Source organism: Rhinichthys klamathensis, unplaced genomic scaffold, assembly GCF_029890125.1.
Source record: "Rhinichthys klamathensis goyatoka isolate OS25496 unplaced genomic scaffold, OSU_Roscu_1.1 h1tg000060l_1, whole genome shotgun sequence".
NCBI lineage: Eukaryota > Metazoa > Chordata > Actinopteri > Cypriniformes > Leuciscidae > Rhinichthys > Rhinichthys klamathensis.
The window spans coordinates 4,330,757-4,452,350 of NW_026606605.1; the positions used below are offsets into that span (position 1 = coordinate 4,330,757).

General features: G+C 38.2%; 1 protein-coding gene across 3 annotated transcripts; it reads left to right on the forward strand.

Annotated features, from left to right (window-relative positions):
- Nucleotides 1–44,376: 44,376 nt before the first annotated feature.
- Nucleotides 44,377–117,768, forward strand: col16a1 (collagen, type XVI, alpha 1). Of its 3 annotated transcripts, XM_056249731.1 has the most exons (70): nt 44,377–44,692; nt 49,136–49,229; nt 54,449–54,517; nt 56,303–56,420; nt 60,586–60,709; nt 61,597–61,878; nt 62,381–62,461; nt 66,046–66,120; nt 72,373–72,405; nt 74,575–74,610; nt 75,158–75,214; nt 76,054–76,089; nt 76,726–76,770; nt 76,913–76,951; nt 77,066–77,128; nt 77,826–77,870; nt 78,007–78,102; nt 82,578–82,616; nt 82,801–82,845; nt 83,121–83,156; nt 84,113–84,226; nt 84,965–85,000; nt 88,735–88,770; nt 88,891–89,001; nt 90,231–90,266; nt 90,385–90,438; nt 91,316–91,366; nt 91,455–91,565; nt 91,688–91,723; nt 91,821–91,928; nt 92,175–92,297; nt 92,900–92,953; nt 93,051–93,092; nt 93,232–93,267; nt 93,962–94,015; nt 94,113–94,181; nt 95,070–95,114; nt 95,601–95,627; nt 96,567–96,623; nt 96,773–96,814; nt 96,999–97,070; nt 97,809–97,862; nt 99,553–99,588; nt 100,764–100,880; nt 101,065–101,106; nt 102,881–102,958; nt 103,412–103,456; nt 104,332–104,376; nt 105,971–106,024; nt 106,131–106,184; nt 106,315–106,368; nt 107,611–107,655; nt 108,008–108,061; nt 108,391–108,426; nt 108,704–108,766; nt 109,039–109,110; nt 109,205–109,258; nt 109,371–109,415; nt 109,630–109,674; nt 110,124–110,177; nt 110,671–110,724; nt 111,276–111,326; nt 111,417–111,506; nt 111,602–111,637; nt 112,923–112,967; nt 114,410–114,607; nt 116,399–116,462; nt 116,585–116,761; nt 116,852–116,929; nt 117,021–117,768. In XM_056249731.1, exons 2-70 carry the CDS (start codon nt 49,154–49,156, stop codon nt 117,218–117,220), a joined length of 4,749 nt encoding a protein of 1,582 aa, XP_056105706.1. In that variant the 5' UTR covers nt 44,377–44,692; nt 49,136–49,153; the 3' UTR covers nt 117,221–117,768. The 3 variants fall into 3 exon arrangements, with proteins under 3 accessions (XP_056105706.1, XP_056105708.1, XP_056105707.1); XM_056249733.1 differs by lacking the exon at nt 97,809–97,862; XM_056249732.1 differs by lacking the exon at nt 74,575–74,610.
- The last annotated feature ends 3,826 nt before the right edge of the window (nt 117,769–121,594 follow it).

Consider the following 121,594-nt stretch of genomic DNA (forward strand, 5'->3'; position numbering starts at 1 on the left):
TGCACTGAGTTGCCACCATGTGATTGGCTGCTTAGAAATAAAGTGTTAACGAGCAGTTGGACAGGTGTACCTAATAAAGTGGCCGGTGAGTGTATATATATATATATATATATATATACAGTATATATATATACATACACAATATAGATTCTAAATGTATAATCTATTTATTTATCTAGCTCTATAAAATATATTTTTTAAATTATATATATTTCTAATTCACAATTACTTCACCTTCTTGAAGGATATATGCAATGCTGCCTTAGAATTGAGCTAAAACTAAGGCAACATAAGTAAGTTGCCTACATTATTGTCAGAAGCACTGCAATCGTCCATTAAAATGCTGCCTACTGAGGGAACTCACTAGCCTTGGTGGTCAGGAAGATAATTTATGACTACAGTCTTAATTTATATCTGTAAAATCTCTTTCTGCTAATCACCAAATAAGCTTCGTCCCTCTTTATATCTGCTTTTGTCTCACTATTTCCAGTGGATACATTTCCAGACAGGCGTCCCACAGTCACACTATATAGAGAGAAATGAATAACATTAATCAAGTTGATTATATAAGTGATGATGATGTAAGACAATGTGAGAGGACAAGCTGTCAAGCTAAATATGGATCCATATCAAGCCTTACCTTAAAGTCTTCTATTTTAAATACAGAGATTAATAGTGTCATTTAGCATCACTGCCAAATATGGCTGTGGTTTGTGCGTAGCCACCTACGCCACACAGGCTCAAGCAGTCGCTGCAAGTGCTGGATGTTGATCAATGTGCGAAACAGGGAGGGAAAGTAAAAACAGATGGTGAAAGGCCACTGCCATTCCTCTTCTCTGACTGCCAGTATCAGTATCTTCTCAGCGCTCTGCTAAATTAAAACAACCACCATCCCATTGATTCCATCTTTGACAGGGGCCATACATCAAGAAGAGAAGAGAAGAGAAGAGAAGAGAAGAGAAGAGAAGAGACAGAAAGAACAAGAGAGATGCAAGTCCAGAAATAGGCGAAAGAGCATCCAGAAACACTTAGAGACACCTTTCAGTGTGAAAGAGTAAAAAAAAAAGGAGAGGCATAGAAGTTAAATAGAAATGTGATTAACACTGTGATTGAACAGGGCTGTTGTTTTCTGCTCCTCTTCTTTCCCATCCTTTCTCCCAGTCAGAATGGCCGATGTGTGGCTCCTGTGGGAAAGGAGGCATTTGAGCTGATTGCCTGGCTAATGACGGACTGATTCGCTCCAATCACACGGCCCCGCAGCCAGATTATTTGATTGGACACAATCAAGTCAAATGGACCAGTGCTGTATTCCAGAGCTCTGAATCCATCATTTATATTTCAGCAAGCTACCCAGGAGAATAACCACCCACCTATTAGGAGCAGGAGGCTAAACTGATCTTATGATTCGATTTCGATTCTTGCATGCATGGTTTTATTTTAAAACCTTTCTTGATTCAAAATGATTCAATTTTAAGTTAACCCTGATGTATTCTGGGGTACTTTAATGTTAGACGGCTGCAGGTGGAATTAGGTGGTGGGGTCACTCTCTTATTCTAGAGAGATACGGCTGACCGTAGTCAGTATCCGGTCCGTATCCGGATCAGATGGTGGGCCTGCACCTAGACACGACCACAACATAGCCCTGAATGTCATCAGAAATCCTGTCAACACAGATCCTCAGCAGAGACCACAAGAACCAGCTAGGTCCTCGGCACAGATATGGCCAGCTTAAACTCCATACTGGCGTGATGAATCGGATCTTCAAGAAAAAGGAACTGGATGAATATTTGAATGATCCCAATCTGATTTCTTACTTGTGATGCAGCCTGAATCATAATCACACTGTGTTTGTTCATTGGCCAGAAGAGAACTGCCCCCCTGAATAAGCCTGGTTTCTCCCAAGTTTTTTTTTTCTCCATTCGGTCACCTTATGGAGTTTGGGTTCCTTGCCACTGTCGCCTATGGCTTGCTTAGTTGGGGACACTTAATATTCAACAATATTATTGATCGGACTGCACTGACTCTATGGAAGGGAACTGAACTGAGCTCATTGACTCATTTTCTGTTATCACTGTAAAGCTGCTTTGAATCAATCTGTATTGTATAAAGCGCTTTATAAATAAAGGTGACTTGACTTGACATTTGATTGGACAAAAATCTATGTAGTGCTGGATGAGTCATCAATATTTTTGGTCCATTTATCTAGAAGAGAAAGTACATTTTAAATGTATTTATCTGCTAAAAGTTAATTTTGTCAAATTAATTTTACAAAACATATATAGTACACTATAGTTCAAAAGTTGGGGGTTGGAAAAATCTTTTTTATGTTTTTGAAATAAGTGTGTTATGCTCACAAAAGCTGCATTTATTTGATCAAGAATACGGTAAAACAGTAATATTTTCATATTCTATTTCAACTTTTTTTTTTTTCAATTTGAATATCTTTTCATTTTTAATACATGTTTGTGATGGCAAAGCTGTATTGATTTCCATTACTCCTGTCTTCAGTGCCACGTGATTTTACAGAAATTCTGATTTGGTGCTCAGGAAACATTTCTTATTATTATCAATGTTGAAAACAGTAGTGCTGCTTAATATTTTTGTGGAAACCGTGATACATTTTCAGGATTCTTTGAAGAAAAGAAAGAAACCTTTTGTAACATTATAAATCTCTTTACTGTCACTTTTGATCAATTTAATGCATTCTTGCTGAATAAAAATTAATTTATTTCATATAAATAAAAAATATCTTACCGACCCCAAACTTTTGAATGGTAGTTTAAATGACCTCACAGCTAATAGATGTGAACTAAAAGCCACAAAACTCTAATTTGGATTTAATAGAGCCTTTAAATTGACATTTAATTGTATTTAATCGTTCATAATTAAGAATGGACATTTATATAGTATGCTTGTATGAACACAGAATACACTCTCAGGCAATTGCTTGTGCCACACACAGATCATCATTATTACTTGCACACACATTAATTCAGTGTTTCTTAGGAAAATAGCTGACAAAGGACAGAGCCCTTAAAGGCTGATCCAGGAGAAACTGAGGAACGGAGAGGGTTTGTGGGATTTCTGAGTCCCCACCTCACATTAATTAAAAGAGGCTGTGGGTTGAGTGGCAGACAGCCTGTAGGCTCAGCCAGGAAGAGAACTCAGATGAATTATGGAGATGGTCTGTAAGCCAGCCAAACTCAGCGTTACACTTTTGTGCACCATCCACCCCCATCCATCCCTTGCTTTTGCCCTTTTCTTCTACTCTCTCCTGCTGGTTCTGCCCTCTGCTTCCCTCTTCACTCTTCCCTCCATCTTTCTTTGTCACTGCATCTTTCTCCAGACTGTTCATTTGTCTGACTGGTTCAGGCTGCACCAGTCTGTGTCCTTATCTGCACTTAAAGGGGACCTATTATGCCTTTTACAAGATGTAATATAAGTCTCAGGTGTCCCCAGAATGTGTCTGTGAAGTTTCACCTCAAAATACCCCACAGATCAATCATTTATTATACCCATTTTGGAGCGTGTGCATCATGTATGCATCTAATGCAAATGAGCTGCTGGTCCTTACAAGCCTTTACAACTCGTGCCCGGATACTCTGGTTTTGATCATCTCTATCGCAAACGTTCTCACGTGACTTTGCATTTCTTCGTCATCACGAAAGTTATTATTTGCATGCATTTTAAAGCCATATCAGTTTAAACTTATGGTTTTATGAGCACGCTCACATTTTTTTTTTTTAGACACTGTTTCAGATATATGGGGAAAATAACAAACAGAGTGGATGGATTCCAGTCATATCAGCAGCCAAATAAAATCTGATTTATTTTACATGGATTGGGTCGACTCATGGGGGCTGCCATGTTGTGATCACACGACCAGCCGAATACTACTCACTTTATCTCAATAACCTCCTTGTTTTTGGACACTTTAGCTTGTATAATATATTAATCATGGCTGACATTAAATAGAGCTCTAAATAGATATCTACAGTGGCATTGGTTACCAAAATGTTTTGCTTTCGCCTGATGATACATTTATATGCCACTCTGTGTCAGTTACTCTAAAATGCTACAACGTCTGAGTGGATATTTAAAACAAGAAAAAAAATGCACTAATGCTGCGTTCCATTTACGCCGTTTGAGGGATGTCAAAGCTGGGAATCACGTCACAACAAAGTTGACCACGTTCCAGTAAACATGTCAGAAAACTCACTATTTTATGAATTATAAAGTCCTAGTCCCCAGTAGGAACTTTTAACTGTAATGCTCCCTCAAGTCACAGTTGCGACTGGGAAACTCGTGGGAAGAGCAATAAACCCCAACTTCATAATCCAATATGGCTGCTCAACGCATCATAGTGAAACAGTAGATGAAATATTGTTTATTAGCATTTTCTCTGTCTGTGTCTCAATAAACTCAGGTGCACAGTACCATCCAACCTCTATGTGCAGACATGATACTTCTGCACTATCTGTGGAAAATAGTGATTTTTTTATGTGTTTGTATTCCCGAAAGAACAAACACAACAAAGACTGCATCCATCTTAGTTTTATATATATAGAAAAAGAATAATGGAAAATACGAAGACATATAATGAATAAGTAAATGGCCTTTTGCTTTGTTAACTTTTCTTGAGCATCATGTTTTTTACACCATCATTTGAACACTGCTCCTTCTGTGTTAGTTTGTATTTCTTTCTTTCTTTCTGTTGTGTCTTCTACTTCACAAGTACTTTCTTCTGCACTGCTACTCTATCATTTTTCACCTGCCACCACTTATTCCAAGGGGTCAGACTTCTCCCCACACACGCCAACATTAATGCTTATGAATTATTCCACTTTTAGAGAAGAGAGCCTTTCGTATTGGTGGTTGAGGAGATCCCCCCTTCTATGTAAAGCGCTTTGAGTGCCAAGAAAAGCGCTATATAAATGTAATGAATTATTATTATTATTATTGAGGAATGACATGAAGTCATTTATTGTTCATAATTGGCTGCATTGTTTACATTAAGTTAGGCCCAATCTTAATTAAATGCCAAACCAACTCATTTGCTCACCCTTCTTTAGACATTAATTTTCTGACACCTTAAAGGGATAGTTCACCCAAAAATGAAAATTTTGTCATAATTTACTCAACCTCAAGTTGTTCCAAACCTGTATGAGTTTCTTTCTTCTATTGAACGCAAAGGAAGATATTTTGAAGAATGTTGGTAACCATACAGTTGACGGAAGCCATGGACTTCCATAGTATTTTTTTTTTTTCCTACTATAGAATCAATGGCTACCATCAACTGTCTGGTTACCAACCTTCTTTAAAATATATCATTTTGTGTTCAACAGAAGAAAGAAACTCATATACGTTTGAAACAGTACATCTAATTGTTTTGAAAAGAGTAAACGCGCTAAAATTGGCCTGTGGGTACATTGAGTTTTTGCTGTATTTGTGTTTAAGTGAGAAAAAAATGAATGGATTTTGAAAGTAGTAATCATTGAATGCATTTTGTGCCAAAGCAGTGATAAATGATCCACAGTTTAGCTCATATAGGTTGATGTTGTGCTTACTGTGTGTGACCTAAGTATTGTGAAATGGGTCCTATAGCGATTGTAAAAAAACAACAACAACATGTAATGCCTGTAATTTCCTTGCTTTATTTTTCTCTCTCTCTTCTCACATCACTTTCGGTTTAAACACGTAAGCATCTCTTACATTATTTCACCATCATACACTTTTGTCTATGAAAATGTGCCTCGTGTATTGATTGCATAAATATTTTAGATCTAATTAAATATGGTGCTTCTTTTGAGGATGGTGTGCCGAGTGTAGTTCTGCAGCCTGGTGTTATAGGCTCCTTTACCAGGGAACATGGAGACACATCCAAATCTCTTTACCTGCAGCTCCGTGTGTGACCGTGTGAGAGCAGATAATGTCAGTGATAATGTGAGCTCTGCCAGTTGCCATGGAAAACAGAACTGTCTGCCTCCTGAAACATATTTCCACAAATAAACAATTGAAGACATAGACATGTCAGAACATCTTTAGAAGAATCCTGGTACTTCTCTTTTTGAACAAGGAGGTGCATTGTTGTGCAAACATGTATTAGAACCCATAGAATCTTCCATCACTTGTACATGGTAAAAACTTTTTTTTTTTTTTTTATTAATGTCAAATCTTGTTTTATAAATACATATACAGCAAGCAAATTTGTCTTATTAAAATATAAGTATCTATTATCTAACCTATCTATCTATCTATCTATCTATCTATCCATCTATCCATCTATCCATCTATCCATCTATCCATCTATCCATCTATCCATCTATCCATCTATCCATCTATCCATCTATCTATCTATCTATCTAATCTATCTGCATGTCTAGCTACTATCAATCTGAAAAAAAAAACCTACTTAAAAATTATGTAAGAAATTACTGCAAGACTTTTTTTGACTAGACAATGTCCATATGAGATAATATTTTAGTACTTAAAGGGATAATTCACCCAAAAAATTAAATTTCTGTCATCATTTACTCGCACTCAAAACATGCTGGGTTGTTTCAACCCGTGTTTGAGTCAAATATGGACAAACCCAACCATTGGTTGTAAAATTGATTTAAAAATTTCAACCAATGTTTGGGTTTGTCAATATTTGACCCAAACATGGGTTGAAACAACCCAGCTCAAGTTGTTCCAAACCTGTATACATTTTTTTTCTTCTTTTCACTGATCAAACAAACAGACTTGGTTTTGCACCAAAAGCTGTACTGTGAAAGCACCCTTTTAATTCTATTGTAGATCATTTCCACTCAAAACATTTACACAGTCAGATTGAAGTCAGGTTCTTTTTTAGAAATTAATTTACTCACGGACCACTCTTGTAATTGTTTACATGCTTCTGTAATGTATAGATGTAGAAGGTCTCCTGTCTCGCTATCAAAAGACATGAACACCTCCTCCGTCTCTCTAATCCTCTCTCTTTCTTTCTCTTTGGAGATTTGTCATAGAAAAAAAAGTGGCACCCAATTTCCAGACACATAAAAGAGCAGCCTTTAAGGGTCCTTCAGTTTGCACAGGGATGCCGGGGGGCACTGCCCTTCATCTTGTCTTCCTTTACTTTAATTAGCCAGGAGAAAATTGGGCTTTTCTTCTCCTCTCTCCTGATTGCCTCTTTTGTTCTAATACAGCTCAGATACGGCGAACGAATTGCTTTTGCGGACAAGGGGAACTAGAGCAAAGCAGACCACAGCGGTGCGAGACTCTAATGATAATGAACATGGCCTCTCTAATGCAGCTTCACGGTTTCATCCGTAGACGAAGTATCTCTGCTCATCAAGTGCCATTCGCTTGATTGAGACTAGAGTGCTTCTTTTTATCCTAAAAGTCATGGAGATAAAGAAAATGCCCTTTTAATTACAAAATGAGGTGCCGTTATGCTTTATCATATATGATTGTCTGGACATTCATGATGAGATCTGCCCTATATTATGAGTTTTATGGATATAAGGATCTTGAAGCAGATGATCACATTTGGCTATACGTTTTTTAGGATGCTCATTTCTATACGCTAAACCAATAGGGTATGACTGGTGCCTGATTTGGTTTAGCACTTTAGTTATTAACTTTGTTTGTATTTTTATTATGATTTATGAGTATGAGGTGCCGGTACTCTCTTGCATTGGCAAATCATGACATTTGAAATTTCAACAGTGGAAAACAAAACTTGGAAATATTGCTGGTACAACAACAATTTATTGTTATTTATTAACAACATAAATGTATTTAAACAAGTAGTGTGTGTGCGTGTGTGTGTGCGCGCATTTCTTTACAAAGAAACATTTTCTTTTTAGAAGTTGGTCATTAATAAACTTGATTCTTGAAGTTTGTTAAGATTGGAGGTATACAACATTTGCATGTAAATGGTAAACAACAAAAAACAACCAAGAAAACAGCTCTGATATTGTCTTTTCAGTCATACTTTACAAGATAGCAAACATTAAAAAAAAGTACACTGGGGTTTGATTTGGGCATGTAGCTGTCTGTGTAGGCTATTACATAAACTAAAAGCTTATATTCTGATTAGTTTGCTCGTTTTATTTATTTATAAAACATATAGTTTTACCCAAACTGAATAATTAAGACAAGTTTAAATGGCTAAATCTTGTATAAATATTTTTGAGTCTTCATTTTCTTTTCTGACGTAACAACCACTACTCCAGGGGCCTCATTTATAACCGTTGCGTACGCACAAAACAGGCCCTGAAAGAGGCGTACGCCACTTCCGACGCATAAGTTGTGATTTATAAAAACAAACTTGACGGAAAAATGTGCGCACCTGCACGCAAACTCTGACCCATGCGTACGAACGTTTTGGAGACGGAGCAGTTTGGCGACACCGATGGTGAGCTGGAGTTAAATGTCTTTTTGGTCACTTTTAGACAGAAAATCTAAAGAAAATTATACATAGGCTATACAGAAAGATAACACAAATATAATTTCACTCACCAAGCATATCACTTGAGGCAAATATTCATCCCTTCTTAAATGTCCGCGCCAGCGAGCGCGTTGTGCCGTTTAGTGAAACTAACGCCTATCTAACGACAGAGTCCTATAATCATAAAAACAGTGCATGTTCACAATAACAGTTTAAATAAATAAAAGAATGATTTAAACTGTTTTACTTCTGATATAAACATTTAGATTAAATATGCCATTGGCATTGATGGAGTTAAACACTTAAACATGAAATCATTACTGAGAATGTTATGAGGGTGGAAGGTGAACCCAAGCGCAGACAGGATGCAGTGACATGAAGTTTATTATAAACAGAAAACAGAGAAAACAAAACCCACGAGGGGGCAAAACATGAACAGCAAACGTAATGACAAAACTAGACTAGGACTGATGAACAACTAGACTAGAACAAACGGTAAACAAAGAATATGACTTTCTCTCAGGACAAATCAGTAGGCAAATACTCACAGGGTATAACTATGCTCAACAGAGATACTCACAGAGAATCACACAACATCAAACAATGAACCGGCACAGGACAGCAAATACACAGGGATTAAAAAGGGAACACTAATGACAGGTGAAACTGACTAGACAATAATCACAAGACGAGGATAACAAGGGGGCGGGGTAACGTAACGAGAAGGCCATGCGCTTGGCCATGCGCTTGTACACAAAACATGGTTCTGTCATGATCCTGCCACAAGACTAGGAATAATCAATAACATGATGGCAGAATCATGACAGAACCCCCACCTTAAGGAGCGGCTTCCAGACGCTCCTCAAAGGGACACTAAGCACAAGACAAGACAGAACGAGACATGGACAAAAACCAACAAAACATAGTGAACATCAATAATGGCATACATGAATAAACTATAACAGGGTTCGGGTGAAGCATCAAAAACAACATGCAAGGTAGAGGGGGTGGAGGAAACACAAAGTTCATGGGGGGAGGTCCAGGGAAGATGGGAAGACTGGGGGTCTTGGGTCCACGGGATGAGGGCTGAGGACGAGGACTCTGGGCAGGCTTAGACGGAGACACACGAGGAGAGGTCTTGGGGGAAACAGTCCGGGGCTTAGTGGAGACAGGGAAAACAGTCCGAGAACTAGTGGTGACAGGGACAAACGGGGAAACAGTCCGGGGTACTGCATTGGTGGCGGCAGCAACAGATTCAGACACATAGGGTGAGGAAACGGGACTCCTGACGGGGGACATGGCAGGCGAAGGGGCAGGACTGGGTGCAGCGCTCTCAGTGGCAGACTTGGGTGCAACGCTCACAGGGGCCGGATCGGGTGGAGCGCTCACAGGGACAGGATCAGGTGCAGCGCTCACAGTGACATGCTCGGGTGCAGCGCTCACAGGGACATGCTCGGGAGCTGAGGACAAGGCAGGACAGACAGGGACCTCAAGGATCTTGGCGAGATGAGACAGGTAATCTGACAGGGTCTTGGCAGCAATGAAGATGGGCATCTCCTGACGAGCAGAAACAGACTGTAACACTGCTTTGGCAGCAGAATCGGCCGCGGCTCTATCATCAGCACTCACGACTGCAGATTCAGATACTGCTCTCCTTGAAGCAGGTTCAGGAATAGCCTTCTCCAACGCAGACCTGGGCGCAGCGCTCTCTACAGCAGGTACAGGAACAGGATCTCCTGTAGCAAAGTCCGGAACCGTGCTTACAGCAGCAGGCTCAGAAACAGCGCTCTCAGAAACAGCGGCGGGTTGGAGAGCCTTAGCGAACTGAGGGGAAGACAGAGACGGAGGACAAGAGGCTCCCTTTCTCCTCCTCTTCCTCCTGGGTCGAGGAGCTGAGTCCGTAGCCAGGCTTGAGACCGGTAAGGGGGGCGTAGAGGGAGACGAAGCAGGTACTGGGGAGACCACCACAGACAAGGGGGATTCCGTGGAGGACGACTCCGACGCTGACTCCCACGACAAATGTCTTCCTCGCTTTCCACGGGGGCTGACGGACACGGGTGGTGGATCGGGAGTCAGGGTGGAAGAAGCTTGGTCCTCATGCGTCACGACGGCTAACATGCGACCCTCAGGGATGACTGGAAGTGTGGCAGGAGGTGAAGATACAGGGGGACCCGGCTGCTCCTTCCGAGACAAGCAGTCCACCATGTTGCGAAACGGACGGCGGACCAAACTCTCTCGTTCAGCAAGGGGAGGGAGGACTTTGAGACCCGCGACGAGGTAGCGGTTGACCAGGGTCTCCGGCAGGAAGAACCTCCTCTCCTCAACGACCTGTGCGTACCTCCTCAGGGTCAACTCACCCTGGGGGGGGAAAGGAAGCTTGCCTTTGGAACTGTCAGCGATAGCCGAGCGCCACCACAGTTCCGGGTCGGAAGGCTGAAGACAAGCAGACAAGGACTGCACGTCTGCTGGGTTCGGTTCTGGCCGGTTCATTCTGTTATGAGGGTGGAAGGTGAACCCAAGCGCAGACAGGATGCAGTGACATGAAGTTTATTATAAACAGAAAACAGAGAAAACAAAACCCACGAGGGGGCAAAACATGAACAGCAAACGTAATGACAAAACTAGACTAGGACTGATGAACAACTAGACTAGAACAAACGGTAAACAAAGAATATGACTTTCTCTCAGGACAAATCAGTAGGCAAATACTCACAGTGTATAACTATGCTCAACAGAGATACTCACAGAGAATCACACAACATCAAACAATGAACCGGCACAGGACAGCAAATACACAGGGATTAAAAAGGGAACACTAATGACAGGTGAAACTGACTAGACAATAATCACAAGACGAGGATAACAAGGGGGCGGGGTAACGTAACGAGAAGGCCATGCGCTTGGCCATGCTTGAACCCCCGCTTCACTGCTGCTCACGCGCCGCTCCTCCGCACGGTGTGAATGCACTCACTGATTAACATGCGAGCCGAAAAAAATACGCGCTGATCACGCTTGCGGTGGCCGCGATCAGCTCCGGTAGCCGTATCGCAGCCGTAACGCGCCGCAGATGTGCAGTGTAAATTAGGGGTTAAATGGCCGTCACACTTTTTCTGTCAGTGGTATAGAGTACCGGCTATACATGCGAGAAGTAACGGCACGCAAGAAACAGTGCAGGTACGCTTAAGAGTAAAATGTAGAAGTGCTGGTACTGCGTACCGGTGAGTACCGCCCCACTTCGAGCACTGCCGCCCTAGAAAGTACTGGCTAATATAAGGTAAGTACATGGGTTAGGGGTAGATTTAGGGGTAGGTTCAGGGTTAGTACCTAATTATTACCCAGTAATTGTAATTACTATAATAAGTACATAGTAGCCTATGTACATGGGTAACAGGACTGTAAAAGGAAGCGTTACCATAAAATTACAATAAAATTCAACCCCTGTAAATGTTGAAAATATCTTACGTACCTAGAAACAATTACCGTCTGAATAGGGCTTTAGATGTACAAAAACTAAACAGTGGTTGAATGAAGCGATAGTGAGAAGTCATCAGGTTTTATTAGCTCAGACCATCCTGCACTGATTTTTTTTTATTTTTTTTTATTTTTTTATTCTGTTTATATATATATATATATATATATATATATATATATACTTGATATAATCATACTGCATATAATCATTTACAAATGGATTCAAAAATCGACTGACTCTCAACACTATCATTTTGCAATTGAAGTCACATCAGTTTCTCTTGACACTGTAGTCAATATTCAGTGTATCTACATGAGTTGCCATAGTAATTGTAAGCATCAGCACAATGCCAAGAGAATTACCATACAACAACTGACGGTATCTGTCAGTGGGGAAAGAGAGAAGGAAAACTGCGGGTGGTGATGGCGCAGTGGATAAGACACACACCTTTGGTGTGAGAGACCCAGGTTCGAATCCACTGTGAGGCACCAATGTGTCCCTGACACCCCTAGTTGCTCCAGAGGCGTGCGACCTCTGAAATACTGTAGGTCGCAATTGTAAGTCGCTTTGGATAAAAGCGTCAGCTAAATGTAAATGTGAAAACTACAGAGATATAGTGATTTGACCCAATACTCTCTGTCTACTACATCCAGATAATGATGAAATAATTTATAATTCATGTTCTGATTGTTTTTACTACATATTTTCTCTATTTTCTGTAGATGTATTTTGCAGTTTTTCCTGTGTGAAGTACAGTATGGGATAACGGCCAGTGTCTGCTCGTAATCTGTCAATCATATAAGCACTGACACGGACAAACAACCTTTTATTTCCAGTCTGTAATCACCACTCTCTGAGAGAGTCTAAAGCCAAGGATTTAAATGGCTTCTATGGAGTTCGAAAGAGCATATGTGTGTGTCTTTGAATTTGTGAGTATATTCATGTTGTTTGACCATGGTCACTGGGCCGAGTCGAAGACATCACTCACAGTCGTTCAGAGACTGAGAGTTAGAAGCTCTCTAAAGAGAGGCTGGGAGTGACCTTTCTCTTTTCTTATTCACTACCGTTCCACTTCAGCAGTCACAAGGACACCGCGCAGATGCACACACACTCCATGCACAAACAGACAGGGGTTTCATCTCATTCGGGTGGTCCATTTCTGATCTTTTTCAGCTTTGAGTGAAAAGTACTTGGTCTATTTCAAGGGCTGAATCATATACTTCAGTGATACCGGTGTGTAAGCTGCTGTGAAAGAGAGTTATTATCACAATTATGGAAAATGAATTGCTGTCTTTAATCCCGCTGTGTGAATAACGTTTTGCTTCTCGCTAAAACAAGTGCCTGATTAAACACTGATTAAAGCTCAGGAGATGTTAAGCAGGTACTGGGCTGTATCTTATGTTTTAATCACTTAGCATCAATCATAATGCTACAGTACACTGTAACGCTTACAGAACTTATAGGAAAGTTCTGGAGATTTCAGCAGAATTCGAATCACGGGTCATTTCTTTCCATTGGAAATGCTTGACCCTATTTTGGAAAGTTAATAAATACAACAATGTTATTGACATTTACTTACAGATGGTGGGCCCTATCTTCCACCCAGCGCAATTGACTTTGTACACGATGCATATATCATTCCTATATTTTTCACCGGAAGCACAGCGGACTTTTCCCTCCACAGACGCACGTCAGTAAATTAGAGAATGAACTTGGGCTCCCGGGGGGCGGTTCAGCGAAAAGAGGAGGCGTGTTCCGGCGCAAACGTTCCCTGGTGCTGTTTTCCAGAAAACAATTCCGCCACAAACCAGGAAAAACCTAGTCTAAAGTCAGTGGCGCGTTATTCAGATGCTATTTTAAGGGCACATGCTTGGCCATAATGTAGCGTGTCCACAACGCGCATACACTTTGCTTCTCTCATACACAGACGCAGCAGTTCCCATTTTTGCAAACCATACATAATTACAAGGAAAAATATTACCACACGAGGGAAATCATTGTGGCAATAAAACAAATAGGCATAAATCTAGCTTACACATTTACCCAAATTATTTACGCCTGTTTAACCGAAGCTAATTTTGGTGGGTTTCTCCCATCCCCATACAATGTCACTTCTCTGTCTTTTTTGGCCCTGACGAGAATGTCGGTCTCCTCGGCTGTGAACCGCTCCTGGCGTGCGCCTGGCAAATGCGCCTGCTCTTAAAGTGAATGTGAGATGACGCTCTGATTGGTTTATTGCATGGTACGCCCAAACCACACCTATGAGTATTGTAGCTACTTCAGACCAACCCATTTTAGATTTGCACCGAGATCCGCCCACAAAGTTACTTGTGTTTCGCGTTTGATACTTGCGTTTCAGATCGTTAAAATAGGGCCCGGTGTGTGTTTGTGTGTGTTTGTGTGCGTGTGTGTGTGTGTGTGTGTGGGTGTGTGTAGGATTGAAAATAATCCAAGATATTTGAAAATGAACAAACTCATTTGCTTTTACTAAAATGGACAAAGACATTTGCTTTTACTGTTTTCCACCCCCTCTTTCTACCACAAGGACCATTTAGAATTCCTAAAGGCACGAGGTGCTGATAGTGATCAAGGCCTGTAGGCCAAACTGTGTGTACATCAGGGTTCAACGAATTGTCACACGTTTAGTACAGTGGGGGAAGTTGTAATTATCTGATTGGTCAGTTTGAACGTTTCACATTTGGGTTTTAGTCACATGGTCAGGGAAAGGATAAAAGAAGATCGTAACTGTTGCTCTGGCTCGTTTATGCTCTCTTCTTATTCTCTGGGTCCCTTTCTTGGGGCTCTCTCCCTTTGCCTCCTCTTTTCTTTGTCTCTTACTCTCTACTCTCTCTCTCTCTCTCTCTCTCTCTCTCTCTCTCTCTCTCTCTCTCTCTCTATCTCTCAGGTAGGTAACATTTTACATATATGCTGGGTACAATTAATGGTATCTCTTTTGTAACTACTTTAAGTGTAACCATAACCATATTTTGTCATTAAACCTTTTCAATTACAAATAATGTGCTAACTACTTTTGATTTGGTATTGACTTTGAAGTGCTACCTATTGCAATACAATATTGTCAACTCTCTATATCAAAGCTCTCCCACATATCAAGCTATTGTAACTGCGCTTATTTCCATCGTTGGTATAAGTAGCAGTGTATATATATATATACACACTGTATATTCCTCTGGAATGTGCATGTAGAGTTGGTTGGGAATCACTAATGGCTTATGGCATTCAACCACACTTAAAAACAGTAGGTATAACGTGTAGTGCATTTAGAATACACTGTTTTTCATTGCATTTTAATACCAATAATGCTTTCTGAGACCACTGAGTCAGACAACAGGGTTTTTTATAATTACCTTTAATTGCAGGTCACCACCACAAAATACTGTTTGCTGTTATGCCTGCTACAGACGGCAATTTTTGCAATCCTATAAGATCATACAAATCACACTGTTTGGCATGGATGTAATAAACTTGGGTACGACATGTGTGTAGACTGTTCAACGATGATGACACCTATTGAATCGTATAGGCTATAACGCAAGTTAGTGTAGAAGAATAAAACGTCATCAGCATGCGCTAGTGGTAAACAAGTAGAGCAAGATTAATCGTACTTTGGCAATTGTGTTTTTTTATGTAAGTAGAAAAAAAGAGGAGGAAGCGAAAGAGGAGAATATGGACGCAGTCATGGCTAGGGAAAAGAAGACAGCTTGCATGCCAATTTTGCAAATGGAGCTTGAGGAAAGTAATTTTAAGTTTTAGCACCATGCCGTGTTGATAAATACGCCATTTCATGTTGCATGTTTATTGGCTAGTCAGCAGCAAACACACTGAGATGATCATGCTAAATTTCGAACACTGTCAGAAAATGATCGCAGTCTACCTTTGGTCGCAAGACCGTGAAAACGCCGTCTTTTTGAACCTCTGCACTGTAAGATGTAGGACCACCGTTTAGGAGCCACTACCACATAAATCGCCACGATTTGTCATATTTCGTCTGGGACAGGCCAAAATCATACAATGTGTTCCGAGCATTAAAGAATCTCTCTGTCTCTCTGTAGGCCATCAGTCAGTCTTCTAGGAATGTTGTCATCACTCATGGTTAGCAGTGACCAAAGAAAATTAGCCTCTCTGTCATATCTGCATCTCACTCGGACGACATCCATCTCCTGGAGCTAATGGGTGGTGATGGACAATTTCTCCAGGATAGTCATAGTTTTAATGTCCCCTCCTACTTTTATTCATTTTCTCCATGGCTGACTATTGGTATTACTTCTCTATTGCAACAACAGAATCACAAGTAGCTCACTCTCATCCCTGTGATAAATTTTCTAGATTTGTTTTGCTGAGATCTATTGCATTCTTTACCTCTAGTGACACTGGCTGGATTTTCCTATCGGAGTAAGTGCTGCTCTCCTGCATCGATGTGCCACAGCTAAACTCATGAACGGCGACCGCCGTACAACATTAAGGAGCACTAGAGCGTGTCCTTCACCAGCTGTACTCATGGTGTGAGATTGTCTGCTACCTTAAAACAAACTTTTATTACCATCTACTTTCTTCTGAGAGGGATATAGCGGGAACATTGTGTCCGTGGCTTAATCCATATTTGGAACAATCTGTCCGATTTGGAATGGCCAGAGTATAAACCTTGATAGCAGTGGTGGATGTCGCCGTGTTCCAACTGCCAAATCTCTCGCTATCTGTCATTCTCCTATTTCTCCGGAAGCCTGGATCCCACTCTGTTTTCCTCCTCCAGACGGGATATAAGTCACACTGCAGACATCTCGGCAGAGCCAGGAATTAAAAACGCTCGACGTAAGACAGTCAAAAATAAACTGAAACAAAATGAGGCTTATTTATATCCCACACCCTGCACTCATTATCCTGTCCGTCCCTTCTCCCTTTTTCTTACCCAATTACCCCATTCCTTCCTCGCCCATAAGTAGCCAGTTGAAGGAGAGTGACAGAAGCTTGTTGTATTCGGTGTCAGAGCCGGTGTTGTGCGCTGAAGGGCGGTGAAGCACGCGGTGAAGGTGTCATTTTTGGACACCTATTCGCAGCATCTAATTTATCACGGTGCTGATGGTTTACATATGCCTGGGATAATTGCCCCCAACATAAACAATCGTCGCTTGCGAGTGATTTATAAGCATGTCATTGCTTCCTAAGCTCACCGGTCACGGAGGTAAAAGGGGATTAGTAGGTGACCTGGATTTGAGGTCTTATCTTTTTATGGATTTGTATATGTTCATATGTTCGGGTTATCAGTTGCTCTTGAGTAGATTGAGTTGTAAACCTTTAACAATCTTACATGGGTAATGAACTTCATGCCTACATAAAGGCCAGTTCAAACCAAGGACGATAACTATTATGGTAACGATAAAGCTAGAGTCCACAGATGACAAAACTGCAGCACGCTTGTAATAAATTGCGGTTTTGAATAAAAAGGTTTGCAAACGTTACAATTAGACATGTTGACAAAAGCTTTTTGGGTGCCTGCAAATGCAAACTTTTGAAAACGGGTTTCAAATAGGGTTTCGACCCGTCCCGGTTTTCCCGGGATTGTTCTCTTTTTTGATGTCCTTCAAAGCTGGAAACGCCCCTGGTTGACCCCTCCCCCTCAAAGTGTCCCGGTTTTTCACAAATCAAAGGTGGCAACCCTAGTTTCAAAGTGCAAGTTTTTGAAAACGGTCTCTGTGTAAACAACAAAAATCTCTGAAAACGTTGACGTCATGCACATGCGTACTACATTTTCGATCTACAGTGTTTCATCGCCATCTAATGGCCTGGCAGCAGAATAAAGCGTTTTAGGCGTTTTCTCTGATCCGTGTGAATGGGGATCGTTTTGACAATGGAAAATGTTCTCCGTTTTAAGGATTGCCTCCGAATGTTGTTTTAGAATATTAGGAGTTGTGGAGGAATTCCGGTGAGGAATAGAAAGTCAGCACAAACATAAAACAAACACAACAGAACTATACAAAGGCTTTTCACAAGAATATGTTTAAACTAAAGGATTTATTCTTACATTCATTTGATACGATTCTCCACATAGGAAGAACAGACATGCCAACTATTTACTGACCTGATTCAGACTAATATACACATAGCTGAAGCGGATTCATATCGTATTCTGGTGTTATGTTGCGGGTCAATTTGACCCGTTTCGATTTTCAAGTTGTTGGAAATACTGGTTAACCTTTGTTTTTTTTCTTGATATTTTGTGACTTTTTCTCATTTATCATGATGAACATGCATGCAAAGTTTCAACATGCTGATGTGTTTTGACATATACAAACAAAATTACTGTTGCGTTTGTGATGTTCGCGGGTCAATTTGACCCTCATAGACAGCCATTCAAAAGCATATACAGACACAAAATAAAAACATTTATTTTCTGTATGTCAGGGCACTTCAACTTCTAACGTGCAAGTGCATCTAAAAGTGCTCTAACCCTAACCAAACACACTTGAAAAAGCTAAAATTACAGTGTTCAGAATTATTTGCAAATTACAGATGAAAATCTTTGTCAGACACAGATAGTAAAATAAGCTCTCATTTCAATATTCAAAATATCTAAAATACCTAGCTTTTAACCAAAACTTTTATGTAGGATTTTCAAAGGCAGCTTCACAGAGCCAAAAAATAAATAAAAAACATTTGGTTTCTCACTTCCCAGTGAGTGAATAATGAAACTAGGAAAATAGGTCTTAGGAAACTAGGGAAAGTTAACTTAGGAAAATGAAAAATTTTCATTATACAGCAATTTTTTTTTGTTCAGTTACGATGTTCAAAGCATAAAATGTAAAAAAAAAAAAAAAAAAAGGAAAAAAAAATATATGCAAAAAAAATCAGTATACTGTTTATTTTCCAATTTTGTCAAAACAAAACTGTTTTAAAAAATGTTTTAAAAACATTTTCATAAATCATATTTTCAGATATAATGTTTTTGTAATGTTTGACAAATGCTGATATTAAAAGTTTACAGTTTGTATCTAAATCTTTGTTGTTTTTCATAGTGTGGTTTTTGAGGAATTGTATTGAATCCAATTAGGGTCAATTTGACCCGGTCCATAAGGGGAGTACACAGAATTCGAACAGAACACAAGGGTTAAGAGCGAGGTTTACATGAAAGTCTGACGGGAAGTCTAAAATCTGCCCCTATGGCTTTGAATTAGAGTGCGCTGCAGTTTCATTTATCACCACAGATTTACATTGGAAAACTGTGGGGCGCTGTAGAGCTGGACAGGGCTCAGGCACCCGATGACCCGCTTAGTATCATGAGACATGCATGCCTATTTGCCGAAGCCGTTAAATTTTACTATATCCCGCTCTCTTTACGACTTAAAATAATCTAGAAAATGAAAGGATATTAGTTGCAGATACTGAACACATTTACTATTTATTATTGATTAAATGTATATGGGTCTATATTTTTAATGAATATTTTTGTGGGACACTGCCCCGCTGGTTGTGCAATCCGTTTATTCCAGGGATGAGGGCTCTATGTCTTAATACTGTGGCTGAAAGCCAGCAATCCAATAATGTTGATGGGGAAAAGAGAGAGACCTGGAAACAAGAGAATAGTGAAGAATAGCATATGACAATGTATGACAGCTGATGAAGATGAGAGAATTAGATGAGAAAGAAAAGCAGAAAATAGCGAAAAGGAGCAAGGCAAAAAACAAAGCAATGCCAAGAACTGTCATCTACTGATTATTTGTGCCCAGTTCAGAATTATGTGCACTGGTTTTGTGGTTCAAGGATTCAGTGTCATGAGCTTGTTTGTTTTGTTATATGGACCTACTAATGGGTTACATTGTAGCTATTTTTGTTGTTGTTGCATTCTTAACATCTTATGTCAATTTGCTTCTAATGTATATTGATTTAAGAATGTTTAGATATTTGTACTGGAAACAAAGACAAAAAATACTAAGGAAATAATTTCTGCAGTGTAGCATGTCACATGACACATTAAAGTATGTAATATCACCATTTATTGACATATATTACCACGAATGTCGTATGGTACTCTCACTTTCTGTTAGGTTACTCATATTCCATTACATTTTCTGTACTTAGTCAGCATTCTTGTAAGGGAGATTATTATATAAAGCATATTTTACATTCAGGAAAATACATCTTATTCAGTAAGGAGACAATTCAAGTAAACTGGCACTCTGCTGCAGCACTGCAGTAACAGCATACGGTAACTCCATAATGCCGCACACTCTGACCGTAGACCAGTGACGGAGTCGTGCTCAGACAGTGCAGAACACCCATCAGCAGACACCCTCCCTGGGGCTGTATTCTTTCCTATCCATTCACAACTAGCCTTGCCCGCAGGGCCCTGCTGTGCTTGTGCTAAAGTCAGCTCTACCTGCAGCATCTCACCATGATGCCCTGTCACAGAGCAGAGAAGAACACGCTGACAGCTAGTCATCACTTTATCTCCAGAACAGGGTTAAATGTTTATCAGTGCACTTTCATGACATGATAGCTACTCACAATGGAAAAGCAACAACACAGCTATTATGAAAATATCAAGATTTGGCAGAAATAGTAAGTGCAGTATAGTATTCCGAATTCAGACACATGTTGTGCATTAAGGCCTTGATAGACTCATGGCAAAGTTCTTTTTCATTCTTTTCTTTTAAGGGTAAAAAGAAGTTTGAAATTCCTTTGCAGTGGTATACTGTTAAAGTAACAACAGGTCGTTTTTTGCTCTCGGGCTCCCCCTACAGTTGGGAAACAGTATTGTCCTCTACTACTGTCGTAAACTCTGTCATCCTACATGCAAGTGCAATTGTTGACAACCAGGATAGCCCTGAACACTGTAGGAGGAGGTCACATGCAGGTGTTCTGCTTGCGTCGCGTGTGAAATGTCTTCATCCCAGGTACAGTGGCATATATTTCAGCATGTCATATGAATATAATTTCATGGGTTTTATTTTTTTTCTAACGACAAATGATCGCGATGCTCACGTTTACAAGCCAGCGTCATTGTAGTAGCCTAGTCTATTGGTTACCGTTTTACTGGATCTATATGATACTTCAATGCAATGTTTGAGTGGTTGATAATAACCATATATCGTCAATATTATAATATCAAGCTACCATAAATGAATCTGCAAATTTTACAAATCGATTTGCATTATAGCTTGAGGCAAGACAAATAAACAAATATCACAGACATGTTAGGTATCCTAAAATATGATTTTATTAATAATCTTCCTCCTTTCTTTGTACATGTTGAGTAGACTACACTTTTTAGGTCAAACATTTGCTATTTGCATTTCATCGATTGCAAAGTTCAAATCAGAACGAGAATACTAGCGATAGCTAACCATCAAAAACTAGAATATCGTTTACTAGCTACCAGATTGATAATTCGCTATTACTCTAGCGAATTAGAGAGGTTAGAGAGAGGCATTCTTTTTTCGATGGGGCGTTCGATGCTCCCTGCACACGCAAGGTCTCTCGCTCGCTTTCTCTCTCTGCCGTCCGCGCGCGTTGGAGCACAGTCTCTGTCTCGCGTGCGCGCTCGCTCTAGATTCCGGGAGATTTGAACTAATTTGCGGTATAACTTGTCGATCACGAGTGGCTCAACAGGTAGATCTATAGATAAACTCATCTTTCAGGGATTTGACCGACCGGGTTGACAATTTAGCGTGAGAAACCGGGGGTGTGGCGTACGTGTGAGCGTGTGAAACCAATCAAATGCGGGTGTCTCACGGCCAATGCGTGAGTTGGCAGCTCTGCAATGTTGATCCTCGTTCTGCCTTTAACGCGATCACTTTCTCTTTTTCTCTTTTTGCTTTGCTCCGATAAAACCTTTGCTTTCTTGTTTTTCTGTGCTGCTTCGGCCATGACTATAACATTTGGCTCGCAAGTCCGATTTTAAGGAAGTGGGGGTGGTGGTGGAAGTGACGTATATGCCGTAAAGCAGTCGAATTTTGTAGTTCTCTTTGTTCGCCGGTTACTACCCGAAACCCGAAGTTTAAAAGTACGATTAAAAACGCTACAGACCCCGTCAGGCTATGGCAGACGTGTCATTCAACCTATTGTAAGTCGATGTACCATCACAAGAGACTTGGAAATATATTATGAAGGTTGAAAAGTTACCTGTTGTTACTTTAAGGTGATGATACACAGGCTTTTGTCGAGTGGGTGCTGTATAATGGGTCTCCATTTACCGTTGGGCACTGCGACAGCCCTACCGAGCCTGCGCTCCCCGTCAGCTCTGCCGAGCCTGAGTTGCCCACTATCAGTCCAGCCACCAGATCGGTCTATGGGAAATCGAGACTGATGTCCAACTTGGCACATTCCCCGCTGATGTCAGCACGATCTGCCAGGATGGCCGTCCCTCCAAAGCCTCGTCCCATCAAGGTCCCTGCAGAGCCTTCGCCGCTCGTCCTGTCCAGCCCAGAGCCTTCGCCGCTGGTCCCGTCCAGCCCAGAGCCTTCTACCTGGTCCCGTCCAGCCCCGAGCCTTCACCGCTGGTCCCGTCCAGCCTCGAGCCTTCTCCGCTGGTCCCGTCCAGCCCCGAGCCTTCACCGCTGGTCCCGTCCAGCCCCGAGCCTTCTCCGCTGGTCCCGTCCAGCCTCGAGCCTTCTCCGCTGGTCCCGTCCAGCCCCGAGCCTTCACCGCTGGTCCCGTCCAGCCCCGAGCCTTCTCCGCTGGTCCCGTCCAGCCCAGAGCCTTCGCCACTGGTCCCGTCCAGCCCCGAGCCTTCTCCGCTGGTCCCATCCAGTCCCAAGCCTTCACCGCTAGTCCCGCCCAGCCCGGAGCCTGTCCCGGTCCCTGAGCACGTCCCTGAGCCTGTCACTCCCCCTAAGAATTTTTTTTTGGGGGGGGGATATAGGTCCCCGGCCATTGGGGCCAGGCCTGACTCCCACGGTAAGGCATGGCCACCCAAAGGGGCATCTCCGCCATGGCCACCCGAAGGGGTGTCTCCGCCATGGCTGTCCGAACAGCCTGCTCCGCCTTGGCCACCTACACTGCCAGCTCCACCCTGGCAGCCTGCACATCCTGCTCTGCCCACGCCCTCGTCAGCCTCCAGGGTGCCCGCCCCCCCTGTTGATGTTCTACGGCGCAAGGTCGCGCCTTTTTGGGAGGGGGCATAATGTTACATGTGTGTCCTGTGTTTCCCCCTGCTTAGTGTTTTTGGTTCAGTCCCAGTTTTCCCGCTCCTCGTTAGTGTTTAGTTACAGCACCTGTGTCTTGTCTTCATCAGTTCATTCACCTGTGTTCAGTCTATTACCTGATTATGTTGCATTTATTCCCTGTGTTCTCCCTCAGTCCTGGTCTGTTCTCGTTTATGTAAGGTGTGTGTAGTGTTAATGTTACCTGGTTTTGAGTGTGTGATTACCTTCTGCCCGTCATCCCTGTGCCTTGATTGGATTTGATTTATTAGTAAATGTTTGAATTCAACCTGCACCATACCCGTAACACCGTTTACCACAACTAATGTGTGAGTTAATAATTGTTTACATATGAATAAACCTAAATTAAATCTGTTCATCACATAAAGCGATCAAGTCTTTTCGGAAAATATGGACTAAACCGCTCTATTGATATGGATAAGTTTTACGATATTTTTGTGAACTTTTTGAAGCGTCAAAGTAGTAGTTGTGTAGCTGTCAACGGAGGGACAGAAATCACTCAGATTTCATCAAAAAGATCTTCATTTGTTTTTCTGAAGGTGAACGAAAGTCTTACGGGTTTGTAACGACATGAGGGTGAGTAAATGATGACAGAATCTTTTTGGGTGAACTATCCCTTTAAGCTTTTTGTTTGCATGCGACCAACTTGAACATGAACAAGTGCCTGCCCTGACTAAGATCTTTGCTCTTTAGTGTGTTCAATGTTTCAACATTTATTTGGCATTACAGTTTCAAGAGAGTTATTATAAAGGAGTACATATCAAAACATCTTTCTATGCGTTTCGCTTAGGAGAAGCTTCAATTACTAGAAAAGCCAGAGGTCTGAAGATCACAGCTGCTACTTGGTGCGAGTGGGTGTATGGAAGAACTTGACGGCAGAAGAAAACACATCGAGATTTATGATGGTTTCAGACAACTTCCTGTTAAATCACGTGCGTTCTCAAATATTCCATCACAAATCTCAGCGTTGGATTATGAAAATCAGGTTATTTGGGTCCTCGTTTTTTTTTTTGTTTGTTTGTTTCTTATCCCAATACACACTGCAACTGTTGTTTTTATTGAGGATCATCAAAACTGCATATATATATATATATTAACTTAGGGCTTAAGCCACCCCCCCCCCCCCCCCTCTTTCCTCTGACAGCACGGTGAGTTTAAGAGATCTCATTTGCTTACTCTGACTGTTTTTCTCTCTCTCTCTCTCCCTTATGTCTCGTAACCTGCTAGTGTTTTTAATCAATGGAGTTCGGTAAAGGTCCCAGAGGAGCAGGGCACTCTGGCTAAGGAGGTTAATGCGCTGGCAGTTTGAGATACACTTGTGACATTTCCATCCAGCATCTGTTTTCATCTGGCCTGATTTAGGGGTGTCTGACTGCATAGTGTGGCCGGCCAAAAAGAAAAGCTCCAGTCGTTCTGTGGCCGTTCAGGCGTTCTCCACCATGTAAACGTTGCCTCCAAGTGGTGTAAGGGAGAACTGCGGACTGACGAAACACTCGGATCCATTACAGATCGCTCTTTGTTGGATGGTTTGCTATGGAACAACAACACAATCGTGCAGTCCGAGCACATAAAGCACTATGTGTGCCACAAATAAAATGAGAGGAAAGGAAGACAGAAAAACTATTAAATGATGAATATGAATCACCAAAGTTGAACCAGCAAAAGCATCTATGACTGAAAGACAGAATGGGGGGTATAAAGTCGAAAAAAACTATAGAAGCTGAGGGAGTGTGTAAAAGGTCAAAGATAAGGCCATAAAGAGAATGAAAGCAAGCTTGACTGAGAGAATAACTAACTAAATTAGGAGAATTTCACAGAAGATGAACAGCACGGGCATTTCGGCTACCACTTCAATTTAATCTGATATGAATTCAATGAGCAATTGTGATCTTTTCAACCGCAGTGTAATTACTGGAGGAACAACAGGCGTTTTTTTGAATAGAATGCTGTCTAAATGGCCTTCTTCCGCTGCTGATCTTGTCAAAGAATGTCAATTATCATCTTAAACACTGGCTGATAAGGAAGAAGTGCAGAGGAAGGATAAAAAAGAGGGCAGCAGAGAGAAAAGCATATGCTATAGGGGAAAGTAGTCGGTCTGGTGAATGCTAATGCAGCAGTCCAACTCCCGGAGTTCAGCATTATCCGACAAAAGACAAGTCTGCTAATGGTGGGGCATTTTAACACCATTTGCAATAGATAAATCATTATTCACTAAAGAACTGAGAAGAGAGGCCAGCCAAAGTCCAGACATGCTTCTGCAGCTAAGCCTTTTATGTTGGGATTTTACTGAGACATGAACCAGAAGCTAAGAAGATTTCTGATATTGTATCAGAATATGTAATGAAGCTTAAAGAGACCTCGGAGGATTGAACTGTTGTTAACTTTGTAAGTTAAAGCTAAAGTGATTTCAGTAAAAATGTCTGTGTAACACAGGCAGCACCTAACAGAACGTAATGACTCCATGACCCTATCTTTCATTGGTTAGACAAACAGGTAGCCCCGCCCTAAATGCACATTATTGGTTGAGAAGGTGTCACTGTGTGTGGCTGGTCAGGACTTTTCATGGAAATGAAATTACTGATTTATACTGTGGTCTGTCAACCAACCAGTGTGTTTTACACTATTTATTTGCTACAAATTAAAGTTGTTTAAAGTACAAATAGAGCTGTTGTTGATTTGAGGGTGAGCAATTTGATTGCAATTTTGTACATGTAATTATTTTGTTTATTTAGTTTTCAACAAGCAACAATTTTTATGCTAAATCCCCAGCAACCACTTCACCCAACTCCACCCCATTTCATTTTAAGGATTTTAGTTCAAAAGGTAATAAAAGGAAACATTTTACTCTAAAACAGCAACATAAAAATGATTGAACAAATATATAAAACATTGGCAATCAGTTAAAAGTCTGCATGACAGGTACTCTCACAACTGTGAATATCTTCTTTTTTTTTTTTTTTTTTTTTTTTTTTTTTTACATTTTGGTGAAAGTATACTATATCTCAAATTAAACAAGTGAATCTTCTGATTCAGATGATATCTGATCTGTCATTTAATATCAAAAAACAAATTTTTAATTGTTTTGGTTACACTATTTTAAGGTGACGTAGTTACATTATTTTACACAAATAAGTACTGAGTAATAATAATTAAGTACATGTACTTACAATAGAATCACGGTTAGAGTTAGGGTTTGGTTTAGGGTTAGTTACTTGTAATTATGTATAATTTACTGTTATTACTATAGTAAGTACATATATTAACGTGTAACTACTTCATCTGAAAATAAAGTGTTACCATGGTTTTTTTTTTTTTTACCTTAAAATTGTTTTGCCCTGTAAATCTCTTTTTCATTTTTTACTTATATAACTACAATGCTCACACCTCCTGAAAGTGATTTCATCCTTTTAGCTCATTTCTAAGTGGTTAAACTCAAGGGCGTAGGTTTAGGGGGGGACGCTAGGTACTAGTCCCAATCAATATTTTGAGATGACAAATTTGTCCCCACCAATATTTAGCAAGCTCCTTTGAACTGCTATTTTGATATTTGCGCTGCATTTGGATCGATTCCAACGGCCAGGACGACGACAGTACAAGATACGCCGTAATTTGATTGGCGGCGGGGTCTCTGACAGGCAGGCTACACGCGCGGGCCGGGACTACTTTTTGTGCTTGCACTCACTGGCAGCGAGCGGGTGGTGACGTGTGTGTGTGCGCGCGTGACGACGCCGACGGTAAGTTACCAGGGCTGTCTCTCTGCCTGCCATATACAAAGGCCAGAGTAAAACATTTTAATATTCCGGTTTTTTGCCCCTTTTTGTACTTTGTAGATCAGCTATGTCACCCAAGAAGAAGAAAGGGGACATACGAAGCTTTTTCATAAAGCAGAGTGTAAGTAGGCAAAAATAACTAGCAGTAGTAGTGACTGACCAGGCTTTCAAATGCAGATTCTAGTGGAAAATAGTATTAACTGGTGATCCTGGTTACCCAGGATATTGTTACAGTTAAACCTAGCTTGAAGCTTCTGCAATCTTTCAAGGTTAGGAGCATTAATTAGGGGTGTGCAGCACAGATAGACTCATAGAAGTCGCACTATCATGATAGAATGCTATGTTAGCAAGTCACTGAATGTTAATTAGCCTACCTTAACTTAGAATCTTGCCGTCATAAACAGTGGATCATCTGAGACATTTTTCGTTTCTACATTCTGTTTATGTAATGTATTTGTGAGTGTAGCCTACTTGCTTAGACACATGTGCTGGAAAAACATGTTGGCAATGTTAAAAAGGCAAAAGTTAACACTGTTGGTTATTCAAATATAATAAATCATTATTTGATTGATAATATCCAAAATAACAATATCTGGTAGGAGGGTTAAACTTGCTAGCCATAGGATAGACTACAAAATTAATTAACCATTTTGTATGCAGGAAAGACAGCATCAAACCACAACAGATTTACATTTATTCATTTAGCAGACACTTTTTATCCAACGACTTACAATTGAGAACAATAGAAATGACAAAGGAAATCACCATTAAAGCACTGTTACTTATCTTACAACAAAATAATTCCCGGCTGGGGGGGGGGGGGGAGATTGGGATTGGGGACGGGGGATGTCCCCACCAAAGCTGAGACCAAACCTACGCCCATGGTTAAACTGATATGTTACAACTAGTAACAAGAATCTCCGGTCTCCCCATACTCACTGAATATCCAGCTGGGATAAGAGGAAGTATTTTAGCATGGAAAAAAAGAATTACACACTTCATCTTTAAAACTTTCATGCTCGCTCTAAATTATGCTTAGGTAACTGACTCAAGTTAACTTAACAGCTGAATCAGCTATATCTAGAAGAGCTTTTAAAAGTGGTGTATATCTTGGAGTCGTCCTCTTTTTCGCCTGTTCCTCACGCAATACTACACCATAAGGGAGAAAAAAATGAGGTGATAAATATTTCTATCCTACGACAGGAAGCATCGCCTTGATCTTTCCCTGAAGAACACGGAGCTGTGTAAACATCATGAAAAATTGAAAGGAGGCATCTCAGCTGCCTTGCTAATCCGGAGAGGCAGATCTAGGCTGCAAACAGCTGCACTGAGACTCGGTTTCAAAGGTCCCCAAGCCTCTGTTCCAGTGCTACTGTAGCCAAGACACTGTTCGCAGAAGATTGTGACTCCAACCTGCTTTAGATCTTCTTGAGTCTCAGATAATTGGCTAATTTTAAGTGCAGTGTTAGCTATAGGTGAAGTGAGAATCATAAATTAATTGCATAGCGCACAAATCATAAAATGTGCACATCCCCAATGGCTCCTTGAGAATGAATAGTGAGAAAGTAATTAGGGTTACCCAAATTTGGTCTTTCATGTGACAATTTAATAAACAACACATTTTAAACCTATTAAAAACCTAAAGGCTGTTAAAATGAACATTATTAATTGGCCACCGGGCGTTTGGAGTCGTTAAGCAAACCCAGGAAGCCACAAAAATGGACTACGACTAAAAGATAAATACAGAAATAAATATTTTTTAAGTATAAGTGTATATAGTAAATTCCCTACTGCACACAGTAACAATCAAGCCTTCTTAAGAGAGTTTGGTCAGATTAGCTATTTATAAGGGTTAACATGGTCCATTGAGTCTAGAAAGACTATTGTCAAATTTTGTTTTGTTCACTACTCCTGAGGGCTCATTAAGGTGAAGCACAATCTTTTATTATATAAAAGATATATATAATAAATCATATGTAAATATATATATATATATATTATAATATTTTATATATATATATATATATATATATACTCAATGAGCAAAAAATAAAATAAAATAAAACATATTTTTATATATATATATATATATATATATATATATATTTGTCATTAAAGGTACAATACTCAATATGCAAAAAAAAAAAAAATAATGGAACGCTAATTTCAAAAAAAAAAAAAAAAAAAAAAATTGTGTTTATATATATTGTATATTGTATAAAACGTTGTCCATTTTATCACAAAATTTTAATAAATAAATAAACATAATTTTGACACTGGTGAGCGCTTCAGTTCAACAGTCAGTGCGAAACGCATGTGAACCAATAATCTCTTCCTGACTAAAACATGAATGAACATCTTTCAACGTTGAAAGACAGTATAATGTACTGAAATGTATAATTTCATGCAATACCCCAATCAGTGTTTTTAACCATAGAAAGATGTCACCCGACCTTAGGAAAGTCGTTCAGTGTCTGTTTGGTTGCTATAAAGAAAAGAAAAAACGCAAAAAAAAAAAATGTAAATAATCGACCATCTGTTTCAGTGAGTTTAAGACTAGACGTTTGTTAAGATATAACAGATGATCTTCTGAACTTTCCCAAACTTTCATTCTAACAGTCATTATTTTCGCTTTAGTATTGGCACAGAAACACACTTTCACTTAACACTGAAGTTCGCATTCACTCAGATGGAAGTCCACATATGCACTCAACCTCTTGAGAATCATCTTGTCGCCTTATGGATCTCTCATTTCGAAGTCTCTCTGCGCAATTGGCTGATGGTTAAAGTGTATGTTTGTTTATACACTCATGCTTGCCATATCCTCCCTCCCCTCGTCTAAACCCACACACTTGCTTTCTCTATGCTTCTTTAGCTTGTTTGGAATACACACTGAGATCAGAGGACATAAAGTCTTCAGAGGCCCTCAGAGCGCTTGCAGTCCTATTCCTGTACCCACACCCCCTCCGATACAAGAGAGAGAGGGATGAAGAAAGAGGGAGGGTGTTAAGGCAGGATCACAAAAATAGAGCAATGTGTTACAGAGATAATAAGGTCCCCCCGCTGAGCACATACAGCAACACAAAGTCAAATGTGATCAAGCCTCCACTGAGCAGTAGGACTACAAATAAGCAAAATGCACGTGTCCGGTCAAGGATGGGATGCATGCATTTGTTGCGTTGGAAGTTGCCTTATAGGTCCTTGTATATACAGAGAGTGCTAAAGGAAATCCTTTTTTTTTAAAGACGACAATTGTTTCTAAACCTCCTACAATGTGCAAGTCTCAGACTGTGCCCTTGACAGCAGACCACCCACTCTCCCCAATAAAGCTAGTAGCCCACTCTCTCTCATCTCGAAAGCCACACAGGGGACGACTGCTTAACTATCCACTCAATAGGATCAATGGCTGGGAGACAATCAATAACACCTTGATCCTGTGCGCAGCCGGATTCTATCCAGAGATAAAGTGCATAAATCCGCTCGCGTTGGAACTGATGGTGCGTCGTAAAAATGAGCAGAACAACAGCCTCATAAATCAAAGGGTTCGGTCTCACGGGCTGAACGTGTTTTCACGAGCGTCTGGGGGTGCAGGGGCAGACCGTTGTGAAGCAACTCGGTGGCAGACGGCGTCTTGTGTTGAAATTCTTCTTGTGACAAAAACGATCAGCTGAGTTAAACTAATAATGTGGAACACATATGCTCTCTCTTGCTGTGTTTGTTTCTTTCTCCTACTGTGCTGTTCCAAGAATGTCTAAAACCTAGAACTAATACTGTAAAATAATCATAATATTAGCCTAATATGGAAGCCTGTTTCTGCATCAGAGTATATATACAATTACAAGGTGAATTTATATATGGGTGGTTCTTCAACTACAGGCACTTTTGGCCTTGTGAACTTGAGGGGGAAAAAAAGTGTTCAAATCAAAATTGTTACAGTCTAACAGTTAAATATAACTAGTCTAGTTTAATGATCCATAAGCGAACGCACTTACATTATAAGACAAATTGGTGTTTTTTGACATATTTTCCGATCCGCACTGAACAAATGTCATTTCCATCACATGTAAATATTTGATTATTATTTTAAAATATTATGATATAGATCATTTCTTAACAGTGTAAGACCACTTTCACACATAGTATTACCAGTTTATACTTATATTGCAATTACCATAGATTTGTGGATTAAGTAAATTAATTGTCATGAAGCCCAAACACAAAGCTTACATCCACCACAACTTGAAATATAATATTGTAACTTTCTGAAACAGACAATTCCATTTAACAAATCATTAATCTCATTAGTCATTAGTTTGTTTGGTTCTGTTTTGGTATAGGACTGAGACCTTTCTGCAGTTGACTTCCGCGGCATCTTATAAAATAGATGAAAAGGCATTTCAACAAATATATATTTGAATAAATACATTAGCATTGTACATTTCAATAAATAAAATATACATATGTAGCCCCACAATCTATGAATTGCACCTTGTAAGCATAAATGTCATTTCCACCTCACCTTTGTCATTTCCACCCAAGAAGGTATGTGTTGGAAATGACAATCCTGCAGTATTTTGGAAAAAAATCCAAGCTAGTATTACAGATTAGCTATGAATTGGTAGCTAGCATTGCATGCACGCAAAATACATCTATTTATGTAAAAAAATCTATTTATTTACAAACTCAATTGATCTTACGCCATGTTTGGAAATGACACACAATAAAAATATTTTCATTTCAAGCAATATTTACCTTGAGTTTTCTTCTCCAAGTTGGTGAATAAATTAAAAGTCTCCTCCATGTCAGACATGTGCTGTGATGTCATTGTTCATCTCCATAGAAACTACCCAAACAATCTTTCAAAAAAGCCTTTTAAAAGGGACATTACATCGTTGTGGTGGAAATGACGGCAATACTGTGGGACAACTACATTTTGTATATAAAATCACATTAATAGTTGTCTGACCTTAAATACCACAATTATGTCTTGATTATTTTACTGATACTTTATACAGTCATATTAAAAAAAAATAGATAAATCATTTTTTTACACTTCTTTTTCATTATTGAAGATCAGAAGTCTGGGTGTGGGACAAGCACAAAACAGCAATATTTGCATCTATAATGATATTTAAAAAGGTGAAAAAATCATCGTAGACTACCGGTAAAAAGTTTCTAAAGTACTTTCATTGTAAAGTTAACTATGAAAGTGTGAATTTTTCAAAATTAAATGTTTTTTTTTATAAAATATGATCAAAGGACATGAAAGTGCCTATAGTCTAAGAATTGCCCATATCACACTTGTGACAATATCTACAAATAATTATAACTATTTCACAATTATGGCATTATATTTCATGATTGCAACTTTATATCTCACCTAGGGTACGTTTACACGACAAAATTGTACAAAAGTTTTTTCCTTTGCTTTTTTAGCGTATAGACGACAACATCAAAACGATCCCTGTTCACGGATCCGCGAAAACGACTAAAAATGCTGTATTGTGCATGCCAGGCCAGTAGTTGGCGATGTCACTTTGTAAAGAAATACTATCTGCGTATAGACTGAACACACAATACACATGATTACATCACAGTTTTCACAAACTTGTGTTTTTGTAATTTACACGGAGACGAAAACGGTATCATTTTCAAAACTTGCACTTTGAATCCTGTTTTCAAAAGTTTGTGTTTTCAGGTCTTCAAAAAGCAAAAAAAGTTGTCCGTTTTTAGTTGAAAACAGTGTAAACAGCCCCTCAGTGTGATTTAATATCTCATAATTTGTGAAAACAATGACGTCATGTGTATGCGTAGTACGTGTTTAGTCTCTAGGCGGGTATTATTTCTTTACAAAGTAACCGCCAACTACTGGCCTGGCAGGATATTACAGCGATTTTAGTCATTTACGTGGATCAGTGTGAAAAAGGAATTGTTTTGACAATGTTGTCGTCTGTATGCAAAACTTTTCAAAAACACGAAAGAAAACCTTTTTCCGTTATTAGTACATCATTAACGTGTAAGCGTATATATCTCACAATTGCAATATCTCATAATTGCATTTTTGTTGTCATAATTGTTACTGTATTTCACAACTTGTCACTTGTAATTGTGACAATTGTGACTACATCTCACACTATCTCACAACTGCTTTATTTCTCACTATATGTCACATTGACTTAATATCTCATAATGATGACTTCATATCTATTTTTTTTCCTTTTTGTTTATATATATATATATATATATATTCCATACTTTAGTGATTCATAATCTAGCTATCAAAAAAAAAAATCAGAATCAAATGGCAATCAATGAAGAAAAATGGCATCAGAATTGTGTTATGTATAGTTACCAGCAGGGGCTAGCTTTTTCTTTTTTTTTTCTTCAAGGTGTAGGACCTGACAACCTATTTTTGGCTATGCGACTATAGAGTATGCTTTTGTCAAAGTGATTATATCGAGCTTTGATCAATAGCTGACAGGTGTGTGGGGTGTGTCTGTTGTGTCTGCTTTGGAACTAGGGCATCATTTCATACAGGTCCCAGCGTCCCAGATCCACCTGCAATCAGACTTCCTTCAGATGTTCTATTGTTTATGCAATAAAATGCAACGACTAGCATTAATCTAGTATGCAACATCATTAATGTTAAGTGTTACATTGTCTCTTACACTGCAGCAATCATTTAGAAGTCGACTAATGCACACAGTAAGTGATGTGAGGGATGATGTAAGCACAATGGATTTGAAGAATTCAGAGAAAGACACGCTCAACTAAAACTTTTGAATGCGTCATGCTTTATCAAAGTCCATTCATGTATCTCTGTACATAATTTAGCATTAAATCTATCCGTGAGTTATAGCCTTCACCTTTGCATTTGCATAATTTCCCAGCACGCTGATCTTTCCACATCTGCTGTTGGCGCAGTCCCACTGCAGACACTAATGCGGAGAGGATGTGAGCGTTCATGTTGCCCCATCAGCCCTCATCGCCCAAGGCTCCTCTTTCTTTCTCTCACTGACTGTCTCTTCCTCTCGCTTTCTCTCTGTTGCTTTCCCTCCAGCTGTAAAGTTTTACTTCCTTTTTACACAAGTATATTTTCTAGGCCTTTTTTTTTTGTTTTTTTGTCTAACCATTCTGGGATTTTTTAATTTGCTTAAAACCATTGTTTAGTCTATAAACGTAATCTCATCATGGTTTATTTATTGACCAAATATTTAATTTAACCCTCATCTTTCTCTCGCGTCCTGTAACAAACCCTTGCCTCGCGGGTCAAAATGACCCGAACCCCCCTAAATATGATTTTTTTTTTCATTTTGATAATATTTTTTCGATTTTTTTAACGCGATTTTTTTAACGCAATTTTTTGGGAGATTTTTTTTATTTGATTTAACCTTTAAATTACTAGATTTGATCAATAAATAATAAATAAATAGTAATTTAGTCATTTAAGCACATTCCTCACATTCTTTCAACTTAAATTCAAACTAAAACAATTTCATGCATAAACTTTTTAATTAAGTTCAAAATATGTTACATTGGGTGTCTTTGATTACCTCTTGTGGAAAAAAATATATAACATGATTTTCATGACTCCAGCCACTAGATGGCCTTATAGCACTATTTGGAGCAAATGAGCAGTTCCGCTGGGTCCTAAAGTCAGTTTTTTTCTTCAAAGTCTCCGATGAACACAAAATTCAAAATTCTGGGTCAAAATGACCCGAGGGATGAGTTAAAGGAATAGTTCACCCAAAATCCTGTCATTATTTTCACCCTCGTGTCATTCAAAATTCTTAATTTCTGTTGTGGAACGCAGATGTGGAAATTCTGAAGTATTGTACTTTTACATTTATCAGTTTAGCAGATGCTTTTATTCAAAGTGACTTACAGATGAGGAATATAACAAGCAATTCATCTTAACCTTTAAATGCATGAATCATTATTACATATTCGGCTCTTTAGCGACCCGGATCTAGGCTAAATCTAACACGGACGGATCTCTACCTATCACGATAATATAAAACTCTCACGATATTAGAGTGACAATTACAAAAGAATCAAATAAAGCATATTTTGTTATCTTTTGGAGCTTGGAAGGGTTCAGTTTGAGCAGATGTTTTATTTAAAAAAGACTCAAAAGCACCATATATCCTAAAAGTAGTCAATATGACTCATGGAGTATTTAATGTCTTTGGGTATCATACAATAGCTTTATGTGGGGGGAAATTAATAAAGTAATTATTTACTGAAATGGATAAGTCATTGAGTTGAACTTGAGAACCACATGACTGATTTGTGAACCAATAATATATTTTGTAAATTGGGTCAACGATTCACTAAAAATATGTCAAAAACATTTTCTTTGAATAACCACTTAAATTACGGTCTGTCAAACAGTACAAAGCTTATGACTTCCGAAGATTTTACTGTACTGCTTTGGTCTTAATTATGATCCACTTTGTTAATACGTTATGTGCTTTGAGTTCTTTTTGAAACTTAAAAGTCTCAGTCATTTCCCATTCCCATACACCTTAATTTCTTGGGAAAAGTGATTATCACATCCTTCAGAATTTCTCTTTTCGTGTTCCACTGAAGAAGAGAATCATACCTTTCTGGAACTACATGAGGACGTATAATGATGACATAATTGTCATTTTTAGGTGAATTATTCCTTTATCAAGCATGAGCTTGCCTGGGTCCATTATTTGGCACAGAGAGCCTTGAGCACTTCAGTGCTTTCACTTCACTTGATTTATTGGTGAACTATAAGCTAAAGCACTTCAGGTCAACCACTGTTATTTCAGAGAGACCCCCAACCCAAAGCTAAAACAGAGCACGAGAAGCTCTCCCTGACAAAATGATAAAAGCAAAGAGTATTTCTGCTGTTTGTTTAGATTTAAATATTTATCAGAAATTGTGTCCCTCATGCCCAAATCCCGCTGGTCTGGGAAAAGTCACCTTTCATCTGGTCGTCCATTTTGAGTGTTTATCAAAACCATCCACTCACAAGGCTCACCACCGCCAGGCCCAGGCCACTGTAATGGGATAAGAGCTTAACAAACAGGGGCGAAGGCATAAGGGAGGCATATTTATACTGGACTCACCAAGGCATGCTCTTATTGATTTGGTTTGACACTAACTGCATGTTTTATATAGACCAGTGAACAGGGATTTATGACTCTAGTGAGAAGAAAATGCAGTCTTTTTTATTTCATATATATATGTGTATGAACTGCACTGTTCAATACTGTCAGCATGTGTGTGTATGCATGCATGTATTTGTTTATGAACTACCAACAAGTGCACACTTATACCGCATAGCCCTTGGCATGTTTGTACTGTATATATTGCATTCAAATGACTTCAGCCCTACAAACTCGATTACATGGGTAGCCAAAAGCATCAGTATGTACTACAGGTGCATCAAAGCAATGTTTTTCAAATGCAGTTTTGCTTTTTTAAGATGATTTAGTGCTCAAGCTGCCTCAAGCTAATTAAAAAGCCACATCAATAGTCCACTTCAGCCAAGTTTTAATATTCAGCTGGAAAGCATAGTTGGTGTGTGGTAAGAGAGATGCTTCAAAAACAGCTCAGATAGAAGATATAATATATACTGATATATATTCTACTCAGGTGGTGTGAACCAAAGCAAATGTATCATCTAATCAGATCTGACCTTAAGAAAAGGTGGCCAAGAATCTTAGAGGCATGAAAAGCAGGTGCGTGGTCTTTGTTGAGACATAATATTTTGGTGCCAGATCTCACCTGTAGCTATAACATCAAATGAATGCAAACCTGTTATAAAATGGTATCATTTCCAGTCCAGGCTGTACCTACTGTACTTGTGTTGGAAACAGAGAATTTTTTATTTATTTATTTAACTATTTCATTGTTTCTGCAAATGCCATGCCAGAGTAAGATTTTGTAAAGAAAGTCAAAAATGGTTTTAAATAATTGTCCTGATGGCAACGTGAGGTACAACATTAGTGCTTGGAAATTGTGATCTTTTCAGCAGGTTACATCATTACACCAGTAGGTGGTGACAAGTGAGTGTATTATGAGTCATTAATGAATCATTCACTTAACCGATTCATTCAGAAACACTGGCTGTGTCCGAAATCGCCCTATTTAAGGGGACAGCCATTTGTAGTGGTGTCTGAAACCATAGTGGACGTTATCGAGTACACTCATTCAATCCCACAACGCACCGCAATCACGAGTGTGCAACCGATGTACACTCAACAGCTAGAGAATACCCATAACAAACACACCTATTCACTCAACAGATTCAAAAACACTGATTCACTCAGCAACGCCATTCACTGTGATGTATTGCTCTGAGACACGAGACGGAACTGCTTTGGTTTTGATTGGAACTATTTCATTTGGACCATTTCAGAGCAAAAGCAGATAAAGTAACTGTCATGTTACTCTATATTAACTTTTTTGATGTACTGTTGTATAAAAGCAATATCATACGTACAAATGTGCTTTGTCAGGAAGGTTGTAATTCATTGCAGCCATTTTGAAACTGAAACATTATGGAGTACAGCTCACAAAAAAGTCACTTTCACATTTGAGACTCAATTTTCCTTTGCTGTTGCCATGTATAGTCTCTAACTCTGTTTATCTCTGTACTTTTTAATTGGAGAGTGGGTATGTCGTCTTCGAATTCGGCCATTATCGTCTTTGTGCTCAGGAAGAAAGATTCGACAAAAGGACAATATTCTCCAAGCGTAAAAAGATCTGCTTGACTAGAAATTACAAAAGAACTACAAAATCCTGTAGCAAGTGTCTTTGAAAGTTTGAAGTTGGTTGTGAAGCTAAATTATGTTGGTTAAAATGTCTGCGGGGCTTAAGTCAAAAATGAAAGTTGGAAGAGAAGTGAAAAACAGACTGTGAAGAATGAAGGCTGTTTTACATCTTGCCTGGAAAATACATTTGGCAAAATGAGTAAGGATTCATGTTAGGATAAGCTTTGCGGTGCATGTTTGGAAGGATGTCTGGAAAAATTGGGGATTGTGAGTGTGCAAGGAATTCCCAAAAGAGGCTATCTATCCCATCCATCTACCCCAGGTTACTGCAGGGTCTCTTGTTTGATCTGCATCGAATAGAATAGAATAGAATCGAATAGAATAGAATAGATTTTACGATATTATTCTTAAACCCAATCAAATTATCCAATACAATCAAGTTCAAATACATTAGTTTTAGAAGAAATTCAGATCCAACTCAGCCTAAAATGTTCAAATCTCATATATCTATGGTTCAGTTGTGGACATTGTTTGAGTTTCCAACTTTATGTAATAGACACATTTGTAAGTGCTCCAAACTCCATTGGCTGCTGTGGTCATGACTATATTCTTCTGTCTCAGCAAGTTCCATCCTCTAGTTTTTTCCATCTCTCACTGCCTAAATGGGACTGAAAATGGAAGTCTCTGAATATGTGTCAGTTGGCAATGAGGGCTGTATTTTCCTTTTTCTTTGGCACTGGACGTGGCAGAAGTTTCAGCCATATTGTCTCTAGCACTGTGAAGAAAAACTTTCACATGCTCCACCAATCTGTCCACTTATCTTGCATCGTTCACTCTCTCCTCTACATCCTCCAACAGCTGTCTATTAATTAGGATAGAGATTATGGGAGTGATTTAGTTTTGTTTTGTGTCAGTTTTTGTCAAGTTGCTGTTCTGAAAACTTATCTTGGTGCAGTTACTGGTTCAGTAGATTATAGGGGCTGGTGTGGAGGCCATTTTTCTGGGCCAGAACTTTCCCGGTTCTGGAAATGTATGTATACGGACTACATTTCCTTAATTATGCAAACCAGTCTTGGGCGTTCTAACGGGCTGCACAATTAATTTAGACTATGATAATGTATGCCGCAATTAACTAATTGTAAAAAAAACAAACAAAAAAAACGACTTATTGACAGCCGGTCCATTTATTATTCATTTGCTTTAACAGTGACTCACAAAATTTTAACAAGAAACTTGAGCAAGAATCTACAAAATATTTGCATTCTGTGGTATATTTTGGCATTTTGAAACTATAAATTTTCATTTTTAAAAAAATTCTTGAAGGGATAGTTCACTTTGAAATTATTTTTTGATATGTTTTAGCTTACCTCAAGGGCATCCAAAATGTAGGTGTCTTTGTTTCCGCAGTAGTTTCAATTTTGATATTTTTAGGTCAAACCGTTCTTGTCTGTCAGTCATATAATGCAGGTCTATGGTCACCACCTCAAAGAGCATGCACAGAGAAGTCCAAATTAAACATGATTTAATGACTCGTAAATGTAAGTACACATTGATGGCCTAAGACACGAAACGAGCGGATTGTGTGAGAAAATAAACAGTATTTATATCGTTTTTACCTCTTGTAACGCACAGACCGAAGCGCCCGCGCCCTCAGATCACTTAGAAGTGGCTGTGGTTACAAGAGGTAAAAACGATATAAATACTGTTCGTTTTATTATATGACTGACAGACAAGAACGGTTTGACCTAAAAATATCAAAATTGAAACTACTGCGGAAACAAAGACACCTACATCTCGGATGCCCTTGAGGTAAGCTAAAACATGTCAAAAATTAATTTAAAAGTGAACTATCCTTTTAAGAAGCTGTTTACAACATATATTTACCATATATTTTGCTATATGGGTTACAATGGGATAGGATTGGCAGTGTTTTTTGCAATGTATCTGTAAATATGTGTTTTCATTTTTAAACATAAAAAAGGTTGCAAAAGTAAATTGTGGCCTCTTTCCATGAGACTCTCATACGTGTCTAAGGGTCTGTGTTCAAGCTCATAGATTAGATGATTCATATCTGTCACTCTCTGCTGGACCTTGAAATCAAATCCAATTGTGTGCCTGGATAGGTGTGCCCAGTCCTTGAGCATTGACTTCTCTGTGTGATGCTTTTTGAGAATCATCCACCAAGGGCATTTGGTGAGAAAAAAACACATGATTTTTTTTTTTTTTTTCCTCCATTCCTCATCCTCTTAAGAGTGCAAAACTGTATGAAATGGAAGTTAAAGGCCAAAAAATGGACTGCCAGGCCATATTTCTTTAAATGGACTTTGCTCAAGAGTGAAGAAACACAAGCTTGAGATGGGAAAGGGAATTTGAGGCGTTGAAACGAGACAGATGGGGCAGCAGCAGGAGATTAAAAAAAAAAAAAAAACCTTCTTCAAAACAGATTTTTTTTTTTTATTCTAAACTTTTTGCAGAAGTGTATAGCAAGCACTGCAAGACTTATCACCTCTGATGTTTTAAGTTGGTGACTAGTCTGTGTCAAGAAGTCCCTATCACGATCGTCTTTTAGTGTGCTTGCTTTTGAAATGTGTTCCTACTTGGGCCCTATCATACACCAGGTGTGACGCAAGTGTTTTTTTACTAGATTCAGCCTGACGCAGTTATCATTTTCACGTCCTGCACCACATTGTTTAAATAACAAATGGCATTTTATTAAAAAAAATAAAAATATATAGACTTTTTAACCACAATTGTTCGTCTTGTGCTGGTCTGCGACGCGCCAGGCATTACGTCATCACGTTGGAAAGGTCACGCTGGATGTACCATTGTTTACAAGCGTGGAGAAGGAGGGTCTTTCAAATCTTATTGTATGTTGAATGACATATTTATGTCTTTGTGTCAGTTTATTGTTTAAAATGGTCCTTTCGTGTGTGTAGTGGATGTTTAAAACAATGGGGCAGTACTTCCGCCTACGTCCAGCATGACCTTTCCAACGTGATTACGTAATGCTTGGTGCGTCGCAGACCAGCACAAGACGAACAATTGTGGTTAAAAAGTATATATTTTGTTTTTTTTTAGAAAATGAACGATCGTTTCGCTAGATAAGACCTGATTCCACAGCTGGGATCATGCAGAGCCCTTTGAAGCTCTTCAAAGCCCTGTGAAACTGCATTGATTTGGACTTCAACAATTTGGTTACCGTTGAAGTCCATTGTGTGGAGAAAAATCCGGAAATGTTTTCCTCAAAAATTTTCATTTCTTTTCCACTGAAGAAAGAAAGAACGGATGGCATTGGGGTGAGTAAATTATCAGAAAATTTTTATTTTGAGGTGAACTAATTCTTTAAGCATGGAGCTGACGTTGTTATGGCAATACGCACAACCGGCGCAACATCATAGAATGTCTCTGAACAGATGCACGCCCACTTTTAGGGGAAAATTAACTAGACTTCCCACTTCAATTCAAAATAGCGTCACAATATTGGCATCATTTGTGCCTGACCTTTTTGTTCCTTATCCAATTACTTTTCTCATTCCATTAAAATTTCATGGATCCATTTGAATGATCAGCGAAAAAGTTTCTGACTAGAGTTTCACATTTGGCAGGGTATATTATCATCTTAAGTGATATGCAAAAAAAAAAAAAAAAAACTGTTTACTTTGAAGAGCATATATACAAAAATCACAGTCACAAGGAACTGTAGAACGTGCTTTAAACTTTGTAAAGTGTGAAAGTGTGTTGTAATGTTGCATTAGATTGAAGTGCCAGTTAAAAGAAAATACATACTACCATTCAAAGTTTGACGATTTTTTTTATTTATTATTATTTTCACCAAAGCTGCATCTATTTAAATAAAAATACTGTAAAAACAGTAATATTTTGAAATATTATTGCAGTTTAAAATAACAATATTTTGTTTTAATATATTTTAAAAATGTAATTTATTCCTGTGATGGCAAAGCTGAATTTTCAGCAGCCATTACTCAGTGTCACATGATCTTATTCTTAAATAATCTTACATGATCATTTTTTATTATCAATTTGTATATTATGTCATGTTATTCTTTGATGATATAATTTTATAACAATGTAACAATAAATTTAATGCGTCCTTGCTGAAAAAACATATTAATTTCTTCCACTTTCGGCTTTACATGACAATCAATAATTAATTTTCAATTATTATATTCATTAAACATAATACAAGAATCCATTTTTAAGACATTCTACCCACAACTGTATTCTACAGGTAGGCCTATTTTAACACATATTTAGATGTTTTTTAAAGCTTTCCTGCATATGAATATTTCTGTGAGGAAATAATCATAATAATAAACTTGATTTATATAGCACTTTTCAGGCATAAAATGCAGTTCAAAGTGTTTTACATAAAATTAAATAGTCAAATACCAACCGCAACATCACATTCAATAAAAACACGTGCATCAAACAAACACTAAACAAATATTTTCATGATTTATTATTGCAACTCTTTTTTCTTGTCAAATCAGCTTAGATAATTAATGTGGTTCAGATAACATACTATTTTGAGTTTCAATTTCCATTGTATTAAACTTACTTGTTTAAGTTAAACCAATAATATATATTTTTTTTTACAGTGATAGGAGATAGGACAGATTCAGGTCAAAATACTAAAACATATGAAGGACAAACATAAAAGTAAAAATACACATAATGCTAAAACATATAGGAGACCAGAAGAAAGCTATTCCTACCCGCCCTTCTCCTGCTTTAAAGAACATGAAATCGGTGACGAAGCCAGACAGGGGATCATAAAAATGTTGATATGTAGAACCCAGACGGAATATGAATGCAAGTCCTCTCTGTCATAATATTTAATGGTCAAACTGCAGATGAAACATGTTTTGGCTGTGCTCCACTGCTGCTTATTTGTATCCCCCAGGGTATGTTTTCACAACATAGTTTACATCATCTCATCTATATTTTATGATATGACATCAATACTGTCCATCATCGTTCCAAACAGCACAGCAAAATCACAGAGGGAAACATTCCCTTCATATGGTGAGGCTAACTCAGGAACACAATACTGCAGCATTAATATTTCAAATGGCCCTTCTCACTCTCTGGGATTGATCTGGGATTCATCTCCAATTCAGCGCTCTGTTACATCCTGAACTCTAGATTTTGGACTGTATATCTTATGTTTAGACTAGTCTAGAAGACTTGAGGCACGTGAGGATAGTCAAGCACCCTTTTTCCAGATGTTCTCGTCATTGCTGCAACCACTTACATCCTGTTGTTTAAGGTGCTTTGAACTCTAAGAGAACCAAGTCACTGTGAGCGGGTTGAGTCAAAGGTTATGCCCTTTGTGCAAAGACGATTGAAGAAGATGACAAAAAGTAGTTTAGCAGCCCTCTGCTGCTCAATATTTTACTTCAATAAAAGTTGGGTTTTTAAAGCTGACTTTATCAAGCCATGACTAATCTACAGTGCCTTTGTTGTGCAAGTCAGAAGTGTTAATGACATCCAGAGCTCAGCCCATTAGTATCATGCTGCAAAGCAACCAAATCATTTAAACCAGGTTTCCCAAATTTAGGATCTTTAATGTGGCTATGAAGGTCTAAGATCAGATAAAATTAAGAATTTAAGATAATTTAAGATACCCAGAGAGCCTATTGGTATACAATGATGACAACGTTAAATGTGTTCTTAATTTTTTAATAGACTGCAACCGGTGGATTCTGTTCTTGGATCGGCAACACATTTTCATTAAAAATTGACTCAATTACAACTCAGAAATTCAACATGCAATTGCAATTTGGGAAGTGAAGTTGGGGATGGTATATTCCTTGAGCACCATAACTGTAGTCTTTTGTGATATCTGCACAAAAGATGCATACAGCCATTGATTAAGGAAAAAAGAAAGATATGTATACAGTATATATGACCGATTGCACTTTATTTCACAGTACTGTGTACTTAGTGTACTTACCTAGGCTAAGAAAGTATGGGTACTAAGGTAACATGGGTTAAGGTTAGGTTTAAATTCGGGTTAGTACCTACCAAGTTATTGCAATTATTATAATATGTAAATAATACGGGGAACAGGACTGTAAATAAAGTGCTAGACCTCATTTGTGTAAATTCCGTTTTTATATTCAAAAATCTGTTCTGGTTGCTCTTCTAAACCCTCCTGCAATTGGATTTCACTGTAAACAAACAGCCAAAGCAAAACATGCCTTTTTTAATTATAAACGTTTGATTAGTGTTGACTTTACTGAATTTGACAGCTCTTCAGCTCCAATGGCCTTATGGGAAAGCAAAATGTCTAGTGGTTGGACACTTCAACGTGGATGCTGAATGTCCTCCAGGTATTGTTAAACTACTGTTTTCTTCAATATTGTGTATTCAGATATCATACTCTTTTGACATACTGCTTTTACTTAAATATACATATTTGGACACTAGAATGTTTTTGGAGGAAGTTATGAATTGCCATAGTGAAGTTTTATAAGGGTGAGCAACTTATTTCGACGCAGGCTATACAGGAAACAATTATAATTCGATCCACATGGTTTACCGCCAAATCTGAAACAACAAAACAAGGACCAGACGACTTTTTGCCGTTTACCATATTGTTACCGTCAAAACTGTGTCAGCAGTTTGTAATATTGTGCCTTTGGTTTTCAGTCACCGATGACCTGTATAACCCGCGGCGCTGTCTCCATTACCATGACCTCAGATAAGTTCCTCAGCCGTGGAATCATAGTTGAAAAAGAGGAATCTAACAAAGCAGGACTTGTGGGAGGCGGCAGAGGAAAGAAAAGCCCGAGGCGCGTTTCCACACTCAACCGGAGCAGATGATGATGTCATCACGCGTATTCTGGAGATTCTCCCAACTCCCATCGAGGAACGACGGCGAGGGGAAAGTTTGATAAAACAACTGTGAGGGGAGGGGAGAAAAGAGTTGGAGAAGGAGAACTCCCAGGCAAAAACTTTATCCACGCAGGAGAGGACTCTTGGAAGCTCTTTAAGGATTACACAAAGAACAATTTTCTGTGGATTAATGTGGCCATAATTCATTGGATTAACGATCGCAGAAGGTAAAATTATGTGTTTTTTTGGTCTGTCATATGGGGAATCTTTACGGCGGAGAGGATCCTTGCAAACTCCCAGGGAGATATAGGTTTCAGGGATATTTTTTTTTCCATTATAGCATTAGCCTACTGAATTTTTATTTACTATTTCTTATAAATTTCACGAAGTTTATTAATCAATATACTGTATGCATTCACGCGTTTCATGCTTTGTGGGGATGCAAATGATAGGGATTTTTCGTTCAATAGGCTACTATGAGATATTAGTTATAGCCGTTTTAATTCGGGCTGTTTCCTTTATTATTCAAAGGTGTTTTAATTTAATGGTGCACGTGCTATAATCCACACGCAGTTAGTAAAAAAAAAAATTCCTTGCACTTTTACCACTTTGGTTTGTGGTAGAAACTTTTTGACTTGTTGCCCTAACCGTGGCCCCCCAGCGGTAGCGCGAGATTACGCGCGCGCTCAGGTATTCCGCGCTATTTCTTACTGCGTATATTTTTATTATGATTATTTTAACACAAACAATACGAAGATAAATATTAATTTGTATATTTGTAGCATTTGTATATTTAGATTAATACAAATCACAGCAGTATTGTTTAAAGTCATCTATAAAATTGAGAAAAAAAGTGCATTAGACATGAGCGCTGCTTTTTCCACACGAACATCTGGACAACTGCGTGTCACAATAACTTTTGGAATATGATCACATGACATGATCCTGTGATTTTGTTTGTATGAGGAGAAGGGAAGGTTTGGAAGCATCTGCACTGTGCAGCTGTGCAATACTCTCTGATAACTTCCGAATGTAGGCATTGCAAATACTGCTTGTCATGATGCAGCTTTCAAAGTGTAATCTGAAGGACAGTTCTTTCATGCAACCCTCTGGCAAGGTGCTTTTAAATTTGATACAGACCATAGTTCATTCATGATCCCTTTCAGAACCTTCTCAGCTCACTTTCTGTACCACACAGGGATTTTTTTTCAAAATCAGCCCGTGGGAGTGGAAAAAATGCATGCTCTATATCTGATGGCAAAACCATCTGCTCTACTGCAGGGGGAGACAAGGTGAAGATACGTTTCCAACATAACTTGTGGACACAGATTATTCCTATTTGCTGAATTTGGCACACATTTCCATTAAAATTTTTGATTTAGTTTGATAAACCAGGCTACAAGCAAACCAGTTCCAGTATCCTTGAGTGAGAAGCAGAAAGACGCTGCACCAGAAAAAAAGATAAATGCCCCTTTGGAAAAGAATGATTGCAAAACAGATGTAATTGAAGGTTAAACAGTGCCGCAGACATGATTACAAATGCCACAGATCCGATTATAAATCTCTCAGGATTGCTCTCTGCATGTGTTTGAAGTGTCTCTCTATAGCTCCCAGGTTCCTTTAACCAAATGCTCTGTGCTGAAAATGTGGGTATCAGTGTCCTACTCGACCCGCTCCGAGCGGGACTCAAACCGGCGTGGAAGGCGGGCGCGCTAACCAGGACGGCAAAAAGACGCTAGCGTGCGTCTTGAGGCCAGGGGAGTGAGGTTTACACGCACAGACTCCCATCCGGGTCACGGCACCAAATGTAACCGGTCCTACTCTACCCGCTCTGAGCGGGACTCAAACCTGCGTCCCTGGCATGGGAGATGGGCGCACCAACAAGGACCCTAAAGACCGCAGCCGCTAGCGTGCCTCTTGAGGCCAGGGGAGTGAGGTTTACACATACAGCTCTTACTGGGTCTTGCATATCATTAGGTTTTCACACCAGTTACATTTTTAGCACCTTGGGTTGCCAAAATAGTGATTCTTAGATGTATTTATAACCCAGCGATTAGCTGACAGCACCATATAGGCCTATGTAAAATAGGAATACTGTTTGTCGCTTGTTTGCACTCTTCTGTAGAGAGGGAGAGAGTTTAACACTCCCTCTTTCCCTGAGCTCTCAGGCTGTGACATGAAAACAACACACTACGCGGCTTCTTGACAGCCTACTTCCTGTCAGCAGTCTGCAAAACAAAATGACTGTAGACATTCTTACAATAGCTCATTAAAGCCCTTGTTTATTAAAAATGCACATTGTCACTTTTAGCCATTCTCTTAGATGGTCCCGAATTATTGTTTTCGCATGCATAGATTGATTGTAACTATCAGTCTTTCATGGAACACTATAAATTGTCGTTTGTAACCCACAAACTTGATTCCCTAACTAGTGCTTTTGTCATTCCGACTATAGACATTCACTTCAGATTGCCGGGCACTGAGCCAAGACAGAATGCGAGAGAGACTCTTTCCTTTATCTGCGCGGTCCAGCTGTTCTCGCTGCACGGCAAACAAAGTGAAATGGGAACAAAACAAGCACAAGCTTTAATTTCCATTCCTTTTTCTGTGCGTGGAAGCGAATGGTAATGAGAAATTGCCCAGAGGCATTGAATATAGGTAATGGAGTATCTCCGCCTCGCTCACCGGAAATGGATGTTGTCTTGTTTACTAGAACACTGTTGATTTTGTGGTGAGAAGAGAGGTAGAGCTTTGTAAATAACTGAATCGGAATGATACAAACAGACGTGCGGGCAGCCAGTGAAAGAAGGTATAGCGTTTCTCATCTTCAGGTGATAGTGTATACTCTGGGGTGGTGTTATTTTCTCATGACACCTTCACGTTCGGTGTCTCAACTGGTACAGCGCCTACAGGTGGTGTGACCTCAGTCGGAGGATGCAGAGTAGGTGTTGCCTGCACAAACATCACCGACAGGCTGAAATTTACAAGAAAGCCATTAAAGGCAGAGGAGAAGGCCTTGTCCCCCGGGCGTTCTGCCTAATACATCACTCTGACAGGTTCATGTCCAGACATGCCACTGAGGGTCACTTTGAGTGAGCAGCATGTCTGTAAACAGGGTAGTGAGGTGATGTTGGTTCTGTGAAAACATGTAAACATATTTGAGATATACTTCATATTCCGTTTAGTTTCAATTGTATGTTACAAGCAATTACAGGTGTTGAATCCTTCCATATGCACTGGAAGATAATACACATACATAATTAGTACACTACACACAAAGATAGTTTCTTATATTTTATGGCAAGGGAATATGGAATGCAGTTCTTTTGAACTTTCTATTCATAAAAGAATCCTCAAAAAAACTATTGCAGTTTCCACACAAAAAAAATTACATTGATGATGATGACAATAATTGTTTCTTGAGCACCAAATCAGCATAATGATTTCTGAAGGATCATGTGAAAGTGAAGACTGGAGTAATGTTGCTGAAAATTACATTTTAAAATATTAAAATAGAAAACTATGGAAGCTTGTTTCGCAATTGCGAGTTATAAAGTCAGAATTACGTGATATATAGTCGCAATTGCATGTTATAAAGTCAGAATTGTGAGATATAAACTCGCAATTGCTAGAAATAAACTCGAAATTCTGACTTTTTTCTCAGAATTGCATGTTTGTATCTCACAATTCTGACTTTATAACACGCAATTGGGAGATATAAAGTCAAAATTGCATGATATAACGTCTCAATTGCGCAAAAAAACTTAATAACTTTATATCACGCATACATAACTTTATATCTTAATAAATTTATATCACAACTTTATATCATGCAATTCTGACTTTATATCTCGCAATTCTGAGATAAAAAGTTGCAATTATCTTTTTAAATATTTTATTCTGTGGCGGAAACATAGAAAAGCCAAAATGCAATTTGCTCTACTTTTTAATTTCCAGTGTGATGAATGAACCAGAAGTAATATAAGCGGCATGTTTAATGTTTTTTTATGACTTAATTAGTTTTTACACAAAAATGAATTAAAATGCAAATAACCTTTTTATTTCCAAGTTAATCTGGACACCTCTTTAAGAATTAAACATGAAACGTGATGAGTTCATGCAGAGTTTGAAACATTTAGAGTGGAATAATGGCTTCTGTTTCACATATTATTATTATTATTATTATTATTTTAATAGTAGGTAGGCAGTATACTGTGCATTATTCAGTATTCATTGTGGAGAAGCTTTGTGTTTCTGTGTATGTGAGAGATGATAATGTTACTGAAAGGGACAGATGGGCACTGTAATGATAATCATCAAACGTCATGGGTTACAAAGCTTTATTGGAAATGCTTTGGATCATTAGCACATTTTATACTCTAAAAGCACCCATCCAACCTTATAGGCACCATTATTAATCTGGCCTTTAACCACTATATTGATTTTTATGACTGATCCCACATGCTTTCTTACACTTTCTAGCAATTATTTAGAAGCTCTTTTATTGCAGACGTATGGTATTACATGTAAAAGAATAATGGTGCTGTGTCATAAGGCACACACCTCAAGAATGAGCTTATAACATTTCATAACTCATCTGTGTTCTGATGATTTACATTGGTCTTGGTTTCCCTCTCACCTGTTCACTTATTCTTTTTTATCATGGTTAGGAGCTGAAGGAGGGAGTCATGAGGGTCATCTGCTCCTCTCTGGTGCTTCTCACCATCTGCTTGGGTCATGGGGGTCGACTGGCATCAGGTGAAGGTAAGAGCCTGGTCTCCAAACCAAAGGATGACTTTGTCAAAGGCTGGTTCAAACAGCTAAGATTCTGTATGTTTAAGTCATACTTCTTCCAACATAACACTATAAATATTTAAAGGAATAGTTAAAACCCTGCTATCATTTGCTAACCTGCATGTCGTTCTAAACACATAGGATTTGATGGAACATAAAAGGAGACATTTTAAGAAGTATAGCCTGATGGTCGTCATTGTTAGTACTGTAGAGAATGACACCTTTTCAAGCTTCAGAAAGCATGATATGCTTCAAACGCACAATAAAAGTGTTTGTGCACTACTATATTCCAAGTCTTTACAAATCATACCATAGTTTTGTGCTAGAAACAGACCGACATCAAAGTGGTTATCCACTGAACTAGTGAACCACTGAGAATGGATAAATTAATCAGTTAAACTCAAGAACCACTTTGATTCGTGAACAAAGCATTCAGAATCAAAGCAAGTAGCCAGATAAAGGGATTCACTGAAAATTCATTCATGAATCATGTGTCACAGCTTCTCTCAAGAACTTATCTAATAGAATTGAAGCAGATGTCAATATTTATTATTTTCCTCTGTCATATGGCTTCAGTAGACTTGGGACAGTTGTTGGGCCACTTTTATGATGCTTTGTTGTATTTTTGCTTGATAAAGCTTAACAGTCAGCATCATAATTGCATGAAAAAGAGCATTTTGCGTTCCACTGAAAAAAATATACTGAAAGTCATACGTTTTGAACAACATGAAGGTGAGTAAATGATGCCAGAAGCTTGGTGAACTAAGAGAGCAAACAAATCTAAGTTGATGGATATTCAGGAGGAAGTATATACTGTCATATTCATCCAAATGAATCTGAATGCCTGACTACATTTCATTGTTTAACTGAATGCACTCTTTAGTGAAGCCCTCTGTGCATACTGCTGTGTGCTAAACACTGTATCTGTATGCCTACTAGCCAAACTTGTGTTAACCCAAAGTACTCATTGTTCTTTATATGACAATTTCCTTTTAAACTTTTATAAGGTCTGGTATTACTTAAAATGAAGAAAAAAAAGCAGGAGGAAAATCATGAAAGAACAAGGACCTGTGGAAAATGGCTCAGCGTTTAAGGGTGATTCCATGCCTTGTTCTCTAGACTGCCAGGGCTGTGTCTCAAAAACATGGTTATGGAAATTTGGCACTTTTTCATCTTTACCCTTCAAACAGCAGAATTGAGTTGTAAGTGGGGGCCCCTCAGTATTGATACTTTGACATTTTTTCCCGCATGTCACTTTATATCCTCAGTTTCGCTCATTTTTAAGAAGTTTCAGAAGTTTTGAAGTTCTTCAGAAACTACTGGCTTGTGGTTTCATACAAGACTGGCTTGTGCCCTAATAATGTGAGGAAACATGAGAAGCCCTGCTTGTTTTGAGGCAGAATCTCCAGTTTAAACGATGTAAGGACTTGCTTGTTATCATTCATCACTTTATACTAGTACATGTTGTTTTTGCACTTTTGCTTGTTAGGCTCTTCTCAAGCTGGGTCTCCGTGGGGTTTCAGGCTGGAGTGAGAAATGTCAACACCAGTCTTTTATTGTATTATATAATAATGCTGCTTTATCTTATTATTATAATAATGCAAGTCTGGCTGAATGTAGCCAAACAACTACTGAAATATTAGCATATAAACCTCTATTCCCATTAGTGCTTCTAATGCCAAAAATATTGTGTTGATTGATAATATGATTATACTGTCTTTCTATGTTTAAGGCTAAACCTCTTTTTAAACATCCAACAGTCAAGTACCAGATTTGATTGATAACTTCAATCAAACCATACGCTATTTGGTCATTGTTAAAGTCATCATGAAATCAAAATGGATGATATTTACTTCATGCATGCTCTAAAATATAATAACTTGCTCTTTTATATGATTCACATTTTAATGTGACTTTTGTAGGACTTTTCCCCTTGTGCATTTTTTGTTCTGATTGCACAATTTACCCTTTCATCACCATGAAAATATGTGCTCAGAAGTGATGCACGATTGCTTTAGCTAACAAACTAACCCCCAAAAAACCTTTTCCCACATTCAGCCACATCCAATTACCCTGGGCTTGGATAGTAGATTTCTGGGATGTTGTGCAAATCCCCAACTGACTTTTTCCTTAATGAGTTTCTCCAGGCCAATTTTGGGATCTAAAAATATACAATAAACAATATGCAAGCAGGGACAAATACAGCAGAGGCCATGGGAGGGAATCTGAACAAGGGTAAGACACAGTAGCTCACATATATGAGCTTTCCAGATAACCGACTGAATCCAGGAAAGGTGATATGTTTTTTTCCCCTCCCAAAATTGTTTTTCTACCCTCTTTAAAATTGATGTATTTTTATAGTTCATTCTTTTGGAAAGTGAAGGACTTTGAGGAAGAACCTCAAAAGAGAAACGGTGAAGCAGCTTACAGCTATACGTATCTCTAAATTAAAAGAATGCTGACTCTGAACGTATGAAATCCTAAACCCCAGAAACGTTCACTCCACTTCAAACTCTATAGCCCTGTCTGCAATGCTTGATGACGTGTCTGTTCTCCATGCATTTGAAATGCACCTCTCCTCCCCCTGCGTTCAACTTTCCATCATTGCCTCGGGAGCGAGAGCCGCCTCCAGCTTTCCTATCTCCTCCCTGACATCTCCGCATCTTAATCCCGCCTTTTTGCCGTGTGAAAGCTGAGGGGCTTTGTAGAACCTAGAAGAAAAGGGATTTAGCCGAGTCTGTCTGATTTCAAAAAGTGAAAATGCGATGAATTGAATTCTTTATCTGACAGATAAGTTTTTGTTGGAGACATTTTTCTCCCTATCTGTATCTGCTGAGTTGGCTGTGGAGAGATTCAGGTGTTGTAGATTTAAAAAGAGCTCTTTGTAACTTGACAGCGCAAGAAAACAGGTTGGAAAACCCATCACCTGCTCTACTCCGCCACTAGAAGCTCAACGACGAGACGGCTCTGAGCTGCTTCTCTCTTTTATTGCTTGAGTTTCTCATACTCATCTGATCTCTGAATCTTCTAAGTGACAGTTCCCTACCCTGCAGTAACTTGCTAATGCACTTTGATTGATGTATGTGTCTTTGAGACAATCAAACCATGCTGATTAAAAACTCTTCTAGTCTCAGACACCTCTGACATGCTTCTTCACAAAGAATTTTTTATTTTATTTTTTTTTTATGCTGTCCTAAACTGAAATTTTCAGTGTTTGTGGATCATAAAAAAAGGCATTTTTGGCCAATAATCAGTATCGTTCAATAGAAGCAATTATTTTCACTATTGTTTAAAAACTGCCGATGATAAGGTCCGATTATATCCTGTCAATCAAGGCGTGTGAGACTGCATCTCATACTGTGAAGAAAATGTCTCTTTTTGAATTAGGGCTGTCAACGTTAATGCGACAATTTATATTTGTATAATTATAATTATGTTTTTAAACAGCGACGTTAAATTTAATTAATTAATTAAATTATTTTTTGCTAGCAAGCTCTATTTGACCCTATGAATCACCCGTAGTTCAAGCCAGAGTTGCCAGGTCCACGTTTTTTCCCCTACTATTTGAAGGACGCTTTCCATCCAATAGTCGCAAGAGCGTTGTGCTTTATTACTTCTGATAAGAAACAAAGTCTCAGCTTTCGAATTCTGTCAATTTTATCACAAAATTCTACCAATAAAGGGCATTTTGACGATCTTAAATGTGACGTGACAGATCGCTGTAGCGCCTCAGTTTAAGTAGCTGCGTGCAGGAGCGCGAGTCTTTTCTTCCACTAGTTAGTTACAGTATTGCATAAATAAACATGCAGGGATATCAAAAGGTATGTTGAAAAATACACTACAATGTACCAAAATGTACCATGTCATCGCTCAATCAGTGTTTCACCCGCGGAAAGACGTCAATAAAACAACTTGAGAACAATATGTCACTTAACATTGCAATTACCTCTGGAAATTACAGTATCCAATATTCACAGTTTGTTAGTTATCCATAAAAAAACATTAGATATTAGCTTATTTACTTAATTATATATGTATATTTTAATACATTTTTCATGGAGACAAGTGTTTATGTAAACTACCTAATGTGCAACTGAGTTGTAATCAAACATTTCAGTTTTTATTTGTGTAATATATACCTGAACATACAAAGCAGTTGACTATTATAGATGGGCTTTAAAAAAAATACCCCCAACATACCAAATGAGAGTGTTTTCTGTAGTTTAACTTTACAGCATTAGATGTGAGAGATTTTTTTGTCTTTAAGGAAGACAAAATCAGTATATCAGTATCGGCAGATATCATTCTGAATAATCGGCTATCGTATCGGCGGATAAATTTAGTATTAGGACATCTCTAACACAGAGTCATAATGCCCATTCAACATTTTGAGCAGGTTTTAAATGTAACTTCCTCCCTAAAAAGTTATTTCCATAAAGTTGCACAATAGTTGTGGGTGAAAAAAGTTTATCACTTTTTTTTAAGTAAAAATGGATGGTGATCCTTAGTGTTCAAGTTCAGTTGTTCACTTTTAGTGGTTCACCACAATCTTTTGCTGAGAATTGACGCATCTGGTCTCCTTTTTGTTGCAGCCTGAGAGCCAGCTGTAACAATATGTTAAACATAAGTTCAAGTTTAAAGTTAAAAAAGTTTTTTTCCCCCGCATTTTTTCATGTCTTTTATCGTCTAGAGCACCAAAAGAGCAAGGACCACCAATAATGCCCCCTAAAGTCATCATAAAACGGAAGTTGCAACAGTCTTTTCTTCCCTATGTGATGTATATCTGAGTGAAACGACTTCTGGAATGACAAAAAGAAATGTTGGACGGGACTTGATTTCATCCTTTAGGAATTGATTGGATTGTATGAACTTTGTTAGAGCTTTTTCATATGTTGCCCATCAGTTGAGAGTGTTTCAGACCACCTGTCATTGTCTTTGCCACTATGCAGTGAGATTGGGAGAGTGATTCCCCCAGAGAAAAGCAAGTTATTTTTAGCCCCATTTATATGTGAGGTGGTGCCTGTCTCCTTCAGACCATCTTTGAATGGCTCAGCTCGTTCACCTCATGTTCAGGACTAAGTTTTGACAGGACACTTCATGATTGGTTGTACAAGTTGTTTTTTTGCAAAACCTTTCACAGTTGGCAGGACAAGATCTGCTGCAACTTGACTGCTTCTCTGTTTCTGCAGGTGTCAGCTGCCCGTCCATACAAGTAGAAGACTGGAAGTTTCCTCAAGCTGCCAGACACAACATTACAGGTAAAGACGGCTGCTTTTGGACCTTCATTAAAGTAGCCAAAATGAAAATTCTGTCATGTACTCACCCTCAAGTCATGCCACAAAAGAAGATATTTAGTTCATAAAGTCCATATGATTTGTACACTGTATTCCAACTATTTTTAAGCAACATCATAGCTTTGTATGAGGAACAGACCAAATTAAAGATATTATTCACTAAAAATCATGACTCAAAATGCATATGAGGTTTGAGAAAAATGATGGTGAGTAGACACACTTTTCATTTTGAGCAAACTATCCCTATCCTCATGATTTTATGTTTATGTAAATGCAGAAACACTGTTTAGGGCCCAATCTGTTTAATGCTTTTTAAAATCAATTATACATATATATATATATATAATTTACATAGTCTCTCTTATGCTCACCAAGACTACATTTATTTGATTGTAATACAGTAAATACAATAAGATTGTGAAATATATGTGCAATTTAAAATAACTATTTTCCATTTGAATATATTTTAAAATGTAATTTATTCCTGTGATGGCAAAGCTAAATTTTCAGCATCATTACTCCAGTCTTTAGTGTCAAATGATCCTTCAGAAATCATTCTAATTTGATGCTCAAGAAGCTTTCCTTATTATTATATCAACACTGGCTTCTACTCCCTTCGGCTGTGCTGCATCTTACTTTGCCACTTTATTTCTGCACACAGTATATCCAAAAATGGGAAAGATGTTCACTCTGTATAATTATGTAAATGCATTGCCATCTGTAATCATTCCAGCCTTTTAATACACTTAATAAAAGTCCAACTGCCCATAACGCAGTCTAAGGAATAGACTCTCTAGATATAGATACTCACAGTATTAAAGGAGTAGTTCACTTTTAAAAAAACTTTTGCTGATAATTTACTCACCCCCATGTCATCCAAGATGTCCATGTCTTTCTTTCTTCAGTCGAAAAGAAATTAAGGTTTTTGATGAAAACATTCCAGGATTTTTCTCCATATAATGGACTTCCATGGGAACCAGACGGTTCAAGGTCCAAAAGACAGTTTCAGTGGAGCTTCAAAGGGCTTTAAACGATACCAGACGATGAATAAGGGTCTTATCTAGCGAAACGATCGGCCATTTCAAAAATAAATAGAAAAGTTGAAGTTTAAAAAGCACAAAAATGCTGGCCTTGCTCTGTTCTGTGATGCACGTTCGTGACTCTCCTGCTCGAACTCGTTCATCAAAATGAACGAATCTTTTTTCGAGTCATTTCGTTCATTTCGTTCGTTGAATGAATGAAATGACTCGAAAAAAGATTTGTTCATTTTGATGAACGAGTTCGAACAGGAGAGTCACGAACGTGTATCATTTGTGCTTTTTAAACTTCAACTTTTCTATTTATTTTTGAAATGACCGATCGTTTCGCTAGATAAGACCCTTATTCATCGTCTGGTGTCGTTTAAAGCCCTTTGAAGTTGCACTGAAACTGTCTTTCGGACCTTGAACCGTCTGGTTCCCATGGAAGTCCATTATATGGAGAAAAATCCTGGAATGTTTTCATCAAAAACCTTAATTTCTTTTCGACTGAAGAAAGAAAGACATGGACATCTTGGATGACATGGGGGTGAGTAAATTATCAGCAAAAGTTTTTTTAAAAGTGAACTAATCCTTTAAGATTCCTCCTTTGGCCTTACATGAATTGAAAACTGCCACAGCAGAGATGATACATAGCGTAGGACTTGTCAAATAGCAGCCCGTTCTTCATTTGCCTGTGGGGTGGTAAATGGATTGATCGTCCGATCTGCAGGTTTCAATCTGGCGCGCCGTTTCTCCCTGCTGAAGAACAGCGAGGTCAAGAAGATCCGAAATCTGAGAGGGCCTGTCATCCTTCGCCTTGGGAAAGTCCAACTCATCCAACCTACAGAGTAAATGTTTTACCTTTCCTCTTCTTATTTGTCTTATCTATTTTTACTCAGAGTTTTGGACAGAGGGAATGGCTATTTCCGTCTTTTTCTGTGACCCTTTAGGGGTCTCTCTCAGACTATGGAGTCTGTTCATCCTCTAAAAGCAATACAGTTCAATAAGATATAATTGCAGAACTACCAAAGTATCAGCAGGTCAGTACAAGCCTTGAATTCCTGGCTGTTGACTGTTATTTGGTTTAACATTTACAGTAGCATCATGAAAGAATCACAATAATGTCACCAGAGAGATTTTGACTTCCTCCTTATGTTACGTCCATCTCTCTGCAAATAAACATTTCAGCAGATTACATGCTGCTTTGTGCTTTTACACAGAAACGCTGTTAAATGTTTTATTAACAATAACTTTAAGTGCTTTTGGTGAGACCTCAAGCCACAGTAACAATCCGTTTTATGACAATGCTTTTATTGAGCCGCGCATAAATGAAAAATGTCAATGATATAAGCTAACGGTGTTCTCTTTCCTCTGAGTACTCTGGTACTTTATGTTGGGATGAGAAGTTCAGTTTGCATTGGTTTAGACTACTTATTAGAATTTCCTGTTATCCTTTTCTCATGTAGACTTAACAGAAACGAGAGCTTGAGTGTTTGAGCCAAATAGGTCAGAAGAGTAATACTGAAGCTTTTGTGCTGGACTGTAGAGCTTTTTATACTCTTTTTGTACTTGCTCTGTCCTCAATCTGCAGTGTATACACAGTATATCATGAACTCACTCTCTGTCACACACACTCACACACACACACACACACACACACAAAATGATGTCCTTCAAAAGCCCTATTTGGACAGGAGAACTTCTTTTCCCTGAGGAGGTTAGATAACTTTGTGTTGTACAGGGTAACTTTCAGATTTATATCTCATGCTAATCGAATAAGTGTTAATCCTCTAGCAATCTTCTATCATTTTTTGAAGGAAGATATGGTGACTACAGGCAAAGTGGGACATATTCTGATCATTTAAATTTGTTTTTAAAATAAGATCCAAGTAGCTACATTGGTTTCATCACATTCTATGGGATGCTTGGATACATAATGTAGAGAGAGTATATACAGTATATATATATATATATATATATATATATATATATATAAATCCATCCCTCTAAGATACTAGTTATCCAGTATTCAGATGTTTAGACGTGTGATCCTTTTTTCTCTAATAGTGTTTGAGCAGCTGTTTATCTCCCTGTCATAAGATGATAGCTGTTCTCTGCCACTCTCTTTGGAGAAAGCAGCTTGTCAGTTGCAAATAAACATGAGGATTTGACGCAGCTTATCTTTGTGCTGATGGTGCATTGCAAGAAATGTTACTTAAAGGTTAGGAATTTGGATCCAGATGTTTGGTGGAAGTCTGGCGAGACCATCAACTCATCTCTTATGATACGTTTGCACCAGTTCTGCAATTTACTGGTCATTCAAAAATACACTGTTTTAATAGTTTGATTATAAAGTGTATGTAAGACTAAAGACTACAGATCAGGCTATGTGAGACTATTTGAATTATTGCATGACACATTGACATTACATTATAGAATAGCTCTCGTATGCGCGTAAACGTCATATCCTTTTGATTTTCTTGGCAAAGTACTTCACATAAAAATCAGTATACAGGCTTTCATAGATAACCTTGAAGTCGGGGAAGTCTTCTTTTTTTTCCTTTTTTTTTTTTCCTACAAGATGTTGCCACATTGGCAATAAAAACATTTTCTTACATATATCTCCTTTAAACTAAAAAGTGTGGAATGCTGGACATTTCATGCTCTCAACTGTCACAGCTTTCCTTGCAAAATGGAGGGACTATCAGAATAGAATAGAAGAGTATATAGTGCATAGTATAAGTGCATATAGTGCATCGTTTGAAACAACTCCTATGGAGTTTCAGAAAAAAAATCTTAACAATTCCACAAAATGTGGTCGGAATTGCTAATATATGTTTCCAAAATGTTTTATGTATAGTTTCCAAAATGCTTTCTTTCTCCATTTCATATCGTTTAGCTGCAATAATAGTTGTCTTTTGGTTGAAAGTTGTACGGTTTGACCTTCTGAAAGATACACATACACACAGGCATACCCAAATCCCCACATCATCAGGGAGTTCCTCTCTAAGAATGGGTTTTCCAGAGCCCCAGGTGCTTTCCCCATTTGAAACCTGAGCTCTTTTTCTCCCGCTCTAAATCTTATCTCTCTGCCAGAGAGAGAGAGCAAGAGCCAGCACTTGAAACTCACTCGACATGGCCGGCTTACTGCAGAGAGAGAGAGAGAGAGAGAGAGAGAGAGAGAGAGAGAGAGAGAGAGAGAGAGAGAGAGAGAGAGAGAGAGAGAGAGAGAGAGACAAGATTCTTCCTATATAAATGCTCTCCTATATTCTCTTACTATGAGATAAAGTGCAATGTAAAGTCTTGTCAGCTGGTCTTTGATATGTGATAGCTGCAGATGGTGTATAAATTGTTCGGCCACCTCTGTGTTAGTCATTCTCTTAGCTTAGACTTAGCCTGTAATAGAACTGTCTACCTCTTGCTTTTCTTTATTTAGGATTTCACCTCACCTGGGAGAGAGATTGAGTGTGTTTACACGTGTCTTTGTATTTGTGTTCGAGAAGAAGTACACAACATTTGTGGGCTGATAAGAATAACAGATAATCAGCAGCTTGTTGTGGCTGATCCTGATAATGAAGGATTTTGCGTTTTCTAGCTAATTAGGTAATTAATTAAAACTACTCACTGGACACCTAATAAGTGTTGTTTAAAAGCACTGTTCTTTACAATTAATATAGTGGAAATGACTAATTCTTTTTAATTAGCTAACAAATTAGAAATGTTCTGTTTTTGATTTATGAAAAATGCTCACAATAACCATAGCAGGATTTGTTGAAAAGCCATACAAATCACAATATGAATTTTATATCATTGGGAGGGTCTGCAACAAGTGTGTTTGTTTGATTCACATACACTACCATTCAAAAGTTTGAAGTTGGTAAGATATTTGAATGTTTTTGAAATAAGTATTTTATGCTCACCAAGACTACATTTATTTGTTTAAAAAATACACATGATATTTTTTATATTCTGTTTTAAAGTGTAAATTATTCCTGAGATGGCAAAGCTGAATATTCAGCATCATTACCCCAGTCTTCAGTGTCACATGATCCTTCAGAAATCATTCTAATATGCTGATTATGCGGATCCATACGGCCAAGACCGAACACATCAACAATGTCCTCTACCATGCTAAACAATCAGAGAATTGTCAAGACAGAAATGTCTTTTTAATTTTTGATCAATTTTAATTTCTTTTAGAAAAAAAAAAACACAAAAAAACGTGTGAACTTCAGTGTGTTCTTTATGAAATAGAAATATTACACTGCTGTTTTAAAGGCCACACTTACACACCGTGCACATGAGGCTTTTTATTTCTTACGCACATATTATATAAAAGAAAATGCAGCAATAAAATATACTGTAACAAATTATCGACTAAAATTTCCATAATAATTACTGAACATTCCTTGTTACTGGCCACCAATATATTATGCACCTCTATTCTATAAAGTGTCTCAGACCTGCTATCTCTAATAATGAAATGAAAAATCGTTAATCTTTGATTTATGATGGCCCTTTCAGTGGAGTAGTTTTGTTCAGTAATATCGACAAGAAATCTTTGAAAACAATGTGTACCTCACCCCCAGTCATAACAAGTTTCATCCTGTGCAAACTCTCTCTCTCTTTCTAGTGCTTAGGCCTGATTTCATTTTTTCCGTAAGGAGGACAGCCTCACTGTTATTACTTTTCAGCACTGAGTCTGTGTGTGTGTATTTGGGATGGTAAACACATTCCTGGAGTTTGTCTGCCCTTGACCCACCAAGAGGCAGGCAAACTGTTTATCTAGAGAGAGATAGAAGTCGAGAATGAAGATGAGGATTGCTGAGCTGCATTTCTCTTCAAAATTAGTGTCAGGGGTTATCCCTCTATCTGTATCCACAGCACCATTAATGCAGAGATGCTCCCACTGCTGCTACCATTCAGACTGATTCTGTACTATTACAACCCACCTGCTCCACGTTTATTTGTTTGTTCGTGTGCTGCAGTCTAACCACATACTTGTCTCCTCAGTCAAGTATTTCCTCATGGACTTCCAGAGGAGTTCACCCTGGTCTTCACCATGTTGCTGAAGAAGAAATCTTTGAAAGACAACATTTACCTGTTCCAGATATCCGATGAGCGCGGGTATCCTCAGGTGTGTGTCCACTTTCCCCTCAAGTTTATAGATTTGTGTCTTCAGGAAGTGATAATTATAGGGCAGCATGCTAAATCATAAAATTTGAATCGCTGATTATTTGTTAGATATTATTATTTTGTGTCGGACTGAGTGGTGCAGAAGGTAGCATGCTTAACCGTGACTCATGTATAGTATTCTTGTATCCTGTTTTTAGTAAAATATATTTCAATTTAACAGCAAGCTAGTGCTTGATTATTATGCTACTGCAAGAAACTAACGCTATGTTTTGAAAACGAACAAATTGTCTTTTTATGTGAGAAATTTGGCTTTGGCACATAAACAAAAGAAGTTAAAGTTAAGTACAAAAATGTTTTTTTAATATATATATATATAAAGATAAAGTCATCTTAAGACAGGAAACTTAATCTTAAAGTGAGTATATCATGAGTAAAAACAGTAATAGCATAAAAAAATATTCTATTTGATTATATTTTCAAAGGTAATTTTTTTCATGTCTTCAGTGTCACATGATCCTTCAGAAATCATTATAATATGCTTATTTGCTGATCAAGAAACATTTCTTATTATCAATGTTGAAAATAGTTGTGGGGCTTAATATTTTTGTGGAAACCATGATGCATTGTTTTTTTTCAGGATTTTGTGATGAATAGAAAGTTCAAATGAACAGCATTTATTTAAAACTGAATTTTCGCCGCTAACAATACTGACCCCAAACTTTTGAACGGTAGTGTATTGTTATGAAACAATAAAAAAAACATGACTGAAAGAAATATTAATGACCAATAAACGTATGGGGAAAAAGCTACATTTGGACCCTGTACTGCAGCTTCAACAAAATCACATTTTATAAACGCTCTTTTTCCCTATTTATCACACTTCTTCAGTTCTCACTGGACTGGAATGGTCCAGATGGCAACCTTGCCCTGCGGGCGAGAGGGACTGACCCCGAAGGGTCCATGGTGGGATGCGTGTTCGAAGGTGACGGTGTGGAATCCCTGATGGACATGCGCTGGCACAAGGTGGCTCTGAGCCTGCAGAGTAATGCGGCCTCCTTGCATGTGGACTGCAGCTCCATCGAGAACAAGCCTCTGGAGCTCCGTGGCCAATTGCCCATCAATGGACACACGCTGTTGGGTATGAGGGCTACTGATGCTGCCCCTGCGGAGGTGAGGACCTCTGGTGAATCTTACAAATGTTGTAAGCCTTTTTTTTAGAAGGCTTAGAGTACAAGGATGTCAATTAGATGAACGACTGTAGAATCTTCCAGCTCCTCTGTTAATTAAGCGCTACAATGCTAATAGAGTAGTCGGAAGTCGAAGTTTCCTATAAGCCGGCTTCCCGCAGGTTTTGCCTTAGGCGTCCTGTCTGCAGGGGAAGTGCGGCAGGGGTGTGTCTGTGGATGTATGAGAGACAGGAAGACTACAGGCGCTTCTCTTCAGGGCTAACACTACTGAGCTCACTCAGCTCGAAAAAGATGAAAAGAACAGCCCGTGGTAGCCTAAACGAGCTTCATCCATTACTAATTAATTCGTTTGTTAATCCAACCACTTAGCGAAATGATCATGTAAAGGGTCATATGTAAAGCAGGGGGGGTCCAGCATTTAAAAAGCTAATTCTCTCTGTTCTTGGTCTGCTTTTAATATGCATTCTCTTTTTCTCTTTCTTCAGATTGATGTTCAGCAAGTGATGGTGTATTGTGACCCCTCTTTGGCGATCCAGGAGGCCTGCTGTGAGATACCTGGAGCTCGGGTAATAAAGTCTGTTAAAACCTCAGAAAATGCTCTTATACATGGTATTAAGCAAAATATCAAATATATTTGGTGTGGTGAGGTCATTTCTATTAGTGGTTGGCACCTATGAGCTTTTAAATGGCTTTGTATACTGTTATATAGATAGAATATAATATACGGCTGATTTAATAGAAATATGTACCTATTCCAGTTTTAAATGAGATGTACACAACAAAAACAACACTTGTCTGGACAATGTTTATTGAATGGACAAAAAAATAGAAAATGTTATCCAAGTCTGTTTTTGTACTGTAGATTTTGTACAGTAACAAAAGGGAATTACTTGGCCATTTTCATATTATCAACATTTAATTTGTCTGATAAATCACTGTCAATAATTTCCTTTTGTAGCATAAAGGATATGTCAAGGCACAATTAATGTTTGTCTGCATTTTTTTGGGCAACCACAAAAGAAAAAACTAACTAAACCATTGAATTAAGTTGTTTGATTAGATATTTTAAGGAATAGTGTTGTTATTGTTTACTAAAATTATTTTTAAAAAATTGTTAATTAAAATGAAGCTTAAACAAAATGAAATATAAATATTAGATTAAATACTTAAACTTAAACTTAAAAAAAATGGAAATGATTGCCTTGGCAGGTTACTGAAATAAGTTTGTTGAAGTACTAGAATTACTAAAATAAAATAATAAAAAACCTAAATTGAAATCAAATACAAAATTAATAATAATGTCAACAGCACATAACACAATCACTAAACTAACTGAAAATGTTAAAATAAAAGCTATTCCAAAATATTAATAATTGCTATAATAGTATTTAGTTTTTTCTGTTAGTTTAATGGCTGCTGAAAATTCAGCTTTTACTATATTTTTGATCAAATATGTATTTTGAGCCATTTTAAAGGCTATTGTAAATTTGTATTCCCACATAAAAAGATCGGATTACTTGTTTAATCATCACAATAATCGACTGATTACTCGATCACAAAAATAAGTGACAGCCCTAAAACATTTCAAAATGCACCTGCAATGCTTTATCAAATGTCTGTAGAGGAGCGCTTCCAGGACTCAAAATGTTAGCTTGAGGTGCTCTTTGGATGGGATAATCATATGTAGCAAAAAATCAAGAAACTCCAACTCTTTAGAAAGATTAAAAAGCTTGTATTGTTAATGCAATGCAATTCATTCGAATAAAATCACTAACCACAGTAGCTGGTGAGCAAAACAAGTTAGTCAAGCCCCGAATACATGCAACTAACCCTAAACCAAACCTAATCCTAACCCTAACACTGCATGTATTTAATTAATATCACTCAATAGCCTACTAAAATGTATAATTACACAGTAACAAGGACATCTTAAAATAAAGTGTAACCAATTGTAATAGTGAAAATAAGAGAAAAATACGTTTTTTTTTGCTTCTCTGAATATTAAGCAATTTGCATCAAAGTAACTTTGTAACAAAGTAAAAGTTGATTCCTATACAGAGTCATTTAACAATGTATGGTCTCATGCATGTACATTAAACCATTGGATGGTTTACCCTAATGGATTGAACCTACCACAGAAGTATATGTAGGTAAAATATTTATACAAAAATATATCAAAAAAAGGTGAGTGTTTTTCCCAGCATTGTAAAGTAATATTTCAGCCAAGCTGATGAAACACTTGCACATGTTTTCAATGATCACAGCGGAGGCAAAGCTCATGTTTTGCTAAGGGAATGGATGCGTTCTTTCTGTCAAAAAATCAGTGTTGTAGTTGTAGTTGATGGATCAAGCTCCAGCAACGGCTCAGCTTCCATCGGGACGGCTGTGGTGGAGGAACGGCGCCTGAGTCATCGATGTGGGAGTGCTGCTTTATTTGAGGATTTGGAATTTGGTGCGTTTCTCCTCACTGAATTGATCAGAGCTTTGGCAAGACTTGCTGAATCAAAAAGGCTCACAGGAATGCGTCACATTTGCAGATAACTTCAGCAGCCTGTATGAAAAGCATCCAGCCACCCACAAACTGAATAGTAAAGAAGGTACAGATCAGGAAATGTCACCTGTGAAACTTATTTGACAAAGGAAGAGCACATGGGAATGGGTACAGCCAACTCTGAGCTGGTATTTTGAATTTGCTGCAATTTTGGATCAGAGGATATTTCACAGCCAAGAACTATTAGATGTCATTAGTTGCATGCCAGATGGACCATTTTTACTCTGAAAAGATGATTCAGTGATTATTCCCATTACATGTTACCTGCCAGTTTTGTGAGGTAATATATGAATTAAATCCATGTGACTGAAACATGGAGGTTTCTGATGTGAATGTGAGCCAACAAAGTTCTTTGTGCTCTTGTTGTTTTGAGGCGAATGCTCAAAGCTCCCTGCGAGCAGTGTTTAAAATGGAAACAAGGGCAACTATTTCCCCCAAAAGCATGTGCTCTAACATTGCTTTTTAAAAGCAGAGGAGTCAGCGATTACATCTTTGAGACGCAGAGGAAATGATGTCTTAGGTCACAGATGTCTTGAAAGACCATATTTGTTCAAAGTATCAATACCAGGAAGTGTGCATGAGAAAGATTTTTGATTTACAGTACATGAAATCTAATGTTATTTTTGTATTATTTATGTACTATTATGGTATTTATTCATATTTTGAAGTAGCTTTTATTTTTTTATATTTGCCGTTTAAGTTTTATCAAATTTAGTTAAGCATTTTTATCAGTGTTAGTGTTTTTAATATAAGCTATTTAGCTTTTTAATCGTGTCGTCATTTTAGTGTTTCAACCTAAACTTATTTCAGACATTTAGTTAAGTAGCATTTCTAATTTCTGACGTTTTTCAGCTAATATTTATAGTTTATTTCAGTTGATGAAATAGTTTTATTTAAAGTGCCCCCTTTATTATGTTATTTTAATTTTGTTTTGGAGGTCTACAATAGGTGGTCTCCCTACAATAGGTTTACATGTATCCAAGGTAGTAAAAACACATACATTTTCTCATAATATACATTGCAGTATCACTTCTTTTCTCACAGTGTCTAAAATGGTTTGATAAAGGATTCGGTCTCTCTAAACCCCTCCTTTCTGAAAGTCTACTCTGCTCTGATTGGTCAGATGGTCTTTGGTCTACCGCTTACAGCGCGTGTCAGAAATGAAACGGCCATTTCCATATCTGAATTTCGGCTCAGCGCTTGTATACACCGTGATATGAACAGTAATGATGGCGATAGGTTTACCATCTCACATCCTTTGGAAGTGCATGCTAAGTGGATTTGCATTTGCAGCACAGAAAACAGCGTCTTCTCAACAGGCTGGCATTATGCAAATTTATTACAAACCTACGTAGGTTCATGCAGGAAGAAAGACTGGAATTACTGACGACTTGTTTCAGTTCAGAATCGCTTGTTTTTTTGGGAGACAATAACTCAATTTATCGTGCACTTTGACCAACGTTGCAGACATTTTACATTCACAAACAGCTATATTACACACCACATGAAAGGTAATATCTGAAAAAGCATAATAAGGGGACTTAAACAGTATCAACAATTATCAAATTGGTTTGACTTGTGTCCGTTGTGCTTCCATAGTGCCCACCAGATGCTCCCAAGAGTCGACGAGCTGCAGAGAACCAAGTGGAGTTTGTGCCCAATCCCTTCTCTCAGGTAAAGAAGTGTTAAATTGTTAAAAATCTTGTGCAATTCAAACCTGTTTAACCAAAAACGGGTTGTAGAGATGCAATTATTGAGATACAACACATAAACTAATTCGTTTGCAACACGATCTCCTGATGCTGCACTTGAACATTATCCACTAAAAGTGTGCAAGGGCCTCTAATGAATAGATCTTACAGAAATTAAGAGAGGGGTTGTTAGTGCTCGAATGTGGGATCCTGATCTTGAGATGGTTTGAAGGGTTTGAAGACACACATGTACTTGCTCTCAGTGGGAGCTATTAAGGGGGCGTACAAACAGGATGCATTCATAAGTAACAAGAATGGAATATGTTGAAGAGGCCTCGAGATGTGTTTTTAAACAAACTGATTTGTTTTGTTTTTATTCGACACCATTTTAAAATGCAGCACAGATACACAATGACCAAAGACATCCATCAAATGCATTTGTGCATATTAAACCAACAATTAAAAGTGGTGCAAACAGAACAAATCCTGTGTGTGTGCTCCTAAAGCCCAGAGAGGTGATCTTCCTATAATAGGTTTACCAGGTTTACCCTTTAGGCAAATATGTTAATAATATGCTAATAATATACTAATGTGCAGCATCCAGTTGAGTTTCTCGCACATTTCCCTTGTTAGAACACATGAATGGTTCAACCCAGCAGCATTACAGCACATAAATAGATGAAGAGATGAGATGTGATGTGATGTAGGCTGATAAATATTTCTCATCCTGATATTCGACATAAAAATGACACAGTTAGTGGCCATTAAGCATCCCACTAGCAGGCAGTTGAATGAGCTCTTCTGCAGGAACTGGTATGAACGTAAATTCTTATGAACAATGCCCAGTGGGCTGTAGCAGTGCTGAAATCAAGCATTCTCTGCTTCCATCGCTCTTTTATTTATTTATTTATTTATTTTATTCTTCTTCCTCCAGTCCTGGTATGTGCACATTTGTTCCTGCACCTTGTCCTTCTTGTGCTCTCTTTCTTATTTTTAGGGGTAATTGTGTATGTTTAATGAATTGTTGGCCCTCATCTTCATTTTAAGATGTGTTCTCACTGCACGTAAATATTTGTTTTTGAGGATGCAAAATGTCATATATTAAGATGATATGATTCTTTTCAGGATTTGTAAAGGAAAAATGAACAAGGAATAGAATCACAATTTAAAAATGTATATAATGGTTTCATTTAAAATGCTGTCTAAAATATTTTGTAAGATTTCTTTACTATTACATTACATTATTGGGCTGCCCCCGACTAAAGATTTTTCTAGTCGACTATTAGTCGTTCATTTAAGCCATTAGTCAGCTAGTTGCACGTTTATGAAATTAAAGGTTCTCTAAGCGATCCTGGGTGACGTCACTTCTTGTTGACGTTCGAACTATTGTCAAACAAAACGGAGGCTAGCTAGACCCTCCCTCCTCCTCATCCGCACACTAACCCCCCAAACCACACCCCCAAACCCTTCTTGTCGGTCATTGGCTGGAACAGTTTGTTATGTTTTGGGGAGCGGGTCGCTGCAGTTTGTTTTTGGTGCTGTTTGTGAAGCATGGGCTGTCTACAGAGATCGCGTTTCTTTACAGTGTGTTCAGGGGACAGGCAGCCAGCGGATAGTGAGGAGATGTTTGCTGTATGTGACAAAAAATGTTTTGGCCTAAAAAACACATGACATCGCTTAGAGCACCTTTAATTTAATTTATTAAATATATACTTATCGGAAAATGGTTTGAGTCTCAGGGCTGATAAAGAATATTAAATGTAACATTTATAACATTGTTCTACATTACAGAGAATTACTGAACCATAATAACGAGCCTTTAAAATATAAATTAAGCTTCCAAGCGCTTAAAATCAAGAGCTTGCTGCAGCGCGCTGGCAAAAGTAAAGAGTATGAATGTGTCAGAAAAAAACAGAAAGGAGACTTTCTGAACATTTTAATAATTTAATAGTAAACTCAGTGTCAGCTGCAAAGATGAAGTTGACGATGCCGTCTCATCTCCACAGTATAGTGGATCATGCGCCTATATAGAAAAATGTCATGCAGTAAGTGCGGTACTAATTTAGCTTCCACACTCCGCATGAACACTTGGATATACGTCTAATAACAGCGCACATTTGTCTAGGTTAACTTTAACATGAGTGGCCATGTAAAGTGGCTAACGTTAGGCTACTACTTACAGTACATGTTTCAAATAAGCCATGTTTGAGATCAATGGATGCTAGGCAAACGTTTGAATTTCCTGCCCGACACACTGTAATTACCACATGGAGCAGCCATGCAAACGATATGGGGTGCGTTTCCAAAAATCATTGTTAGCCAACTATGGTCGCAAGTTCAGTCGTTACCAACAAAGTTCAGCGATTTGGCGTTTCCTGAAGCTTAATTCCAATGCTTTTGCAACAGGACGCGGCATGCGCGGCGCTGCGCTATGAAACCCATTCATTTCAATGGCTTGCGCGGCGCGAGGACGTTTTGTTGCCTTGTCGACCAAAGCGCAAGCGGATCTAGCTAGACCGGCAAACTATTTGGGCTTGAGAGCCGGCCAAATAGTTGGTTAATGTTACTTTTTGAGTGGATGACGAGCGCGAGACGCCGAAATGGATGCCAATAAGATTCTGAATTTAAAAAGTTTACTTTTAAAAAGTTGCCAAATGGTCCCATTGACAAGACCAAAGTGATCTGTGTGTTTTGTCATTGTGAAATGAGCTATCATCATCGCAGCACGTCCAGTCTGAAATACCACTTGATGATGGCCAAGCACACACACACACACACAGCTGATGCGAATTCTCCGCCCCCTTGTCAATATCAGGACCTCGTCAGTATTTCTTTCACCCTTTAATTGATGGACAGTGTTACATTGTGTGAGAGATTATTTGCTCCAAGTGAGAATGTTAGTGTGAAATTGAACACAGTATATGCCAATGTTGTTTTCAATAAAAAACATTTGCACAAAGCAAGCCGATCCACTTTTCCATGTTGATCGGAGCATTAAAATGAGAAAAAAAATAATGGGACAAAAATAAATCAAGAGACATTTAGAATAGATAAAAATGTGCAATTAATTGCGATTAATAAATATTTTAATCGTTTGACAGCACTAATATATATATATATATATATATATATATATATATATATATGTGTACCGGTATATGATTTTATAAAAAAGACACTCTGGTATTGGGCTAAATACCTCCTCGTGTGTTCCATGGAAAAAGAACAGTTATGTTGGTTTGGAGGAATATGGGGTGAGTAAATGATAGAGTTTTTGGATGAACTATCCTTCTGCTGGCCAACCATACGCTATAAACAAAACTCTACCAAAGGTGCATGGTGTAGAGCTGAAGTTTGCATCCGCTGCAATGAGTACACGCAATTTCACTGACCCCATCGCATCATTCTACCTTTCTGTGTCTCTACCTTCTCCAGGAATAACCTTAGTTCAATCTTCCAGATAACAATAACTTCTTCTCAGACCAGGGATTTGGATGCTATTTCCCCTGGAAAAAAAAAGATTCATCAGTTTCTCAATGGTGTTGGTGTGGGCTGCTCTTGTTGTTTCTCCTGGCAGCAGTGAGTCATGATCATTAGCAGGGCTAATAAAAAAGCTGGTTGGTGAATTCACTTCAGCTGGTCTCCAACTGGTCACACATCTTTTCTGCTTGCCACGTGTATTGTTTTATATACACTCACACATGCAACATAATTACATCCAGAGGGCTCTGTATTAGAACCAAACACACTCAAAGAAACTTGTTACATCCACACACAGTTACACGTACATCAACACGAAAAACAACGAGTCACAAGAACAGTAGAACATTTGAGGTGGAAATTATATAAATAGTTTGGTCTTGTGGTGTAAATGCTCTTTATCTCTGCTGCCATATAGTAGTGACAGAGGACTTAGCTCCATTGGTACACATTAGATGTATCAATTCATGTGCTTTCATGCCACTTCCTGTCAGTATTTACTCATTTCATCCCATGTTAGCAGTGCTAACAAATTAATGTATGATCATGCCAGCCAAATTGAGCAATTGTCTGAATGTAGACAATAAACCTATAAACCCTAAACCTAAACATAACCTCACAGTCTACTAATACTCTAATGAGAGTTAGTTGACATGTAGTTGCAAAGTTACGTGTAGCTAGTAGACTCTTAAGTGGACTATAAATAAAGTGTAACCCTAAAATGCATTTACTGTGCATTCAGTTAACCATTAATTATTGGCTTATTAATCCTTCAAATGTTTGATATGTTGTAAATAATAATATGCCCTTAATACATGTTCAGTTAAAGGGATAGTTCACCCTAAAATGAATATTATTAAGGGTGTACGGCATTAGAACAACGCCAGGGTGAGTTAATGATGGCTTAATTTTCACTTTAGGGTGAACTATACCTTTAATTATTGATTACTGGTTTGTTAAAGCTTAACTTCTGCATAAATAATGGCTAATATGCCTTTGTGTTCAGTTAATCATTAACTACAGCATAATTATGGAACCTTAAAAGAAAGTGTTACAGTTCAATACATTTGCAGTCGCATTACTGCCATGTTTTGCCTACGTGTGCATGAGATCATGCACAAATTATGGTGTGTGTTAATTTAAGGAATTTTTCCATATACAGTCTTAACCAGACAGCATCACAGCTGTGAGCTTAAGCTCAGCACACACACATACTTCCAGCCTTTCTCTTTAAAAAAAAAAAAAAAAAATCAAACATGCTCCCATGTTTTCCTCTGACCCAGGTTACTGTCTTGTAGCATTAGCAGTCTGTGTTTTACGACGGACTGTAATGAGTTCCAGGCTGTGTTGGAAGCTGCTAGCATTAGCCTACTTCTGCATTAACCCCTTCCTCCTACGCAGATCCTCAATCCTTAAAATCACAGCATTCCTCTGTCATTGCTTTCTTTTTCTTTTGAGCTCACCGTCAGGGAGAAATTCATGAGCTGAGACGTGCACAGTTGCAGCTAAACAAAGTTCCCTGCATTATTCATGCGCTCATTCCACTAGGGCTTTTTGAACAGGTCATCATAATTCTCTTCCATCCTGTGCAAGCTTGTAGCTATATGGACACCATGTCCATTTCGTGTTCTCTTCGGAACCCTGTTTTTAGTGTTTGCGTGCATGTATGCACCATCAGCAATTTTAATCTGGATCTCAGGGTATGACTGGAGATTGGGTACTGAGCACTTTTCTTCCTTACTTTTTTTTTTAATGATTTCTCTTTTCTTTTCCATGCCTATCCAGTCTGATCAGCCTTCCCTATGCTATGTTTGCTTTCTCTGCTCAGACACGACTCAAGGATTTACTTTCACATGTGCTCCACAAACACATCTTTTGTTTTTCTGTCTGTCGCTGATGTTCTCTTTCAAATCATGTCCCTCCTCAATGCACTTCCCCCTCTCTTTTCCTGCCAGTTCTCCTCCCCATTTGCTCTTTTTCAAACGAGTCTCATTCACTGTTGATCATACTGACGAAACTCACCATAGAAGTAATATGACAATATAAACAGATCTAAATTAAGCAAACACTTGAGTGCGCCAACATCAGGTCAGCAGAACTTTGTAAGATAAGAATAAGGAGTGAGAGAAGGTGTTTTACGCACATAGACATTTCTAGACCCTATGTAGGGGGCTTCAGCTCTTCTATCTTTCATCTCAGTCCCTCCTAAAAATGTGTTGTGATCTCTCTTTATACTGCAATGAGATAACAAAATATATAGACAGGGCTTAGATTAAGTCAGGAATATGCCTTAGTTCATTAAGACAGTCAAGTAGCTTTTATGAACATGAATTAGAAGAAAAAAACATTACTGATGTGCATCTTGAGACAGAACAATGGCACTGAGATATTTTAAGATATGTCAGTGCAAGTTGCTCTCAGTTAAGACAGCTTAAACATGCATTTTAGTCTGGGACTAGGCTTAAGCCTTGTCTGTGAAACCAGGCACTTGATGTGATGCCTCACATTGATGCACATGCCATCTTTCCATGCCGAGTAAAAGCATAAAATATTATATATATTATAAAAAAATAAAATCATGCACAATTTTATCGTATTATTTAAACTACTATTAGTCTCTATTTGGTTTAAATGATGTCCAAGGTGCATGGAACAGTTTTACTTTGTAAGCATTTCTAAATTGGTTATGAGGACTGCCATCGTGTTTCTAAAATCTGACCTTTTTTGTCCGTTTCTTTGTTTTTATGTTTTACAGGCAATCCTCGGATCCAAGGAACTGGCGGAAAAAGTAAGTTATTTGAATTAAGTCTACCGAAAAATGATTTGTTTCTATTTGTCATGAATAGCCACAGACCGTCCCAATTATGAAGCTCCAAACCTGACATAAAGAAGTGCGGCCCCAGCAGATTCCACCCAATAGCTAGAAATTCAGTTTAATTGGTAAGTAATTTGCTGCGTGCTGAGTTTCAGTGGGAAGAACATTGACACCGACCCTGATAAACACATAAGATAATTTGCTACTGATAACAGGTCATATTGTTTGAAAATACACCAACTGGATCCAGAGAGACTTTTGCTTGGTAAATGTGCTTCTCTGGCACAATAGGAGAATACCACACACAAAACTGTTAGTTTGTCACCTTTCCCCCTCTCTGCACCCACTCAACACTCATAGTTTATGACTCATAGAGAAAAGGTATTACCTGCTTTCAAATAAAATGCAAAGCCTGAAAATGCCAGTATTTGAGTGGGATGCAGCAAGTGGTATTTGTGGTTTTGGTATGATTCACAAAGCTAAACAATGGGTCAATGGCCCTGTCCCAAATTGTTTTATATCAGTTCTATTGTAAAATAGAATATTTTTGTAATATATTGTAAAATATATATTTTATATATATACATAAAAAACACAAATGAAACGTTTAGAAACGTTGCCTTGACAACTAACTGAAACAGTAGCCTACTAAAAGTATAAATATATTACAACTATGAATCTGTCAAAAAAAAAATCTTCCCTCCTTTTCTTTTTGTTTATCTATCTTATAAAAGCACAAATCGAGGTTACAATGAGGCATCTACAATGGAAGTAAACACAATTTTTGGAGTAACAGGCCTGGTTTCACAGACAGGGTTTAGATTAAGCCAGGATTAGGCCTTAGTTAAATAACATGGTGACCGGGAGGTTCACTTAGTTTGGTTGTGGCCATAAAATATCAACTTGTGGGAGCGTGATACGTCGTGGCCGCGAGATATTCATTCGTGGCAATGTCATATTAACTTGTGCGAACGTGATAATAAGTAGTGGCCACAACTTAATATGTTGAGGGCCACAAGTTAAATACATAAACAACCTTACGTGCGTAACCATAGCAACCCGGAATTATCAGAAAAGGATAGGCCTATTATAATATTTTAATTAATAATGACAAAATGTCATTGCGAAAAATTATAACATTGGATGTAACTTTACACAGAAAAGGTTAGTATGCGATTCCCCCCCCCCCCCCAACACAATATTAATATTAACGCAACATTTTGTTTGCATCTTGTGGCTAAGTATTTCAGCATTAACAGGTTGGCCCCATTTACCTCCATACTAAGTCCTTCGCTGTAACCCAGATTTTAGCTTTTTTTTTTTTACAGAAAAGACAGGACAAGTTGAAATTACTTTTTGTGATGATCAATATTATGCCACGAATGCTCCTGATTGAGCTTAACTTGTATTGAACCAACCCAGAATATTCCTCTAGCCTATAGCAATGAGCTCACAATTGGCCAGACACACAAACTCTCTTAAAATGATATCATCTCTAACAGTAGGCTCGCATATAAATCCATCGATTCATGCGAACAGAGCGAGTGCGTGCAAATCTCAAGGGGTTGATTTTTTATCATGTTGCTTTCTTCTCTGTGTGCACCTCTGGAAAGAATGAATCGGTGTCAGCCAACCGTTCTCAAAGTTGCGGCACAGAGACGGGCACCTTCTCTCTTACCTCGCCACATCAATGCGAGTTAACCGCCTGTTGGCTGAGCAGAACTCCACGGGTAGTAGATTTAGTTTTAATTGTGCTCCCCCTCCACTAAAAACTAAGTTATGTATTAGTATTTCACTTTGGGTGGCCCCCTCCCTTATAGCTGTGCAGCTGGCTTTGGTGAACATTGCCGTGAGTAGTCTTCTGTTCTTATTGATCTTTGTCTCCCGTGAGAGAACCAAGCCAAGCTGAAATGACACGCAGTCGAGGTCCTCGTGCGCACGCTCACGATTCTGCACTCCCATGCCGATTAACATTATGTTGCACTGCCACCCACAGGCCAACATATGTTATAAAGTCAAAGGCAAAGCTGGATTAGAGTAGAGTGGAGCGTAAAAAACCATTATATCCAAAAATCATACTTTAGAAAATAAGTGGTCATGGATAGGAACAACTGGGTTTTCTCTTTTTTTTTTTTTTTTCAGTGTGCAGGCTGTTTACTGCTCAATGAGGAATCGAGTGTGGGTATTCACGTTCAGTTTGTCGTGTGCAGCATGTATAATGGCTGTGTTGGTAGGCAGCAGGATTTGCATGCATGAGTGTGCATGAGTCCTGCGTGCAGTTATCACGCCTTTGGAAAGAGATGCATTTACATCTTTGAAAATCTGGCATAGATTTAGGATGCTTGTAAAGTTTGAATGTTTAAAGGTTGGCCAGACTTTCTGCTACCTTTGAGGAATTTTATGAGAAGCAGCCAATGCACTTGCAAAGCTACATGCACTGTGTAGTGTTCTTAATGCATTTTGCTTGGAAGAAAAATGCCAGATTTGAGTTTTTTTTTTGTGCAGTGTCAAAGATTGATCAGGGCTTTTACCATCGCGTCACATGCTCTATTCCATATTTGCATGTACAAAATTTTAATCTTGGCGCAGTAAACATATTCACTGTATATGTTTTTTGCTTTTGGCCCTTGCCAGCTTAGTCCAAGCTGGTCTTTTTTTTTTTTACAGGGGTTTCAAATGAAATTGTGTTATATACATGCAGTACATTCTTTATTGTATATTGCAGGTTATCCAGGAGGGTTATGCGGATCAGTCAGGCCTCAAAGGAGAGAAGGGAGAGCAGGTAAGAAATGGCAATCTTGGAGCAAGTATGTTTGTGTGCAAAATCTGTCCTCTGTCCAGGCCTGGGAATAAATGATTACAGCGCTGTTTAGTTTGGCATTTTATACAAATGCCTCATTAGGAGCTAGCTTCTGTGCCAGTGATCCAGCTTGGCCGACTACTCAAAACTTTCATTATTACTGGCATCATCTCTTCGCGCGTCAGGTCAAAAAGTGACTGATTTTTTTTTTTCTTCAATTAAATGATTGTACTATATTTTAGTTCGATAATGTTTTTTTTAATTTAATATTTTGTATTTTGGGGGGATTTTATAGTACTACGTTATATTTATGCAGTAGTTATAATCCATTTATTCACTTTTTGAGAATATGAAATGTCCAACTAAAACTGTCATAAATCTTTAATCGGAGCACAGCCTTGTGTTTTGTCTCTTTTTAAAGACGACACTTGGCAGATTATTGCTGAAGTGAAAAATGTTTTAAAAAGTGAAGATTTTACATTTATTGTTATGAAAAATGCACAAAAATACCATTTGAAATTTTTATATGAAATATGTATTTTCCAAAACGCGTTTTACTCTAAAACTGTGTCACTCTAAAATCAAAGCCATACATCTAATCTAAACAAGCTGATTTTCAAATTTAAGGTTGATATCTCAAAAAAAAAAATGCTTTTTAGTAAGATTTTGCTTTGGCGAGAAGTATCAAATGTTTCCTCTAGACAACATTAAGAGTCTTCAAGATGGGGACTGATACGAGGCATTTCAAAAGCAAGACTGTTGCTGTATATGTGTGTGATATTGTTCCTTAAATTGTTCATATAAAATGTTTGATCTCACAGGGTTTGGACTGTACTGGTGGTGGAGTTCCTGGACGAGTGAGTCAATACAATATGGTTTTTGCATTTGCATTCAGGCACTGACAGATCCTTAGTGGAATAAACTGTCTTGTCTTAAAGTAAACATAAAAAATTATATACGTATATATATATATATATATATATTAGGGCTGTTGATTTAACACGTAAATTTAATTAATTGGTTATGGGGAAAATAATAACGTGTTAATATTTAATAACGCATTTAAACGCTCAATTTTGCCAATGAAAATAATACCTATAAAGTCAGAGAAGAACTGTTGTGCGTCTCAAGCAACACGCAGAGGTGTTTAATTTCCTAATTAATCCGCATTTTAAGCAAATCAGTCTGGCCATTCAAAAAGAGAGCCATTTGAACGTATATAAATCTTAATTAATTAATTCGATTAATTAATTGCCACATTGTGTAATTAATTACATTAAAAAATGATATTCTCTTGACAGCCCTAAATGGCCTATATTAAAGAATATAAAATAAAATATATTTAAAATTAGATTATCTTAGTATCATTTTAGTATTGTTTTCCAGTTTAAATTAGATTATCAATCCCAGATTTTCTTTGTGGTGTCAGATGTTTGGACTCCACTGAATGTAAATGAATTACTTGGATGACATGCTGTATCTGTGTGTTTTAGTGCTTAGAAGGTGCTAAAGGGGAGAAAGGAGAGAAGGGCGAGTCGGTAAGTGTGTGCGCCAACCTTGTCTTTTAGAGAGAGGCGGGCGATCGAATTTTTGTTCAACAGGCTTCACTGAAGCAGAGGGGATATCTTGATACTATTTCTGGCTATTAATTCGCCCATTTCTCATTCTCTTACGTTTCAGGGTCTGGCTGCCAACTGGGGGGAAGCTATAGGAGTGAAGGTAAAGGAAGATGGCATCGTGTTAATATAATGTGTATGAGTGTATTAGAGCTTGCCACTTACTTCTCTCTCCATTTCTGTCTGTCTGTCTTGTCTCTCTCATATACGTACTCAGGGGGACCAAGGGCAGAAAGGAGAAAGCGGAGCCCCAGGTCTGGCCGGAAGTCCAGGCAAAGATGTAAGTGACTAGCATTTGATGTGAAACTCAAACATGCTCTTTATTTATGCCCTACTTTAAGTACATTTTATATGCACACAGGTCCCCTCATTCAGACGTGTTGATAAATTTCAATGTCTCGCTGCAAGAGTGTATTCAAAAAATGAATGAACGATTGTGTAATCTATCACATGCACACTATGTCTCTGTGCACATATTTTAATTTTAAAAGGATGTAAGAGTCTCTTTCCTTTTATATTGTTTAAAGTGGCTCCATATATTCCAAGCGCTCAGCTGCGAAAAGCCTGTATTGGACTCTTACCCATACTCTCTGCTGCCTTTTCTTTTCATTAGCTATCTCTTTGGGTGTTAAATCTTCTTAATGCTGCATAGATTACATAAGCCAACAAAGAGCCACAAATCAATGCAGCCTCATTGATTCTTTTAAATGGATAGTCGGGTTGTATTATGCTTAATCTTTTCTATTCCGTATACAAAGCATGTTCTAAGGGGATGGCGAATATGGCCGAGCCGGCTAATGCATACTTGGAATTTTCCTTTAAACTGTTTATCTATCTCAGCCTCAAGTCATCGGTGAACTGACTTGTTTGATTCCTGTTGGAGGGTTGATGTGATGTGTAAGCAGTGTGATACTGCTAATGCCAATGTTTGAGATGAACTCAAGCTAATGATCTTTTATTGGTCTTGCCTGTCATAGGGTCGAGCTAATCCTATTTGTGTGGTGGGCCCCAAAGGACAAAAGGTAAAACGGACTGATCCTCTTGGGATTTATTTAACTGTTTTCTGAGATACTATAAATGAACACTAGATTTGTGGTATCATTATTTTTAGTGCTTGTTATGCACAGCCAGTATTTCACAGCTCTGATTAATTCACAGGGCGTTCCTGGTGTAGTCGGTCCGGAGGGGCTTGCAGGGGAACCAGGACGCCCGGGCCTTCCTGGACTGCCCGGAGTTGGGAAACCAGGACCACCAGTAAGGAATATTCATCATTTAAATACAGTCTTTCTAGACAATTTTAAGATTCTAAATAGAGGTTTTATTACCTTTTGAAGTTACAACATTTTGGATGTATTGTTTTTGAGTGTAGTTGGACAGAAATCCAAAAATAGCATTACATGGCAAAAATAGGAGAACTTACCCTAAATTTGCTAGAAAGTTCAATTTACCACAAAACTACTTTTGTGATTACAGTATTGTCAAAATGCACTGAGCTGACCTTGAGCTGACTTTGAAAAATGACATTTTGTCACTTATTTGATCAGACAGACTGGGGATAATACAAATCAATTAATTAAAAGTATTTTTTAGGTCATTATATATACACCACGGTTCACAAGTTCAGGGTCAGTAAGATTAAATAATACCTTTCCTATTTAATTGCATTAAATTGTTCAGAAGTGAATGTAAAGACATTTAGAATGTTACAAGAGATTTCTATTTAAAATGTTTATATTTGTCAAAGAATTCTGAAAAAAAAATGTATCACAATTTTACAAGAACATTATACAGCACAAATGTTTTCAACGTTAATAACTAAACCAGCATATTAGAATGATTTCTGAAGGATCTGAAGGATTTTAGGATGATTTCTGACACAGAAAGTAATGATGCTGAAAATTCAACTTTACCATCACAGTAAAATAAATTACATTTTAAATGTATTCAAATAAAAAAAAAACAGTAATTTTAAATTGTGATAAGTCAATATATGACTGTTTTTACTGCATTTCTGATCAAAGAAATGCAGCTTTGGTGAGCATAAGAGACTTTATTCAAAAACTAAAAAATATTAGTGACCCCAAACTTTTGAACACCTAATTTGGGTCACACTTAGTTTAGGGTCCAATTCACATTATAACCAAACTATTAACTACGAATTTAACCTCAATAAACTCCTAATTACTGCTTATTAATATTTAGTTGTTACGTTTAGGTGTTGGATAGTAGAGTCCTGCGCGGGACTGTTTTCTTCATCCCGCTCCCGCCCGCGCCCGCCGAATTTTTGACCATTACCGCCCGCTCCTGCAACGTATGTGTTACACTCCCGCCCGCTCCCGCAATATGTATGTCCACTCCCGCCCGCACCCGCAATATGTATGTCCACTCCCGCCCGCACCCGCAATATGTATGTCCACTCCCGCCCGCACCCGCAAAACTCGGATAATTTATTCCCGCACAGTAATAGAGATGCACTGACTTTGTGTCTTCTCCCGTCCTGCAGGAAAAAAACGCGTATTTGTATTGCTATTGTTAAAGAGATTCATGGGGTTGTTGGTTTCGTTTCCCTGGCCTGCATGTATTCTGACGCACTGATCAGGAAGATGAATAGTAAATGTCAGACTTGCCTTGCTCAGGTTTTGTACTGTAAATACCTCGTTTAAGGTTCTTTTCCACATCATTGACATCTCCATCATGTCGTTAGGCTGCCTCCCAATCCCGCAGGGGTTTTATTTGTCCGCCCATTCCCGCCCGCAGCAAAGTTCAAACCGCCCGCTCCCGCGAGATTTGCGTTGGGAGATTTTGCCGCGGGACCCGGCGGGACTCAATCCCAATGCAGCCCTCTATTGGATAGGATTAAGAGTGTAGAATAAGGTCATGCAGAATAAAGCATTAATATGTGCTTTACTAATAAACAGCCAATATCCTAGTAATATGCGTGCTAATAAGCAACTAGTTAATAGTGAGAATTGGACCCTAAACTAATGTGTTACCATAATTTGTTAACAAAAGCTTATGATTCTTACACAGTTTGTTCATTGTGATAATCTTCACAAATGAACACAACTTTTATGAATTTTGAAGCGTAAACAAAATCAGCAGAAGTCAAAACGAACTACCTCACGGTCACATGACTTCAACGTCACCATCACTAAGCTTCTGACAACTCTTTTAGGGTGTATTCACACCTGCCTTGTTTGGTTCGATTGAATCGAACTCTAGTTCGTTTCCACCCTTGGTGCGGACCTTTTGGGCAGGTGTGAATACAACAATCGAACTCGGGTGCGGACCAAACAACCGAACCGAGACCCAGCTGAAGAGGTGGTCTCGGTACGGTTCCAAACGAACTCTGGTACGGTTCGTTTACGGTGTGAACATGAACCGACCCAATTGCAAGAAAGCACTGCGCCTTAGAGTTAACAGGCTTCCGTAGTCGGAGATTTTGGCGTAATGGTTTGTGTTATTGTTGTTCAAGTGCGAAAGAGAATTCCATTCCGGCGCGCTGTCTGGCCACACGATACTGTTGCGCGTCTTTCTGCGCGTCGTGTGTGCATCATTGGAATGGAATGAATGAATGAGTGTGTGCATCAGGACATTCACATACAGAGCGTTCTCTTTAGTCTAATCGCGCATAGATGCAAAAAAAGCTTTTGCAGTTCATTTAATGTAACGACAATACAAGGATGATGCTGCGTTAAACTGGACAAACTTAATCGCAAGCGTTAACATTGACAGCACTTGTTAGCAGTATATACAATAAGAATCTCATTATTTGAATGTGTGAACATAGCCCCTCTCTATGAATGAAAACTTTATACCTTATCCGTCTTCTGCGCAGTTTCTTCATATTGCGTTTGTACAGAATAACACAAAATTAGTAAAATAACAAATATTGCAGTACGAAATATCTCCATGCTGAGCCTTTTTTGCACTTCCTGATTTCCCTACTTGAGAATCCTTGTCCAATGAATGGAAGACCTTAGCACACGTGTGGTTTTGTTTACATATTTTGGTTCACTTGCAAAAAGAGCAGTGTGAAAGCGAACCGTACCAAAAAAAAAAATTTGGTCCGGACCAAAGCAAGTGAACTATCGGACTTTCCTGGTGTGAATACACCCTTAGGGCTCTATCTTGCACCCGGCGCAAATGACTTTGTACACTGACGCATGTATCATTCCTATTTTGCACCCACGCAAAGCGGACTTTTCCCTCCACAGACGCACGTCGGTTAACTAAGAAATACACTTGCGCTCCCCGGGGCGGTTCAGCGCAAAGAGGAGGCGTGTTTCGGCGCAAACTTTCCCTCATGCTATTTTGCTGTACTATAAAACAATTGCACCACTGACCAGAAAAAACCTAGTCTAAAGTCAGTGGCGCGTTGCACGTTGTTCATAATGCTATTTTAAGCGCGCATGCTTGGCCATAATGTAGCGGGTGCACAACGCGCATACACTTTGATTCTCTCATCAACACAGATGCAGCAGTTTTTATTTTTGCAAATCATACATTATAACAAGGAAAAATATTAACACATGAGGGAAATCCTTGTGGTGTCCATGAAGATGTAAAATTTTTAGTTTTTTTCCTCCCACGCCTGTTTAACCGACGGTGATTTGTATGGGGATGGGAGAAACCCACCCACGATAGATAGATGATAGATAGATAGATAGATAGATAGATAGATAGATAGATAGATAGATAGATAGATAGATAGATAGATAGATAGATAGATAGATAGATAGAGAGATAGAGAGATAAATAGATAGATAAGTCTGATTTTGAACGTTGAATTTCTTGTTATTTCTGCATGCATTCTACTTCAGACAGTCAATAAACAGTGCCGTCTGAGGGTGTTACTGCATGAGGGTTTATGCCATAGTTTACAGGTGCACGCAAAACACGCAATACCACGTCACTTCTCTGTCTTACACGGTCCTTACAAGAACGTCGGTCTCCTCAGCTGTGAACCGCTCCAGTCCTGACGTGCGCCTGGTCAATCCGCCGTTATAATAGCAATCCGCCATGCAACATGCGCACCTGCTCTTAAAGGGAATGTGAGATGACGCTCTGATTGGTTTATTTCACGTTACGCCCAAACCACACCTATGAATAATGAAGCTGCTTCAGACCAACCCCTTTTAGATTTGCGCCAGGCGCAAGAGGCATTTATCCCGCCGGGAAAATAGCAACAGCGCCGGGATCCGCCCACAAAGTTACTTGCGCTTTGCGCTTTGACACTTGCGTTTCAGATCGTTAAAATAGGGCCCTTAGTCTTTGTTTTAAAACATCTTCCCTGGAAGTTTGAGTTAAAATAGTTTGCAATAGTGCGATTATGAACACAACAAGGCTGTGAAATCGGACTAGTGAGTAGATGAGTTTACCTGTTCGGCTGATGATGTTTAATGTCCCCGGCAACCTCTGTGGTCCATTTTAGCCACTTGTTAGCAACCGCTATTTACAAGACAAGTAAAAGCTTTAAAAGAAATCACAAGAGAGTATTACTGATGTATTTTATATCGTAGAATAAAACGTGACAATATCTTGAGTTTGTATTCACCTCATTTCAAGCATTATCCAAAAATCCCTAAAAAAAACCCATTGACTTTAGGACGATGGAACCAGAAGTGCTAAAATGCTAACTCGTTTCCGGGAGTTGGCCTACAAAAATACGCTCTATAATGTGCATTATACAGTAATCAGTACCTTAAACATTTGTCTTTTTCTCACAGGGGCCCCCTGGTGGACCTGCAGAATCTAAAGGGGAGAAAGTATGTTTACCATTACCAGAGTATCTTTAATTATTGAGACTGAACTACAGGGATGTTTTCTTGCTTTGACCCCAAAGCGATGAAAATGTTAACTTATTTTTAATGTAAACGTACCATTTCCTTCCTCAATGTGTCTCTTCCAATTGCATATGTGCTAATAACAAAACAATCTATACATGTCTAGGGGAATTCTGGGATACCTGGTGTAGATGGAAAGCCTGGAGATCCTGTAAGTGCATTTTTTTTCTCATTTTGACCTATAGAGAGATGTCAATGTGAAATGATGGTGTGTGCTGAATTGCTAAGACGGAAGAAGCTAATTATCCTGATTTTCTATCACTATCCTGATTGTTCTGTCACTGTACGGGACAAAATGTGTTTACTATCATCAGCACCATAATTAGTTTTATTACCACTGGAGCTATCAGCACATAATTTGCATTTGCAGCTGAATGAGCTTCTGCTGTTCTAATCTTGCAATGACGTGTTTTGTTTTGCTGACAGGGTCCGAGAGGTCCTTCGGGACATAAAGGCGAGAAGGTAAACTAAAGCAGTCTCAATTTCAGATTCCGCATGAAAATTGCTATTGCGTGTTGATTCTGCTCAGAATTCACAGAAAGTCACAGTGAATATTCTTGCTTGTTATTGCTTTATATTCTATTTAAAGGAACAGTTCACCATATAATTCTTTACTCATTGTTCACTCACTCATGTCATGTTGTTTAAAAACCATTACATTCTTTCTTGCATGGGGCACAAATGTCCAATATGATTTTTTTTTCCCCCTTCATAAAAAAACATTTTGTTTCTTGAACTAAAATAATTGTTAGCTGAAATAAAATACAACATAAAAAAACCTTAAATTTATTTTATTTTAACTAGTTTATTAATATTTTGAATCAGGTTTTTTTTATATTTTCAGTTTAATTCATATATTTTTTAATCATTTTATTATTTGTTTTTGTCATTTTTATTTATATTACTATTTATTTGTTATTCCCTTTAATTTTGTTTTTAGTTTTAGTTCAGTTATCAGATTTTTTTGTGCTTCAAATGACCATTTTTAATGTCCAATATGATTTTTTTCCCTCTTCATAAAAAACCCTTTTGTTTCTTCAAATAAAATAATTTTTAGCTGTAATTAAACAAAATTTAATTTTAGCTAGTTTATTAATATTTTGAATCAGCTTTTTTATATTTTCAGTTTAGTTAATCTTTTTATTATCATTTTATTATTTATATTTCTGTTTACTTTTTATTCCCTTTAATTTCGTTTTTAGTTTTAGTTCAGTTATCAGGGTTTTTTTGTGCTTCAAATGACCATTTTTAAGTTTTTCATCTAACAATATTTTATTTTAGCTTTGTTTCAATTAACAAAAATGTTTTTAGTAATTAACGCTAATAACCCTGAGTCATACAGGTTTGGAACAATAAAAACGCGAGTAAATGATGACAGAATTTGTATTTTTTTGAAAAATGCTTCTTTCTTTTCTCAGGGAGAACCGTGTGAATCATGTCCAGTGATCTCTTCGGAGTCTGGCAACACCGTGGCCAAGCAGGGGCCTAAAGGAGAACCAGGGGCCCCAGGCAAAGGAAAACATGGCCCACCTGTGAGTTTACTCCGAAACCAACTCAAAAAACTGCTTGTGATTATCACAAAAAGCTAAAAGCAGTTCATTATGTTTGATTCAATGTCTCTGTGTAGCATCCTGAAACTTTTTTTTTATTCCATTACTCAAATCTGTGCCTGGTGGGCACTTTATCATTTCAAAAAGATGCTGTTCACCTCAGTGGGTCCACCATATTTGTGTTTGCCAAGCTCGATGAAATAAGCCAACAATCAGCGAGGTCTTTTTCGCCTGCTGTTGTTGTGTTGAATGAGAAATGCGTTCGCCATTCTACTACCCTCTCGATGAGTGAACAGATATTATATCATGGTTCATTATAGTTTCAGGGACCTTCAGGTCTCTCTTTTCATCCATTAAACATTTCCACCCTCAAAGTTTAGACCAGTTTCCACGTCAGATTCCATTTTACTCAGTGACTACGGTAAAGGCCCTTTCATTTTTAGCCCATTAAAATGTCTCCATTCTCTTCTGACAAAAAAGTATTCTATGCGGCATGCCATACAAAGCGCTTGTTCGCATTTCTCTGTAACGATTTCCAATGCCATCACGATCTATTCCTCATACCTAGTTATGGGACAGAGAGTGAGAGTGTGGGATGCAGAAAGTGACAGGGTGCAAATGTGGGACATTGGCAGGGGGGAAGCTGCGGTCAGCTAGGATGACATTAGTGTCATGATTAGGGAGACTGATGCTCATACTCATATGGCTCTCTTTTCATAGGGCCCTGCAGGACTGGATGGCAAATCAGGAGAGAAGGTGTGTGTTTACTGCTTACTTGTTTCTTACTGCATAGGAACCCATATAATGAGTATAACACATGAATATATGCATGATTAGAGGGGGAATATCATAATTCATGTGCTTGCTAAGGAAAGCATCACTAACACTATCGCTCCTACTTACTGTTTGATATTCCAACAAACCCTTAAACTGCTGTATAGAAGTACCTCAAATCATATGCTTTTACTTTTGACTTACAATTGTAGCATCTACAATTAACACCAGCCAAATCTGTTTAAAAAAAAAAAAAAAGACTAATAAAATTGGGCATTCACAAAGCACCAGCCAGTCTTTTGGATGAAAAAATAAATAAACTACTCTAACACCATGAAGGTTATTTTTCCATGGGCAAATTCCACTCACATTTTCCTCTGTGTTTTTTTTTCAATCATCTTATTTTGTTCCCCTGAGGTCCACTTATAATGTTAATCAAGATTTCTTGCACTAAAACTAGTCATAATTTAGCTTATATTACCATTTTCCACTCACTCTCTGACCCTTAGAATTAATTGGGCTGTTTTTGCTACTTTACATTTCAGGCTTTAGTGTAAATACCCTCTTTGCATGAGAAATTAGAAACAACACTTCTGACTATTAGTATGTATCTAACCTCCTTCTTATTACTTAATTACTGACCAGGACACTTTATATATGTTGTTGATGTGTAAATGCGCCATGATGTGTTAATGTATTCATTCTTGTTACATCGCAAACTACTTTATAATGAGCCATTTTTAACAGCTTGCGCCAGCTACTGTCAGGATTTACTGAAGACACCCAGTGATGTCTTTAGTGAGTGATTAAAAGTCGTGGACAGTTATTTTTGCGGTTCACCTTATTGCATGCATTTAGAGGAGTTTCCCTTTCAGACACAAAATGTATGGGTGGAGAATATTTTAATTAGCATACAAAGTAATTTACTAAGGTTTGCACTAGTCAATTTACTGGTATTTGCATCGTTATTTAACACCCAAAAAAGCATGTCATAAAGTCCCCCTGTGGTCAAAATTGGTTTTAATTTTGTTTATATGTCTATGTGGCGTTTTTAATATGCTTTAACCTCTTAACCTGTCGGCGGGCCCATTTGCCATTGCATGCTTAAAACAATAATATCTTAGTAAAAACGTAAAGTAATATTGCCAAACTATATATCATTTGAAAGCTTAAAATCTCTTAAAATCTCATATTTGGTGGCTGTTATCTAAAATAAATTACAGAGGAGCAGAAATTGATCAATTTGCAACAAGAATATTTCACATTCATTAGGAGTATTTAGGCCTTTATTTTGAAATAACAATAACTGGTAGAAACCTCAGTTTGTTTTCATGCCATGAGTTCAAAAGATAACACCAATTCCATTTTATGAGAAAAAAAGGTCTGAAAATGTTTTAAATATAAAGAAAAATGTATGGATTCTCGATTTGTGATGCGGCTGCGAGCTATAACGCTATTACGTAGTCTTTTTATGCATTCATTAGAGGTTTAATTCAAATCAAATACTGCCAAACCACCCATACTACTTCTCAATAGGATGTCTACTTCATAAATTGTATGAAAATTATGGAAATGCATGGTTCAGATCACTCAAAACCTATATGAAAATGTAGGCGCCCTTATATGGGCAGTAATGGAGTCTGGTGTTCACCTAGTGAAAAAGTTGAGTACTGCGCCCGAATAAAATCTTACTGAAAGCTCATTTTTTGAGATATCAACCTAAAATTTGGAATACAACTTGTTCAGATTTTTGTCTTTAATTTTCTTGCAGTTTTAGAGTAAAATATATTTTGTAATATATTTATTTTATATAAAATATTAATAATTATATTTTTACATTACACAATTTCATAAACTCAAACTTATATAACTTTTTTTCTGTTTCATTTTTTATAATTTCTAGACTTCTAAAATAATCTGGAAAATGTCTTCTTTAAAACGAGACCAGCCATAGGTCTATATTCCAAAGCTTTCCTGAATTACAACCATTTAAGTTTGGATAGTGATTTTTATGTCTATGCAAAAAAAAAGGGGGGTGACAGTTAACAGGTTAAAGGTGCATTGTGTAATATTTAGGAGGATCTGTTGACAGAAATGCAATATCATATACATAACTGTTTTCAGTGGTGTATAAAGACCTTACATAACGAACCGTTATGTTTTTATTACATTAGAATGAGCCATTTCTATCTACATACGCCGCGGGCGTTCTACTGTAGCCCTAACCGGACAAACGCTATTCGCCACTATGTTGTTCTTCGTGCAAAGAAGCTAGCTAAAGTCAGCGAATAAAACACTGACACAATGATGAACAAGTAACAATAATATTCGCAATAACATATCATTTTACTGAATAATAAAGTAAACATCATTTCTTCATTTATCTTTGTAAAGAAACCTCATTGCTGAACTGGCTACTCTCTGCTGTCTCAGACGACGACATCTCTTCCTGTCGGCAACCGTAACTTCTGTTGGTTGCAGTTCGTAACCTCACCACTAGGTGCCGCTAAAAATCACACACTGCACCTTTAAGACAAACCATGTGTTAATTCATAAATCAACACCATTGCTGAGTATTTTCTCCTTAAAACTGCAGTGAACCAAAGACAGTCTCAAAAACGCAGTTTTTAAATCGCTGGTGTTTCTGACGTCACAAACTACATTGTAACCAATCATGTCAACGTGTGATCGTCATCAAGTGGATCTCTGAGCTGGTGTGAGTGAGTGGAGGTGGGGCTAATTTGCATATTCGTAGAACCGCGTACACTAAATGAGGCAAGGGTGTAGATATACGTTCAACCTATTTTAAGGCATGAAGACTTTTTTTTTCAAGGAAAAAACGCTTAAATGTGTTATTTTGGTGATCAAAGATGAGTTTGAAGGGATACAATGATTAATAACTTCAAGGGGACTTAAAGCATTGTGTGCTTGACATGGCTGCAATAGTTAAGCTAGGAGGAGACACCACAGAGAACAGAGAGAATTATCTCCACTCCTGTTAATTTATTTAAAATGCCACAGAATGAACATATCGTTTACCAAGCCACGTTATTTTTAATTTGCACTTCTCTTGGTAGATTGGTTTGGTCATAATAGAAATGAAATGGCTGCGGCTCTGTCCTTTTATTTGCACATTGTTAGTAGATCCCCTACAGAACTTTCCGCTTCCATCGCTCTTTTATGGGATTGCGGTCTCATGCTAATTTGCCCTGTTTAGTAAATCTGGCCCTTAGTTTTCAATGTGTGTGGGTTTCTGTTTTTTGGACAGAGAAGAAAGTTTTGAGCTCTGAAGATGACTTTGTTTGCATTTTTATGGACAGTTCTTACCTTATTTAGGACTAGGCACTGAAAAAATAACTATTAGTTAATTTATTTGGCTTATTTTAGTCTTAGTTTTACCAATCCAAAGTTCACAATATGACACACACACACACACACACACACACACACACACACACACACACACACACGCACACACACACACACACACACACACACACACACACACAGAGAGACAATGAAATATGCCTTGATATATCAAAAGCTGCTTCCTGTTAGAGAGTTTTTCCTAAAAAGTCAGCAACTGTGCATTGTGACAACAGCTGTGTGTATTCCAGACTAAACTACTGCCTGCTTTTTTTCAAATTCCAGAGTGCTGAATCACTGAAAATTTCATTCAGAGTTTGAGCCATTTTTACAAACTGATTCTCTTTCAGGGGGAGCCAGGAGCCGATGGGGCCAGAGGTGAAAAGGTGTGTCTGCCAGGTGTTGTCGAGAAAAGATGAAGAATCTGCTCACTGTTTGTGAATTACTTGACATTGCGACTTAATTTTGCAACTTTTCTTAATGTCTTGCCATCTTCGCTCTGTTAGGGTGAAGCATGTTCCGGCTGCCCTAACATTGGAGTTATTCCAGCAGGCATTTTAAATGGGAATCAAAAGGGACAGAAGGGAGATCCAGGTGTTGGGCAGAAAGGAGAGCAGGTGAATGTTGTGGAGTGGTTTCTCATTGACAGCTAGCACATCATTTTAAAAAGTTCTGCATCACTTCCTCCCATAAGTCCTGAAGTGCAGTAAATTACAACACAAACAGTTTTTGATATCCGTTTCAGTGGTTGCGTATGGGTGCGCAGGGATGTATATATTGGCTGATGCATAATCACAGGCTACTCCACGCATTTGGCTGAGATATACGCTTCAGGCACAAATGCTTTAAAAAAAATGTGTAATGACAGATTGGGGAATTAATCAACCAGTGCCTGTCATTTGATGTATGTTAATATGCACTGATCTTTTCTGCTTTTCTTTTTCTTTCCTTTTGTTTTACTTGATATTCATGTAGAGGGAGATAGCATTTCACAAAAATAAGTTGGTTGTCAGATTTAGTGGAACATCTCTATACTTAATGTGATGAACTACACCTGTGGTTGCTCTCTAGGGTACCTGGGCGGAGAGAAACTGACTTCATACATCCATTTAAAATGACCTTGGGACCAGATGGTTAAAAGTAATTGCAAAAACGTAGCTTTGAGAAAACTTTGAGCGTCATCTGTTTTCTGATGCCAGTAAAAGTGTAGCTTATGTGTCCAAATACATTTTGTAGCCATTGTGCATGTCTACAGTATACATTTTTTAAAATTAAATATGCTTTATTGGCGTCAACTTTTCCACCATCGGGCCGAACGTTCTAAGAACAGTAAGGAACAGTTCCAGTTATATTTTCACTTGAGATTGGTTCAGCATCGTATTAAAACCCCCTCTCAGCATAGTTGGCTAACCCACCAGTTAATGGAATGGTTAAGCAAAGCAATGAGAATGGTTTCGGTCCAACGGTGGAAAATCGGCTAATGGTTCCATACAGAAACTTTAACTTCCATGGAACATTGTATAAAAGGTTCTTTATAGTGGTAAAAGGTTGTTTAGATTATTAAAATGTTCTTCACACTAAGAAAAAAATGGTTATTTTATGAACCGTTCAATGAAAATGGTTCCTCAATGGAATTGCTGTGAACCTTTTATTTTTTCTAATAGTTATGTTAACTATTGAAGGGAAACAATCTAGAATTTGTGTGGCCTGCTAATCCATTATAAAATAATAGTCATTTTAAAAACACTAATGTGTGGACAGTAGTTTTTTTTGTTTGATATATCCACTTGTCCAATTTTCTGAAGTTGATTGTGTCACGCACTGCTGACACTCTGTTTGGTTACAGGGGAATGCAGGGAGCAGAGGAAACGAGGGGAAAACGGTAAGTAACTATTTTGTTTTTATATTTATTATTTTTATTTGTGCTTTCTGTTTACTTGCATATGTGATTTATGACTGACCTCAACATTAGATTAATATGCAGATGTTAATGTTTTTAGGGCAAACCTGGTCCAAGAGGGCCAAGTGGGAAAGATGGAAATAAAGGAGCCCAGGTGATAAAGCCCAACTCGGATTTGTTATTCTGCACTAGTTTTAAAGTGTTTTGATTGGAACCTCACAGAACCAGGAAACACATATACAGTGAAAACAGTGGAAGAAACAAAACAAATACAGTTAAAAAGAAACTGCTGAATAATTGTTTAAAGACTGTGCAGCTGAGTTTAGTGTAGCTACCTAATTTATATTTCATATAACATTTTTAACTAATAATATTTTACTATAGTGCTGTATTTGTGATCAAATAAATGCAGCCTGTAAGCATAAGAAACTTCTTCTTTCAAAAACTAACTGACCCCAACATTATATCTGAGACTGCATTTAAAATCTGCATTCATTTGAACCTTGAAAGTTGTAGTGTTTAAAAAATATTGAAAAAGAAAAATCATAAATGATTATATTTATTTTATATAATATATATTTTTTTTAAAGAATTTAATATGCAAGATGCTCTTTTGATCATCTCAAATTAACTTGAGTTCCACTGTTATTTAAGTAAAAGAGGAACAAACCAAATAAATAACTAAGGCCTGGTTTCACAGACAGGGCTTAGGTTAAGCCAGGATTAGGCCTTAGTTCAATTAGGACATTTAAGCTTTTACAAACATGCCTTTGAAAAAACATCACTGGTGTGCATCTTGAGACAAAACAATGGCACTGACTTATTTTAAGATAAAAAGGATGTTGCTTTCAGTTAAAACATGCATTTAGTCTTGGATTAGGCTTAAGCCTTGTCTGTGAAACCAGGGGTAAGATTCTAAAACCCATATTTATTTTTATGTTTATCAGCTGGCAATTTAATTTGTTATTAAAAATGTATTAAATTGAGTCCAAAATAGATGCATTTTCACTAGTGGCTTCATTTTTTTACAGGGGGATCCTGGCCTACCTGGTGTAGGAACACCTGGTATGAAAGGTGAAAAGGTAAGTAACTGTTTTTACTGTGGTTTTCTCTTCTTCATTAGACGTGTATAGATGTGCTTACATGGTACACATGTGCCTTCTATTAAAGGGAGAATGCGTAACCACTGCCTCTGAGGTGGGAAGTGGCCCACCTACAATAAAGGTCACAGGGGAACGTGGCCCTCCAGGCCCTCCAGGTGAAGGAGTTGAGGGCAAACAGGTAAGCATGACTATTTATCTCTGCTCTATATAGGAAGAGGTTCTCAGTGTATTATTGACATTTTTTTAATTTGAGGAGCCTAAAACCCACTGACTTTGCTTTCAAAATGGCTGTCTCAACAGGGGCCACCAGGTCTTCAAGGTTTCCAAGGAGAGAAAGTAAGTTCATTATTTTTTCAAAGCAGTGCAAATAATAGTGTGTTCACACAATATGGGGGATTTTTCTAGGGATTAAATATCATTTGTATGTGTGTAGGGTGATCAGGGTTTACAGGGAGACCCAGGTGTGGCTGGGACACCTGGAGCCCCAGGATCTCAAGGAGACGCAGGCAGGAACGGCCTTAATGGACTAAAAGGAGAAAAGGTCATTGATCATGTGGTCACATAGTAATTACATTGCCTTGAATTATGCGCCATCACAGGGTTTTTGAATAACCATTAATCATGTTGATATAATTGATTACACTTTTAGAATTAAGGTGTTATACGACTCATGTATAAGGCAAAAAATATCTCACCGGATAAGAACGCTTGGCCATTTGGATCTCTGCTCCCTTGCGATTTGAAAACGTTCTGTCTTTTCTTATTGCATCTGTGTCTGGATCGCCAGGGAGACGCGTGTGACAGCTGTCCATCACTCCCTGAAGGAAATGGCATGTTTGCTGGCTTTCCAGGACCCAAGGGAGAGAGAGGAGAGCCGGGTTTGCCAGGCGAGGGCCGAGAAGGGAAACAGGTGCAGGTTTTTCTGTACAAATGCAAAACTCCAAATATTAAATTTGGGAGCACACAGTTTGTGCTACATTTACTTCAAATCATGCGTCTTGTTGAGGAGAGATGTGCTGTAACTTTTCTAAGGGATTGGACTTTTGATTTTGCCTAGCAGATGATAAAACAAGCGAAAAAATTAGAACTAGGAAAAATATATTTCTTCGATTAATATTCATAGTACTTAGTAGATGCCATTAAACAAATATGTAATGTTTAAAATACTGCCTTTAAGTTGTTTCATCATTGATTTGAGAGTTCAGTTAAATATTCATGTTATATTTTGGTTGCAGTTAATACAAATGTATCTGGTTTTGGCACATAATATCATAATAATGATATATATCTGTTGCAGAACCTAATCAAATCGTAATCATATTATGGCATGTGCAAATATCGTATCGGTGGCTAAGAGAATCGATGTCAGATCGTAGGATGATGGAATCCATGATGTACTCCCTAGTGATTCATTTGTTAATTGTAACAACAACAAAAAAAGTCAAGGAAAAGAAAACCTACATGACGACTCAGCATCTAGCAAAATCTTTTTTTATAATCTTTATTCTGTAGGGTCGACTAGGCCCACCTGGTGTCCAGGGACCTCCGGGGCTCAAAGGAAGTCAGGTAAAGTTACAAACCTGACTAATGCATACATCAGTCACATTTATGTGATAAAGTTATAAGAGTGACTGTGGAGTGATGCTTATGTTTATTACATTAGGGTGATGCTGGGCCTGCAGGTATTGGCCTTCCAGGACTGCAGGTGAATGAACAGCTATTGTAATCAGTCAGAAAAACTATACTATTTATACTATTTTTAGAGAAATGTACAGGTCTTGGTTGTATTTAAATAATGCCTTGAATGCACCAGCCCTTTCTGATGCTTTGATGTTCTCACTCAGGGTGAGCAGGGACCTAGAGGTTTTCCCGGAGCTGCTGTAAGTGCACAAAAAGTATCTTGTTCTTTGGTGTTCACACATGGATTTGGCCCTTTGAGTGTGCAAATTAGCACATCTTTGTTCTCTTTGAATTGTCTGTATTTTTTCTTGTCTACTGTTATCTGATACATAAACTACCGTTCAAAAGTCCGATGTTTGTAAATGTTTTCAAAGTATCTTTTGCTCAATAAGGCTGCATTGATTTGATCTAAAATACAGTCGTTTTGTGAAATAGTATTACTATTTTAAATTACTGTATTTTATATATATTTTAAAATGTAATGTATTTCTGTGATGGCATAGCTGAATTTTCAGCATCATTACTCCAGTCTTCAGCCTCACATGATCCTTCAGAAATCATTTGAATATGCTGATTTGATGCTCAAGAAACATTTCTTATTATTATCAATGTTGAAAAATATGTTTGTGGAAATAGAATGAATAGAAATGAAATAGAAAGTTCAAAATAACAGCATTTATTTTAAATAGAAATCCTGTAACATTATAAACGTATTTACTGTCATTTTAATCCATCCTTGCTGAATAAAAGTATTATTTTCTAAAAACAAAATCTTACTAACCCCATGACTTTTTAACAGTAGTGTATGAATCACAACAATAGATAAAAACAGGCCTATTTAATATGCACCACATGTAAAAACCAAGTGTGAAAACAGTCATGTTTGTCCTACAGGGTCCAGAAGGACGTCAAGGACCCTCAGGGCCGATGGGACCAGTGGGTCAAATGGTAGATCACCAATGCAATGACACAGCACTCTACATGCCAAGAGAAACACTGGACACGGACCTCACTATTATCCTAATGTATTGCTTGATATCAATAGGGTTCAAAAGGAGAGATGGGACCACCAGGGCCACAAGGGCCAATGGGAATAGGACAAATCGGACCTCCGGTAAGAGCATGACATGGACAGAAGGATTTTCCCCAGCCAGGAAGGCAGACATTTTTTTTCTGCCTCTCTAAATTGTAACAATTTAATCTTTAAATGCCATTATGTATGTACAGAAATGAGCCAAAACATTATGCCCACCTGTTGGTCTTCCATGTGCTGCCAAAACCCACTGAGGCATGGACTCTTCAAGACCTCTGAAGGTGTCCTGTGGTATCTGCCTGCAAGACATTAGCAGAAGAACCTTCAAGACCTGTAGTTTGCGAGGTGGAGCCGCTGTGGATCGAACTTGTTAGTCCAGCACATCCCACACATACTCGATTAGATTGAGATCTGGGGAATTCGGAGACCAGGGCAACACCTTCAACTCTTAATTCATCATGTTCCAAACCATTCCTGAACTATGTGTGCAGTGTGTCAGGGTGCATTATCCAGCTTAAAGAGGCCACTCCTCCTTTGCCCAATGCTGGTAAATTCTCACCACTGCTGACCAAGAGCAACCCACAATCCTTGCCGATATCTGACACAGTCGCCTGGCCATAACAGTTTGGCCCTTGTCAAAACCATTCAGATCTTTATTTCTGCCCATTTCTCCTGCATCCAACATGTTGATTATGAGAACTGATTGTTTGCTTACCAGCTAATCTACCCAGACCTTAATATGTGGCCTTGTTAGGACTAGGAGATGATCAACGATATTCGCTTCACTTGTGACTGGTCATAATGTTTTGGCTGTTTATCTGTTTTGCATAATAATGCAAGATAAGTGCATGTTTCAAATTGATGCTGTTAATATTTGTGTTCCACTGTACTGATTCAGGAAAAATAAGGGAAATTAGGAGTGGAGTAAGACACAGCCAGTAAATGATTTTTATACGTTGTGTTTCACAGGGTAGGAATGGTACGACAGGATCGCCTGGGCAGAATGGGAGTCCTGTAAGTTATTCATTTATTCATTCATTCCTCTCCAGCAGTCCTTTGATCATCTCCTCCAGATTATCACCCTTATTGTGACACACACTCAAATTCATGCAACCATATTGTCCATTGTTCATTGCTCTGGCGTCTAGAGATGGCATCAAACGAACTTCCATAAACTGCGAAGACAAAAGCAACGAGATTGTGTTGTCTTGCCAGAGCTCGTCTAATAAAAAAAAAAGCAAAGTTAGCGTTGTCTGTTCTTGCATCAGATGTTAATTACCTGAGGCTTTGTCGCAGAGAGCTTGAGGAGCGAATCCAGAAACAGACTTGGGTCATATCCGACTCTGTCTGGATCCCTAACAGCAACACATTGTCTGCTTGCATCACGTCACCTGTCGCTGCTCCTCCCCGATCCACACTCATCTCGCTGGCCCTGGAGAGTTACACACAATAACACTGTCTAACTGAGCCTTTGTGTGTGTGTTTCTTCTTGTCTTTCAGGGAGTCACTGGGCCTAAGGGTGACAAGGTAAGTGTCTGGATCAGTGAGCTGGGGAGGCGATTTCGAGTTTCCCCGGAAGCAGTGAGATTGTGTGTGTGTGTGTGTGAGTGTGAACTGAGAGAACGAGGGATAGGAGGAGTATGGAGTGTAGAGCGACGGTCTGTATGCACAATGATGTGTCCACCCTGGAGACACAAACAGACGCATAAGTCTGACAGAAGAGTTTGACAGTGCTGAAAAAGTTAAAAATGCCTTCGAGCTAAAACAGGACTATTAATTGGTGAATATAACAGCTGTCATCTGTAATCTGACAACATCACAGGGTATCAAAGAGAAAGGAAGTGAGCGTGAGGGAGATGAGAAAGAGAGACCTCGAAAGCAAAGGCCTGGAAATGCTTCATTCTTTAATGTCCTTTGCTGTCTCCCAGACTAATTTGTCTAAACACAGAGGAAAGTGGCAGCTGATATCAAATGATGCATATTACTCCTAAGTGTGATGAAGTGCTCTGTCATTCCTGTTGAGTGCCAGGATAGAATTCTACAGCGAAAACCTTTTGTAATTCCGACATCATGTCATGTTGTCAACACACTGTAACTGTGTGTTTGTTTGATGTGTGTGTGTGTGTGTGTGTGTGTGTGTTAGGAGGACACATGCATGTTATTTGCGTCATAAATATACAGTATGTTCACAAATATACATAATGCATATTATATTATGATTTGTTGTAGTCTAATGATCATTTAGTTATTGTCAAAAAGCATAAATCAAACAATAAAATGGATATTAGACACTAAAACGTTCTGTATAATATTAATAAACATGATACCTTCATTTTGTTGAGTTGTGATGCTTGTATTTTGTGTAGGTTGAATGTATCAGGTGTAGTTAGCAATACAGATAATGTAGAAATCATTACTCAGACTATGGAGAAATCATTGTGACCAAATTGTTTTTCTGTGTCATAGGGTGAACCAGGAGAGTGCAACTGTTCGCATAATACGTTCCCTGGAACTGGCGGACCTGTGAGCTAATGATTTATTTTATTTCTGTTAATAAGGAGGACATTAGCACACACACACACACACACACACAGATTTAAAAAAACACTCACTTCAGATCATTAGACCCGATGTCATTTGCAGATCTGAACTTGGTTGCTCTTTTCTTGCAGGGGGTCCCAGGTGGTGAGAGCAGGTGGCAGCCTGGTCCTCAGGTCTGACTTCCTTTTACACTCTTTATTTCTCTTCTGCTGCTTAAATGTCTGCAATTTGAGTTTGTAAAAGAAAAGAAAAAAAGGCTATTGGACTTCTGCAGACATAAAAATGTGACTCTTTTAAAGATTAATGTATGGCCGCTTTCTTACTTCTAATGATTTCAATGTGTTTAATGTGTGTTAGGGTCCTCCTGGACCACCAGGCCCTCCAGGTCCCCCAGGGCCCCAGGGCTTCATAGGAAACACAGGCCCACAGGTGAGTATTAAACAGATTGCATCATGGTGTACCTCTGCTTTTTCTGTCTGTTCCTTCTCCATCCTGCTGTCTTTGCGGGGCTTCTGTATTGGGAAGGCCTGCATGGATAACTCTGAGCTTCAGCTAAAGCAAAAATTTTTGGTTAGTGCCGTGGGATGTGCTTTCTTAATGGCTGTGCTTTTTTAAAAGTTATTATAAAGTAAATGTAGGCATTAATGTAGCTTGTAAATTTAAAGCCTTAATGTATAGTTAAAATAATGTGCAAAAAACTACTTAAATTAATACATTCATTAAATAAGTGGTTGGGGATCATGCTGCTTTTTCTTTTTAAAAACCATGCAGAGCTCACTGTGAGGTTAACATGTGTCCATTGTTCATGTGTAGTATTCATCAGTTTTGTTTTAAATGCAGAATGAGGAAATATGATGGTATTTAAGATCATCGACATTAAAATCACCCTGATAAACTGGCAAATTAACTTCTGTATGATCTCACCGTGAGCACTGAGTGGTCTTTAACCTGGTGTTGTGTTGATTTCCCAAGCCTCAGAAGAGCTGAAATAAAAAAATATATATAGACAGAGAAAGGCAAACAAAATGTAAATGTCTACTCCGAGCTGGAACACAAACCAGGAGAGGGTCCAGGGCTTTGGCTACTTTCCCTCTGCCCTGCTGAAGACGGAGGTGTCCAGATTGTGGCCACAGGCTAAACCAATTCAACCTCAGTTCCTTCTTACAGGGTATCCCTGGCAACGATGGCGTACCAGGGAAACCGGGTCCACCCGGCCAAGCAGTGAGTAACCAGACAGGGGGAGGAGCTAGTGGAGTGCAACAGCTTTATTACAGTAAAAACACAGATCAAGGAGCCTGATTGGCTGACTTCTGCGTTAGAAGGGGAGCGGGCTGGGCGTCTTTGAACCAGTGCGGGGAGACGGAGCTCGCTAGAGGTGATTCACGAGGACAATAGCAATGTCAAAATCAAAATACAAAAAAGAACCAGTAAGCATTCGTAAGCATCTTAGCTCAGCATTCTTTGAGGACATCTCTGTTGTAGTGTGCCGTTTATGGCCGCCGATGGTCCCATTACCCTTTCAGTGTTAACTCACAGTCTCCGAGGCTTTGTGTAATGGTAAACACTGCCATTGTGTTGAGTTACGGTTAGGGCGGCCATTACTGTGAGTGATTTGCCGTACATAAAGAGCCATTAGATCTTTGGTTGAAAGCAGGATTCCGGCATTAATGGCCCCGTCTCTCCGCACGCATATTTTCTCAGCTGGCCGGAGGCCCATCCTGGAATCAGAGCTCTGGGCTTCCAGCCTGCAGCGGAAATTTGGACGGACTTCTATCCTGGTCTGCTTTGCTCCACTTCTATCAGCAGAATCCGACCACCAAGTTCTTCCAGAGCACAATCGGATCTAAACCATGTTATATTAATTCGCTAAAAAACAGACTCCACAAACAGCTTAATCTCAAAGCTAGTTCATTAATATTCAAAATTGTACAGTCAAAAACACTAAATAGTGCAATTAAATGAGTAACGAATAACATCAGGAATTCAAATGGTTCTTTAAAAAACTTCTTTAAAAAACTCATAATTACAGTAGTTTGGATTAAAAATAATTGGATTGCATAAGGCGCTATCATATGAGTGGTCCCGGAATGAAAGCACTTTATTGAGCTGTGGAGAGCCCAGACAATCCAGTGGTGAGAGGAGATGATGTACTCGAAGCACATCAGTATCTGGATGCTCATAGCTCCTTCAAGAGCATCTGAGGGACGCTCTCATCCTCAGTCAAGCTCTCAGGTTGAGTTCAGGTAACTGGTTAGAGTAATATATACCTCCTCTATAGAGTCCTCTATACCAAAATGGGCCAAGTGCATGAAATACATTGGTTCAAGTTGAAGTGGAATTTGAGTTTAATTCCTTAAAATACTTTAAAATACTCTGGGGGTTCGTTACATACTCCACGTGAGTTCATATTGTGGGTGTTGCACATAGGAGTGTTTGGAATTGTCTGTTTTTCTGGATATCTTTTGTGCTCTGAAACTAAAGCTTTAAAAGTAGGATGTGAAAGTAACTTCTTATCATGCTGTAAATGACTAGCATAATATTTTCAACCATAACTAAATGCATTTTCATTTACATGTTTATAGATGCAATTAGTCAGTGAACTGTTTTGAAATGACAGTTTAATAAATGTAGCATAATGTATCATGTTAAATTATTCTCAGATTTTTTTTCTGAATAATTTCATGCAAAATAATTCCCTTATTAAAATTAGATTTTTGTTATTAATGGCCTAATGAGATCATAACTTCATTGTAGACTTTAAAAAAATAACTTAGTGTACTGCATTGCCTTGGTCTCATCATAGTCACTTTCTTCTGAACTTCTGATGATAATTGCACATTCAGTTATTGTGAAATAAAAAATGTTTTTCTTTATGCCTTCACCATATCTGACTGTCTCCTCCATCTTGCAGCCTCCTATTCTTCTGCCTCAGGATTCCCCTGGCAAGGTAAACAAACAGTCTAATCTGCATCTCTGTTTTAACTGCATGTGTTTAACTGTCTATAGAATTATTAGTATGCATGTGCAATGAAACACTGGTATTATCCAGTCATGTGTATACAAACACTACACATACGACAGCAAGACATTTATGCCATTTAGTGCTTCAAACTTTTTTTACGCCGAATACCCCTTGGGGGATAGATAGATGATGCAGATAACCCCTGATGCACATTGCACAAAAGCAAGTGCTGCAATTTAAGCCAGACATATTTCATTTCAAGTATACAACCATATAAATACATAGTTTAGGATGCTTACATGACAAAGCCATTACAATGTATTGATTTAAACTACCATTCTGCTCACAGAATCTCCATTTATTTGATCTAAAATACACTACAACATCAATATTGTGAAATATTATATTTAATGTATATTTTAAAATGTAATTTATTCCTCGAATTTCATTCTCACATGATCCTTCTCATGATGATTTGGTGCTCAAAAAACATTTCTTCTTATTATTATCAATGTTGAAAACAGTCGTGCTGCTTACTATTTTTTTGTGGAAACCATGATTCATTTTTCAGTATTCTTTGATGAATAGAAAGTTCAAAGAACTTGTTTGAAATAGATAAAGGCATTTAATGCATCCTTGCTAAATAAAAGTATTAATTTCTTTAAATAAAAATGTGCAATATGTTGCTTAAAAATCCCTGGCTGATGTTTGAAAGCCGTTCAGCAGATGAATTTAAGGTGTTTAAGATTTTATTTAGATGTTTATCAATAAAACAAATTAAAAATAAGACACTTAAAATAGAACATAATTTTTAAGAATCTTTTTCACCCATGTCTTAGTGACGTATGTGTGCTGTTTGGACAGAAGAAAGTCAATTTAAAACTCATTTATTTTATAAACCCTAGTTTTTGGCTTTGAAACCTTGTGCATTCTTTGAGCTGAGGTTTGGATTCTTTAATTCCTGCTCTATCAAACTGGCATGTGAGAGCACGATCTTTACTGTTAAGAAAAATATCCTGTGTTTATATTTCATGCATACTCCTCAGTCTGTCTGAACCTCACTACTCTTCAACACAGCAATGCTATTCACGTCGATGCTGTGTATTTATTTTCCATGTGCTCTTTGTAGTGTGAGAACACATGTGTTTGCTTCACTGTAGGAGAGCTGTGGCGATTGCTCCAAGGGCCTACCAGGTGTGCCCGGCATTGTTGGCTCTAAGGGCGAGAAGGGAGATCAGGGCAAGCCTGGCGCTTTGCCCTTAGAAGGATGTGAACGGGTGAGAGGGATGAATGATGGATGAAGTGATTGGTATTAAACAGACAAGAGTGTGGGTTTGTGTTTTCTGTTTGGTATTCCTTTTCGCTTCCTACAATACCCATTGGTTTTGCTCATGCTACAACATATAGTACTGTTTGGATGCGCACAGTTTTCTAAACCCATCTCTATGATCACCTTTACAGTGTTTTGAGAAGCTGCAGAGAGAGGAAACACCAAGTGGGCCCGTAAGTTTGTGGATAATATTATATCATAAATAAGATTAGTTTATAATATCATAAAGTTAATATTAAAAAATCAAATATTTAGTTGAATGTTTCTGTTCATCATATTTGTTTAGTTTTTTTACTTAAGGTATATTTGTTGTATAGCCCTAATTAAAATATTTTAAAGCTTCCAAACAATAGGTTTGCATGTATCCAATCTCAAAAAACACTTTAATTTTCTCATAATATATATTGTAGCATCTCCTCTTTTCTCACAACATCTGAAACGGTTTGATAAAGAATTCAGTCTTTCTCCTTTCCAAAAGCTAACTCTGCTCTTATTGATCTGACTGCCCAGTCTGTTTTGATTGGTCTACCGTTTACACCACGCATCGGAAACAAAACGTCTATTACCCTATCTGAATTTCAGCTCCGGAGGCGTTCACTTTAATCTTTGAAACTTTCCAGACCTTTTCCATTCACAAACAGCTTTATAACACACTACTTGAAATGTAATATCTGAAAAGCATAATAGGGGCACTTTTAACTAGGAAAAACACTTTGTTGTGTAAATGACCATGATGAACAGCAGCATTTTGCTAAATATTTCACTTAGGCAGTTATACAAAGGTCTCACTGAATCAGTGGATCATTCTTTTGAAACGGTTCATTTGTATGAATGTCCAAACAAACCAGTTCACAAAATGAATCAGAATGCTAGAAAGAACAGCTTAGGGAAGCTTTATCACATGATACTGCTACTAATTGGAAAAAGTAACTTGTTACTTAAAAAGCTATCCACAGTATTCCTGCGCCCCATGACGCTTTGCGCGAATTATGGGCGTAACTTCCGTTAAGCTGTAAACAATCAGTGAAAGACTAAGCTCTATGGACGCAATAATAGATTTTTAAACCTTTTACGATGATATTACATTATTCTACTCACCCTTCAACCATTGAACATTAAAAGGACATTTAAAAGTGTAAAAGCATCAACAAGGTAACTTTCAACAGACCATGAATAATCTCAAAAGCATCTTTCCACAGCTAAATCGGTCGGTTAAATATCACTGTGGTAAGCTGTATTATGTAACATACGTTGCCTTAATAAAAAAGTGTTTTACTTCAGCATTTCGTGATACTATTTTAAAGTGATTTCAGTCATTTTGACAGATAATAAACTGTATTTACCTGTGAAACCAAACCTGGAAAGAGACGTGAGGATTTGGAGAGGATTCCAGTGAATTATTAATGGTATACATCGTAAATTAAATCGGGAGAACAGACCACAAATGTGCAGTATGTGTTGACCTTTGTCATACTATTACAGCGGAATTCAAAAGGAAAAAATAAAATAATCATGAGGAAAAGAATGCAGAGCTCTTACTATGGATATTCTTGTTATAACATGTCACGTTAAAATACCAAGTGTTACGTTATTCTCATGTTATTCTTAGATAAAACATGAAAGAAAACTGATTGCTCATTAAGTCAAACTGACGGATCAGGTTTATTTGTAGGGCAGCCTTATGATTTGAAATGATTCGTTTCAGTCTTTTTGAATGGAAGTTCCCCAAACCGGAAGTGCCGCCCATAATTCAAAACGCAGTAAGCTTGTCAGGAATAAGGTGGATACTGTTCTGAAACTGAGTTACTGCCACACGTCTGCAAATTTTCATTTATTCCATTGTACTGACACAAAGCACTTACATCACATAAAAGTCATTACTTATTTTTGTCTTCATATTGTGCATTTTTTTATTGTAACCCCTCATGTCTGTCTCAATGTTTTAAGACGGGTAACAGTGGTCAGTGCACTGGTTCACCAGGGCCGCCCGGATTCCCAGGGAGCCCAGGAGGCAAAGGAGAACCGGTAAGAGATTCCGATAACAGTTTCATTACTACCAGTGCCACTTAGAGATGATATAAGAGCCCAATAGCACACTCACATTTTATTAATTCTGTCCCATATTCTGTCCCAGATCTGTGTTATCAGTGGCTTTGGAATAATCTGAAAAGGTGGGGGGAGGGACACATTTATAAACCTCATCATCTTGACTCATGAATATTAATTAGATTATGTAATGTACGCCCAGTCATCCTAAATGATTTCCTGAAAGCCAGAAAGGATTACTTTCCACATGCACATTCATTCAGTTCACTGCTGATGCAACCGGTAGTCAGAGGCTTCTGCTTGCTCTAATTCATCATGTTATATTGCCAGTAATGATTATTTTCCAAAAGGGTGTCCCCCCCCTAACCCAGTTATAATGGTTGCTCCCCCTACCCCTGTTTTCTATAAAACATTATCCTTGTCTGTGTTCAGGGTCCTAGAGGTGAGCGAGGACCTCCTGGTACTGTTGGAACCCCGGTAAGTTTCCACTTTACCCATTATGCTCGTCTAGATTGTCTCCCTAAAAGGCTATTTCTGGCAGGATTCCCTTTTTTTTAGCCCTCTTTTCTTAGTAACTGAGACTGAGTGACCCCAGATGGCTTTCAGAGTGCAGCCCATGTCATAAGAGACAAACCAATGCTGAGACCTTGTTTCAGAAGTGCAGCATACGGTGAACTGTTCTGCATGACTTCATTTAGTCATTAGCATTTAGTCCCATGATGCAGTGTTTGTTTGCACGATCTATTTTCTTTCAGGTTCAGTGTTTTCAATTAGGAAGGACCAAGAAGGGAAAGCAGCATAGTAGCTACTCGTTGCTGTGAGGTTAGAGAGCCCCCTACAGGTTTGGCCCAGAAATCATGAAGGTTTTCCAAAAGAGTCCCAAACCTGTGCCTAACCTAATTTCAAGATGGAAATGAGAGTTAAGACTTAGCTTGTGCCCGTTTTAACTTGTGTGCAATGGCTTGGGAGGATTCTTATTATAGACCAGGAGTCTGCAACCCTTTTTGATATGAAGGGCCTTTCTTTCTTTTTTTTAATCACTGTGCAATATGTATATGCACACAACCTGCATCACAGGAATACATGACATTTTAAAATATATAAAAATACAGTCATATTAATACTGTTTCACAATACTACTGTTTTACTGTATTTTTGATTCTGTTTAGTTTCATCACACTTTAGTACTAACATCACATTCAGTATTCAGTTCAAAATGAAGCAGGATGCATGACAATGAGAAATGAAGAGGCGGGTGCGAGGGACTTCTAACAGGATTGCTTGTTTGTTTATTGATTTTGTCCATCATAAAGGAAGATGTTTCTAAATGTTGCTCTCTTATTATCTCATAGGGGAATATTGGTTTTCCTGGTGCTCAAGGACCCCCTGGCCTGAGTGTAAGTCAAAGCACGCCAACTCATGATCAGCTCAAACAAACACATTCAGAAGATGTTTACTTACCTTACCAGTTCAACTTCTCTCATGCGCCTTAATAAATTCCATGATATAGAAATCAAACTGTACTGTTGTGGTGCTTGTTAAATTATCTCTCCATAGCCATTCCGCATGTGGTGCTAACAGGTTATTTTGCAACATCGTGAACAGCACGTTTTAGCAGAGATTTGGGCTTACTGATGAATTGAGTCTGAGTCAGAATGGATTTTATTTTAATGTCGACCAGCTTTATGCTTTGTGAGCATTATCTGACTCTCTCTAATGTGCTTCAATCGAATCTGAAACAACAAACTCAGCGGTGTAGATTTTTTGCAGGGTTTTTTTTTCTTTTCCCGTTAGCACAAAAAAATGTAAAATAAAGATTTACAGAAGGCTGATGTTTTCCAAATTGAAATTTTCTGTGGAATTGATCCACTAATAGAATGATATATAACTGAAACGCTGAGGCGACTGTGCAGTCAGCAAGATTAAGGAGAATAACAGAAATGCATTGCCAACAGACACAGCCTATGGAGGGGCATTATTTCCTCTTGTATTTATTTAAAGATGAAGTCAAATACTCCCATCTCATATTTCTGTTTAATGTGTTGAGACAACCATAAGTGAGCCATTATTAAGTTCTTGACCTATAGCTGAATAAAACGACCCTATAAAAATGTTTTCTTCCCAGAGGGCGAAACTTTACTTAGTTTTTAACTCTTTTTATTAATGCTTTTTAATCAGAGAGTTACTAAAAGACAGACAATACAGCATTTGTTTTGACATATTGACCAAGAAATCAAGATTCAACAAAAGTCTTCCTTACTCTATGAGTAAGGAATGAAAAGGATTATAAATGCTAGCTCCAAAATATACTTGTATGTTACAATTCAATACAAGTAAAATAATATTCAATTAATATACATACTACATATATACATAAGTGTAGTAACAATATAGACAAAATGCATCAAAAATGTAAACAGTAGTAAGATAAAGAACTCCTCTAGCTAAGGTCAATGCGTTTAGAGAAGTAAATTAATAAATAAGAACAATCTGTCTAGAAACATTGTTAATTGTTCAAAGAGCACTGACCTTTGTTTAGGGAAATTAGTCAAATCGCTTAAGAAAAAAAAAACATACTCTAAGTGTTATATCTATATGCAGGAAGCATTCACTGATTGATTATCCAATATGATATTCAGCTCAGGTCTACACCATATACATTACGCTTGCAATAGCTGAAAGGAATGTTTTGTCCCGTGACTATAAAGGTAAAAACAATAAAAAGAAAAACTCTGCATCATTTGGCTGTGTTTCCGGAATACAAATGACATTAATTCATTCCCCTTACTTTCAACACTTGCTTATGAAATAAATGAAATAAAACCTTTTTGTATTGTGATTAAAATGATAATGAACTGCGAGGCGGTGAGAAACCATAAGTATTCTCCAACAAGATCAAAAAGGAGCTGGATTATTTTGTGATTTTATAATATTCATATTTTTGCCAGCTCTTTCTCTTATGCCTCTTTGCTTTTTTTTTTTTTATCATAGGGTCAACAAGGTCAGAGAGGGACAGATGGGCTTCCAGGACAGAAAGGTGAACAGGTGAGTTAGCTTACAGTATATGTCTTAAGTAGTTCAGGAATATTGACTAGAAAAGCGCCCATGCACAGTTGGCCATTTTATTGAGTGGTTTTGTTGTTTTATCAAGGGTCCACCAGGAAATCCTGGCTATCCTGGAAATATGGGAACACCTGGACTCCCTGTAAGTGGATTAGACATTTTATGCAATGGACCAGATGCAGAGGCATCATATATTAATGTTTTGTGACAGGTGATATAACTGCTAAATGTTTTATTGGTGGGTTGAAATCGTTATCCCGTTTTTTTTCCAGGGACTTAAAGGAGAGCGTGGCAGTCCAGGCACTGCGGGGCATAAAGGAGAATCAGTAAGAATGCTCTGTTTGACTTTCAATGGGATCTGTTTTTTATGTCAACAGCAGTTTTTGGCGGGTAATCAGAGTTTCACACAACACAAATGTCATGAAATGTTTGAAACTCCTGTTTAAATGTGTATAAATACATCTATATTTCAAAAGTTTTGGGTCGGTAAGATTTATTATGGTTTTTGAAAGAAGTTTTTTATCCTCACCAAGGATTCAATTATTTAATCAAAACTACACTAAAAATATAATATTTGTAAATACGAAACATTTTAAAATATTATTACAATTTTAAAAAACTGTTTTCTCTTTAAAGACCCCCTGTAGTCAATGATTGCATCCCTTAAATTCATATTTGATCACCAAAATTACATACAGTATTTAAACGTTTTTTCCTTCAAAAAATGTCTTCATGCCTTAAAATAGCTTGATTGTAACTCTACACCCTTGCCTCATTTAATATACACGGTTCTATGAATATGCAAATTAGCCCCGCCTCCACTCACTCACACCAGCTCAGAGATTCACTCGTTGACCATCATACATTGACTTGATTGGTTACAAGGTAGTTTGTGACGTCAGAAACACCAGCGATTTCAAACCTGAGAGTGTCTTTGGTTCACTGCAGTTATAAGGAGGAAATAATCAGCAATGGTGTTGACTTATGAATTTACACATGGTTTGTCTTAGAGCATATTCCCCACAGGGGGACTTTTATATATATATTTATAATGTAATTTATTTGTGTGATGCATAGCTCAAATTTCAGCATCAATACACCAGTCTTCAGTGTCACATGATCCTTCAGAAATCATTTTAATACTGATTTGCTGCTCAAGAAACATTTCTTATTCTTATCAATGTTGAAACAAAAACAGTTATGCTGCCTAATATTTTTGTGGAAACCATGGTACCGTGATGATTTTATTCAGGATTCTTTGATGAATAGAAAGTTCAAAATAACAGCGTTTATTTCAAATAGAAATCTTGTGTAACAATGTAAAAGTATTTCATTTCATTTTAATCGTAATATGTTAATAAAAAAAAAAAAGACAAAATCTTACTGACCCTAAACTTTTCAACGCATATGATATGCACAAAAAATGCCTAGTTTTCAGAACACCTCAACCCTTTATTCTCCTTTTATTCTGACTCTCCTTTGGGGGGTTCAAGCCAAACAGGAACATACACTGAGGAAATGTTTTAATGGCTTGGTAAACAGTGTTTGAAACTTTGCACTCGTTTTAGGGCCCACCGGGATCTCCGGGTTATCAAGGACCGGTTGGCCCAGCAGTGAGTAAACATTCAGTTTTAATGCTGTTATTATTTCTGCTTCTTGTATACTCCGACCCTCAATAGCACTGCACTTCATTGGTTTGTCTTTTTCACTGGCTTTTTTCAAAACAAACCTTTATGTCTATCTTGGATGGCTGATAATCATGCACGATATATATTAGAAGCCAGATTCTCTTTTGTATTCTCTTTGTGAGTAATAACTCTCAGATCAAACAAACAAGCTTCAACTAGAAAAAACTGTTAGGAGAGCATTGATTTTTGTTCTTTCATTTTCACAAAGATTCAACATTGTTCTCAAAAACTGTGACAATTTGTAGTGTTGAACAACATACGTTTTCTTGACTGGCAGGGTCCTAAAGGGGAAGCTGGAACATCGGGACCCGTGGGACCAAAGGGAGATCAGGTATGAAAGCATGTCACTGATGTATTGGCAACAAAAATATTTCTTTAAAATATGTTTCTATATCTGTCATATCCCTTGATTTCACATTCTCGTGATACCTTATTTATTCATGATGCAATATGTAGAGCAAGCTGTTCTGTTTGCGTCTTCAAATTTACAAGCCCAAGATCTGAGAAATGTTTAAACATATACTGTTTTTCCTTGGAAAATAAATATTTATAACTTTGTGCATCCACTCAATAAATTCCCAGGTGGATCACCTTCATTTTGTTGCTGTATTTACGAATTACAGTGCACACAGTAACAGTTCTCGCTTCTTTTGTATACAGGGCTTCCAAGGATCCCAAGGATTCCCAGGACAACAGGTGAGATTTCAATCATTATCATTCATCATTCAGTCACTATTTCCCTTACCTGTCGTATAGAGTCCACTCGCATTCTGGTATGGGACACCCACTTTTCACATTCCAGTCAATTCCTGATGGATCAAGTCAAGTTTCGCCCAACATTTTTTCATTCAATATTCTGTTTTATTCGAATATAGAATTAATATTGACATCTGAATTCTAAAATAAGCCTCATCTCTTTGTGCATGCCAATGGAACAATCCCAGATCTCTTACTGTTGCCTTCATGTCTCCAGGGTCCTCCAGGTTTCCCGGGAAAAGCAGGTCCTCCGGGCCCTCCAGGACCACAGGCTGAGAAAGCAAGTGACAGTTCTAAAATGCATGAACATGCATTGATGAATGAAATTATACCACATAGGTGACATTCCTCGCTCACGTTGGAAATAAATCCTTATACGAGCAATGACATTTGATGGATGACTCACCATTTACATTCATCTGCATTATCTCTAACGGTCACTTTCACAAACAAGCACTCTGACATATCGCACTTTGGATGTAAAATGGCTTGACATGTGGAATGTTGATGCTTCTCTTTCAAGCACTCACCTTCATTTATCTACTCCACTAGGGTAGTGCTGGACTTCAGGGCTCACAGGGACCCACAGGTCCCCCAGGATCACCCGGGGGCCCAGGCATGCCTGTGAGTGTCAGAATCCTCTGGATAGACTCCTATCATGTCTCTGTAATCATTAAAACGGATTTTGTTTTGCTTTGCATTTTGTGTTTGTTTAAAGGGACCACCTGGAATGGAAGGACTTGATGGCAAAGATGGAAAACCAGGTTTAAGGGTCAGAAAAAAATATATATATAACCATATCTATTGTATTTTTACGTGTGTGTGTGTGTGTGTTGTTTTTGTAACAGTTGTTTCATCTCTGTTTTATTCTTATAATCACACAGGGTGAACCAGGACCAGCTGGCCCCGCTGGACCCAGGGGAATACCGGTATTAACCGTGCCATATTTTCTTTCTTCGTTCTCCGCTTTATAGATTTAAGCAGTGACACATGAATACAAAAATCAACAGTTGGAACAAAGCCTGAAACAAAGAACAAAGTCAACTTTAATTAAGCGTCTCCGAGGAGGAGCTTGACTTGCTTTAGTTTAGACTTTTCTCTGTTTGGAAGAGGTTCACTGTGTAACTTTTTTCCTCATTCCAGGGTTTCAAGGGCATCAAAGGGCACACAGGTCTCCCAGGAATGAAAGTACGAGCCTTTTCTTGAGTTTCATAGCCTTGTCTTTATTTCTATTTGAAAAGTTTAGTGCATAAATGAATAAAAGATGAAAGTTTCCATTGATCCTGTCTTTAAAGCTGATGTGTGTAATGTTTTTTGATGTTATAATACTTTCTCTTAATGAGCAGAGACAACCACAAGTAAGCCATTAGCTGAAAAGTGTTTTTATTCCAGTTTTTATGTTGTTCTGTTTGTTTTAAATCGCCCAACATGCCAGCTTCGAGCTCAGCCTATGGCTTAGGTTTGGGGTGGGACTATAAGGAAACTGCTTGAAAAAGATCATTATTTTTGCAAATTCTTTTGCCACTTCTAATTGCACAAAAAGCTAATTTTATTTCTGTATATTATTCTGTCTTTGTACATATTTCTTTGTCTTTTACGCTGCATCAGCGCTCTCTTTTCTTCATTGTTATCTGTAGGGAGATAGAGGACCTCAGGGACCAGCTGGAGCGACAGGACGGGCTGGTCTAGAGGTAAGTGTTTTCTATTAGATATTTTGCCACTGTACCTTTAAATACGCTATAGATTTCTCTACAAATGCTCTATAGATTTCAGATAATGAAAGAATGCTCTGAAAATAGGTTTCTGCACCCTTAAACCAGAAACATACTCTATGTAAGCAAGCAAACATAAATACAAATGCTTGGCCAATGTATTGCAAGCATGTGATCCCATTGTACATTCCTAATGTGTGTTGTCATGTTACTGTGGAAGTAACAAACCTCAGTACTCAAGTGAGCGACTGAGTTATACTTATGTTTATAATAACTGATTTGTTCAGGAATATTCTCTTTAAACGTTTGCTTTATCATGGCAGTAATTAGAAGACAATTTACGCGTATGTCCATAATGAAATAATATTATATGGTGGCGGCAATCCTGAGAATGCAACGCTTACTTGCATTGTGCTATGAATTGCGATCTGACACGTCTGGATAATTAAAAATGTTTTTACTTGCATTTCAGGGTGATCCTGGTTCTCCTGGACCTCAAGGACCACCCGGAGCTCCAGGACATATGGTAAGTATTTAAAATGTTTTATAATCCATTTTCTTTAGTTTGTACATATGCACTACTGTAAAAAAAATCAAAAGGTTTTTAAATGTTTTTGAATGAACTCACCAAGGCGGTATTTATTTAATACAATAAAACAGCGTAATATAATTTTTTTTTTTCTGTTTTCTATTTTAATATATATTTTTTAAATGTAATTTATTCATGTGATGGCAAAGTATCATTACTCCAGTCTTCGGTGTCACATGATCCTTCAGAAATCATGCTAATATGCCGATTTGATCAATGTTAAAAACAGTTTTAATATTTTTGTGGAAACCAGGATACATTTTTCAGGAGTATTTGATGAATAGAACGAGCAATAAAAAATAAAAAAACATGTATTAAGTAAAAAAAAAAAGGTAACATTATATATGTCTATATTATCACTTTTTTAATGAAAGTATTAAAAAATAAATCTTACTGACCTCAAACTTTTGAATGGTAGTGTACAGAAAAAAAAAAGAAAAAAAACTTGAGAATGTAATGGCATAATGCTTGCAACTGGAAACTTCTAGGGTTCTGCCGGAACTTCAGGGCCACCAGGACCAGTTGGGCCACCTGGACTGGTGAGCAAAATTGTCTTCCAAAACAGATAATGTGTCAGTGATGTTTTTAATGAGTTGACTTCTTTACTGCGTCTTTTTGTTCTTAACCAGGGCCTTAAGGGAGACAAAGGTGAGGCGGGAGAGAGAGGACAGGCTGGATTACCTGGCCCCCCAGGGGTCCCAGGTCATCCAGGGCTGATGGTCAGTAACTAAACTTAGTTTGTTTTCAATAATATGTACCAAAAGTTTTTATAGACTCTAATTAAATTATTCTTTCAAACCCTTTTTTTCTGTAGGGTGAACCAGGAAGTGATGGAGCGGCGGGTAAAGACGTAAGTATCTCCTTTGATTTGCATTAGTATACGATCTTATAAATACAATATACAACTTTGTAAACACAATTTACCCAACTGCACATCATTGTAAAGCCATCATTCCAAAGAGTCTGTCTCCAAGTTGGTACAAAAATATGTTTCTTTGACTGTTGGATTTTGGCCTCATAGAAACCAGAATTCCTTTTATTTGGACATGCAGAGATGGTAAATGTATAGTCAGTTTTGAATTTTTAATAATGTTTTTACATGGAACAGACTTCAGATTAACACAGGTAAATGCCAGCTGTCTAACTTAGAATTTTAGAAACTTTATAGAAGTTTAATTGGATTATTATTACCTCCAATTAGCACAGGTAAATGCCAGCTGTCTTGTTCAGAATTCTATAAACTTTCTAGAAGCTTATTGGGTTATTATTGCTTCCAGTTAACACAGGTAAATGCCAGCTGTCTTGGTACGTTTACACGACAATGATGTACTAAAAACGGAAAAGTTTTTCCTTTGCAGGAAACAACTTTGTTGTCTCATAAACAGACAAAACGCATAATGTTTTTTTTTCTTTTTTTTTTTGAAAACGGTGTTGTGTAAACGGCCCCATATTCGTAATATAGGAACTTTCTAGAAGCTTAATTGGAATATTATTACAAGTAAATGCCAGCTGTCTTGTTCACAATTCTAAAAACTTTCTAAAAGCTTATTGGGTAATTATTACTTTCATTTAACGCAGGTAAATGCCAGCTGTCTTGGTACGTTTACACGAAAATGATTAAAAAGGCTGTATTATTCATGCCAGGCCAGTAGTTGGCGATGAACTATGCGCCTATAGACTGAACACGTAATACGCATGCACATGACATCACCGTTTTCCCAAATTCACGTTTTTGTAGTTTACACGGAGATGATAACGGTATCTTTGAAACCCATTTTTTAAAGGTTTGCGTTTTCAGGCCCTCAAAGCGCCGTTGTAGTGTAAACGAACGGCCAAAATGCATTAAAGTTTTTATTGAAAACCGCCCCGTATTCGGAATTCTAGGAACTTTCTAGAAGCTTAATTGGATTATTATTACAAATTCCAGCTGTCTTATTTAGAAATCTAAACTTTCTAGAAGCTTAATTGGATTATTAAAATCAGGTTAATGCAATTACCGTATATTTACACATTCATAATCGAAATATGGCCAAATTCTGATTGATTTAGGAATGTTCTTGTGCACATAGACACAATGGTTATTACTGCAAAAGCCCATGTCCCAGTTTCACTCCTCTAATTATCTGTAACCGCAGGGAGCCCCAGGCCTGTCAGGAGAACCTGGTCCACAGGGACTGAAGGTAAGGTGCATTGCTTTCACGTCTCTGTTATAATGTCTTTGCACCATTGAACACTGACATCTTTTCACATGTATTTGGATACATCTTATTCAGGCATAAGAGAGTGTTTCCCCTCCCATCAATGCTCAACACATCTAGTTAGTTTGTGTGCTTACATTTGTTCAAGGGAGTTGTCAGGTGGCTCCATCTGCAATCACAAGAGCTTGTTATCTAACCTCACTTTGCCATCACTCTTTATTTTATTTTTTTTACCTCATCTGCCACAGTAGCCTGTTTGAACTCACCACTCTCAGCTTACACAGTGACACCATTATACTCCGTAATAAAGCCATACAGGAGCATATGTCACTGTGATAGGACAGCATTGTCAGGTTTTTGAAGTTTAGGCTTGAATGAGATGAGAGCAGTGCTTTTCCCTCAACCCATTAGAAGAAGCCCTTAAATGTGTAAACAAGTGACTCGCTTTATATAGACTGCTACATGCTCAACATCAGAGTTGGGAATGCTACTTGAAACGGTAGCTTCACAAGCTACTTGTAAATTAATATATTAAGACTACCCTACCCTAAACTAGCTAAAAGTAGCCAACTACATTGAAGCTATTAAGGTGCCAATATCTTTTGAAGTATAACTATTTGTATTAAATATATATTTAAATATAGTCTATAAAATTAGTCAAGACCAGACATTAGACTAGACAAGAATTTATAATCAAGGTATAAAAACATAACAAAGAATAGCAGCAATTAACTAATTATATATCCACATAAAAAAGACATTGAATGCAGAGTAAGAATTTAATGTTTGTTTGTTTTTTGTCTGTTTCTAAGTCCATTAAACTGATTTTCATAAAATGTTTCTCCAGCATTCTTTACGATCCACTTCATAAATCCAGGTGCAATTTCCTTTAAATTGGTGATAACAACAGTAAATTGTTTAGTGTCTGTAAGGGATAGAAGTACAGCACAGCACATACAATACCTTAAATGTTGTTGTTTTTTGTCCGCTTGAAAGAAAATTGAGACATTTTTGTTTTATATTTTCAAAGCAAAGGCACACTAAAATACAAGCCATTAAAGCCATCCCTCACTCATCTGTACATTGATTAATCAATAGCTAATTTACAAAAATAGTTATAAAAAAAAATATTTAACCAGCAAAGGGTTTTTCAGGAAGTAGAAAATTTAATTCACACAATAGATTGCAAAGCAGAATGAAATATAGGCCACGATTATAGTGTTCACTGTATTCACACTTCCCAGCCTTTTCATAAAAGTAGATGGGATGGACCTTGAACATTTTATTTTGTGGACTGTATAGTGCTGAGTTTCTATATAAAGGCCATTATGCGGTGCTATTACAAGGATCATTGAGTAGCCTGTGGTCATTGTCCTAGAGTCTCCTGTGTGGTAAATCACAGCTGCTCCTTTAACCCTGTCCAGGGTGAAGCAGGCACTGCAGGGCAAAGGGGAGCTCCAGGAGAACGTGGACGTCCCGGCCCACCAGGAGGAGGCTTTGGTTTTGGCTCCAAAGGACCAGAAGGCATCATAGGACCTTCCGGACCCCGTGGCGAAAGGGGAAGCCCTGGTTCACCTGGACAAGCTGGTACCCCCGGATCACCAGGAATCCCAGGGAATGATGTGAGGCTTATTCAGAAGCTATGTTCCCATCCAAAGTTTCTTGGTTTATCATTTGAAAGTGAATTGAGACAGCCATAAATATTAGTTTTGTCATTTTACAGTTGTAATGTAAAATACAATTATTATTATTATATTCTTTTTCTTAAATATTCAATATTTTGAATATTTCTATCTAGTATTTTATATTTGATTTAGTAGTAATAATAGTAATTATTATTTTATATACATATTGATATATACGGAAGTGTATTGCATTCACTTGAGGAAAAAAAATCGACTCTGTTTTTCTGAATTAACGAGTTAATTATCTCAGAGTTACGAGATATTTTGTCATGAAAAAAAAAAAAACGTTTTTGCTCTGTTTTTCTGAATTAACGAGTTAATATCTCAGAATTATGAGATACATTTTTCTTGAAAAACATTTTTTTTCACTCTGTTTTTATGAATTATTGAGTTACTCATAATTTTGAGATAATTAACTCGTTAATTCAGAAAAACAGAGCAAAAACTTTTTTTCCATGAAAAATCATCTCATAATTTTGAGATAATTAACTCATTAATTCAGAAAAACAGAGCAAAAACTTTTTTCCATGAAAAATTATCTCGTAATTCTGAGATAATTAACTCGTTCATTCAGAAAACAGAACAAAAACTTTTTTTCCATGAAAAATCATCTCATAATTTTGAGATAATTAACTCATTAATTCAGAAAAACAGAGCAAAAACTTTTTTCCATGAAAAATTGTCTCGTAATTCTGAGATAATTAACTCGTTCATTCAGAAAACAGAACAAAAACTTTTTTTTCCATGAAAAATCATCTCGTAATTCTGAGATAATTAACTTGTTAATTCAGAAAAACAGAGCAAAAACTTTTTTTCCATGAAAAATCATCTCATAATTTTGAGATAATTAACTCATTAATTCAGAAAAACAGAGCAAAAACTTTTTCCTGTGAAAAATTGTCTCGTAATTCTGAGATAATTAACTCGTTCATTCAGAAAACAGAACAAAAACTTTTTTTCCATGAAAAATCATCTCATAATTTTGAGATAATTAACTCATTAATTCAGAAAAACAGAGCAAAAACTTTTTTCCATGAAAAATTGTCTCGTAATTCTGAGATAATTAACTCGTTCATTCAGAAAACAGAACAAAAACTTTTTTTTCCATGAAAAATCATCTCGTAATTCTGAGATAATTAACTTGTTAATTCAGAAAAACAGAGCAAAAACTTTTTTTCCATGAAAAATCATCTCATAATTTTGAGATAATTAACTCATTAATTCAGAAAAACAGAGCACAAACTTTTTCCCATGAAAAATTGTCTCGTAATTCTGAGATAATTAACTCGTTCATTCAGAAAACAGAACAAAAAACTTTTTTTTCCATGAAAAATCATCTCGTAATTCTGAGATAATTAACTTCTTAATTCAGAAAAACAGAGTAGATTTTTTTCCTCAAGTGAATGCAATACGCTTCCGTAGATATATAATCACACAATTTTGGAACAATTGTGCAGCCCTACAAACAAACACAAGGGAAACACAGATTTTCGTTCACGCATTTTAAATCGCATTGTGTATTTCCCCTTAAATTGTGCAGCCCTGTACACAATTAAAAAAACAAAAAAAACTTCGGTGGAAGAGTTTATTAACTGACAGAAAGAGTTTCCCGTCTGCAGTATCATAGAGAACAGTATCTACTTTGAGAAACAATGGATCATGTTTTGCAGAATAGTATATACGCAGTATATGAGTATTTTAACTTCGAAATGTATCTATTTTTTCCAGGCTGTTGTAAACTATGATGACATAAGATCCTTCATCAGACAGCAGGTCATAAAGATCTTTGACGGTGAGAGAACTTTTGTGACCAGACACATCTAGATGATGAGAAATGCACTGGGACTTTATCTTTAGATGGTTTATTTCACAGAGAAAGTGTTTTAGCTTTTCAACGTTTATTTGTTCTTGCAGAGCGCATGGGCTACTACATGTCACGAATGCAGATGCCTGTGGAGATGGTGGCGTCCCCTGGCCGACCAGGACCTCCAGGGAAAGATGGAAGTCCAGGCATCCAAGGGCCCCCGGGAATACCGGGCCGCTCTGGCCAGATTGGCCGTGAAGGAAGGCAGGGACCCATGGGTCCACCTGGTAAGATGAACTAATGTGCTAATGTTTCATACAGCCGTCCAATGTTCCATTTGCCCAGTCTTCCACATGGATGCTTTCGTGTGTCCCCAGGTGCCCCTGGTGTAAAGGGAGAGAAAGGAGATAAGGGTATAGGAGAGATGGGAGACAGTGGTCCTCCGGGTGCTCCAGGTCTGACTCTAGTTTTCAAAAATGGTCACTTTGCCAACTTTATTCTACTGTCATACTGTAATTTCTTTCTCATTCCTTTCATCCCTCTTAGGTGTCCCTGGTCCTCCTGGTTATGGTAAGATGGGACCACCAGGTTCTTCTGGTCAGCAGGGCATCCCCGGGATTCCTGGACCTCCAGGACCCTCTGGACAGAAGGGCAAGGATGGCCGTTGTCACCCGTCAGACTGTATGAGTATGCCTGTGGAGTACAATCCTAAGGGTCCCATGTCTCACAAAGGTCCCATGTACTAGAAGAGGGTTTAAGAGAAATAAAAGTTGGAGGATTGTACCCCAGGATTGACATTCTCACAATTACCTACAGGCTTCTGAGAAGATCCATGGAGAACCAAAGGATTAATGTGCGTTTCCTTTCCACATGATGCAATGCCAAAACACTGGTTCACCACGAATGGGGGACATTTGTAAGTTATTGTCTGCTGTTGAACCAGTGAAGACATCCCAAGATTGAGTCTCCCCCTGAAAACTGTCCCATAATGCCACGCTTGGATCATAAACTGATTTTTATGATTTATTATTACAGTAAATTGAAGACTTTTAGTTCCCTGGACATACAAGCTGTTTAAAGTCATTATTGGTGCCCAGATTTATTCATCATTCGACATTTTCATTTCTTTACTAGCCCCCGTGAGAGAATCTCGTTTGACACTTCATATCAGTCTTCAAGGCCCTTGGTTATCTTTAAGCAATATTCTAAATTAAATACAAGTTAAAATCATCTATGGCATGCTGTTGATTACTGCAGATTATTATTTTTTTTTACTTAAATCTCAGTTTGTGAATTTTGCACTTATAATGGAAGTTTATGGGGCAAGTGTTCAACTTTTTTTTTGTAACAAAATGAGCTATGAAATGATTTTCTGTTGAAAGCGACTTCATGCCACAGATGCTGTTAATAGGGCTTGTGTTGAATCTGGAATATTCCTTTAATAATATTTTTGTAAGGGGGTCGTTTTGGCAGCTGCTATTTTTGCTATCTTACTGCTTTGGCAAAGACAATGTGGCATAAATATCCATTCAGTTTCCAGTGAATAATTCGTTCCATAGTGTGAGCCATTTAGTATAAAATAGTTTGATGTTATCATTAGAGGCATAGATACAATTGCCCTAATTGACTGTTAATTATTCAAAATGAACTTCCCCAAGGGCTTGTGTTGTACATATTCATATTTATATCTAATGGCTTTTTGTACTTAAAAAAAAAAGGACATCAGCATGGCAGCCCTTTTTATTGTCGTCTCAGATATTTTGGAATAAGTTTATAAGCTCTAAACAAATGGACGTTTTGTAAAAGTCGGTTTTATATGCAATTTTGGGTTAAAAAGCAATTTTGTGACGTGTCACCGGACGGAAAGAGATTTTATTTTTATAAGAGTATTTCAGTGACGCCTATCTCTCGATGAGCTCTGTGATGACATCTCCTCCTCCACCACTCTGGACTCTTAAACTTGAATTTACTTTGATATACTGTACGGTACCACTTGCAGCTGAACCATCATGCGCTCCTAGAACACTCTAATCTTAAATATGCTTTGCTAGTCGTCCTAAAACACGCCAGATCCCCAACCTTCACAGTTCAGTTATTTCCAAAGCAAACGGCATCTCTGATTCTCTGCTGCGTCAGCCAGTCTGACGCTTTTACACTCTGCACTTTATCACTCCCTCGGACTGTATGCGTGTGTGAGTGTGTGTGAAGATAGCGAGAAAGATTCTGTATTGAGAGGGTAGCTGAAAAGGTTTTGCAGAGCCATTGACAATTTTTAAATTACGCCGTTTTCATGAAGTGAATCTTATGAGCATTCAGCCTTTCAACCGTTTAATTATCCCAAGCTTTAAAAAAAAATCTCCCCCTTCATCATGCAACTCATCATAGTGCTATTTGTAAGTAAAGTTATTTGTGTGCAATTTTTTTTTTCAAGAAACTTAAGAGAAGCAATAAAAGTTTTGAAAGCAGTTACAGTCTATGAACTTGTTTATTCACAGGTTAGTCAATCCCAAAACAACTTATTTATATATGCATCTTCAGTTTGTAGCTATAGCAACAGTTCTCTTTCATCATCTCGTTTCGAGATCCACCTATGGGAAGGGCATCCGTACCTGACCTCTGCAGAAGCATCCAATTGCACCAAGTCTGGCTAACAGACAGAAGCGCGCAGCCAATGCCAGGTGAGGCCACACCCCCTTACCTACGGGCATATCATAGCTGGGCGCGCTGCTATTCCTCAGTTGACATTCGCTTCTCGCGATCTCTGCATTGACACAGTTCGGTTGGATTAACGTTACGCTGCTCACTTTCGAGTCTTCAGGAGGACATATCGCCAGATCAGCCTCCGCCAGACGTGAGTGACAGTCGTTTCTTCAGCCTATCCGCTGTGTTTTTTGCATCCGGAGCCGCCCGAGCTCTCGCTGTCCTTCACCTGCTCCTCCTTTACATGGCTGCCCGCCACGGATTTTTCCGAGTTCTTCACCGCTGGCCCACCCATGGCTATGTGACAGTCTAAACAGCCGCTTCCCCCGGGGAACAGCCTAGCACGACGAGCCTGCCCGGCCGTGTGTGGTGCTCTCATCGCCGCTATAAGGACCCTCTCGTTCTGCGCGGTATGCTTGGGCTTAACACGCTCAAGCTTTGGAGAACCCGGGGAATTGCGGTCATTGTAATTGCTGCCCATGTAGCTTTTACTAAGCCGGCTTTTAGTTGCACGACACAGCGCGCCGTGCTCGGCCTTTCTGACTCGGAGGAGAGACACGGTGATGATGACGCGCTACCGGGGGACTCCCGGAGCGCCACCTCTCTAAAATATTTGAGCTGACATCAGCCCAATCCGCATTCCCTGAAGAGGACATCTTCGCGGGAAAACCTCACTCTCGTTGACGAACCGGTCGGTTCCGGCGACGGGGATGACGCGGTCCTTTTAGCGTTCCCTAGGCTAGCGTTCACGCGGCTTTGCCTCCGTCCATCCTCCTGGAAGTTTGTGAGCGAGCGGCCGTTCGTTTCAACATTGTGTGGCCAGCTCCACAGAGCGCCACCGACCAGGATAGGAATATGTACGACGGGTAAACGCTGGGACCACCGCCCAGTCTGAACGGCCGGAGCGTCCCGCTAGACTGTTAACACGGTTACGTGTTGAGGTTTTCAATTTATGCCTTCCTAGGAAGGCGGTCCCGAACGCAAGCGGCCTGCCTGTTGTTCGACCATTGGGAGTAACGTTAACTAACAGGGTCTCCCACCTACGGTCGGTTAATCCCCTCGCGTGGCTGCCCAGCCCGTATGTTAGTGGACGTTGTGTGTGTGTGTCCCCCTCCCCCCCACAACAACAAGTTACGGGGGAGGGGGCTGTCGTGAGGAAAAGTACATAGCAGTGTTACCACACCGCACGCACTTGGTTCCCCTCACCCAGTTATTAAAGGCTTCGGCCCCAGTGTTTCCCAACACAAACACACACATTACTAAACAACACATTTAATAAACGAATCAAATGAATTCGTGCAGATTTATATATCTGCCAGCGGCAACATAGAGAGCAAATCTCTCTGATCCCATGCATGTCGCCCTGAGTCCGTCCACAAGAGGTCGCCATTGCCTCATAAATCAACCAACTGGGCTCACACAGCTCAGTTGCGGCTGTCCAGCCGATGTGTTTTTAGTGGACGTTGTGTGTGTAAGGCCCCTGTGTTCCCCAACACAAAACACACACATAACTAAATAACACTTAAAAAAAAAAAAAAAAAAAACGCATTAAATAAATCCGTTACAGAGAGAGTATCTCTCTCCGCGGATATTATTTTTCTGCCTGCACTTGAGACTGCCCAGTTCATGTGTTCAGGAGATATGTGTTTTTCCCACTTTTGGGGACACCTTGTGAGGGAAAGTTCAGTACAGTGGACACCACACTATGTTTCCCTCACTCTGTCAATAAAGGCTTTGGCCCCAGTGTTTGCCCAACACAAAACACACAAAGCTACGAATCAAATGAATTCGTTTTGGAGAGAAGACCTCTCTCCGCAAAGAAAACTTCTCACTGCAGAGAGAGGAAATCCCTCCAAACCCCTGCATGTCGCCTCTAGTGTTCCCACTAGATGGCGCCTTTGCATCACAAATGAACCAGCTGGGCCCATACAGCTCCGCTCCGGCCCGAGCGGGGGCGCTCGCGAGTCACAAAGCGGCTTGGCAAGCCGTTTCAGCGCCCGAGTGGGTTTTTCCGTACTGTAACCCAGGGTTACAAGCTGCAGTTTGCAATAAAACCTCCGCATTTCAACGGCGTTCTCTCTTCTCACACAGAAGAAAACGCCTCACACATTCTGAAAGAGGAAATTTCCTCCCTCCTAACAAGGGAGCGATTCAGATGGTGCCACCCAATCTGATAAACCATGGTTTTTATTCCTGGTATTTTCATGTTCCAAAAGGCGTGGCGCCCCCCCGCCCTATATTGGACCTTCGAGTGTTGAACAAACATTTGAGGAAATTCAATTTCAGAATGTGACACAAGCCTCTCTCGCCTGTGCCATAAAGCAGAACGACTGGTTCACATCAGTCGATCTGAAAGATGCTTTCTTTCACATAAGCATCTACCCTCCACACAGGAAATATCTTCGTTTCGCCTACCAAGG

Bases quoted from the DNA above. Each gene is read 5' to 3' on its own strand.
- col16a1 (XM_056249731.1), top strand. From the start codon at position 49,154: ATGAGGGTCATCTGCTCCTCTCTGGTGCTTCTCACCATCTGCTTGGGT. The intron at 75,215-76,053 runs GTAAGAAATGGC...TTGATCTCACAG, and splicing joins AAGGAGAGAAGGGAGAGCAG to GGTTTGGACTGTACTGGTGG. The intron at 97,071-97,808 runs GTGAGTATTAAA...TCCTTCTTACAG, and splicing joins TAGGAAACACAGGCCCACAG to GGTATCCCTGGCAACGATGG.